The sequence below is a fragment of the Sphaeramia orbicularis genome, chromosome 7 (genome assembly GCF_902148855.1).
Source record: "Sphaeramia orbicularis chromosome 7, fSphaOr1.1, whole genome shotgun sequence".
In the NCBI taxonomy this organism is placed as follows: Eukaryota; Metazoa; Chordata; class Actinopteri; order Kurtiformes; family Apogonidae; genus Sphaeramia; species Sphaeramia orbicularis.
This window is the reverse complement of record NC_043963.1, coordinates 45,214,593-45,323,899: the sequence shown is the minus strand read 5'-3', so window position 1 is coordinate 45,323,899 and position 109,307 is coordinate 45,214,593. Positions and strand designations below refer to the sequence as shown.

Below are 109,307 nucleotides of genomic sequence, written 5' to 3'. Positions count from 1 at the left end.
ACTATCAAACAGCGAATGATACATGACCAAAACCCAAACTATACTCTACATAAATATATATACATACACAACACTAAAATACCAGACCCAAATATGGAAATTAATATTTCCATGAAACCATCAGCTCAAAGCCCTGCTCAAACTCACCTGTGTGTGCGTCACCTGGGTGGAACTAGAACTGGTCCATTAAGCCCCTGGGGGCTGTTTGGGCCCACAGACCATTCCCCCAGGAACACCACACAGGTCAGTTTGTGTCTGCCGTGCATTTATCAGTTTTACATGAATCCTTTTTGTGTCGGTACACGTCCAAACGCCTGCTATATTCAGTATTTCCTTCATATACGGCTTCTCTTTGTAGCTCGGAGACAGCGCAGAAACCCGGCTCCCACGGCTGGGCACAAATCCCTCATCATAGACGTACACCAACCAACAGTTGAATCATTTTAGAAGTACTCGAATAAATAGTTGTCCCTAAATGAAACGTGTTGTTCCATTCCCCCTTATGTCCAGACTAAAGCAGTTGTCTTTAAACATCTTACTTTGTCCTTCAATAATACAATCCAGTTCTCCCCATGCTGAACATGCTAACAGTGGCTCGTCGTTCCAGAACTTCACACTCACTGTTTGAGTTGATCAACAGGTTTAGTTGAGTTCAGTTGATCAGGATCCCCATCAGACACATCATGGCAGCAGGACTGAACTGAGTTTAGTCACAGACATGTCATTTCAGACACTGAAGAACATTTACTAAACAGTCCCTTTAAGACTAAACAAAGGGACACCTGTCAGCCAATCAGAATACAGAAAGGTCAGTAACCATGGAGACGCCTCTGTGTCAGGAGGGAACGTCAGTTTGGTTAGCAGTTCTAACGACTATTTATTTTATATTCACGAAACCTTTAGACAATAGAGGGTATGCACATACGTCACTTCCCCCCTGGGCCACGCCCCTCTAAGTCAGACTGAGTGGCAAAAACCAACCTGCTCAACATGACAGAGTATAGCAGTAAACACAGCGAGACTGGGAAACTGTGAAATATGAAATTAAATTAAGGACAATTGGACTGGACATGGATCCGTACGAGCTACCAAAGAACAAGTGGTCCACGAACACTGACATGTGGACAGAAATGGAGTATCCTGACATCCAGGGTGGAGGGGATCAGCGCTATTTTTACTTGAAACTAGGGCTGCACGATTTTGGCAAAAAAAAAAAAAAATCCTGATTCTTTCCTCTAAAAACTCGACTTTAGATTTCGATTTGTGGGTAAAACTACAAAAGACAACAGAAGTCAGCATGTCGTTTTCGTGAGCAGCCCACAATGCAAGGCACTGCTCTGACCTCAAATCTGTGATGGTATCACGTGATGAACCCACAGAAGTTTATTTTTTCTTAATTAAATCTTTATTGAATGAAGTAGAGTATACAAACAATGTATACAAGAAAATAACATAAGTTTGCCAGGGGGAATACACTACAGTACAATTTCCAAATCAGAGCAAATACTTATGTTTTTTAGAGCCTTTTTGTTTCCAGATTTATCTAACAGCTTTAAATAAAGTTCAACATCTTTCAAAAAATAAATAATATTTGGTTTTGTGTTACAGAACTAACCTTTGTGAATGAAAAATTTAGCAAGTAAGAGGACTAAATTAATTATTAAAAAAAAGTTTTGTTTTTTTTTTTGTTTTTTTTTTTGGGGGGGTATCTGGGCCCGCATAAGTGATACCAATGTAAGTCAGTGACAGGTATCAGTCGTGCGTGGACCACGTAATATGAGTGATCCTCAAGCGGTTCTATTTAAACTGGAGGATCCGTGCGTGGAACAGACCGACCCAGGACACACTGGAGGGATTCTATCCTGGAGCTGGTGGATGTGTGTGAGCAGAGGCTGTCTGAGCTCCTCTGCTGAGGCTGCTGACCCCGAGACCCGGACCTGGCTTGGAAGAAGACAGTACGGTACGGATCCGGGACAACGGAAGATGAATGATCCGCATGCAGTTATATTTCAGTTGCGGGATCCGTGTGTGAAGCCACGGCTTACATTGCTATAAGTACTGCGGGCTCAGTAACACATTTAAAGTCCGGTCATTATACGGACTTCTGTGACAGACCGCTGTCACTGATAGGAGGAGGAGCCTACGGTAGCCCTGCAAGTGTGCGGCCCAGAGGCACGAGAGAGATGAAATCGATTTTACGATCTCCCTTTTTTAAATATCGTCCTGATTTAAAAATCCGATTTCGATTTAAAATCAATTAATCGTGCAGCCCTACTTGAAACAAACAAATATACATGGTCTCATCATTACTGACAACCAGGGTCCAAAACTAGGGCCCAGAACCAGCTGATCCAAAGTCCATTTACAGTAGACCGTGTACTGATCCCAGTGAATATATGCATGATCTACTGGTACTGAGGAGATTTACGTCTAGTTCAGGTCAAGTACTTTATACAACACAGATACTACTGCTGTGGATGAGCAGAGTACGACTTTATTCTGGTAAATTATGATATTTTTCCCACCTGTTTTTAAATTACGACATTACTCTTGTAATATTATGGCTTTATTGTCAGAATATGACGACTTTCGTTTCATAAACGAATGACATTTTTGTTAAATTATGAGGTTTTTTTTATAACTGTGACTTTATTCTCATAACAATGTGATTCTTTTAGTATTTGACTTTATTATCACAAAATTACAGGTTTTATATTGATATTGTATGACTTCATATTCATAGTGACAAGTGTTTTTATTTTCTTATGAGGCCCTAATGCTCTGTCGTAGCTTTATTCTCCAGTTCCCCCGTATTTGAAAAACTAGGTTAGCCTCAGGTTAAGTTAGTTCATAAATCATGTAGGAGCACTTTTTCACCTTGAGGCAGTTATCACTGCAACTACACTGAAGACGTGGACAGTCTCAAACGAGACAAAACATAAAATAACAAGTGTTCAGAGAACGCAAACCTCCGCCAAGTACCCAAACGGTGTGCATGTGTGGATCGACTATTTCTTTTTAAATTAAACAGTTTCAAGGTTGTTCTATACCGCAGAAAAAGTTGAAGCTTGGTACCAGTCATGTGTATGTCAAATTATATTAAATTCCAATCAAATATTGAGTTATAATGAAAAATGTGTGGTAAATGGGATTTCCAATGTTAAATTTAAATGTCCACAGAGTCCACATTCCACAGTGGATGTGGACAATTTTGTGCCAGATACAAAATACTGTTACAAGCTACGGCTGGATCAAATTGGAGGCTAATCGGAGTCATTTTGAATTTTTTATGAATTTTCGAAAAGTGCTCAATGATGAGAGATAGGAAAATTTGACAATTTGTGACCTTGTTGTGACCTTGAACTTTGGCCTACTTGGCCCAAAATTTAATGTGTTCGTCCCAGGGCCTAGGCCTATCTGTGGGTACAATTTGGTAAAGATGTTTGGAATAGTTTTCTTGTAAAGTTAATGACAAACAAACAAACACGCAAACAAACACAAAGCAAAGTGATCACAATACCTCCTGGTAAGTAATAAAGACAATGCCAACAATACACATATACATGGTTACAGCTGTCATTATTGTCACTAAGTCCAGTTCAAATTCTTGAGCTGGAAACGTCATTGACCCGTGTAGGAGAAGTAATGGGCCCATTTTTTTTTTTTTCTCCTTTTTTTATGGGAGCAGCTGTCTGTACCGATAAGGCAGCAGCCGACACCAACTGTACTCCCAGTCATCATTGCCCATTTTTCTGACACCTTTGCTTGTGTATCCTCTTTTATTTGGACATTTTACCAGGGAGTATCTCACACTACTTTTTTTTTTTTTCTACTTGTCTTGTCCAGCGTCCTAACAGCAGAATGGTAGTCTGGTTCCCTTTGGTGCTGAACAAATTTGCGTTGCCAAGGGTAACTTCATAAAGTATATGAAGCACCCTTTGATATTCTACTGTGTTTATTATGAGTTTTGTTGAACCACATTTCGATACCGGACCTGACATGGAGGGTGGGGGGTGGGGGGGTAGAAGAAGGGGAGAGAACAAGAGAGAAGAAGGTGGTGAAGACCCTCACAAGAAAGTATCAACAATACAAACAGTAACAACCATGGAGACAATTATAATGGTGACAATAACTACAACCAGAACTGAGTAAACTGGGAAAAAGAGAGAGAAAAAAAAACAAAACAAAACTACAAAAAAAACAACAACAACAACAACAATGAAAAACATTAGACCTATGAAATGATGAATATCATTATCATTACATAAGAAAAGAAAGCATGAACAAAATATCGTATCCCACATTTGCACAAATAATACCTATAACAAATAATAGCAGTAACAAATCCACACATCAGTTGTTCACATTCATCTGCTGTGACAGAGTGAACCAGGCAAACAGACTGAGGTGAAGAACACAGACATGCAACCACAACCGCACTCCCTCCAAGGATCAGGGACCAACACAGAGGGCCCCAAGGCACAGCCAACCAGCAGACACCTCAGAGAGGGGGGATCCAGCCCGCCCCCCCGAGAGGCAACAGTGTGCCCGCCCCGAAGATGGTCGAGGGAGGCCCCCGCCAGAGGCCCCACAGTAGCCGAGCACAGGCCCCAGGGGGCCAGGGACACCAGCCGCCGCCCCCCCCCCCCCCCCCCCGCCGGGGGCTGACCACCCAGGGACAGCCGAGGTGCCGGTCCCTGAGCCCCACGAGCCCAGGAGCCACCCGTCTCCCCGGGCAGGGGTCCCACCCAGCACACCGGGCGGCCAGGCCGGCCCAGACCGCCACCTGCTGCAGGCCAGTGCGCACCCCGATGCCACGGATGCCCACCAAGCCCAACCTCCAAACCCCACACACCCTCCAGTCCCCCACTCTCCCACACAAGCATATGCGCACACACCCACTGACTCCCAGACATACATACCACCCATCCCACATGTGCGACCATTCACACACAAGTAGTGGGCCCATTTATCGTTGTAATCATCTACTCTATTTAACAGTCTATAAGATAATCTTTCAAATGCTGCCCTCATGGTGAAACTTACATTTTCTGCATGATTCATTTCAAGAAAATCCATGACAAACTGGTTTATCCACTGTGAGTCTGTATGGAGTGACCCATATGCTGTGACTTTTCAAACTCCCAGATGTTTTTTTTTTTTTTTTTCTAACTGCAAGCATCATTACTCCTTAAGACATTTATGTTGTCTTTTTCCTGTCATTTGTAACCTGGCTAAACTGCCTGACAGCTGCTGGTTATGCCTTTTCCACCTGGGACTGTTCTGCATCCTGTTGGGTTTTTGGAAGTAAGACACACCTTCACACTGACAACACACGAGTGTCCACAGCTACGAAGACATTCAGCCTCCACATGATCCTTTGTTTGTGTTTTTATCTCATGGATGTGCTTTTCTTTCTATATGTAGTCATGGCCAAGTGGTGTATGAAGCCACTCAGACCTGGTCTGGCCCTCTGCTTCTGCTGCTGTTAACATCAACAAGTGTGTTTTGGTCTGATAATCAGACAGATTCAGGATCTGTCACAGACCACATTTTATTTTTGTGTACCTTTTGTACACATATAATCCATATAATCCTTTAAATGGGATTTATGTGCAATAATCTTCTATTCTGAAATGAACAATGCAGTGTTGTTATATTATTGTTTTGTCCGAAACCAATTTCCCTGTATGAGACAAACTTTATCCTGGTTTATTCAATATTTCTCAAGAATAAAAGCACTATTTTTATATAGACTTGGTTCAGGTGTACATACTGTTTACATGTACATACTGTTATTCATGGGTGACACATACTTTTAATATTGTTCAAAACAAGTTGTGCATTACAGAAAATATTTTTTGATTATTAATACTTATAAATGTTGCATCATAAATGATGGGAAGTTGTTTAGAGATAAATGACAAGAAAAAACAAAATTAGATATAGGATTTCATTTTTTAATAGTAAAAATAAAGAATAAAGAACTTTAAAGAGTCAAAACATCATTCCCTTCTATACATTTTGTGCTAGCTGAATTTGTTCATCTTAATTTAATTCACTATATAAGTCATACTTTGGGACAGATTTCCAATATATGATCATATCTTTGAATGGATCTGAAGTCCTCTGGCCTCCAGACGACTGTAAAGTCCAGGTCGTCTGTGTCAGTCCTTTCATGTAAATTGTCTGTACTAGGGATGGGAAGATTATCTGATATGTATCGATACGCCAACACGCGCATGCACGATCCGAGTGCACCAGTAGAGAAGCTGCGAGTGAATGAAAAGTTTGGAATGATATCGTGATGCATCGGTTATTGAATGTTTGTATCAATAAAATTCGATCCATTCAATAGAATATATTTTTACTAGCATTTAAAAGTGTTGCTCTTTATTTGGGTAAAGTTGTTCTTTCCTTCAGACCCACGTTAACGTGCGCCGTGGATTCGCAGATGTGTACACTGTACATGACAGTATGAGCTGCGCTCATATGCACTGTGGCTCGAGCGCCGCGGGTGAATACTGTAACGTCTGTATGTGAATGTGACAGACACAGAAGGAGGTGACCACATGTGGTTAATGAAAGTCTACTTTTTGACTAGATCAACTGTATTGAATTCTACCGTACAAACCGGAGATACGTCCTTAAACTGTTACATACATATCTAACAGTGCATCCCAGAATACCTTGTGCAGGTGTCTCTTACAGTGACAGAACCTTTTTCTGTGTTACCTACATTACAAACACATTTTTACACATTTTTTCGGTGAAGGAGCAAGAAGTTGAGTGTTAGAAACATGTAGAGAAATGACTTTGGAAACCAAGTCCTAACTTTTTCACTGACTGTATGTGAGGCATGTGTTCTGACACTGAACTAAAGACACTTTGTGAAAAGTCATGGTCTTATTTGATAAATAAATAATCAAGCTCATTGAATTGCAGTGGCGACACGGTGGTGCAGTGGTTAGAACTCGTCCCTGACAGCAAGAAGGTCCTGGTTTCGATTCCAACACCAGTTGACGGGGTGGGACCTTTCTGTGTGGAGTTTGCATGTTCTCCCTGTGTCTGCGTGGGTTCTCTCCGGGTACTCCGGCTTCCTCCCAAAGACATGCACTGATAGGTTAATTGGTTAATCTAAATTGCCCATAGGTGTGAATGTGAGAGTGATTGTTTGTCAGCCCTGCGATGAACTGGCAACTTGTCCAGTATGTACCCCGCCTTCGCCCCTATGTAGCTGGGATAGGCTCCAAGCGACCCCCATGACCCTAGTGAGGATAAAGCGAGTTCAGAAAATGAATGAATGAATAATCAAGCTCATTGAATTGCACTGCATATCTTTTTTTCCAGAATAAATGCGTTGAATCGGAATGTGCTTAATCTCTCTGTATCGTGATTTAGGTGTGAATCGTATCGTATCACATCCTGAGGTGCCACACACATATCTATAATATATCGGATTGGAGATGCTGTATCAAGATGTGTATCGCATCAGCCTTACAACTAAGATTCCCAACCCTAGTCTGTACTAGGGATGCAAATTATCCATTAATTCATTAATCGATAGTTGGTTGCCTTGATCGATCGATTAAAGATTAATTGATAAGCGGCGATTTTCCTGAAAACCTGAATTTCTAGTTCAGTACGGTAAAAAGCATGTCATATTCCTTACTGATTGATTTATTGAAGTACTGGATACAGTCAGTGTTTCCTGTGGAATTCATCTGTTGGTGTGGTGGTGTTTAATGGTGGGGGGGGGGGTTGTGGGGGGGGGTGCACGCGCATGCGTTTCGTGGGGGGGGGGGGGGGGGGTACTTGCACGTGCACAGTACGGCTGGGGGATGCATGCGTGTTGCTTGGTAACCAGACGCGTGCGTGCGTCACTTTCCGTCCTACTTCTAATACTATGGGGGTACGGTGCAGTCCGTGCCCCCGCAGCAGTGAAAGTGAAACTTTTGGCTCATTCATGTTTTCTCCTGAAGCTTTGCAAATGCATTACATACCTGTGGCCCGAGTCAGGACCTGGAGGATATTTTCAACTTCTGTCTCACTGACTGTGGACTAGACCAACCTCCAGGAAAACGCTCTGATACCGACCCCGCATTTGTGTGTGTATTTAGTCGGAGGTGCACCGCTCCCACAAACAGATGGGCCGGTCTGTGTTTCGCTCCATAATGTCCATAAAGACATTCTAACTCATCAACACCATGATCCGTTTCGATGACAGGATATACCAGCTACGGAGCTGCCGCATGGACAAACTGGCAGCCTTCGGACAGGTGTGGACGGGCGGAAAAGGGCAATTAACAGACAAATAATAATTTAATCAAACAAATTCTTATCGACAATTAATCATTATTCGATTAATTGTTTACATCCCTAGTCCGTGCCTCTCATTCCTCTGGACCTTCAGGAACTGGACTGTCGGGTCTGGGCTCGGCAAAATTGGCCCTGACTCGATCCTGATCGACTGCATCCAGGAGGTTTTTGGAGTCAAGCGCCAAAGTGTGAGCAGCTGTCAACATCTGACGTTGAGACTCCTCCTTCACAGACGTGATGGAGTTCTGCTGGGCCAGGCGCATCTGTTGATCAGCTCTCCTAAGTCCTTATTCAGCAGCTTCTTCGTGCCCTCTATCTGAAACCAGACCACAGATCATATCACACAGTTCAGCATCTCCAAGGCCGAAAAACTAGACAGAGACTTTTCTGTGGTTGGACAGTGTGAATTATAGTTCTTATGTGTCACACAACACATTTCCCCTCCTGCTCAATGATACCCTGCCGACACAGGGATCAGTTTTGAGGTGAAACTTTGTTTTTTCAAAAAATGTGTAAAAAAAAATGCAAAAGAAAATGGAATGACATTAATTATCACTGAAATCTACTGAGCTTGTGCACTTATAGAGCCTCAACCTGGTGCCTCATGACTCATTGCCATGTGAAATAACAGAAAGAAAAGACCAACATATTAATATTTCAGAGACAAGTCCACGAAACAAAGAATCCTTCTCCTGGACAACGTGACTTTTCCAGGATTCCTCCAGACCAATAAAAGGTCTTTAAAACCCTTGTACCGCAAACAACAGACTTGATGAAACCCTTTAGATCTGCAGATTAAATAATGCGTTGTCTGGATCTAAAGGTCCAGAAGTCTCACCTCTGTGGTGACAGAGCTGTGCAGGGATGGCAGGATCTCGTCCACACTTTGAATCAGGCTGCGGAGAGTGACGCCCACCACCTGGAGATGAGGGGAGGGACGGACAGGGAGGAGGAGATACAAGGTCAAAGGGCCAAGAAGATAAAACCACACCACTTTAAACAACACCTTCACTTTGGCTGAAAAAAAAAGGAGAAGTTTGGTGATTTTCTTCCCTTTTGTTATTGAAAACAAAGCCTATTAAGAGGCTAATGTCATGGAAAAATTCATCCTGAAAACATTCCAATATCACTTCTATACCGGTGCCGTAGAGCTACACTGTGTCTCAAACCCATAAACCCATAAAAATCCATCCTGTATCTTCCTTGAATGAGCAGGTTCACAGAAACTTGTATACCTGTCTTATGTGTTTCACCTAGATGGAATGTTCAGCTTACCTGGAAAAGAAAAATTACACTACATCACTGGTAGCTGTTAGTGAAAATATAGTAGTATGTAGCACGAAGAGTACACTGGTTGTTTTTAAAGTTACTTCAGGGACCATATTCATAAAATGAATGAACAGGAAATGATTAGAAGTATGAGAGTTTCCTTTGAATTTGTCGTTAAAGCTGAGATTAGAGTTTAAGATAAGGTTGAAGGCAGTGGTGGGCCGTCAGGGCCTGCAAGGCCTTCTCTGCTGACCTAAAAAAATATCTGAATCACAGACTGATGTTCATGATATTTTGTCCATGAATACTTTTTAAATAATTCCAAATGGTCTGTCCATTTCCTTTCATAGCTTTTCCCCTGGTTGTGCTGCTACCCAACATGTATTTTCATATTAAAGCATTTAACCAATCACATTTCAGACTTCATTTGTGCCAGTCAGGGTCAAAGTCAAAGAAATCTGCGTGGAAGCCTTCACAATCAGTTCTGCGGGCTCTGTAGCAAAACATAAGTGTCGATGAAACTTTTACTTCAACCAATCAGATTTTGAGTTGGCGACACCAAGGCCCTCTAACAGGCGTACGGTAACGTCAACATATTCTCACCCTTTGATTGGATAGTCAGAGAGTGTACTAGCCAAAGCTAGAAAACTGCATAGTAAGAAACATGAAAAGAAATATAGTTGTGTTGGTTAAATAGCTGTTTTGCAAACCCACAATGGGTGAAGGAGGAGAAGAAATGGATTTGTTTGCAGATTTATTGTCAAAGCCAATTTAAAGACGGACTTTTGAAGAAAAGCTGTACATCGTTAAGAAAGGTCGCTGTCACAGGGTGTCCCCCAAGGTTCGGTGCTTGGCCCCCTCCTTTTCATCCTCTACATTCTCCCCCTTGAGTGTCTGTCCTTCTCTCCCATTTTGTACATTCACTACCGCCCCATGTGAGCGGAAGAGGTTCCAAAGGAATTTATAAGACTTGAAGGTCTGATGCCCCACACGCTGACTGCACCAAACACAGAGGTTTGCAACATTACGGCAGCGGCGGGCTGTCAGGGCCCGCAAGGCCTTCTCTGTCGGCCTCAAGAAATATCTGAATCACAGACTGATGCTCATTATATTTTGTCCATGAACACTTATTCAATAATTCCAAATGGTCAGTCCGCTTCCTTTCGTAGCTTCAATCCAAAATTAACTCCATCTACAGTAGCCTCCATACCTGCGCCACCTCCCCCCGTGCCCCCCACCCCCCCACCCCCACTGCTCAGCCATTATCTCAGTTCTCTCCCATCTCTCCTGCTCAAGTTTCCCAGTTGATGACCGACATGAAGACACCCACCTGCACCCTGGACCCCATCCCATCCAAGCTACTTAAGACCTGCCTTCCTGTCCTTTCCTCACTCATCACTTCCATTATCAACTCCTCCCTCTGCTCCGGATCAGTCCCTGACATCCTGACACTAGCCGCCATCACTCCCATTCTTAAGAAACCTGGACTCCACCCTGACATTCCTTCCAACTTTCGCCCCATCTCCAGCCTTCCCCTGCTCTCTAAAATACTCCAGCGTGCCGCAGCTTTTCAGCTCCAAACCCACCTCACCTCCATTAACCTCTTTGAAACATTTCAATCCGCCTTTCGCTCCAAACAAAGTACTGAAACAGCCCTCCTCCAAATATCAAACCACCTCCTCCTCCTCTCCGCCGACTCTGGCCATATAACCATCCTCCACCTATCCTCCTAGACCTCACCGCTGCCTTCGACACCATCCGCCACTCCATCCTCCTCTCACGTCTTGAGAAAACACTCCACATTGCTGACTCCGCACTCACCTGGATCAAATCCTACCTCTCCAACCCATTCATCCACGTAAATTACCACTCCTCCTCCATCGCTCCCCTGTCACAGGGTGTCCCCCAAGGTTCGGTGCTTGGCCCCCTCCTTTTCATCCTCTACATCCTCCCCCTTGGCAACACCATTCGTCGTCACGGCCTCAAGTTCCACTGCTATGCTGATGACGCTCAACTTTGCATATCCTCCCAATCCATCATCTCCTCCACCCTCTCAAACTGCCTCTCTGAAATAAAAACCTGGATGCAAGCCAGCTACCTCAAACTCAACTGCCATAGATCTGACCGCTTAATCATCGGCCCCAGATCCCTTACCCAGTCCATCCCCGACATATGTCTCACTCTTGACAAGTCATCACTGACTCCCTCGTCCGCCACCCGAAACCTTGGAATCATCTTCGACAATAATCATCGGCCCCAGATCCCTTACCCAGTCCATCCCCGACATATGTCTCACTCTTGACAAGTCATCACTGACTCCCTCGTCCGCCACCCGAAACCTTGGAATCATCTTCGACAATAACCTCAGTTTTGAAGAGCGCATCAAACAGGTCACAAAAACTTCCTTCTTTCACCTGAAAAACATAGCCCGTCTCCGTCCATCTCTTTCCCTTCCTGCAGCTGAAACACTCATTCACGCTTTCATCACCTCCGGACTCCACCATTGTAATAGCCTTCTCTATGGTCTACCCTCAAAACTTCTCAAAAAACTCCAGCTCATTCAAAACTCTGACGCCCGTCTCCTCACCCACACCCGGTCACGTCAACACATCACCCCCCTCCTCCAACACCTCCACTGCCTCCCTGTCAAACACAGAATAACATCCTCCTCCTCACCCACAAAGCCCTACAACACCAGCCCCCCCACACCGCATCGACCTACTTCAGCCCCATGCCCCCCCGCACCCTCCGATCCTCCTCTGCTCATCTCCTCGCCCCACCATTAAAAACCAAGCACCGAACCTGGGGGGACAGAGCTTTTTCTATTGCGGCCCCAACCCTTTGGAACTCTCTCCCACCTACCGTCCGACACTGCTCCGACCTCAACACCTTCAAATCCCTTTTAAAAACTCACTTATTTAAGATGGATTTTAATCTTTAACTGTTTCATTTATCTATATACCTGCCTCCTGCACCTGCTTTTAACCGCTTTTAATGTGACTGGTTCCTGTTTTTACCTGCTGTATGTAAAGTGTCTCTGAGTTCCATGAAAAGCGCTAGAAAAATAAAATGTAGTATTGTTATTGTTATTATCGCTGTTTTGTCAACCCACAATGGCTGAAGGAGGAGAAGAAAAGGATTTGGATGCAGATTTATTGTCAAAGCCATTTCCAAGATGGGCTTTTCAAGTAAAGCTGAGAATAAGAAAGGTCGGACAATTCCCAAGCTAGCAAACCGGTCACAACCAGGGAAAGGATTTGCCTGTCACTTTCACTCCACTAACTACGACCGGTACCCACACGGGTAATCTGTACAACAGAGTAGCTGAACTCTTTTTGAGGAAAGAAAGGAGGATGGATTTGGTGTGCCGATCATCAGAATTTTTAGGTGAGTAATATGTTGTTATTTTCCTAAATAGTATTGCGAGTTAATCAGGTTTTTATTGATGCTTTTTTTCTGTGTGCCGCAGCTGTAGCTGCAGTAGAAGGAGACTTGTGCACCCCGGGTTGGTTTATTCAGTACAGGCATTTATTGTGGCTACAGGAGTTAGCTTTCTGCCACGCAACGGCTCCTTATACAGCATTTCTGCAAAAAAGATGGTTTTTGTAACCATAAAATAGTTAGTGAGGGGTGGATTGATACAGACAGAGCAATACCGAAGGCCTAGGAGTGAAATGCACGGTCCGCCACCGCATTACAGAGATAGAGGTCATTGCAGGAGGATAACAAAACCATGGCGTCGCAACACATCTGAGGGTTACTATGTGAAACTTTGCTTTTGCCGTGGCCGTAAGCATCCCACCGCCATATTCCCCCTCCTTCAGACACTGAGTATACGCACAAACTGCTATTTGCAGCTTGGTTCCACGCTTTCGGTGCATTCATTCCAGGCCGGTGTGTTCATTGTAACTCTTTCAGAGATGATTTAGATCACTTTGTATGTCCTTTGCCACTTCAATACTGAGTGCTTTAGATTTCACATGTGGGAAAACATAGGGGAAAACCTGCTCTTCACTGTGATGAAATCTATAAAGAGGGTGAATATGACAGCCCCCCTCGCTTACGGCCATACCACCCTGAACACGCCCACATCTGTGGAGTTCTGAATGGAGTGAGTGGCTGCAGGAGAGGAAGAAAGGCTTCCTCATCGTTTTGTTAGTTTATGTAGTTTTATTTTTCAGTTGTTTGTGATAAGCAAGCCCAGCGGTGTTTTTGCTGCACTGCTGGGAGGGCGAATTTAATTTTCTTTATTTCTCATCAATATGGATGGGAAAGGACAGCGGCGGCGTTTAACGCCAGAAAAAGAGTCATTAAAAATGAAAGAAACGAAGAATATGAAAAAGAACAACCTAATGAAGATGACAGTGAATAGAAGATTTGATGAGAATGTGAGTTTGAATGACGTGGCAGTGGATGATCTGACGGAAATGAATATGACAAAGGCAAGTGGCAACGAATATGACAATGGATCTGCGAAAACAAATGAGAAGGAATCTGGAGAAGTTTTGGAAAATGAAGGAAATGATGACACAACAGGAGCGGAGGATGAATTTACCATGGTGGAAAGAAGAAAAAAGAAACTGAATCGGAGCATGAAAGTGAACGATGTAGTTAATGAGAAAGACGAACCTTTGAATGAGAACGGAAAAGTGCAAAGAGAAAACGGAATGGAAGATGAAGAAAATGTGAAAAATAATGACAATGTTGAAAGAAACAGAATGAGAGAAAGACATAAAGTGGATTACAACAGAGAATGGACTGTTCAGATTGAATGTGAAGGAATCAACGGACTGAACGTAATGACACTGATAAAAGAAATTGAGAAGGTGGTTGGCGTTGGAGCGCTGTTGGCTCTCAGACCCAGACCGAACAGACAGTATGAGGCCACCCTCAACTCAGAACAAGCCTGTGAAAGAATAGAGGATGGACTTACTTATGAAGGACACTATATTGAAGTTAAAAGGGTGTCACATCTGCCATCAGACATTAGTCTGGTTTTGTCTGTCTTGTGTGTTTTGTCTGTCACTTCCTGTTTTATTTTGTTAAGTTCTCCTCATGTGTCATGTGTGGTGTCTTTGCTTCCTTTCCCTAATCATTTCCACCTGTGTGTGATTACCTGTCCCCGTCCTGATTTGTTCCACCTGTGTCTCATTGTCTTCCCTCCCTCTTGTGTATTTAAGCCCTGTGTTTTCCCCTGTCCTGTGCCAGTTCGTATTGCCTAGTGTGTTACTTACTTGCATTTTTTTGGCTCCTGTTTGTCTGTCTGCCTGTTTTTTGACCTGGATTGTTTCTCAAGACCTCTGCCTTTTGCCCGACCCCTGTCTGTGCCTCAGCTGCTGTTGCTTCAACGTGTGTTCGATCTTTTACCTGTTTTACTGGTACGTGAGCTAGTCTGTTCCCAATGTACTGTTGCCTATCCGTTTGCCTCACTGTGTATGACCTGGTCTGTTTACTGACATCCCTATGCTCTCCCCAAGTCGGATACCCGATGTGTTTTTTCGGTTCGGGCTGTGAAGGTCCGTCTCCGGTCCGCCTCACAAACCTGGTGAAGAACCCTGAACTCTGTAACCTCAAGAATCTGTATTCTTTCACTATCCAAGACTTGTCAGTTAAACCTGTGTTTAATAAACACTGTAAACTTTTACGCCTGCTTCTGGGTCTTGCATTTGGGTTCAGTCCTTGTACTCAAATCAGTCTGTTTGCCAACAACCGTGGTCAATATTTTTAAACATTTAGTGGTGGATTTTATCTGGCAAGGCAAGCCATCAAAGGTGAAATATAAGACTGATCGGGACAGTGGAGGAGGGGGGTCTGGGATTGCTTGACCCCATCCTAAGGCTGAAGGCCCTAAGAGTTAAAACGGTGAAGATCTTTTTTTTTTTTGGGTAATGATAAGAAGGAATGGAAAGAAACAATGCTGTATTACTTAAACAAAGTTGGTGGTCTGGGGTCTTCAGCCTTATGGATGGGGTTGAAAAATAATGTTAACAGGCATCCCAGAGTTTTATAGAAAGGTTTTAAGGGCGTGGGTCAGTTTTAAAGAAAGTTTGCACATAAATCCAGTGGGGAGGGAGGCGATTTTAAACCAACCACTGTTTTTAAATCCAAATTTGAAGATTGGCCGGGGTTTTGATTGGATGACTTGGTACAGAGCAGGTTTTAGGAAGGTCAGAGATCTCTTTTATGAGGTAAGGCCAGGGCTCTTACCACTTCAAGCTTTTATAGATGATTTGAAGGAAATAAAGGAAGATTATGAAAATGATAAAATTAAAAAAGACTTACACACATTAATAAGTGCTATACCAAAGAAATGGAGACAACAAATTGATACGACAAATGAAAAGGATAAAACAGAGAATTTTGAAATTGTTTGTAAGGCAGTAAATCAAGTGTGGGACTTTTGTGTGCTGAAAAAAATTGTATTTGTTTTTTAGACACCTTGAGTTTGGAGAACCCACATCAAACAGATATTGGGTAGGAGTACTTGAAAATATAAAAAAGGAAGAAATATGGAAAAATATAAGACAAAGTCTAAAATGTCCAATTTTAGAGAACTTTGATTTTATGCTTGGCCACAACTGTGTTTTAAATGAAATGAGATTATTTAAAATGGGTTTTGTGAACAGTGATATGTGTCAAATATGTGAAAAAGAAAAAGAAGGGATGAAACACATGTTCTATTGTGAGAAATTAAGATGTTTGGAGGGGAGATTGAAGAAATTAATAATTGAGTTTGGTGAAACAGAGGAATATGTTGGAAAAAAACGGGGAAAACTGTTCTTGTTCGGAGCTGTCGAAAAACACAAGAAAAACAATCAAGCAATTCAGCTGATTTTGGCAGTTGCAAGGCATACAGTGTGGGTAAGGGGAGCAATGGCAAGACAAAAGGGGAAAGTAATTGATATTTGTAATTTATTTAACATTAAATTATTGCGACTATTGGAAACATTGTATGCCTACTTTAGTAAAAAAGATTTGGATGTTTTTATAAAAGTTTTTATCTCTACCAACCCTTTTACTGGATTGACACGGGAGGGGGTAGTTTTAAAACTGCCAAATTGTTCTTAATTTGCTTGGTTGTTTTTAAGTTGTGGCTTATGTATTGATCCTGTTTTATTTGCACATGCACTTTAAAATTAATGGTCATTTTTCTATTTGTATTTTGTCAGTTTTCTTCTTTTGACATGGATTGATGTAGATTATTTGATGGAAATGTAATATGTTTTTTGACTGAATGAATCAATAAAAAAAAAAAAAAAAAATCTCGTCTGATCTAAGACGCAAAGGAGGGACAGGCCTGGTCAGTACTTGGGTAGGAGACCACCTGGGAACGGCTCATGACCCCCCCAAGTCCCTATTGCTCAACCTGGAATCGATTGAAACAGTAATCAGATTGGATGCCTCCATCTGGTGGTAAATCAAGATACTGCAAAAAAGTGGGCCAATTTCAATGATCTCTGTCCATACACATATTCATTCACATTCTGTTACTGATATAATTATTTCTATTGTGTTTTATTTACCTAGATGGAACGGATAAGATTTCATTTGTCATTGATAAGATTCAATTTGTATTCTGAATATGGTGTTGGCCTATGTAATAAATCATTTACGCATGTATAATACATTCTAGAAAAAAATACATTATCTGACAAATTGGTGGAGCAAATAAAGATATGGTTAATCCAAAATGCACTTGATTGAGATATAATGTAGATGTTAGAAATGGAAAAAGATGGAATTTGTTGATTAAACAAGCTTTATTTATTAAAATATGCAAACATGTTTACACATTAAAAATATGAAATAAACATTTTTATATATCTTTTTTTTTAATTCAAACGCATAATGATGATGGTACTAAGTAATCGTACACAATTGTACAAAGTTCACTTCTGTAGCAGAGCAAGTGCATTTCCAGCTGTAAAAAGTGCAGTTGAGAAGAAACCTCTTACATATTCAGAGCAGCAGGTACACTAGAATACAGAGGTTGCATTTGAGAAATGCGTGGCATGGAAAAATAACTACAGAGTATTTGAAGATGTGAAAATACAAGTCTACATCAATAAAACAGTGCAATAATATAGACACACAAGGGATTGTTAACAAGTTATAAGTCAGTTTTGATACACGTATCATGAGTATGTGCAGACATAAAAGTAAATTAAACACAGTACAATAAATTAGGGTCCTCCATTGTACTTGTCAGTATGTGCAGACATGAAAGTACAACTTGTACGTTGTTTATATCAGTTAAACACAGTACAATAAATTAGACCACATAAGGGTTTGTGAACAAGTTAGAAGTCAGTTTTGAAATGCGTGACATGAAAAAAAACAAAAAACAAAAAAAAAAGTAAGTGCAGACATGAAAATACAACTTGTATGCAGTGTATATCAGTAAAACATAGTGCAATAAAATAGACCACACAAGGGTTTGTAAACAAGTTATGTCAGTTTTGTTGTGGATTAGGATTAGCGTGAGTGCCTGATTTGTGTTCACATTTTGACAAGTACATGAGTTGCATAGTGTGACATTTAGTATACTGTAACTCAGTGTTTGTGGCTTCATAGATGGCAGTTGTGCACTTGATCCCAAAATGAGTGAGTCCAGTGCAGAACCACAGATACAGACACAGATAGACTTTAGTGCCACACATCAGCGCTGGTGGTATTCTTACAGCAAAGTCCAAAGGAGAAAAGAAGAAATTATTTACAAAAAAAAGGGGGTGGGGTGGGTGGGAGTATATACATATGTACATGCATAGGCCTAAGATGGAGTAGGTGGGAGGGTTGTAGGGAGGACAAGTCTGGGCCTGGAGTGGACTGGACTGTAGAACCAGGAAGAGGTGGATTAGCTGGGATGGAATGTGGTGGGCAGTGACTACAGGGTTTCTCTCTCTCCATATAGTGTTTTGTTTTTTTTGTTTTGTTTTCTCTCTCTTTTTCTCTTAGGGGTAGCGAAGAAGGCCAGCATGTTGGGCAGCGCCCCCCTGACAGACGACGGAGGTGGAGGTGGGTGGAACTCCATCTGCTCCTTCAAGAGCCTCCTCTCCACGGTCCCCCCCTCTCACGCTCTTGTAGTGGGAGGCCCTCGTGAAGAGGCCGTGCATCTCGCTGCCCTTCAGCCACCCGATGTTGGGAGTGGCAATGCCCGGTGCTTGGGCAGAGGCAGGGGGCTGCTCCCAAAACTTCTGCCAGTCCTCCAGCAAAACCGCACCAGGCTCTGAGGCAGCAGAGCTCTCCTCCAGGGATGGGGGTCTGGGCCGGCCCTCAGTGTCCTGACTCCCAGCTGGAGTGAGCTCCCCCCAGGTGGTGAGCTGGGTGCACACCGCAGCCTCAGACTCCTCCAGGATGTTCTCTGACAAAGAGATTGAATAAAAAAAATAAGTTGGAACGGCACTGCTAAATACACGCTACACTAATGAATTTGACGTGGCTCTAGCACACAGCGGTAACAGCTCCAGAGCAGAACACTACAGTCTTTTCTTGTTCATTTCAATGTAAACCATATTACCTGTGGCAGCCAACAGCTCTGCATCGCTGGCATAGTTGGGATCCTGCTCAAACTGGGAGACCGCAGACTCTGCCCGTTGAGCTTTTGACTGCTGTAACTGCAGAAAATAAACAAACCATTGTAGACAAATGACATGTCAAATTAAATTGATCTCCTGCAGAAAGTGCTGTATGTTTGCTTGCTCCGTGCAAAGCCACCTCATTGAACATTAAAGGGCTATGTATACCTTGATGGTGCCTCCCATCTCACAGTCTATGAGATTAACATAGGATTAAAGGTAGGAGGTAGGATTAAATAAATTTATACTTCTTCCTACTCCTTTTCGATAATGCAAAATTCAGACTTGTATGTGCCTGAAGATGGATTCTGTCCATTTAAATGTTATTTTGTTTATGTCTTAATTTCCTTTATTATTTTTATTTTCTTTACATGTTCAAAATAAAAAAAATAAATAAATAAAAAATAACATGACTTAAATCTGCACTTTTTGGTGAAATCTTTTCTTTTTATCTTAATCTGAATACAATGTGTGTTGTGATATACTTGTTTTCATCTGTTGTTTTTTTTTTTGTGACCGAGTGAATGACAAGTTGATTGTGTTTGTAGATTAGGCCTATAGATAGAGTACTAAAAAAGATACAATATGAATAACATTATGGACAACTCAGATATTTGAACTCACGACCAATACGCCTACAAAACTTAAAATAAACCGCTTCAGTGTTATTTTGTTGAAAATTAATATCATATAATTAATATTACCATATAATATACTAAATATAGGAAGCATCATATAATACAATAAATATAAGAAATATCATATAACCAATAATATATAAAATTGAGACTTGTTTTTAAAACTCTGGTGCTTATTACTGTGCAACTGCTCACTGACTGCTGAGTGCATCTCACCTCTAGTCTTCTGTCCAGGTGCAGGTGACAGCAGGGAACTCTCTGGCGTACTCCAGCATGCGCTGCTTCTGCCGCTGCAGGACCTCCTTCTGCTTCTGCCACTGCAGGACCTGGTCCTGCTTCTGCCACTGCAGGACCTGGTTCTGCTTCTGCCACTGCAGGACCTGGTTCTGCTTCTGCCACTGCAGGACCTGGTTCTGCTCCCCTTTCTGGCAGAAATCGAAGAGCAGCTAGACCAGCCAGCCCACGTTGTTCTCCAGGAGCCACTGCAGCATCTGCCCGCCGTACTTCCCGAACGTGAGCACCAGCCGGCCTCGCCACACCTCCCCCCCGGCCCTCTTGGACGCCGCCTCGGCCCGCTTGGGGTCCAGCCAGACAGGGTCCGGGACGGCACAGGGGGCCCCTGCCACAGCCTTGGCTGCATCTGAGCTCTGCAGAGATCAAATAAAACTGCCTTTTATTAATGCAAGAAGACAACTTGCCAATTTCAGTTATCTCTTTCCACACACATATTTATTCACATTCTATTACTGATATAATTATTTCTACTATGTTTCATTTACCTAGATGGAACAGATAAGATTTCATTTGTCACTGATAAGATTCAATTTGTATTCTGAACATGGTGTTGGCCTATGTATTAAATCACTTTCACATGTATAATACATTATAGAAAAAATTACGTTATCTGACAAATTGGTGAAGATATGGTTAATCCAAAAAGCACAGTTTATTGAGATATAATGTAGAAGATGTTAGAAATGGAATCCATCCTTGTGCTTTCCATCTTTTTCAGTAACACAGGAAAACATTTTGGTGAAATCACTTTAATCTAAATCAATATTGTTATGTATGTATATGTGTTTTTGTTTGTTTTGTTTTTGTTCTTTTTAGTTTTTATTGATATCTGGTATTAATATCCGGTAGGAAAAGTTGAAAATGGGTATTATTATATTAGTGTATATAGGAAAAAGGATGTGTGATATTGTTACACTACTCTTATTATTGTTGTTGTTGTTGCTATTATTATTATTAACAATATTCATACAAAATAATAATTGCTACATAATGATCATAAGGAAAAGAAATATGGGGTAGGAGTACATAAGTTTTTACTTCTTCCTACTCCTTTTTAAGCATGTATAATTTCATTTCATTTGTTTTATTTACATTCATATTATTCTTATTATTCTTATTTATTTACTATTACTATTGTTATTTATGTATTTATGTTGTTGTGTGTTTGCTTATCAACCATTTCTGTACCAGTACTTATATTTTGTTGGTTGATTTTTTGTTTTGATTTCACTGTCTACATGCTTGAAATAAAGATTTAATTCATTCATTCATATTCAATAGCCCACAGTATGTATAGATTTAATACACTGCAGTATAAGCTGAAGAAGTCATACATTTTTCTACTATAGGCAAAAAAAAAACCCACAGGTGTAACTACAATAAAATTCATTTGAAAGTTTTCTCTGAAAGTTTATTTGATGCACACACATAGTACAGCTTTTATAAAGGCTACTTGTACAGAAAGCCAGTAGCCTGCTTTGAAAAAAAGTGGTCTTACCATTCTTTCTCTATAGTTTTCATCTGTTTCTCTGTACAACAGAAAATATCAGAATATTAGTCACAATGTAAGCTCAAGGAGATAAACAACATAAAGTACACCGCAAGCCCCCTCTGGGGGGGGAGGGGGGGAGGGAGGGGTACGTAAACACCGAATCAGCGGACACGTTACCTAGCATTAACACGGACGAGTTGTCAGTACGTTGTCATTACACACTAAATACCCAAATCATTCGTTTGACAGCATTAGTGTTGTCAGGTACTACATTTTTCTGAGGGAGATATGAGCTGTCAAGTCAACTTTTGGATCATCGGTCGGACAATTCAGCCGGCTAGCATGCTAACAAGATACGAACAGCAGGTAAGCTGTCATGACACATAAAAAAACCGAATCATATATTTGTCTATGTCGGTGTTGTCGATTACTAATTTTCAATGAATCATTTGTCAAAATTATGATAAATGCTATAAGGAAAAGTGAGAGTAGGAATAACCCTTACCTCAGCGACCGCTGGAAATGAATGAATCCAGTTCTCGCTCAATGATTGGTGGGTTGAGCGCTAAACTGGTCCGTGCTCAACTGCGCTCAGCAGCGCTCAACCATTGGTCGGTTGAGCGTCGGATAGGGACTTGGAAGAGGATTCGCCTGGGAACACCAGGTGCTGTAAGCTTTTACCCTCTTCTGTGGGCCCAGCACAGGGCGCTGCTGCTTCACCCTTTGACGAGTGAAAACGACACATTGATTCACTCCAAAACTCAGGGAGTGCCATGGAGACGGGGACCAAAAGTCTGGATGCATGGAAAGGAAAGACAGGAGAAGGAAAGGATGGTGCTGTTGTGGCTACAGCCATTTTCCCCCTTTCCAGCCAAAAACAGTCAAGAAAAACCCCCACTGGACGGCCGCAAAGGTCTTTACTGTTTCTGTTAAGCCCGTTCAAAATGCCAATAGGTTTCCTTTGTCCACTCTGAATGAATCCAAAGAAAGGAGAGGTTTAGAGAGTGCCAACTAAAACAAAATGTTCTCGTAAAGAAATGTTCTTTTTCAAAGACCAATCAAGGTGAAAAGTTAGAATTTTCTCCTCTTCGCAAAGACTCTGAGGCTTTGGCGTCTGTGGCCATCACAGCTTTGGTTTTTCGGGAATGAACTGATTTGGATTCTTCTCTTGTTGATAAACTGCTGGTTGGTGAAGCGGCAGCAGCAGCACCCTCTGCTGGTCACCCAGAAAAGTGTAAAAGCTTACAGCACCTGGTATTCCCAGGCGGTCTCCCATCCAAGTACTGACCAGGCCCGACCCTGCTTGGCTTCCGAGATCAGACGAGATCGGGCATGTTCAGGGTGGTATGGCCGTAAGCGAGAGGATCTCTCCGTCTTTCCCGTTTTCTACATTCACTACCGCCCCATGTGAGCGGACGAGGTTCCGAAGGAATCTCAAACACTTGAAGGTCTGACGCCCCACACGCTGACTGCACCAAACACAGAGGCTTGCAACATTACGGCAGTGGCGGGCTGTCAGGGCCCGCAAGGCCTTCTCTGTCGGCCTCAAAAAATACCTCAATCACAGACTGATGCTCATTACATTTTGTCCATGAACACTTATTCCATAATTCCAAATGGTCAGTCCGCTTCCTTTCGTAGCTTCAATCCAAAATTGACTCCATCTACAGTAGCCTCCGTACCTGCGCCCCCTGCGCCATCCCCCCCCGTGCTCCCCCCGTGCACCCCATCCACCGCCACTGCTCAGCCATTATCTCAGTTCACTCCCATCTCTCCCGCTCAAGTTTCCCAGTTGATGACCGACATGAAGATACCCACCTGCACCCTGGACCCCATCCCATCCAAGCTACTTAAGACCTGCCTTCCTGTCCTTTCCCCACTCATCGCTTCCATTATCAACTCCTCCCTCTGCTCCGGATCAGTCCCTGACATCCTGACACTAGCCGCCATCACTCCCATTCTTAAGAAACCTGGACTCCACCCTGACATTCCTTCCAACTTTCGCCCCATCTCCAGCCTTCCCCTGCTCTCTAAAATACTCCAGCGTGCCGCGGCTTTTCAGCTCCAAACCCACCTCACCTCCATTAACCTCTCTGAAACATTTCAGTCTGCTTTTCGCTCCAAACACAGTGCTGAAACAGCCCTCCTCAAAATGTCAAACCACCACCTCCTCCTCCTCTCCGCCGACTCTGGCCGTATAGCCATCCTTATCCTCCCAGACCTCACCGCTGCCTTCCACACCATCCGCCACTCAAAGGTCTTTACTGTTTCTGTTAAGCCCTTTCAAAATGCCAATAGGTTTCCTTTGTCCACTCTGAATGAATCCAAAGAAAGGAGAGGTTTAGAGAGTGCCAACTAAAACAAAATGTTCCCGTAAAGACATGTTCTTTTTCAAAGACCAATCAAGGTGAAAAGTTAGAATTTTCTCCTCTTCGCAAAGACTCTGAGGCTTTGGCGTCTGTGGCCATCACAGCTTTGGTTTGTCGGGAATGAACTGATTTGGATTCTTCTCTTGTTGATAAACTGCTGGTTGGTGAAGCGGCAGCAGCAGCACCCTCTGCTGGTCACCCAGAAAAGTGTAAAAGCTTACAGCACCTGGTATTCCCAGGCGGTCTCCCATCCAAGTACTGACCAGGCCCGACCCTGCTTGGCTTCCGAGATCAGACGAGATCGGGCATGTTCAGGGTGGTATGGCCGTAAGCGAGAGAATCTCTCCGTCTCTCCCGTTTTCTACATTCACTACCGCCCCATGTGAGCGGACGAGGTTCCGAAGGAATCTCAAACACTTGAAGGTCTGACGCCCCACACGCTGACTGCACCAAACACAGAGGCTTGCAACATTACGGCAGTGGCGGGCTGTCAGGGCCCGCAAGGCCTTCTCTGTCGGCCTCAAAAAATACCTCAATCACAGACTGATGCTCATTACATTTTGTCCATGAACACTTATTCCATAATTCCAAATGGTCAGTCCGCTTCCTTCGTAGCTTCAATCCAAAATTGACTCCATCTACAGTAGCCTCCGTACCTGCGCCCCCTGCGCCATCCCCCCCCCGTGCTCCCCCCGTGCACCCCCTCCACCCCCACTGCTCAGCCATTATCTCAGTTCACTCCCATCTCTCCCGCTCAAGTTTCCCAGTTGATGACCGACATGAAGATACCCACCTGCACCTTGCGCCAGGCATTGGCTGAGATGACACTTCTCTGCGACATTACCCTCGCAACGGCATGGAGACAACTTTGACTGACAGCGGCACGTTCTGTTTACAAATACTGCGCTAAGTGGATCATCCGCTCATTCATCAAAGCGATTAGAGAACCAGCATATTGTACAGAGTGAAATAAATAGCATCAGGGATAGAATAATGCAAAAAGGACAAACTATAACAGCATCAGCTAAAGTCAAAGTCAAAAGTTAATAGATTATCGTAAAGACGAGGTACATACCAGAGAATTCATCAGAAGTAATTTCTATCCAGGGAAATTCTTTCTTCCATGCAGGATCAAAGCCTGTTTTCTGTTTCTTCTTATCCCTCTGCCTTCCATCTGTCTTGGCCGTTTCTGGGGCACCATCTTCGACAATGACTGTGGCAGACTCACCATTGTCAGGGCCATCGGCGTGAATATCCCGTGACTGTCTTTTCGACGCTGGCTCAAAAAACGATGCGATATTACCCTTGCATTTGGCATTGCTCCCGCACTTCGACACAGACATGATCATAGAAAAATATTCACTTGCACGAAATTAGGGATAATCGGAGCGGCACTCACACTACACGCACACACAGGCTAAATTTTACATATAATTTTCCACAAGTGATCGCTTGAGATAAATTGACTGATGTCTCATTGTATGCCAATGAGTGTAAGGCAAGTGATTTTGCCGGGCGGGTGTCAGACAATACCAAGGCACACAAAGGGGTGTTGATTATATTGTTCTCATTTCCTGTCTGCAGCGCTTTGCACCAAGACAAAGGAATAGATTTTTTCAAATTCAAATCTTGTTATCATTACGCTGGACGATCACACACACACACAAAAAACACCACTACACTGGTTGAAAGACAGCATAGCAGGTCAAATCTCAGCGACGGGGGGGCCCCAACGTTCAATGACGCTAGCGAGAACCTTGTTTTCCTAAATAATATTGCAAGTTAATGAGATCATTATTGATGCTTTTTCCTGAGTGTCGCAGCTGTAGCTGCAGTAGAAGGAGGCTTGTGTACCCCGGGTTTGTTTATTCAGTAAAGGCATTTATTGTGGCTACAGGAGTTATCTATCTGCGACGCAATGGCTCCTTATACTACAATTCTGCATAAAAGATGTTTTTATAACCATAAAATAGTTATTGAGGGGTGGATTGATTCAGACAGAGCACTACTGAAGGCCTAGGAGTGAAATGCATGGTCCACCACTGGTTAAAGGCAGTGTTGGGCAAATTACTTTTACAAAGTAATTAGTTATAGTTACTACTTACTTTCCCAAAAAATTAAGTGAATTAGTAATGGAATTACTCCTTCATAAATGTAATTAGTTACCAGGGAAAGTAATTATTGCATTACTTTTTTGAAAAACCTTCAAATATGTAAAAGGAAACTGATTTTTGAGCTTCTTTCACAGGCCAGTTCATAAAGTAGAACAGCAGACAGGTACTTCATACCATGACTGTGGTGAGGATGGGGTCCACCAGGGCCCGGCTGGGGTCCACCAGGGCCCAGATTTTCCACCACATAAGAGCATATCTGCATTTACAGGAAGAAGACGCTCCTCCAGTTAATTCCTCATCTCCTTTTTTTAGTCGTTATTATCTCCTCCCTGATCCAGCGGTAACCGTCTCCAGTCCAGTCAGTCGGACTCTCACTCATAACTCCTCCCCTAAATTAGCTGCGCACGTAGCTGCGTTCAAGTGAATGGGGTGTGCTGCGGACAACTCAAACTCAGACATGTCATTAGTCGTTCACGTGAAGGCAGTGTGGACAACTCAAGCTCATGGACACACAGGTGAAGCGTGAAGGCAGTGTGGACAATTTGAATATAAGAACAAAACAAACATACGGTGAACATCCGTAACGTACGGCTCGCAACAAATCGGTTCTTATCGTTCACTGAAAAGAGCCGTTCAAAAGACTCGACTCGTCCGCGAACGTCACACATCTCGCCACACCTGAGCGAGCAAGGACGGATAACAGATAGATAAATATCAGCACATGGTAACGCGCCACATTTCACTGCCGGTAACAGTAGAGGCATTGTAACGTTTCAAATAGTAATTCATTAAATTACCCGTTACTGGAAAATAATAACGGCATTAGAAATGCTACTATTTTCAATGCTGTTATTCCCAACGCTGGTTTAAGGTTATTCACAGAGTCTTAACCGTTGAAAGAGCTGCCAAGGTGAAAAGTTTTTCAGAGCAGAGAGAGGATTTTTAAGACAATGATGAAGTTTGCGTAAATATGCTGATGATGTTGCCTTGGCCAGTCTCTTACAGGAAGGAGACAGTGCCTGTAAACATCAGTATTTTACACATGTAGCACCTCTGCAGAGATAAAACACCCACATCACTGATCACAGGGCAGTGTGATGGACGCAGTCACACATAGTAACATCTCTGCAAACACACTATCACCTTACTAGTTTTCATATCTCTTTATGTCTATAAGTTTGGTTAGCAGCACATGGTCTTTAGTTGCAGTCAGTCATTTAAGATACACAGTTTAGTTAATTTTGTATTTGTTTACTTAATCGTACACTTTTGTATAGGTGCACAAATTTTAACAGTGTGGGATGACCATTAAATTATTTATGCTTTTGTAACGGGCACCGGGCTACAGCACCCGCTAACAGCTACAAGTATCCTGAAATACAGGAAAAGAAGGCTGAGACAGGCAGGCGTAGCTTGCTTCTGCTAAGTCTTCCGCATTTAATTCAATAACATTCTTTTACTGAAAAATGGGAGCATTGTCTGTCTCACATTTTAAACCAGTTCACATGTCACTGTATTTTAATTGTCCCTTAGACATATTTTCATGTTCATAAAACAAATATAAAACCCACATATCGGTTTCAGTCGCAAACACATTTCGACTCTGTAGCACACAGGTGTCAAACATGCGTCCCGGGGGCCAAATCCGTCCCGCCAAAGGGTCCAGTCCAGCCCGCAGGAAGAATTTGTGAAAGGCAAAAATTACACTTAAGATATTAACAATCAATGGTATCAAAATCATTTTAATTCACCTTCCACATACAGTCCAATTAGATTTCAACTGGGTCAGACCAGTAAAATATTATCACAATAACCTATAAATTATGACAACCTCAAATTTTCTCTTTGTTAATTTTTTTGGTGTAAAAAAAGTAGAATTACATGAAAATGTTTAAATTACCAAGCTACACTTTTATTAAAAAAAAAAAAAATAAAAAATAAAAAATGTGAATAACCTGAACAAATATGAACAAACGGAAATGTCTTAAGAAAAGTAAATGCAATTTTACCAATATTCTGCCTGTTACTAAATGTTTTGTGTGATTGTAATGCAATTTGTAAATGATAAACTGATAAAACAAGGTAGAATACTGTTAAAATTCCACTTGTTTCTCTTAAGACAATTTAAGTTGTTCATGTTATTCAGATTTTTAAAGAAACTTTGTAGATGTAAACCTGATCATAATATAATTTACTTTTTCACTTATTATGTTACTAGTCTGGCCCACTGGAGATCAAACTGGGCTGAATGTGGCCCCTGAATTTAAATGAGTTTGACACCCCTGCTGTAGCACATTAACATCTCTACACTCATCTTTTACAATAACCCTGTGGTCATAATACTGCACCTTTAATGCACAGACTCAGTGCTATTCGGTATCCCTCAGACTTGCGCTTCCACAGTTGTCAGTAAATAAACACTTTATAACCCTTTTAACTTGTACATAAACTCTTAGTACACCTTTTAACTCCATACATTAGATCCACTATTCCTGTATTTAAACTGATTCTACTAGATTTTTAATACAATTCAGACATCACTTTAACCATCAAACCTGACAAAATTAATCAAAGAGCCGAATGAGAAATACTCTTGACTAAAATACTGGGACACATGTGGCCCAAACTAATATACTACAATTAGCTCGATGCTAGCTAGCAAAATAACCGAGTACGGCGCCGCCATCACTAGCAGTGCCTCTGTAAACAAAGGACTCACATTTCCACCGCTGACTTTCAGACTTGCACTTGAACCAAACAGTCTCTAAACATTTACTGAACTTTTACAGCAGTTTCTGTGAAGTTTAAACACAATACTGACCTGAAATACAGGAAAAGAAGGATGAGACAGGCTAACGTGTCCGCCTTCTGCTCAGTCTTCTGCAGTTATGAGGAAAACCGTCGGCACGCGCGCAGTCGTCTATTGTCTCTGTGGAAAACCATAGGATTACACTGCCTCCTACTGTTAGAACCCTGGTACTGCATAGACAAGTTTTTGGGTTCCAAACCCATTTCTTAGACCAAAATCATTTCTGTTGCCAAAAATGTATAAATAAATACAGACAAAATTTCAAATTTTTAAGCACATATAAACAATTTACATTTAAATTCACAAATGTGGGCACACATTAGTAGGCGTCACATTTTGTTATATTAACCCTTTCATGCACGAATTATGAAAACCTTAATCACATTTTTTTTCCGAGTGTTTTTATTCCTCTTTAGGCATGAAAAAAACAATGTGATTGAAAATTTTCTGCTGAAAAATCAATACAAAAGAATAAATTAAAAAAAAAAAAAAAAACTAAAACTAAAAGAACAACAAAATCCATGAATATACAAGGGAACAGCTGTAGAATAGCTGTCCACTGTGGTGGCCTGTATGCATGAAAGGGTTAATCCTTGGTTCCTTTGTTTGAGTTATCGTGTGGTGGAGCAGCGTTATATTCAGGTTTTGCACATACGTCACATGATCATGTGGTTTTCTGTTTACGACACCATATTGGTAGGCAAGCTTTCAGCAGTGATGGTGAGATGAAGCTTCATGAGACATCGAACCACTTGAGCCAATTGGTTCGAGAAAGGTTTCATTTCTCAAAGCTTCATGTGCACATGAAACCACCTACTGTCCATGTGTATAATCACAGACAGCTGGATCTGAACCACAGAATGTGTGATGCATTGAATTTTTGGGTCTGTTATGGCTCTTAGGAATGACTATGAATAACAAAAAATATATGACCAAATAATTTCTCTACATAAATTATCACATATGTGTATAATAAAATATTATTGAATGTATTCTGTGTGTGTAAGTTTCCCCCAAATGGTAGTATCATATTCGGGAGGTTGTGTAATGTTTTTTTTTTTTTTTCTTTTTCCACTTTAGGAAAATGGCATTAACTTAAACAGACAGAAGACAGTGAAAGTACTTGTGGAACTAAGAGGAGGACACTGAACATGCTTGTGTAATTTGGACAATGATGTACAGGACAGGGGAGATTTTATTTATCTTTTTATGTATTTATGTATTTATTTTTCAGAAATGTCAGTTTCTCAACAGTTTTTGGTTTGAAGTGATTTTTTTTTTTTTTTTGACACAACCTCTTTGGCGTTTGAAAACACCCTTTCACATGGTACAGAAGATGTACAAAAACACAAGAACAAGATTATATAAACTGGGGTACAGTAATTTTTTGTCTCTCCCAGTACTCCAGATAAGCAAACCGTATGTATCTGAAAAAATGTTAGATTTAGCTGACCTTATTAGGAGTTATCAAATCCAAATGTTCCCACACAGGGGAAATCCTCCTCTTCTTCTCCGGCTCCATCCTCTTACTCATCCTTCTCTCCTCACTCTCCTAAATCTTCAAATGATCTCTCTCTCTAAACTCTTCAAACTATCTCCAAACTATATAAACGCTATCCAAACTCTGGTATCCAAACTATCCAAACTCTGTTCAAACTCTGCACTAACCCAACTCTCAGTCAAAAACCCACATTTGGAACAGAGCCTGAGGGGTCTGTATTGCTGTCAAACCTGAATCACATAGAACCACCTCTGAACCATTGCGTGAAGCAGTCACGTGGTACAGCCGGGCAGCGAGGCTTCGGACATCATCATTTTCGGCTCCTCCCCTAAATGAAGCAAGCCTCGATACGCGCTTCGCGGAAACGCCCCCTCCATTACTCGACACACGCTTCGAAGCCTCGGCACATCTCCAAACATCACTAGCTTTCAGGTTTTTCCTTAGAGCAGGTAAGAAATAGATGCAATCAGCAGCAAAGGAGATCAGTGGTAAACTGGTGTGGTCTGTCTGTTCTCTTTACTTATTGGCTGATGAGAGTTCAACTTTAGTGGCTGTCAAAGCCAGGGGGTGGAGATGATTATAATACAAGAAAACATCGCTTTTTACGCCGTCAAAAGTGACACAGAGCGCCGTAAAACACGGCGTTTTAAAGTGCCATAAGACAGCGCTTTTTGCACCGCTCTTAAAACAGTACATGACCCCATAAAAACGGCATTTTTGTGGGAATTTACGCCGCACTTTACGGCGTTTTGGCGGTTTGGACACCGTTTTCTATGGCATTTTGGTGGTTTGCACACCGTTTTTTATAGCGTTTAAATGACCAGACGTGTGGTGGGAGTGGCGAATAGTGATAGAGATGGCCTGCCATAGATAGCAGCAATAAAACGCAAAGGCTGGCAACCATCCAGCACCAGCCAAGTATGCAGCGACCATTTTATTTAGGGTAAGTGAATGCATTAAAACACAAATTAGTTTATGGCTACATAGACGTTACCAGTATTTAGTTCAATAAACATGTACCATAGGCACCCCACCCCTACCGTTCTAAGTTTGGGTTTTTTTTAGATGTTTGTTCAGATGTTTAGACTTCCTTTATTCTTGTTCCAGGAAAAAGTGACAATCCTATGTCCCCTGATTACATGCCTTTGTTGTTTTCACACCTGATATACCAGATAGTTGTAAATATCTGGGTAGCTAACTGCCGAGCACTGACAATAGCACAGAGTTTATCCAAGGTCAAGCTGTAGGGGTCCACGGCAATAGATCTTAGCTTTTCCACATAATGAACCTGGGAGGTGCTATCAAGGGCTCTGGCAATATCGGACAGGACAATGGTGCCTTTATCACAAGCAGACATACTCACAAATAACAAAACATGCAAACACGAGTCTTAAGAAAAACACGATATAAAGCAACAGTTCTGACTTTCTGGATCCAGATAGCGTGCCTACCAATATGGCAGTGTAAACAACAATCACATGACCAGTGACGTCAGCTGCAGGTCCTAAATACTGCAGCCGCCTCATCAGCAGAAACCGTGGGCTGTGATGTCATGGGGGAATTTAATGTTACTAAAGCTTCAGTTGTATTTAGTTAGAGTTGGTGTCCATTTTGTTTTCCCCTTGTTTGTTTAATGGTTTGGCCAAGCCACTATATATGTTTGTCTCATTTTGTTAGGTCAGTTTTTGTCAGTTTGATGCATCAGTTGTTGTTCTCAGCCTTATGCCGTGTTTCCACTACGTGGAACAAGCTCGACTCGGCTCGGTATTCCTGGAGAACATTTCCATTACAGGATACTACTGACTTTACAGTACCTGGACGTCATAGCGATGCAGCGCATTATTTCCGTGTCGTCTGCTCAGAGAGTTACTGAAAACTCGCTCGTTGTCTTGTCTGAATTTGTACGTCGGCCACCAAAGACTGAATCTCCTCGACCGACCATGGTGTAGTTTTGGGCTTTTATCATGTGGACTAATGTACCGCTGTATTTACTGTCCACTTCTACATCTGTTTTTTGTAACATGGCGGGTCACAGAGAAAACTGTCTGACCAGTCAGCGGTCTGCAGTGTTATACGTCAGTTTAGTATCGCTTGGAACCTCGGCGGAGGTGATACCAAAAAACTAGTACCGGGTACCAGATTCCAGGTCCTTTTTTGTTATGGAAACGCAAAAAGGCCGCGCTGAGTCGAGTTGAGTTGAGCCGATACCACGCGGTGGAAACGCGGCATTAGTTACTGTTATTTTTGAGTACAGTTCTGTTAGGTTGCACTCTTTTATATACTTACTTGTTAAAACTATCATTTGTAATCCTTTTTTGAATAGTTGTGGGTGAATAAAAACTAGTGATGGTGAGATGAAGCCTCATGAGGCATCGAACAACATTGGTTCGAGAAAGTGTTCATTTCTCGAAGCTTCATGTGCACATGAAACCACCTACTGGCCATGTGTATAATCACAGACAGCTGGATCTGAACCACTGAATGTGTGACGCATAGAATTTTTGCGTCTGTTATGGCTCTTGGGGATTATTATGAATAACAAAAAGTGTATGACCAAATAATTTCTCTACATTAATGATCACATATATGTATAATAAAACATTTTTGAATGTATTCTGTGTGTGTAAATTTCCCCTAAATGGTAGTATCATATGTGGGAGGTTGTGGAATGTTTTTTTTTTTTTTTTTTTTTTTTTTTTTTGCCACTTTAGGAAAATCTCATGGACTTAAACAGGCAGAAGACAGTGAAAGTGTTTGTGGAATGAGGAAGAGGACACTGAACATGCTTGTGTAACTGGGACAATTATGTGCAGGACAGGGGAGATTGGATTCATTTTTCTTCAGAAATAACAGTTTCTCAACAGTTTTTGGTTTGAAATGATTCCTTTTTTGACACAAGCTCTCTGGTGTTTGAAAACACTCTTTCACATGGTACAGAAGATGCTGGCATGCACAAAAACACAAGAACAAGATTATATAAATTGGGGTACAGTAATTTTTTGTCTCTCCCAGTCCTCCAGATAAGCAAACCTTATGTATCTGAAATAATGTTAGATTTAGTTGACCTTATTAGGACTTATCAAATCCAAATGTTCCCACACAGGGGAAGTCCTCCTCTTCTTCACTGGCTCCATCCTCTTACTCATCCTTCTCTCCTCACTCTCCTAAATCTTCAAATGATCTCTCTCTCTAAACTCTTCAAACTATCTCCAGACTATGATCCAAACCCTAGTATCCACACTATCCAAACTCTGTTCAAACTCTGTTCAAACTCTGCTCTGAACTCTCAACCCAAAACCCACATTTGGGTAGACTGGACATAGTGTTCAGCCACAGAATATTCCATGTTTATAGCACGTGTTCCAGTCTGATGTTCAGAGATGTGAGTCTGGACAGATCTGACGGTTTTTCCACAGTAACTACGGAGCTTCTGAACTTCCAAATATGGTCATATCTGATGACCATGAACAAATGAAGAACTGTATTTGACACCAATCAGTGACATAGATGTTCCGTGTTCCAAAAGCCAGCTTCTGTAACTGAGGGTCAGACCACCAAGGCCCTCACCTGGGTCTGCTGTCCGATCCACAAACCACCAGACCCCTCTGCTTCCCCCTGCAGGTGGTCGGCCCACAGGGTGACTGGCCCATGTACCGGTTCAGGCTGGGCCCAGCCGGACCCCATGGGCAAAGGCCCGGCCACCAGGCACTGGTCCACGGGCCCCCACCCCAGGCCTGGCTCCAGGGCAGAGCCCCGGTAACCCTCCAGGCCAGGAACTCACACTCTTGTTTTTGTTTGTCACGAATGGACTTCTGAACTGTTCTGCTTCTGGCCTTCACCTAGAACCAGTCTACCATGGGAGACCCTACCAGGGGACAACGTGGCTCTTAAGGTCATTAGGGCTCTCAAATGCCTTCACCACAGTAAGGTGACAGTTCACAGAGATGAAGGAGATGCTCTCTATTTACCGGTCAATCTATGTTCGGACGGGTTTATGACCACTCGGTTCGGACCCAGTTTGCAGGTCATCAGATCATGAGGTTCAGACAGGGAGAACGAACCATCAGGCAGTATTTGAGCGCCTTTCGTTCACTAGCAGTGGAATCAGGGTGGAACAACCAGGCCCTGATCACTGCCTTTTTGTCCGGCCTTAATCGCTCTGTCGGCCGGGAGATGGCGCTCCACCAACAGCTCACCTCCCTAGACGATGTTATCACCGAGGCTATCCGGGTCGCTGATCAGGAATCAGTTTGGCAGTTCATGGAACCAGAGGTCAGCTCTTCGTCCAGCAGGGGACCGGGTCGGGAGACGGTACGACTTCCGACAGCTGAGACCGGTGGGGGTAAGGAGGAACCTATGCAGTTGGGACGGACTCACATCTCGGCAGAGGAGCGCCGCCGACGCATGACGGAAGGGCTCTGCCAATACTGTGGACAAAGTGGCCATAGAGTAAGCAACTGCACTCTTAGACCCGATGCTATGTCAGGTGAGGGGTCGCTGTTGAGCAGAACAGTGTGTTTGTCAACTGTTTCTCGCCCGTTTCCTGTGGTTCTGTTGTGTTCTAATTCTCTGTCTCTCCAGCACCCCGTCCTGATCGATTCCGGGTCCGACGCTAACCTTATGGACCAGAACCTAGTAACTAAGCTTGGACTCATCTCGACCCCGGTTCAGCGTCCGCTGGAAGCCCGAGCCTTGGATGATCACGTGATCTGTCGTATCACTCATTGTACCGAGCCAGTGACTGTGCAGTTTATCGATGGACACACTGAAAGCATTAGCTTTCACATATACAACTCTGAAACTCAGCCACTCATTTTGGGGTACCCATGGTTACAGATTCACAAACCATATATTGATTGGGGCACAGGGGAGGTTTTTTCCTGGTGTAAAGACTGTGAAACTCGATGCAAGTATGTTAAATTACCTGTTAGTTCCCCTAAGATGTCACCAATTGCTGTAGCTCCTGTTAGTGTTCCTATGGAGGAGAATAAGGATTTTCCTGATTTTGAAAAAGTTCCCCGGTGTTATCATGATTTAAAGGAGGTTTTCAGTAAATCTAAGGCTACGGCCCTGCCACCTCATCGCCCTTATGATTGTGCCATTGATCTGCGCCCTGGTACTTCTCCCCCTAAAGGGAGATTATATTCCCTGTCTGGCCCTGAAAACTTGGCTATGAAAAAATACATTGATGAGTCCTTGGCTGATGGGTTAATTAGGCCCTCGTCGTCGCCTGCAGGAGCAGGATTCTTTTTTGTAGACAAGAAGGATAAATCGCTCAGGCCTTGTATTGACTATAGGGGGCTTAACGATATTACTGTCCGCAACAGGTACCCCTTGCCACTGATGTCTTCCGCCTTTGAACTGTTGCATGGTGCTAAAGTCTTCACTAAACTAGATCTTCGCAATGCCTACCACTTAGTTCGCATCAGGGATGGAGATGAGTGGAAGACGGCGTTCAATACCCCTAGTGGCCATTACGAATATTTGGTGATGCCTTTTGGTCTGACCAACGCCCCTGCTGTCTTCCAGGCGTTGGTCAATGACGTCCTCAGAGACATGCTTAATGTTTTTGTGTTTGTATACCTGGACGATATTTTAATTTTTTCTCCAGATGAGGAAACCCACATTCAGCATGTGCGACAAGTGCTTCAGAGACTCCTGGCTAATCAACTGTTTGTCAAGGCAGAGAAATGTGAATTTCACCAGCCTTCGGTGTCCTTTTTGGGCTTCATCATCTCTGAGGGTAGCGTCCAGATGGACCCCGAAAAGGTTAGTGCGGTCAGGGAGTGGCCAACTCCAGCCTCCAGGAAGGATGTTCAAAGATTTTTGGGTTTTGCTAACTTCTATAGGAAGTTTATTCGGGGGTTCAGCAGTGTGGCTGCCCCCCTGCATTCTCTCACCTCTTCCAAGTCTGTGTTCAGGTGGAGTCCTGAGGCTGAAAAGGCTTTTGACCACCTGAAGAGGGCGTTTTCCACGGCACCCATCCTGTCCGTTCCTGACCCAGCCCTGCAGTTCATGGTGGAAGTCGACACCTCCGATTTGGGCGTTGGGGCGGTTATTTCACAACGCTCTCCTACTGATAACAGACTCCACCCCTGTGCTTTTCTCTCTAAGAGATTGTCACCGGCCGAGAGGAATTATGACATTGGGAACCGTGAACTACTAGCTATTAAGGTGGCGCTGGAGGAGTGGCGCCATTGGTTGGAGGGGACGGACGTGCCATTTCTTATCTGGACGGACCACAAGAACCTGGAGTATCTACGCTCAGCGAAGCGCCTCAACTCTCGTCAGGCCAGGTGGGCTCTATTCTTCACCCGTTTTAACTTCACCCTTTCTTACCGCCCTGGCTCTAAGAATGGGAAGCCGGATGCTCTCTCCAGGGTTTTCTCTCCTGACATTTCCTTGTCTGAACCTGAGACTATTCTGCCTAGTTCCTGTGTGGTAGGGGCTTTTCAGTGGGGGGTTGAGAAATTGGTCATGGAGGCCCTTAATGACTGTGAAATTCCGGATGGCGTTCCGCCAGACCGTCTGTTTGTCCCTCCGCACCTTCGTTCTCAGGTGATCCAATGGGGCCATGCGTCAAAGATGGCGTGCCATCCGGGGGTGAAGAGGACCTTGTTTGTGGTAAAACAGCGCTTTTGGTGGCCAGCCATGGAGAAGGAGGTTGCAGAATATGTGTCCGCCTGTCCTGTGTGCGCTGCTTGTAAGGCCTCTAATAAGGCTCCCATGGGGGAGCTGTGTCCATTGCCTGTCCCCAAGAGACCTTGGTCGGACATCGCCCTGGACTTTGTGACTGGTTTGCCCCCGTCTAATGGTAACACGGTGGTTCTCACCGTAGTGGATAGATTTTCCAAGATGGTGCATTTTATTCCCTTGCCTAAACTGCCCTCGGCTAAAGAGACAGCGGAGGCGCTATTGACTCATGTTTTTCGCCTGCATGGTTTCCCCAGAGACGTGGTCTCCGATAGGGGGCCTCAGTTCATTGCCAGTTTTTGGAAAGCCTTTTGTTCTCTTGTTGGTGCTTCTGTCAGTCTGTCTTCTGGTTTTCACCCGCAGTCCCATGGCCAAACGGAGAGGCTGAACCAGGTCCTGGAAGTGGGTCTCCGTGTGCTGGCCTCCCAGAATCCCGCCTCCTGGAGCCGTCATCTGTTGTGGGTGGAGTTCGCTCATAATTCACTGCCCAGTGCTTCCTCTGGGCTGTCACCTTTCCATGTGGTTTATGGTTATCAGCCGCCCTTGTTTCCGTCCTTGGAGAAGGAGGTGGGCGTACCCTCGGCCCTGGCTCTCATCCACCGATGCAAGAGGACTTGGACTCGAGCTAGACAAGCCCTATTGAAGGCGTCAGGCCGTTACAAGATCTCGGCGGATGCCCATAGGACCCCCGCTCCTGTTTACCATCCTGATCAGAGGGTTTGGCTGTCCGCTAAACATCTCCCTCTCCGGATAGAGAGTCGCAAGTTGGCACCCAGGTTTGTTGGTCCATTCCCTATCTCGAAAATTATTAATCCTGTTTCTGTTCGCCTGAAGTTACCAAGGTCCATGAGAATCCATCCCACCTTTCACGTCAGCCAAATTAAACCCGTGAAGGAAAGTCGTCTGGTCCCGCCCACCCAACCTCCTCCCCCTCCTCGGATGATTGACGGGGATCCAGCCTACACGGTCCGGCGTTTGATGGCAGCTCAGCGCCGGGGGAGAGGGTTCCAATACCTTGTGGACTGGGAGGGTTATGGACCTGAGGAGCGCTCCTGGGTGCCAGCATCCCGCATCCTGGACCCGGACCTTATCCGACAGTTTCATCGAAGCCATCCTGATGTCCCTGGTCCGTCTGGTGCCGTCCCTAGGAGGGGGGGTACTGTCATACCTGCTGCCAGACGCTAGTCTGGTCTTGTCTGTCTTTTATGTTTTGTTTGTCACTTCCTGTTTTATTTTGTTAAGTTTTCCCTCATGTGTCTTGTCTGTCGTCTTTACTTCCTGTTCCCTGATCATCCTCACCTCTGACCTGATTACCTGTCTCCGCCCTGATTTGCTCCACCTGTGTCTAGTTGTCTTCCCTCCCTTTTGTGTATTTAAACCCTGTCTCTTCCCTATGTCAGTCGCCAGTTTGTAACTCTAGTAGTTCAGACCAGCGTTCTTGACCTCGTTTGTTCGTTTGCCTGCCTGTTTTTGACCTGTTTTGGATTCCTCGGTTTTTTCGTCTTCTGCCTGCTCCCTGTCTGGTTTTGTCTGCCTCTCCTGATTCCTGCTTTTGACCTTCTCGCCCTGACTACCGGTACGTGAGTTTGTCTTGTCCTTATGTCCTGTTGCCCGAGTATTTGCCTGCCTGTGTATGACCTGTTTCCGCCCCTGACCTCCCTTTGCTTCTCCCTAGTCGGGAGAAACACCCCAAACACCGTACGGGGAGACGGGCTGTCGCCCCTGATCCAGAGAACGAATCAGAGGAGGATATCACCCACCATTATCCTCAAGATTCTGTCACTGATCATTATTCTTCACCTGTGTGTGATAAATAAACCTTTTGAATTATATTTTTGGCGTTTGAGTTCTGCATTTGGATTCTGTGTTTGTACTCGCACCATTACATCTACCGTGAATTGGTCAAAGAAGAAAGCGAAAGAAGTGTGCTTGGAGCGTGCAGTAAGGGTGGGAATCGAAATGGTGCTGATGAGAGTAAAACTCTGAATGAATTGATTGTTTTGTGTAAGACAATGTCTTCCAAGAGGAAGCAAGAGATCATCAAGGGTCAGCAGACACTGTTTGGTTTCCTAAAGAAGCAGAGAACAGGTATTTACCTGCAATGCATCTAGATCTATGCTTGCAAACTGTTGCTCTCTCCACAAACATTACTAAAATAAATCTCAGGTCATGAATATAAACATTTCACAGATCTTGTATTTGTTCTATTAACTTTTATGAATGAGTGAAATGACAAAATACAGGGGAAATTCTGGCCAATTTTTTTTTTCATGTGTGGACTTGTTGGTGCCAGTGGAGGAGAGAGAAGAGAAGAAGGCTCAGGAAGACATGTATGAGGAAGTAGCAGCTGTGGCAGAAGCTAAACCAGATCAGGATGCTGAGATGGCAGAGACTCTAGCTGACCTAGATATGGAGCTGGATGAGTGACAGGGACTCTGGTGGAGACTCAGACTTTGAGTTTGATATGGACAGTGGTGATGAGGACACATCTTAGTTGACAAAGGTAAAACACTTATAATTACAAATATTGATATTGGCAATCCAAGTATAAAATTTTTTGATGTTTAAATTCAAAACTACTAAAATCAATTTTATTTACCACACAATTAAATTACTAATATTTTCTGTGCTTGCAGATAAGACAAGCAGGATGCAAGGTGCAATAGCAGTGTGAAGCATTTTGTTATTGTAGACTGATACAGATGATGATAATAAACACATTCTGATTTACTTACCAGATATTATGTCGATATGTTTTATTCCGAGAGCTGCCTGGAGTGCCTATAGGTTCCCATAAGGCTATGGTCCCCTAGTTAAGGTCTCACACATAGTTTGTGCAGGGAATTAAAATCCATCACCAATAATTGGTGATGGAAATTCAATTTAAATTGTATTAATTGAAATATACGTATTTTTTTCCAAAACCAATCACACAGACAAAATGCACATCTATGCTAAACATGCAGTTATGTTACAAGCCAGACAGCATACTGCAGAGGTTTACTAAGAGACCAGACACACATACTACTGGTGAAAGTGCACTTTGCATGAAAATTGTGTACTTAAAACAGCTCCATAACATTGTGTATTTTTCAGTGTCACATTTTGATGGAAACTGTACTTAAATACACAAATCTCATGACAATACAAGTGCTAGAAATAAGTAATATTACTCAATTAAAATGCACCAGAGGCCACCAAATTATTAAAATTTTCTTGGGGGGCATGCCCCCAAACCCTCCTAGGTGAGGCGCACCTGTGGCATGCAGCGGCACACAGCGGCACATTCCGGCCTGCGACAACTCAACGTGCAAAGTTGTGCAGGCTACTTTCTTTTAGTGCAGGCTACTTAATATATTCTGGGAACACTCTGCATAAATGAACCCTCCCAGAGTTTTCTGGGTCCGGTTGTTTTGATCGTCACCCAAATGCAATAACTGTGTTCACACCTCCCCAATTAAAGCTGCTCAAGGGTCAAACAAAGGCTGCTGGAGTGAAAACACACTTGGACACAGCTGAAGTCCAACTGTTGATGCATGATACTGGGACGTGAAAGCCTGTGCACATTATAGGAGCCAAATCAGAGGATCGAACTGTTTGTCCTCTAGGTGTCACTACTGCTCTGTGTTGAGGCTCTGGGTATAAAGGCAGGTTGTGTCACCTATGACATCAGGTGTGTTCACCTGGAAGGGCTAAAGCAGTGGTTTCCAACCTTTTTTGGCTTGTGACCCCATTTTACCATCACAAATTTCTGGCAACTCCAGACACTCAAAACTGAGACTTTTTTTTGTTGCTAAAATGAATGTGTTTTTGATCCTGTAATAGTTTTCTATACTATGTTTCAAATACAGGGCTTAAAGGTGGGGTCTGAGATGTTTTCCTGGAGCATTTTTTATTATATTCTTTAAAATCCCCTTCACACCCCGATTACAACCAATTAATTAAATGCTCTAACACAAAAATTAAAAAAAAAACAGTAACCTGTGGAACAGACAGGACTGAAAAAACACCATCCAATCATTTTGAGCGCCCACTCGAAATGATTGAACGGTGATATGTCTATCAAACTCAACTGCCATTTGCCCCTCCCCCCTTCCCCCCTCTGTGCATACCCCTCTTTGAGCATGAGTCGTGCATTCCCAGAGGCTGGAAGTGAAGCCAGAACCTGGCTATATTAGTTCTATTAGGATGGAAAGTTCACCGGCAAACTGTTTTGTCACTAACATAAATCACTAGGAAATGTAAGATTAGTCCCATAGGTATGAACTGGGGCTGTTCTGGAAGAGCGGGGGTGTTAGAGGAGACTGAATGAGGTATGGATGGATACACGAGCCGGAGCCTCAGCCGTAGTCGGCGTCGGAGCCCCAGGCGGGGCCGTACTGGACTTTAGCCAGCGACAGAGCCTCAGCTCGTGTAGGACACGGAGCTGTGGTTGTGGCCGGGCCGGACAGTAGATGGTGTAGGAGCCCAAGCCGGGGATGGAGCAGAGCCTCAGCCGGCGAATTGTTGCTGTGCAGCACTCATGAACCCTCAGGAACAAGCATTGCACGTGCCACTACTCTGGAGGCGTGGCTTCGGAGGGACGTCTAAAGAAAGGGGTTTGGACTTTTGAATTGAGTATTTTCAAAATGTAGCTTGCTCGAACCGTTTTTCTAAGTTCTCATACCCCACCTTTAATTTTAGATGACATTTAGTCTATATAATGTATATTTTTAAGGACAGAGGAAGAAAAGCCAGGTGCAGATTACTGCACAAAGTGAGAATTTGATTTTCCTTCAGGATATGTACAGTCAGTCCAGCTTGGATTTACAAGGCTGACAATTAATACTGAACAAACAAAAACTCAAACTATGAATTATGAAAGAGCTGCAGCATCTGAAACTGACCACAATGAACATTTGACAGATAAACAGAACCACAGTGCTTCAGTTTCACACTCACAGTTTGTCATGTCTTTTATATATGTGATTGTCTCTGTCAACTCACCATATATTTTCTATTGGTAAGGGGATTTGTTTTGTTTTGTTTTGTTTTTTATCAATTACTAGGAATTTCAGGTGACCCCATTTGAATTCCAGGCGACCCCATGTGACCACAGCTTCTCTCACAAATACACAACATGCTAATGGACAGTGAAGTAACCACAAAGCCATCCACCTGGTCACTGGTGGACGACATCTCAATAGTTGAAGGAGTAGACTGATCTTCTCCATGTGTTTCCATCAAATGGTGTTTTTCCTTCACCTCATCCAGGACATGAACAACAGACAGTGCATCCAGAAGGTCCACAGGACCATCAGGAACCCAGATCAGACCCAAACCCAACTGTTGGTGGTGGTCCATCAGCCCACACTGACAGAGGCTCAGAAGTGCAGACTGACAGGAGGATTATTGGGAGAGTGTCCACAGTGTTTGTTGAGGTAAAGGTTCCATCCTGTGGATTTGAGTCCATATTGATATTAGATTAGATGGACCAGGGCAGGGCTGCACACACCTTTACAGTTGGACAACTACTACTAACATGACCAAGTCCAAATGATCTACAAACATGGATAAATATATATTTATTTACAGTGATGAACACATTCATTAAACCACCACCCAATGTAAGGTTTATGTCACAGCCCCCCTAAATGAACAGCAGTGGTAATGACATCATTATCAGTTTGAATGTTTCTGTAATGGTTCATACACCAGTATGTAGAAGATATCTAACACAAATGAGGTTTTCAATATTGAAATATATTTATTATTATTACTCATGAGTTTTAAAATATGTTTTGCCAAAAAAAACCCAACCTGAAAATAGTAAAGTAAGTACATTATTATTTCTTGATGAAATATGAATTTATTGTTATTTACTTCTATTTGTGAACAGAAAAATGGAATAGTTTCCATCAACAGTTAAAGTTTAATCCACCAAACTGACCTGTTCATATAATCACCTCAGTCCAACATATAGTTGTGACTGTGAATTTAATGTTATGAATCCACATAAATAATGAGTTCCCTGGATGTTGAATGTTTCCTTTCCAAACATTCCGTTGATTCTTTATCCAGTCGGTATTTGATGCCATAGATCGGATTCTACAGTACATTTGTAAGTGTAATAACTGTGAGTTCGGTCCAATGTGTGAAAGTGTTAAATCAGTGGAGTTGATTTGGTTCCATCTCCATGTTGTGTTGATGGATACTCAGTGTCTGTGGAATATGTTGGCGTTGACTCAGTTTGGGTTCAGGAGACAGTTTGACCACCACTTGATGTTGAGTTGGTGTTTAACGATGGCTTCTACTCCACCCAGCTGGTTTCACATGGACTTCAGACTGAGGTAAGTTTAAGCCTGGACTGAGTTTTTAACTATATGGTGAAGATGAGGCTTTAATTAGATTCAGATAATTGAATAATGACATAAATGAGTAGTTTGGTCAGTTTGGATGTACAGTTGTAATTCCCACTCCAGACCAGGTGGTGGCAGTAAGGCTCACATTCACATTTATGGACCAACACCTCCCACACATTAAACTAAAGGCTGTTTATGAAATGTGAGCAGTAGAAAGTCCAGATGTTTGCGTTAACATCTACACAACCACATGTCCATGAACACAACTACACAACAGAACTACACATCACACAAACGCACTGAGGATCCAGAACCCAAACCAAATCCAGCAAACAGTGGTTCAGTGGATGTGGTATTGAAGGTGTGGAGGTGGATCAGTTTGTTAGAGGAGACTCTGTAGAAGGACACAGATCCAGCAGGACAGTCCACATACACTGATACTGAACCAGAGGAGGAGGAGGAGGACTGTGGGAGGGATGTGTGTTTGTCTTTATGAGAGACCCTGTATCCACCTTCATAACACTCCAGATTCCAGGACTGATCATTTCCTCCAAACACACAGTCATTACCGAATCCTTTCCTTCTGATTCCTCTGTAAGTCACTGATATATTAACCTCTCCACTCCACTGGACCTCCCAGTAACAGCGACCAGTCAGACCAGTTGAACACATCAGCTGATGATAGTAGATAAATCTGTCCCGATGTTTAGGATATGACTGAACCTTCTTCACTCGTTCCACCTTCTTGTTGTTTTCAGACAGTTTCAGTTCTCTGTGCGCTGTGTTTGGATCCAGGGTGAGTTCACAGAAATCTGATGGACAGAAGAAAACACAATTCAGCTGCAGTTATTGATCAGTGATCAGCTGATTGACTGACAGTCTGATCACATCACTGGGTTCAATTCAACTGTTAATGATGGATGGATCATGTGTGAGTCTGACTCTGATCAATACTGATCAATAACAGATAAATGCATTGTTTTATAGGATGGATCTGTTGTTTCTGAGCACATTTTCACCAACAGACGTTCAATAAAAACAGAAACAATTTGATTTTCCTGTTTGATTTTCCTGATCAGAAACAGCAGATTCAACATTTCTAAAGGACTGGATTTTCCTTCTTTGTCAAACAGAAAATGGTATTGAACACATTTTCAGTTACTGACAGAAACACAAAGAATGGGACAAATGATGGATTTGAGCCCCAGGTTTAGATCAATTCAATATGTGAACCATTAAAGGAAGTGTTGAAAAGAACAAGTGAGTGGAAGTGTCCAAATGTGTGCATGGATTTGTTCAGAGCATCATCCAAACAGTCCAGAGAGAGGCTGGATGGAGGTGACAGCCAAAACCACTGGGTGGTTTATGACCATGAATCTGTAATTAGAGGATGGAGCCAGTGTTCAACATGAAGGGTGAATGTTTCTGTCATGGTTTGGACTGAGGTCAGATGTCCCAACAGCTTCAGGGCTCCGATCAAATGTATGTGTTTACAATCATGTTGACAGCAGGAAAAAAAACAACAACACAAATGGTCCAGTGAAGGACGGCCCACTGGAACCAACTGGTTTAATGGATCCACCAGCGGACTGAAATGTGGAAATGGACTAAAAACACATATGTGACAAATGTTGGATTGAGCTGATGAATCCATATAGAAGACACTGGACTGAACCACGAACCGAACCATGGACTGAACCATGGACTTTAATTGGTTTGTTTTATGGTTCTGATGATTTTGTGTTTGGTTGAATTGTTGTTATTTTTGTGGGTTTAATGGTTTTGGTGTTGATGCAGTGCTTCAGACAGACGTTCATAATGAAATCCATCCATGTTCAGTTGTAGAATGGCCCCTGGATTATTGTTGGTACTAGTGATATCCCAGTCTGGATTTTTTTGCTTCCAATCCGATTTGTTAATGATTAGTTTTGTCGATACCAACCTGGTACCGATACTGACTATTTTTACAGTGAAATTTTGATTTAAATTTGGAGTAATTTATATTATTATTTATAGGTTATTATACTATTATTTTATTGGAGATCCCAGTTGGGCTGAATGTGGAACCTGAACTAAAACAACTATGACACCTTTGACTCTTAATAACTTTAGTGTAATTTTTACACTTTCCAAATTCATACTGTGGGACAAATTAGAGCTTTGCTGGGCCAGGTTTGACCCGCAGGCTGTATGTTTGCCACCCCTGCTATAGCGTGTCTATGGACAGGTCTGTCCAGGGATTAGACGGCAGTGTGTTCCGTGCCGTATGTACCTGACAATGAGCACACGCATATCACATAACCACACAAACTGAAAGTGAAACTTAACGACGCTTTACTAATTCCCTAAAAGATCCCGCAGAGTTGGGCGCACTGTGTGTGTACTGTGACCGACGTGGACTCTGCGGATGTTTGAGGTTTCCCGATGCCACGGATGCCCACCAAGCCCAACCTCCAAACCCCACACACCCTCCAGTCCCCCACTCTCCCACACAAGCATATGCGCACACACCCACTGACTCCCAGACATACATACCACCCATCCCACATGTGCGACCATTCACACACAAGTAGTGGGCCCATTTATCGTTGTAATCATCTACTCTATTTAACAGTCTATAAGATAATCTTTCAAATGCTGCCCTCATGGTGAAACTTACATTTTCTGCATGATTCATTTCAAGAAAATCCATGACAAACTGGTTTATCCACTGTGAGTCTGTATGGAGTGACCCATATGCTGTGACTTTTCAAACTCCCAGATGTTTTTTTTTTTTTTTTTTCTAACTGCAAGCATCATTACTCCTTAAGACATTTATGTTGTCTTTTTCCTGTCATTTGTAACCTGGCTAAACTGCCTGACAGCTGCTGGTTATGCCTTTTCCACCTGGGACTGTTCTGCATCCTGTTGGGTTTTTGGAAGTAAGACACACCTTCACACTGACAACACACGAGTGTCCACAGCTACGAAGACATTCAGCCTCCACATGATCCTTTGTTTGTGTTTTTATCTCATGGATGTGCTTTTCTTTCTATATGTAGTCATGGCCAAGTGGTGTATGAAGCCACTCAGACCTGGTCTGGCCCTCTGCTTCTGCTGCTGTTAACATCAACAAGTGTGTTTTGGTCTGATAATCAGACAGATTCAGGATCTGTCACAGACCACATTTTATTTTTGTGTACCTTTTGTACACATATAATCCATATAATCCTTTAAATGGGATTTATGTGCAATAATCTTCTATTCTGAAATGAACAATGCAGTGTTGTTATATTATTGTTTTGTCCGAAACCAATTTCCCTGTATGAGACAAACTTTATCCTGGTTTATTCAATATTTCTCAAGAATAAAAGCACTATTTTTATATAGACTTGGTTCAGGTGTACATACTGTTTACATGTACATACTGTTATTCATGGGTGACACATACTTTTAATATTGTTCAAAACAAGTTGTGCATTACAGAAAATATTTTTTAATTATTAATACTTATAAATGTTGCATCATAAATGATGGGAAGTTGTTTAGAGATAAATGACAAGAAAAAACAAAATTAGATATAGGATTTCATTTTTTAATAGTAAAATAAAGAATAAAGAACTTTAAAGAGTCAAAACATCATTCCCTTCTATACATTTTGTGCTAGCTGAATTTGTTCATCTTAATTTAATTCACTATATAAGTCATACTTTGGGACAGATTTCCAATATATGATCATATCTTTGAATGGATCTGAAGTCCTCTGGCCTCCAGACGACTGTAAAGTCCAGGTCGTCTGTGTCAGTCCTTTCATGTAAATTGTCTGTACTAGGGATGGGAAGATTATCTGATATGTATCGATACGCCAACACGCGCATGCACGATCCGAGTGCACCAGTAGAGAAGCTGCGAGTGAATGAAAAGTTTGGAATGATACCGTGATGCATCGGTTATTGAATGTTTGTATCAATAAAATTCGATCCATTCAATAGAATATATTTTTACTAGCATTTAAAAGTGTTGCTCTTTATTTGGGTAAAGTTGTTCTTTCCTTCAGACCCACGTTAACGTGCGCCGTGGATTCGCAGATGTGTACACTGTACATGACAGTATGAGCTGCGCTCATATGCACTGTGGCTCGAGCGCCGCGGGTGAATACTGTAACGTCTGTATGTGAATGTGACAGACACAGAAGGAGGTGACCACATGTGGTTAATGAAAGTCTACTTTTTGACTAGATCAACTGTATTGAATTCTACCGTACAAACCGGAGATACGTCCTTAAACTGTTACATACATATCTAACAGTGCATCCCAGAATACCTTGTGCAGGTGTCTCTTACAGTGACAGAACCTTTTTCTGTGTTACCTACATTACAAACACATTTTTACACATTTTTTCGGTGAAGGAGCAAGAAGTTGAGTGTTAGAAACATGTAGAGAAATGACTTTGGAAACCAAGTCCTAACTTTTTCACTGACTGTATGTGAGGCATGTGTTCTGACACTGAACTAAAGACACTTTGTGAAAAGTCATGGTCTTATTTGATAAATAAATAATCAAGCTCATTGAATTGCAGTGGCGACACGGTGGTGCAGTGGTTAGAACTCGTCCCTGACAGCAAGAAGGTCCTGGTTTCGATTCCAACACCAGTTGACGGGGTGGGACCTTTCTGTGTGGAGTTTGCATGTTCTCCCTGTGTCTGCGTGGGTTCTCTCCGGGTACTCCGGCTTCCTCCCAAAGACATGCACTGATAGGTTAATTGGTTAATCTAAATTGCCCATAGGTGTGAATGTGAGAGTGATTGTTTGTCAGCCCTGCGATGAACTGGCAACTTGTCCAGTATGTACCCCGCCTTCGCCCCTATGTAGCTGGGATAGGCTCCAAGCGACCCCCATGACCCTAGTGAGGATAAAGCGAGTTCAGAAAATGAATGAATGAATAATCAAGCTCATTGAATTGCACTGCATATCTTTTTTTCCAGAATAAATGCGTTGAATCGGAATGTGCTTAATCTCTCTGTATCGTGATTTAGGTGTGAATCGTATCGTATCACATCCTGAGGTGCGACACACATATCTATAATATATCGGATTGGAGATGCTGTATCAAGATGTGTATCGCATCAGCCTTACAACTAAGATTCCCAACCCTAGTCTGTACTAGGGATGCAAATTATCCATTAATTCATTAATCGATAGTTGGTTGCCTTGATCGATCGATTAAAGATTAATTGATAAGCGGCGATTTTCCTGAAAACCTGAATTTCTAGTTCAGTACGGTAAAAAGCATGTCATATTCCTTACTGATTGATTTATTGAAGTACTGGATACAGTCAGTGTTTCCTGTGGAATTCATCTGTTGGTGTGGTGGTGTTTAATGGTGGGGGGGGGTGCACGCGCATGCGTTTCGTGGGGGGGGGGGGGGGGGGGGGTACTTGCACGTGCACAGTACGGCTGGGGGATGCATGCGTTTTGCTTGGTAACCACACGCGTGCGTGCGTCACTTTCCGTCCTACTTCTAATACTATGGGGGTACGGTGCAGTCCGTGCCCCCGCAGCAGTGAAAGTGAAACTTTTGGCTCATTCATGTTTTCTCCTGAAGCTTTGCAAATGCATTACATACCTGTGGCCCGAGTCAGGACCTGGAGGATATTTTCAACTTCTGTCTCACTGACTGTGGACTAGACCAACCTCCAGGAAAACGCTCTGATACCGACCCCGCATTTGTGTGTGTATTTAGTCGGAGGTGCACCGCTCCCACAAACAGATGGGCCGGTCTGTGTTTCGCTCCATGATGTCCATAAAGACATTCTAACTCATCAACACCATGATCCGTTTCGATGACAGGATATACCAGCTACGGAGCTGCCGCATGGACAAACTGGCAGCCTTCGGACAGGTGTGGACGGGCGGAAAAGGGCAATTAACAGACAAATAATAATTTAATCAAACAAATTCTTATCGACAATTAATCATTATTCGATTAATTGTTTACATCCCTAGTCCGTGCCTCTCATTCCTCTGGACCTTCAGGACCTGGACTGTCGGGTCTGGGCTCGGCAAAATTGGCCCTGACTCGATCCTGATCGACTGCATCCAGGAGGTTTTTGGAGTCAAGCGCCAAAGTGTGAGCAGCTGTCAACATCTGACGTTGAGACTCCTCCTTCACAGACGTGATGGAGTTCTGCTGGGCCAGGCGCATCTGTTGATCAGCTCTCCTAAGTCCTTATTCAGCAGCTTCTTCGTGCCCTCTATCTGAAACCAGACCACAGATCATATCACACAGTTCAGCATCTCCAAGGCCGAAAAACTAGACAGAGACTTTTCTGTGGTTGGACAGTGTGAATTATAGTTCTTATGTGTCACACAACACATTTCCCCTCCTGCTCAATGATACCCTGCCGACACAGGGATCAGTTTTGAGGTGAAACTTTGTTTTTTCAAAAAATGTGTAAAAAAAAATGCAAAAGAAAATGGAATGACATTAATTATCACTGAAATCTACTGAGCTTGTGCACTTATACAGCCTCAACCTGGTGCCTCATGACTCATTGCCATGTGAAATAACAGAAAGAAAAGACCAACATACTAATATTTCAGAGACAAGTCCACGAAACAAAGAATCCTTCTCCTGGACAACATGACTTTTCCAGGATTCCTCCAGACCAATAAAAGGTCTTTAAAACCCTTGTACCGCAAACAACAGACTTGATGAAACCCTTTAGATCTGCAGATTAAATAATGCGTTGTCTGGATCTAAAGGTCCAGAAGTCTCACCTCTGTGGTGACAGAGCTGTGCAGGGATGGCAGGATCTCGTCCACACTTTGAATCAGGCTGCGGAGAGTGACGCCCACCACCTGGAGATGAGGGGAGGGACGGACAGGGAGGAGGAGATACAAGGTCAAAGGGCCAAGAAGATAAAACCACACCACTTTAAACAACACCTTCACTTTGGCTGAAAAAAAAAGGAGAAGTTTGGTGATTTTCTTCCCTTTTGTTATTGAAAACAAAGCCTATTAAGAGGCTACTGTCATGGAAAAATTCATCCTGAAAACATTCCAATATCACTTCTATACCGGTGCCGTAGAGCTACACTGTGTCTCAAACCCATAAACCCATAAAAATCCATCCTGTATCTTCCTTGAATGAGCAGGTTCACAGAAACTTGTATACCTGTCTTATGTGTTTCACCTAGATGGAATGTTCAGCTTACCTGGAAAAGAAAAATTACACTACATCACTGGTAGCTGTTAGTGAAAATATAGTAGTATGTAGCACGAAGAGTACACTGGTTGTTTTTAAAGTTACTTCAGGGACCATATTCATAAAATGAATGAACAGGAAATGATTAGAAGTATGAGAGTTTCCTTTGAATTTGTCGTTAAAGCTGAGATTAGAGTTTAAGATAAGGTTGAAGGCAGTGGTGGGCCGTCAGGGCCTGCAAGGCCTTCTCTGCTGACCTAAAAAAATATCTGAATCACAGACTGATGTTCACGATATTTTGTCCATGAATACTTTTTAAATAATTCCAAATGGTCTGTCCATTTCCTTTCATAGCTTTTCCCCTGGTTGTGCTGCTACCCAACATGTATTTTCATATTAAAGCATTTAACCAATCACATTTCAGACTTCATTTGTGCCAGTCAGGGTCAAAGTCAAAGAAATCTGCGTGGAAGCCTTCACAATCAGTTCTGCGGGCTCTGTAGCAAAACATAAGTGTCGATGAAACTTTTACTTCAACCAATCAGATTTTGAGTTGGCGACACCAAGGCCCTCTAACAGGCGTACGGTAACGTCAACATATTCTCACCCTTTGATTGGATAGTCAGAGAGTGTACTAGCCAAAGCTAGAAAACTGCATAGTAAGAAACATGAAAAGAAATATAGTTGTGTTGGTTAAATAGCTGTTTTGCAAACCCACAATGGGTGAAGGAGGAGAAGAAATGGATTTGTTTGCAGATTTATTGTCAAAGCCAATTTAAAGACGGACTTTTGAAGAAAAGCTGTACATCGTTAAGAAAGGTCGCTGTCACAGGGTGTCCCCCAAGGTTCGGTGCTTGGCCCCCTCCTTTTCATCCTCTACATTCTCCCCCTTGAGTGTCTGTCCTTCTCTCCCATTTTGTACATTCACTACCGCCCCATGTGAGCGGAAGAGGTTCCAAAGGAATTTATAAGACTTGAAGGTCTGATGCCCCACACGCTGACTGCACCAAACACAGAGGTTTGCAACATTACGGCAGCGGCGGGCTGTCAGGGCCCGCAAGGCCTTCTCTGTCGGCCTCAAGAAATATCTGAATCACAGACTGATGCTCATTATATTTTGTCCATGAACACTTATTCAATAATTCCAAATGGAAAGTCCGCTTCCTTTCGTAGCTTCAATCCAAAATTAACTCCATCTACAGTAGCCTCCATACCTGCGCCACCTCCCCCCGTGCCCCCCCCCCACCCCCACTGCTCAGCCATTATCTCAGTTCTCTCCCATCTCTCCTGCTCAAGTTTCCCAGTTGATGACCGACATGAAGACACCCACCTGCACCCTGGACCCCATCCCATCCAAGCTACTTAAGACCTGCCTTCCTGTCCTTTCCTCACTCATCACTTCCATTATCAACTCCTCCTCCTGCTCCGGATCAGTCCCTGACATCCTGACACTAGCCGCCATCACTCCCATTCTTAAGAAACCTGGACTCCACCCTGACATTCCTTCCAACTTTCGCCCCATCTCCAGCCTTCCCCTGCTCTCTAAAATACTCCAGCGTGCCGCAGCTTTTCAGCTCCAAACCCACCTCACCTCCATTAACCTCTTTGAAACATTTCACTCCGCCTTTCGCTCCAAACAAAGTACTGAAACAGCCCTCCTCCAAATATCAAACCACCTCCTCCTCCTCTCCGCCGACTCTGGCCATATAACCATCCTCCACCTATCCTCCTAGACCTCACCGCTGCCTTCGACACCATCCGCCACTCCATCCTCCTCTCACGTCTTGAGAAAACACTCCACATCGCTGACTCCGCACTCACCTGGATCAAATCCTACCTCTCCAACCCATTCATCCACGTAAATTACCACTCCTCCTCCATCGCTCCCCTGTCACAGGGTGTCCCCCAAGGTTCGGTGCTTGGCCCCCTCCTTTTCATCCTCTACATCCTCCCCCTTGGCAACACCATTCGTCGTCACGGCCTCAAGTTCCACTGCTATGCTGATGACGCTCAACTTTGCATATCCTCCCAATCCATCATCTCCTCCACCCTCTCAAACTGCCTCTCTGAAATAAAAACCTGGATGCAAGCCAGCTACCTCAAACTCAACTGCCATAGATCTGACCGCTTAATCATCGGCCCCAGATCCCTTACCCAGTCCATCCCTGACATATGTCTCACTCTTGACAAGTCATCACTGACTCCCTCGTCCGCCACCCGAAACCTTGGAATCATCTTCGACAATAATCATCGGCCCCAGATCCCTTACCCAGTCCATCCCCGACATATGTCTCACTCTTGACAAGTCATCACTGACTCCCTCGTCCGCCACCCGAAACCTTGGAATCATCTTCGACAATAACCTCAGTTTTGAAGAGCGCATCAAACAGGTCACAAAAACTTCCTTCTTTCACCTGAAAAACATAGCCCGTCTCCGTCCATCTCTTTCCCTTCCTGCAGCTGAAACACTCATTCACGCTTTCATCACCTCCGGACTCCACCATTGTAATAGCCTTCTCTATGGTCTACCCTCAAAACTTCTCAAAAAACTCCAGCTCATTCAAAACTCTGACGCCCGTCTCCTCACCCACACCCGGTCACGTCAACACATCACCCCCCTCCTCCAACACCTCCACTGCCTCCCTGTCAAACACAGAATAACATCCTCCTCCTCACCCACAAAGCCCTACAACACCAGCCCCCCCACACCGCATCGACCTACTTCAGCCCCATGCCCCCCCGCACCCTCCGATCCTCCTCTGCTCATCTCCTCGCCCCACCATTAAAAACCAAGCACCGAACCTGGGGGGACAGAGCTTTTTCTATTGCGGCCCCAACCCTTTGGAACTCTCTCCCACCTACCGTCCGACACTGCTCCGACCTCAACACCTTCAAATCCCTTTTAAAAACTCACTTATTTAAGATGGATTTTAATCTTTAACTGTTTCATTTATCTATATACCTGCCTCCTGCACCTGCTTTTAACCGCTTTTAATGTGACTGGTTCCTGTTTTTACCTGCTGTATGTAAAGTGTCTCTGAGTTCCATGAAAAGCGCTAGAAAAATAAAATGTAGTATTGTTATTGTTATTATCGCTGTTTTGTCAACCCACAATGGCTGAAGGAGGAGAAGAAAAGGATTTGGATGCAGATTTATTGTCAAAGCCATTTCCAAGATGGGCTTTTCAAGTAAAGCTGAGAATAAGAAAGGTCGGACAATTCCCAAGCTAGCAAACCGGTCACAACCAGGGAAAGGATTTGCCTGTCACTTTCACTCCACTAACTACGACCGGTACCCACACGGGTAATCTGTACAACAGAGTAGCTGAACTCTTTTTGAGGAAAGAAAGGAGGATGGATTTGGTGTGCCGATCATCAGAATTTTTGGTGAGTAATATGTTGTTATTTTCCTAAATAGTATTGCGAGTTAATCAGGTTTTTATTGATGCTTTTTTTCTGTGTGCCGCAGCTGTAGCTGCAGTAGAAGGAGACTTGTGCACCCCGGGTTGGTTTATTCAGTACAGGCATTTATTGTGGCTACAGGAGTTAGCTTTCTGCCACGCAACGGCTCCTTATACAGCATTTCTGCAAAAAAGATGGTTTTTGTAACCATAAAATAGTTAGTGAGGGGTGGATTGATACAGACAGAGCAATACCGAAGGCCTAGGAGTGAAATGCACGGTCCGCCACTGCATTACAGAGATAGAGGTCATTGCAGGAGGATAACAAAACCATGGCGTCGCAACACATCTGAGGGTTACTATGTGAAACTTTGCTTTTGCCGTGGCCGTAAGCATCCCACCGCCATATTCCCCCTCCTTCAGACACTGAGTATACGCACAAACTGCTATTTGCAGCTTGGTTCCACGCTTTCGGTGCATTCATTCCAGGCCGGTGTGTTCATTGTAACTCTTTCAGAGATGATTTAGATCACTTTGTATGTCCTTTGCCACTTAAATACTGAGTGCTTTAGATTTCACATGTGGGAAAACATAGGGGAAAACCTGCTCTTCACTGTGATGAAATCTATAAAGAGGGTGAATATGACAGCCCCCCTCGCTTACGGCCATACCACCCTGAACACGCCCACATCTGTGGAGTTCTGAATGGAGTGAGTGGCTGCAGGAGAGGAAGAAAGGCTTCCTCATCGTTTTGTTAGTTTATGTAGTTTTATTTTTCAGTTGTTTGTGATAAGCAAGCCCAGCGGTGTTTTTGCTGCACCGCTGGGAGGGCGAATTTAATTTTCTTTATTTCTCATCAATATGGATGGGAAAGGACAGCGGCGGCGTTTAACGCCAGAAAAAGAGTCATTAAAAATGAAAGAAACGAAGAATATGAAAAAGAACAACCTAATGAAGATGACAGTGAATAGAAGATTTGATGAGAATGTGAGTTTGAATGACGTGGCAGTGGATGATCTGACGGAAATGAATATGACAAAGGCAAGTGGCAACGAATATGACAATGGATCTGCGAAAACAAATGAGAAGGAATCTGGAGAAGTTTTGGAAAATGAAGGAAATGATGACACAACAGGAGCGGAGGATGAATTTACCATGGTGGAAAGAAGAAAAAAGAAACTGAATCGGAGCATGAAAGTGAACGATGTAGTTAATGAGAAAGACGAACCTTTGAATGAGAACGGAAAAGTGCAAAGAGAAAACGGAATGGAAGATGAAGAAAATGTGAAAAATAATGACAATGTTGAAAGAAACAGAATGAGAGAAAGACATAAAGTGGATTACAACAGAGAATGGACTGTTCAGATTGAATGTGAAGGAATCAACGGACTGAACGTAATGACACTGATAAAAGAAATTGAGAAGGTGGTTGGCGTTGGAGCGCTGTTGGCTCTCAGACCCAGACCGAACAGACAGTATGAGGCCACCCTCAACTCAGAACAAGCCTGTGAAAGAATAGAGGATGGACTTACTTATGAAGGACACTATATTGAAGTTAAAAGGGTGTCACATCTGCCATCAGACATTAGTCTGGTTTTGTCTGTCTTGTGTGTTTTGTCTGTCACTTCCTGTTTTATTTTGTTAAGTTCTCCTCATGTGTCATGTGTGGTGTCTTTGCTTCCTTTCCCTAATCATTTCCACCTGTGTGTGATTACCTGTCCCCGTCCTGATTTGTTCCACCTGTGTCTCATTGTCTTCCCTCCCTCTTGTGTATTTAAGCCCTGTGTTTTCCCCTGTCCTGTGCCAGTTCGTATTGCCTAGTGTGTTACTTACTTGCATTTTTTTGGCTCCTGTTTGTCTGTCTGCCTGTTTTTTGACCTGGATTGTTTCTCAAGACCTCTGCCTTTTGCCCGACCCCTGTCTGTGCCTCAGCTGCTGTTGCTTCAACGTGTGTTCGATCTTTTACCTGTTTTACTGGTACGTGAGCTAGTCTGTTCCCAATGTACTGTTGCCTATCCGTTTGCCTCACTGTGTATGACCTGGTCTGTTTACTGACATCCCTATGCTCTCCCCAAGTCGGATACCCGATGTGTTTTTTTCGGTTCGGGCTGTGAAGGTCCGTCTCCGGTCCGCCTCACAAACCTGGTGAAGAACCCTGAACTCTGTAACCTCAAGAATCTGTATTCTTTCACTATCCAAGACTTGTCAGTTAAACCTGTGTTTAATAAACACTGTAAACTTTTACGCCTGCTTCTGGGTCTTGCATTTGGGTTCAGTCCTTGTACTCAAATCAGTCTGTTTGCCAACAACCGTGGTCAATATTTTTAAACATTTAGTGGTGGATTTTATCTGGCAAGGCAAGCCATCAAAGGTGAAATATAAGACTGATCGGGACAGTGGAGGAGGGGGGTCTGGGATTGCTTGACCCCATCCTAAGGCTGAAGGCCCTAAGAGTTAAAACGGTGAAGATCTTTTTTTTTTTTGGGGTAATGATAAGAAGGAATGGAAAGAAACAATGCTGTATTACTTAAACAAAGTTGGTGGTCTGGGGTCTTCAGCCTTATGGATGGGGTTGAAAAATAATGTTAACAGGCATCCCAGAGTTTTATAGAAAGGTTTTAAGGGCGTGGGTCAGTTTTAAAGAAAGTTTGCACATAAATCCAGTGGGGAGGGAGGCGATTTTAAACCAACCACTGTTTTTAAATCCAAATTTGAAGATTGGCCGGGGTTTTGATTGGATGACTTGGTACAGAGCAGGTTTTAGGAAGGTCAGAGATCTCTTTTATGAGGTAAGGCCAGGGCTCTTACCACTTCAAGCTTTTATAGATGATTTGAAGGAAATAAAGGAAGATTATGAAAATGATAAAATTAAAAAAGACTTACACACATTAATAAGTGCTATACCAAAGAAATGGAGACAACAAATTGATACGACAAATGAAAAGGATAAAACAGAGAATTTTGAAATTGTTTGTAAGGCAGTAAATCAAGTGTGGGACTTTTGTGTGCTGAAAAAAATTTTATTTGTTTTTTAGACACCTTGAGTTTGGAGAACCCACATCAAACAGATATTGGGTAGGAGTACTTGAAAATATAAAAAAGGAAGAAATATGGAAAAATATAAGACAAAGTCTAAAATGTCCAATTTTAGAGAACTTTGATTTTATGCTTGGCCACAACTGTGTTTTAAATGAAATGAGATTATTTAAAATGGGTTTTGTGAACAGTGATATGTGTCAAATATGTGAAAAAGAAGGGATGAAACACATGTTCTATTGTGAGAAATTAAGATGTTTGGAGGGGAGATTGAAGAAATTAATAATTGAGTTTGGTGAAACAGAGGAATATGTTGGAAAAAAACGGGGAAAACTGTTCTTGTTCGGAGCTGTCGAAAAACACAAGAAAAACAATCAAGCAATTCAGCTGATTTTGGCAGTTGCAAGGCATACAGTGTGGGTAAGGGGAGCAATGGCAAGACAAAAGGGGAAAGTAATTGATATTTGTAATTTATTTAACATTAAATTATTGCGACTATTGGAAACATTGTATGCCTACTTTAGTAAAAAAGATTTGGATGTTTTTATAAAAGTTTTTATCTCTACCAACCCTTTTACTGGATTGACACGGGAGGGGGTAGTTTTAAAACTGCCAAATTGTTCTTAATTTGCTTGGTTGTTTTTAAGTTGTGGCTTATGTATTGATCCTGTTTTATTTGCACATGCACTTTAAAATTAATGGTCATTTTTCTATTTGTATTTTGTCAGTTTTCTTCTTTTGACATGGATTGATGTAGATTATTTGATGGAAATGTAATATGTTTTTTGACTGAATGAATCAATAAAAAAAAAAAAAAAAATCTCGTCTGATCTAAGACGCAAAGGAGGGACAGGCCTGGTCAGTACTTGGGTAGGAGACCACCTGGGAACGGCTCATGACCCCCCCAAGTCCCTATTGCTCAACCTGGAATCGATTGAAACAGTAATCAGATTGGATGCCTCCATCTGGTGGTAAATCAAGATACTGCAAAAAAGTGGGCCAATTTCAATGATCTCTGTCCATACACATATTCATTCACATTCTGTTACTGATATAATTATTTCTATTGTGTTTTATTTACCTAGATGGAACGGATAAGATTTCATTTGTCATTGATAAGATTCAATTTGTATTCTGAATATGGTGTTGGCCTATGTAATAAATCATTTACGCATGTATAATACATTCTAGAAAAAAATACATTATCTGACAAATTGGTGGAGCAAATAAAGATATGGTTAATCCAAAATGCACTTGATTGAGATATAATGTAGATGTTAGAAATGGAAAAAGATGGAATTTGTTGATTAAACAAGCTTTATTTATTAAAATATGCAAACATGTTTACACATTAAAAATATGAAATAAACATTTTTATATATCTTTTTTTTAAATTCAAACGCATAATGATGATGGTACTAAGTAATCGTACACAATTGTACAAAGTTCACTTCTGTAGCAGAGCAAGTGCATTTCCAGCTGTAAAAAGTGCAGTTGAGAAGAAACCTCTTACATATTCAGAGCAGCAGGTACACTAGAATACAGAGGTTGCATTTGAGAAATGCGTGGCATGGAAAAATAACTACAGAGTATTTGAAGATGTGAAAATACAACAGTCTACATCAATAAAACAGTGCAATAATATAGACACACAAGGGATTGTTAACAAGTTATAAGTCAGTTTTGATACACGTATCATGAGTATGTGCAGACATAAAAGTAAATTAAACACAGTACAATAAATTAGGGTCCTCCATTGTACTTGTCAGTATGTGCAGACATCAAAGTACAACTTGTACGTTGTTTATATCAGTTAAACACAGTACAATAAATTAGACCACATAAGGGTTTGTGAACAAGTTAGAAGTCAGTTTTGAAATGCGTGACATGAAAAAAAACAAAAAACAAAAAAAAAAGTAAGTGTAGACATGAAAATACAACTTGTATGCAGTGTATATCAGTAAGACATAGTGCAATAAAATAGACAACACAAGGGTTTGTAAACAAGTTATGTCAGTTTTGTTGTGGATTAGGATTAGCGTGAGTGCCTGATTTGTGTTCACATTTTGACAAGTACATGAGTTGCATAGTGTGACATTTAGTATACTGTAACTCAGTGTTTGTGGCTTCATAGATGGCAGTTGTGCACTTGATCCCAAAATGAGTGAGTCCAGTGCAGAACCACAGATACAGACACAGATAGACTTTAGTGCCACACATCAGCGCTGGTGGTATTCTTACAGCAAAGTCCAAAGGAGAAAAGAAGAAATTATTTACAAAAAAAAGGGGGTGGGGTGGGTGGGAGTATATACATATGTACATGCATAGGCCTAAGATGGAGTAGGTGGGAGGGTTGTAGGGAGGACAAGTCTGGGCCTGGAGTGGACTGGACTGTAGAACCAGGAAGAGGTGGATTAGCTGGGATGGAATGTGGTGGGCAGTGACTACAGGGTTTCTCTCTCTCCATATAGTGTTTTGTTTTTTTTGTTTTGTTTTCTCTCTCTTTTTCTCTTAGGGGTAGCGAAGAAGGCCAGCATGTTGGGCAGCGCCCCCCTGACAGACGACGGAGGTGGAGATGGGTGGAACTCCATCTGCTCCTTCAAGAGCCTCCTCTCCACGGTCCCCCCCTCTCACGCTCTTGTAGTGGGAGGCCCTTGTGAAGAGGCCGTGCATCTCGCTGCCCTTCAGCCACCCGATGTTGGGAGTGGCAATGCCCGGTGCTTGGGCAGAGGCAGGGGGCTGCTCCCAAAACTTCTGCCAGTCCTCCAGCAAAACCGCACCAGGCTCTGAGGCAGCAGAGCTCTCCTCCAGGGATGGGGGTCTGGGCCGGCCCTCAGTGTCCTGACTCCCAGCTGGAGTGAGCTCCCCCCAGGTGGTGAGCTGGGTGCACACCGCAGCCTCAGACTCCTCCAGGATGTTCTCTGACAAAGAGATTGAATAAAAAAAATAAGTTGGAACGGCACTGCTAAATACACGCTACACTAATGAATTTGACGTGGCTCTAGCACACAGCGGTAACAGCTCCAGAGCAGAACACTACAGTCTTTTCTTGTTCATTTCAATGTAAACCATATTACCTGTGGCAGCCAACAGCTCTGCATCGCTGGCATAGTTGGGATCCTGCTCAAACTGGGAGACCGCAGACTCTGCCCGTTGAGCTTTTGACTGCTGTAACTGCAGAAAATAAACAAACCATTGTAGACAAATGACATGTCAAATTAAATTGATCTCCTGCAGAAAGTGCTGTATGTTTGCTTGCTCCGTGCAAAGCCACCTCATTGAACATTAAAGGGCTATGTATACCTTGATGGTGCCTCCCATCTCACAGTCTATGAGATTAACATAGGATTAAAGGTAGGAAGTAGGATTAAATAAATTTATACTTCTTCCTACTCCTTTTCGATAATGCAAAATTCAGACTTGTATGTGCCTGAAGATGGATTCTGTCCATTTAAATGTTATTTTGTTTATGTCTTAATTTCCTTTATTATTTTTATTTTCTTTACATGTTCAAAATAAAATAAATAAATAAATAAAAAATAACATGACTTAAATCTGCACTTTTTGGTGAAATCTTTTCTTTTTATCTTAATCTGAATACAATGTGTGTTGTGATATACTTGTTTTCATCTGTTGTTTTTTTTTTTGTGACCGAGTGAATGACAAGTTGATTGTGTTTGTAGATTAGGCCTATAGATAGAGTACTAAAAAAGATACAATATGAATAACATTATGGACAACTCAGATATTTGAACTCACGACCAATACGCCTACAAAACTTAAAATAAACCGCTTCAGTGTTATTTTGTTGAAAATTAATATCATATAATTAATATTACCATATAATATACTAAATATAGAAAGCATCATATAATACAATAAATATAAGAAATATCATATAACCAATAATATATAAAATTGAGACTTGTTTTTAAAACTCTGGTGCTTATTACTGTGCAACTGCTCACTGACTGCTGAGTGCATCTCACCTCTAGTCTTCTGTCCAGGCGCAGGTGACAGCAGGGAACTCTCTGGCGTACTCCAGCATGCGCTGCTTCTGCCGCTGCAGGACCTCCTTCTGCTTCTGCCACTGCAGGACCTGGTCCTGCTTCTGCCACTGCAGGACCTGGTTCTGCTTCTGCCACTGCAGGACCTGGTTCTGCTTCTGCCACTGCAGGACCTGGTTCTGCTCCCCTTTCTGGCAGAAATCGAAGAGCAGCTAGACCAGCCAGCCCACGTTGTTCTCCAGGAGCCACTGCAGCATCTGCCCGCCGTACTTCCCGAACGTGAGCACCGGCCGGCCTCGCCACACCTCCCCCCCGGCCCTCTTGGACGCCGCCTCGGCCCGCTTGGGGTCCAGCCAGACAGGGTCCGGGACGGCACAGGGGGCCCCTGCCACAGCCTTGGCTGCATCTGAGCTCTGCAGAGATCAAATAAAACTGCCTTTTATTAATGCAAGAAGACAACTTGCCAATTTCAGTTATCTCTTTCCACACACATATTTATTCACATTCTATTACTGATATAATTATTTCTACTATGTTTCATTTACCTAGATGGAACAGATAAGATTTCATTTGTCACTGATAAGATTCAATTTGTATTCTGAACATGGTGTTGGCCTATGTATTAAATCACTTTCACATGTATAATACATTATAGAAAAAATTACGTTATCTGACAAATTGGTGAAGATATGGTTAATCCAAAAAGCACAGTTTATTGAGATATAATGTAGAAGATGTTAGAAATGGAATCCATCCTTGTGCTTTCCATCTTTTTCAGTAACACAGGAAAACATTTTGGTGAAATCACTTTAATCTAAATCAATATTGTTATGTATGTATATGTGTTTTTGTTTGTTTTGTTTTTGTTCTTTTTAGTTTTTATTGATATCTGGTATTAATATCCGGTAGGAAAAGTTGAAAATGGGTATTATTATATTAGTGTATATAGGAAAAAGGATGTGTGATATTGTTACACTACTCTTATTATTGTTGTTGTTGTTGCTATTATTATTATTAACAATATTCATACAAAATAATAATTGCTACATAATGATCATAAGGAAAAGAAATATGGGGTAGGAGTACATAAGTTTTTACTTCTTCCTACTCCTTTTTAAGCATGTATAATTTCATTTCATTTGTTTTATTTACATTCATATTATTCTTATTATTCTTATTTATTTACTATTACTATTGTTATTTATGTATTTATGTTGTTGTGTGTTTGCTTATCAACCATTTCTGTACCAGTACTTATATTTTGTTGGTTGATTTTTTGTTTTGATTTCACTGTCTACATGCTTGAAATAAAGATTTAATTCATTCATTCATATTCAATAGCCCACAGTATGTATAGATTTAATACACTGCAGTATAAGCTGAAGAAGTCATACATTTTTCTACTATAGGCAAAAAAAAAAACCCACAGGTGTAACTACAATAAAATTCATTTGAAAGTTTTCTCTGAAAGTTTATTTGATGCACACACATAGTACAGCTTTTATAAAGGCTACTTGTACAGAAAGCCAGTAGCCTGCTTTGAAAAAAAGTGGTCTTACCATTCTTTCTCTATAGTTTTCATCTGTTTCTCTGTACAACAGAAAATATCAGAATATTAGTCACAATGTAAGCTCAAGGAGATAAACAACATAAAGTACACCGCAAGCCCCCTCTGGGGGGGGAGGGGGGGAGGGAGGGGTACGTAAACACCGAATCAGCGGACACGTTACCTAGCATTAACACGGACGAGTTGTCAGTACGTTGTCATTACACACTAAATACCCAAATCATTCGTTTGACAGCATTAGTGTTGTCAGGTACTACATTTTTCTGAGGGAGATATGAGCTGTCAAGTCAACTTTTGGATCATCGGTCGGACAATTCAGCCGGCTAGCATGCTAACAAGATACGAACAGCAGGTAAGCTGTCATGACACATAAAAAAACCGAATCATATATTTGTCTATGTCGGTGTTGTCGATTACTAATTTTCAATGAATCATTTGTCAAAATTATGATAAATGCTATAAGGAAAAGTGAGAGTAGGAATAACCCTTACCTCAGCGACCGCTGGAAATGAATAAATCCAGTTCTCGCTCAATGATTGGTGGGTTGAGCGCTAAACTGGTCCGTGCTCAACTGCGCTCAGCAGCGCTCAACCATTGGTCGGTTGAGCGTCGGATAGGGACTTGGAAGAGGATTCGCCTGGGAACACCAGGTGCTGTAAGCTTTTACCCTCTTCTGTGGGCCCAGCACAGGGCGCTGCTGCTTCACCCTTTGACGGGAGAAAACGACACATTGATTCACTCCAAAACTCAGGGAGTGCCATGAAGACGGGTACCAAAAGTCTGGATGCATGGAAAGGAAAGACAGGAGAAGGAAAGGATGGTGCTGTTGTGGCTTCAGCCGTTTTCCCCCTTTCCAGCCAAAAACAGTCAAGAAAAACCCCCACTGGACGGCCGCAAAGGTCTTTACTGTTTCTGTTAAGCCCTTTCAAAATGCCAATAGGTTTCCTTTGTCCACTCTGAATGAATCCAAAGAAAGGAGAGGTTTAGAGAGTGCCAACTAAAACAAAATGTTCCCGTAAAGACATGTTCTTTTTCAAAGACCAATCAAGGTGAAAAGTTAGAATTTTCTCCTCTTCGCAAAGACTCTGAGGCTTTGGCGTCTGTGGCCATCACAGCTTTGGTTTTTCGGGAATGAACTGATTTGGATTCTTCTCTTGTTGATAAACTGCTGGTTGGTGAAGCGGCAGCAGCAGCACCCTCTGCTGGTCACCCAGAAAAGTGTAAAAGCTTACAGCACCTGGTATTCCCAGGCGGTCTCCCATCCAAGTACTGACCAGGCCCGACCCTGCTTGGCTTCCGAGATCAGACGAGATCGGGCATGTTCAGGGTGGTATGGCCGTAAGCGAGAGAATTTCTCCGTCTCTCCCGTTTTCTACATTCACTACCGCCCCATGTGAGCGGACGAGGTTCCGAAGGAATCTCAAACACTTGAAGGTCTGACGCCCCACACGCTGACTGCACCAAACACAGAGGCTTGCAACATTACGGCAGTGGCGGGCTGTCAGGGCCCGCAAGGCCTTCTCTGTCGGCCTCAAAAAATACCTCAATCACAGACTGATGCTCATTACATTTTGTCCATGAACACTTATTCCATAATTCCAAATGGTCAGTCCGCTTCCTTCCGTAGCTTCAATCCAAAATTGACTCCATCTACAGTAGCCTCCGTACCTGCGCCCCCTGCGCCATCCCCCCCCCGTGCTCCCCCCGTGCACCCCCTCCACCCCCACTGCTCAGCCATTATCTCAGTTCACTCCCATCTCTCCCGCTCAAGTTTCCCAGTTGATGACCGACATGAAGATACCCACCTGCACCCTGGACCCCATCCCATCCAAGCTACTTAAGACCTGCCTTCCTGTCCTTTCCCCACTCATCGCTTCCATTATCAACTCCTCCCTCTGCTCCGGATCAGTCCCTGACATCCTGACACTAGCCGCCATCACTCCCATTCTTAAGAAACCTGGACTCCACCCTGACATTCCTTCCAACTTTCGCCCCATCTCCAGCCTTCCCCTGCTCTCTAAAATACTCCAGCGTGCCGCGGCTTTTCAACTCCAAACCCACCTCACCTCCATTAACCTCTCTGAAACATTTCAGTCCGCTTTTCGCTCCAAACACAGTACTGAAACAGCCCTCCTCAAAATGTCAAACCACCACCTCCTCCTCCTCTCCACCGACTCTGGCCGTATAGCCATCCTTATCCTCCCAGACCTCACCGCTGCCTTCCACACCATCCGCCACTCAAAGGTCTTTACTGTTTCTGTTAAGCCCTTTCAAAATGCCAATAGGTTTCCTTTGTCCACTCTGAATGAATCCAAAGAAAGGAGAGGTTTAGAGAGTGCCAACTAAAACAAAATGTTCCCGTAAAGACATGTTCTTTTTCAAAGACCAATCAAGGTGAAAAGTTAGAATTTTCTCCTCTTCGCAAAGACTCTGAGGCTTTGGCGTCTGTGGCCATCACAGCTTTGGTTTTTCGGGAATGAACTGATTTGGATTCTTCTCTTGTTGATAAACTGCTGGTTGGTGAAGCGGCAGCAGCAGCACCCTCTGCTGGTCACCCAGAAAAGTGTAAAAGCTTACAGCACCTGGTATTCCCACGCGGTCTCCCATCCAAGTACTGACCAGGCCCGACCCTGCTTGGCTTCCGAGATCAGACGAGATCGGGCATGTTCAGGGTGGTATGGCCGTAAGCGAGAGAATTTCTCCGTCTCTCCCGTTTTCTACACTCACTACCGCCCCATGTGAGCGGACGAGGTTCCGAAGGAATCTCAAACACTTGAAAGTCTGACGCCCCACACGCTGACTGCACCAAACACAGAGGCTTGCAACATTACGGCAGTGGCGGGCTGTCAGGGCCCGCAAGGCCTTCTCTGTCGGCCTCAAAAAATACCTCAATCACAGACTGATGCTCATTACATTTTGTCCATGAACACTTATTCCATAATTCCAAATGGTCAGTCCGCTTCCTTTCGTAGCTTCAATCCAAAATTGACTCCATCTACAGTAGCCTCCGTACCTGCGCCCCCTGCGCCATCCCCCCCCCGTGCTCCCCCCGTGCACCCCCTCCACCCCCACTGCTCAGCCATTATCTCAGTTCACTCCCATCTCTCCCGCTCAAGTTTCCCAGTTGATGACCGACATGAAGATACCCACCTGCACCTTGCGCCAGGCATTGGCTGAGATGACACTTCTCTGCGACATTACCCTCGCAACGGCATGGAGACAACTTTGACTGACAGCGGCACGTTCTGTTTACAAATACTGCGCTAAGTGGATCATCCGCTCATTCATCAAAGCGATTAGAGAACCAGCATATTGTACAGAGTGAAATAAATAGCATCAGGGATAGAATAATGCAAAAAGGACAAACTATAACAGCATCAGCTAAAGTCAAAGTCAAAAGTTAATAGATTATCGTAAAGACGAGGTACATACCAGAGAATTCATCAGAAGTAATTTCTATCCAGGGAAATTCTTTCTTCCATGCAGGATCAAAGCCTGTTTTCTGTTTCTTCTTATCCCTCTGCCTTCCATCTGTCTTGGCCGTTTCTGGGGCACCATCTTCGACAATGACTGTGGCAGACTCACCATTGTCAGGGCCATCGGCGTGAATATCCCGTGACTGTCTTTTCGACGCTGGCTCAAAAAACGATGCGATATTACCCTTGCATTTGGCATTGCTCCCGCACTTCGACACAGACATGATCATAGAAAAATATTCACTTGCACGAAATTAGGGATAATCGGAGCGGCACTCACACTACACGCACACACAGGCTAAATTTTACATATAATTTTCCACAAGTGATCGCTTGAGATAAATTGACTGACGTCTCATTGTATGCCAATGAGTGTAAGGCAAGTGATTTTGCCGGGCGGGTGTCAGACAATACCAAGGCACACAAAGGGGTGTTGATTATATTGTTCTCATTTCCTGTCTGCAGCGCTTTGCACCAAGACAAAGGAATAGATTTTTTCAAATTCAAATCTTGTTATCATTACGCTGGACGATCACACACACACACACAAAAAACACCACTACACTGGTTGAAAGACAGCATAGCAGGTCAAATCTCAGCGACGGGGGGGCCCCAACGTTCAATGACGCTAGCGAGAACCTTGTTTTCCTAAATAATATTGCAAGTTAATGAGATCATTATTGATGCTTTTTCTGAGTGTCGCAGCTGTAGCTGCAGTAGAAGGAGGCTTGTGCACCCCGGGTTTGTTTATTCAGTAAAGGCATTTATTGTGGCTACAGGAGTTATCTATCTGCGACGCAATGGCTCCTTATACTACATTTCTGCATAAAAGATGTTTTTATAACCATAAAATAGTTATTGAGGGGTGGATTGATTCAGACAGAGCACTACTGAAGGCCTAGGAGTGAAATGCATGGTCCACCACTGGTTAAAGGCAGTGTTGGGCAAATTACTTTTACAAAGTAATTAGTTATAGTTACTACTTACTTTCCCAAAAAATTAAGTGAATTAGTAATGGAATTACTCCTTCATAAATGTAATTAGTTACCAGGGAAAGTAATTATTGCATTACTTTTTTGAAAAACCTTCAAATATGTAAAAGGAAACTGATTTTTGAGCTTCTTTCACAGGCCAGTTTCATAAAGTAGAACAGCAGACAGGTACTTCATACCATGACTGTGGTGAGGATGGGGTCCACCAGGGCCCGGCTGGGGTCCACCAGGGCCCAGATTTTCCACCACATAAGAGCATATCTGCATTTACAGGAAGAAGACGCTCCTCCAGTTAATTCCTCATCTCCTTTTTTTAGTCGTTATTATCTCCTCCCTGATCCAGCGGTAACCGTCTCCAGTCCAGTCAGTCGGACTCTCACTCATAACTCCTCCCCTAAATTAGCTGCGCACGTAGCTGCGTTCAAGTGAATGGGGTGTGCTGCGGACAACTCAAACTCAGACATGTCATTAGTCGTTCACGTGAAGGCAGTGTGGACAACTCAAGCTCATGGACACACAGGTGAAGCGTGAAGGCAGTGTGGACAATTTGAATATAAGAACAAAACAAACATACGGTGAACATCCGTAAACGTACGGCTCGCAACAAATCGGTTCTTATCGTTCACTGAAAAGAGCCGTTCAAAAGACTCGACTCGTCCGCGAACGTCACACATCTCGCCACACCTGAGCGAGCAAGGACGGATAACAGATAGATAAATATCAGCACATGGTAACGCGCCACATTTCACTGCCGGTAACAGTAGAGGCATTGTAACGTTTCAAATAGTAATTCATTAAATTACCCGTTACTGGAAAATAATAACGGCATTAGAAACGCTACTATTTTCAATGCTGTTATTCCCAACGCTGGTTTAAGGTTATTCACAGAGTCTTAACCGTTGAAAGAGCTGCCAAGGTGAAAAGTTTTTCAGAGCAGAGAGAGGATTTTTAAGACAATGATGAAGTTTGCGTAAATATGCTGATGATGTTGCCTTGGCCAGTCTCTTACAGGAAGGAGACAGTGCCTGTAAACATCAGTATTTTACACATGTAGCACCTCTGCAGAGATAAAACACCCACATCACTGATCACAGGGCAGTGTGATGGACGCAGTCACACATAGTAACATCTCTGCAAACACACTATCACCTTACTAGTTTTCATATCTCTTTATGTCTATAAGTTTGGTTAGCAGCACATGGTCTTTAGTTGCAGTCAGTCATTTAAGATACACAGTTTAGTTAATTTTGTATTTGTTTACTTAATCGTACACTTTTGTATAGGTGCACAAATTTTAACAGTGTGGGATGACCATTAAATTATTTATGCTTTTGTAACGGGCACCGGGCTACAGCACCCGCTAACAGCTACAAGTATCCTGAAATACAGGAAAAGAAGGCTGAGACAGGCAGGCGTAGCTTGCTTCTGCTAAGTCTTCCGCATTTAATTCAATAACATTCTTTTACTGAACAATGGGAGCATTGTCTGTCTCACATTTTAAACCAGTTCACATGTCACTGTATTTTAATTGTCCCTTAGACATATTTTCATGTTCATAAAACAAATATAAAACCCACATATCGGTTTCAGTCGCAAACACATTTCGACTCTGTAGCACACAGGTGTCAAACATGCGTCCCGGGGGCCAAATCCGTCCCGCCAAAGGGTCCAGTCCAGCCCGCAGGAAGAATTTGTGAAAGGCAAAAATTACACTTAAGATATTAACAATCAATGGTATCAAAATCATTTTAATTCACCTTCCACATACAGTCCAATTAGATTTCAACTGGGTCAGACCAGTAAAATATTATCACAATAACCTATAAATTATGACAACCTCAAATTTTCTCTTTGTTAATTTTTTTGGTGTAAAAAAAGTAGAATTACATGAAAATGTTTAAATTACCAAGCTACACTTTTATTAAAAAAAAATAAAATAAAAAATAAAAAATGTGAATAACCTGAACAAATATGAACAAACGGAAATGTCTTAAGAAAAGTAAATGCAATTTTACCAATATTCTGCCTGTTACTAAATGTTTTGTGTGATTGTAATGCAATTTGTAAATGATAAACTGATAAAACAAGGTAGAATACTGTTAAAATTCCACTTGTTTCTCTTAAGACAATTTAAGTTGTTCATGTTATTCAGATTTTTAAAGAAACTTTGTAGATGTAAACCTGATCATAATATAATTTTACTTTTTCACTTATTATGTTACTAGTCTGGCCCACTGGAGATCAAACTGGGCTGAATGTGGCCCCTGAATTTAAATGAGTTTGACACCCCTGCTGTAGCACATTAACATCTCTACACTCATCTTTTACAATAACCCTGTGGTCATAATACTGCACCTTTAATGCACAGACTCAGTGCTATTCGGTATCCCTCAGACTTGCGCTTCCACAGTTGTCAGTAAATAAACACTTTATAACCCTTTTAACTTGTACATAAACTCTTAGTACACCTTTTAACTCCATACATTAGATCCACTATTCCTGTATTTAAACTGATTCTACTAGATTTTTAATACAATTCAGACATCACTTTAACCATCAAACCTGACAAAATTAATCAAAGAGCCGAATGAGAAATACTCTTGACTAAAATACTGGGACACATGTGGCCCAAACTAATATACTACAATTAGCTCGATGCTAGCTAGCAAAATAACCGAGTACGGCGCCGCCATCACTAGCAGTGCCTCTGTAAACAAAGGACTCACATTTCCACCGCTGACTTTCAGACTTGCACTTGAACCAAACAGTCTCTAAACATTTACTGAACTTTTACAGCAGTTTCTGTGAAGTTTAAACACAATACTGACCTGAAATACAGGAAAAGAAGGATGAGACAGGCTAACGTGTCCGCCTTCTGCTCAGTCTTCTGCAGTTATGAGGAAAACCGTCGGCACGCGCGCAGTCGTCTATTGTCTCTGTGGAAAACCATAGGATTACACTGCCTCCTACTGTTAGAACCCTGGTACTGCATAGACAAGTTTTTGGGTTCCAAACCCATTTCTTAGACCAAAATCATTTCTGTTGCCAAAAATGTATAAATAAATACAGACAAAATTTCAAATTTTTAAGCACATATAAACAATTTACATTTAAATTCACAAATGTGGGCACACATTAGTAGGCGTCACATTTTGTTATATTAACCCTTTCATGCACGAATTATGAAAACCTTAATCACATTTTTTTTCCGAGTGTTTTTATTCCTCTTTAGGCATGAAAAAAACAATGTGATTGAAAATTTTCTGCTGAAAAATCAATACAAAAGAATAAATTAAAAAAAAAAAAAAAAACTAAAACTAAAAGAACAACAAAATCCATGAATATACAAGGGAACAGCTGTAGAATAGCTGTCCACTGTGGTGGCCTGTATGCATGAAAGGGTTAATCCTTGGTTCCTTTGTTTGAGTTATCGTGTGGTGGAGCAGCGTTATATTCAGGTTTTGCACATACGTCACATGATCATGTGGTTTTCTGTTTACGACACCATATTGGTAGGCAAGCTTTCAGCAGTGATGGTGAGATGAAGCTTCATGAGACATCGAACCACTTGAGCCAATTGGTTCGAGAAAGGTTTCATTTCTCAAAGCTTCATGTGCACATGAAACCACCTACTGTCCATGTGTATAATCACAGACAGCTGGATCTGAACCACAGAATGTGTGATGCATTGAATTTTTGGGTCTGTTATGGCTCTTAGGAATGACTATGAATAACAAAAAATATATGACCAAATAATTTCTCTACATAAATTATCACATATGTGTATAATAAAATATTATTGAATGTATTCTGTGTGTGTAAGTTTCCCCCAAATGGTAGTATCATATTCGGGAGGTTGTGTAATGTTTTTTTTTTTTTTCTTTTTCCACTTTAGGAAAATGGCATTAACTTAAACAGACAGAAGACAGTGAAAGTACTTGTGGAACTAAGAGGAGGACACTGAACATGCTTGTGTAATTTGGACAATGATGTACAGGACAGGGGAGATTTTATTTATCTTTTTATGTATTTATGTATTTATTTTTCAGAAATGTCAGTTTCTCAACAGTTTTTGGTTTGAAGTGATTTTTTTTTTTTTTTTTGACACAACCTCTTTGGCGTTTGAAAACACCCTTTCACATGGTACAGAAGATGTACAAAAACACAAGAACAAGATTATATAAACTGGGGTACAGTAATTTTTTGTCTCTCCCAGTACTCCAGATAAGCAAACCGTATGTATCTGAAAAAATGTTAGATTTAGCTGACCTTATTAGGAGTTATCAAATCCAAATGTTCCCACACAGGGGAAATCCTCCTCTTCTTCTCCGGCTCCATCCTCTTACTCATCCTTCTCTCCTCACTCTCCTAAATCTTCAAATGATCTCTCTCTCTAAACTCTTCAAACTATCTCCAAACTATATAAACGCTATCCAAACTCTGGTATCCAAACTATCCAAACTCTGTTCAAACTCTGCACTAACCCAACTCTCAGTCAAAAACCCACATTTGGAACAGAGCCTGAGGGGTCTGTATTGCTGTCAAACCTGAATCACATAGAACCACCTCTGAACCATTGCGTGAAGCAGTCACGTGGTACAGCCGGGCAGCGAGGCTTCGGACATCATCATTTTCGGCTCCTCCCCTAAATGAAGCAAGCCTCGATACGCGCTTCGCGGAAACGCCCCCTCCATTACTCGACACACGCTTCGAAGCCTCGGCACATCTCCAAACATCACTAGCTTTCAGGTTTTTCCTTAGAGCAGGTAAGAAATAGATGCAATCAGCAGCAAAGGAGATCAGTGGTAAACTGGTGTGGTCTGTCTGTTCTCTTTACTTATTGGCTGATGAGAGTTCAACTTTAGTGGCTGTCAAAGCCAGGGGGTGGAGATGATTATAATACAAGAAAACATCGCTTTTTACGCCGTCAAAAGTGACACAGAGCGCCGTAAAACACGGCGTTTTAAAGTGCCATAAGACAGCGCTTTTTGCACCGCTCTTAAAACAGTACATGACCCCATAAAAACGGCATTTTTGTGGGAATTTACGCCGCATTTTACGGCGTTTTGGCGGTTTGGACACCGTTTTCTATGGCATTTTGGTGGTTTGCACACCGTTTTTTATAGCGTTTAAATGACCAGACGTGTGGTGGGAGTGGCGAATAGTGATAGAGATGGCCTGCCATAGATAGCAGCAATAAAACGCAAAGGCTGGCAACCATCCAGCACCAGCCAAGTATGCAGCGACCATTTTATTTAGGGTAAGTGAATGCATTAAAACACAAATTAGTTTATGGCTACATAGACGTTACCAGTATTTAGTTCAATAAACATGTACCATAGGCACCCCACCCCTACCGTTCTAAGTTTTGGTTTTTTTTAGATGTTTGTTCAGATGTTTAGACTTCCTTTATTCTTGTTCCAGGAAAAAGTGACAATCCTATGTCCCCTGATTACATGCCTTTGTTGTTTTCACACCTGATATACCAGATAGTTGTAAATATCTGGGTAGCTAACTGCCGAGCACTGACAATAGCACAGAGTTTATCCAAGGTCAAGCTGTAGGGGTCCACGGCAATAGATCTTAGCTTTTCCACATAATGAACCTGGGAGGTGCTATCAAGGGCTCTGGCAATATCGGACAGGACAATGGTGCCTTTATCACAAGCAGACATACTCACAAATAACAAAACATGCAAACACGAGTCTTAAGAAAAACACGATATAAAGCAACAGTTCTGACTTTCTGGATCCAGATAGCGTGCCTACCAATATGGCAGTGTAAACAACAATCACATGACCAGTGACGTCAGCTGCAGGTCCTAAATACTGCAGCCGCCTCATCAGCAGAAACCGTGGGCTGTGATGTCATGGGGGAATTTAATGTTACTAAAGCTTCAGTTGTATTTAGTTAGAGTTGGTGTCCATTTTGTTTTCCCCTTGTTTGTTTAATGGTTTGGCCAAGCCACTATATATGTTTGTCTCATTTTGTTAGGTCAGTTTTTGTCAGTTTGATGCATCAGTTGTTGTTCTCAGCCTTATGCCGTGTTTCCACTACGTGGAACAAGCTCGACTCGGCTCGGTATTCCTGGAGAACATTTCCATTACAGGATACTACTGACTTTACAGTACCTGGACGTCATAGCGATGCAGCGCATTATTTCCGTGTCGTCTGCTCAGAGAGTTACTGAAAACTCGCTCGTTGTCTTGTCTGAATTTGTACGTCGGCCACCAAAGACTGAATCTCCTCGACCGACCATGGTGTAGTTTTGGGCTTTTATCATGTGGACTAATGTACCGCTGTATTTACTGTCCACTTCTACATCTGTTTTTTGTAACATGGCGGGTCACAGAGAAAACTGTCTGACCAGTCAGCGGTCTGCAGTGTTATACGTCAGTTTAGTATCGCTTGGAACCTCGGCGGAGGTGATACCAAAAAACTAGTACCGGGTACCAGATTCCAGGTCCTTTTTTGTTATGGAAACGCAAAAAGGCCGCGCTGAGTCGAGTTGAGTTGAGCCGATACCACGCGGTGGAAACGCGGCATTAGTTACTGTTATTTTTGAGTACAGTTCTGTTAGGTTGCACTCTTTTATATACTTACTTGTTAAAACTATCATTTGTAATCCTTTTTTGAATAGTTGTGGGTGAATAAAAACTAGTGATGGTGAGATGAAGCCTCATGAGGCATCGAACAACATTGGTTCGAGAAAGTGTTCATTTCTCGAAGCTTCATGTGCACATGAAACCACCTACTGGCCATGTGTATAATCACAGACAGCTGGATCTGAACCACTGAATGTGTGACGCATAGAATTTTTGCGTCTGTTATGGCTCTTGGGGATTATTATGAATAACAAAAAGTGTATGACCAAATAATTTCTCTACATTAATGATCACATATATGTATAATAAAACATTTTTGAATGTATTCTGTGTGTGTAAATTTCCCCTAAATGGTAGTATCATATGTGGGAGGTTGTGGAATGTTTTTTTTTTTTTTTTGCCACTTTAGGAAAATCTCATGGACTTAAACAGGCAGAAGACAGTGAAAGTGTTTGTGGAATGAGGAAGAGGACACTGAACATGCTTGTGTAACTGGGACAATTATGTGCAGGACAGGGGAGATTGGATTCATTTTTCTTCAGAAATAACAGTTTCTCAACAGTTTTTGGTTTGAAATGATTCCTTTTTTGACACAAGCTCTCTGGTGTTTGAAAACACTCTTTCACATGGTACAGAAGATGCTGGCATGCACAAAAACACAAGAACAAGATTATATAAATTGGGGTACAGTAATTTTTTGTCTCTCCCAGTCCTCCAGATAAGCAAACCTTATGTATCTGAAATAATGTTAGATTTAGTTGACCTTATTAGGACTTATCAAATCCAAATGTTCCCACACAGGGGAAGTCCTCCTCTTCTTCACTGGCTCCATCCTCTTACTCATCCTTCTCTCCTCACTCTCCTAAATCTTCAAATGATCTCTCTCTCTAAACTCTTCAAACTATCTCCAGACTATATAAACGCGATCCAAACCCTAGTATCCACACTATCCAAACTCTGTTCAAACTCTGTTCAAACTCTGCTCTGAACTCTCAACCCAAAACCCACATTTGGGTAGACTGGACATAGTGTTCAGCCACAGAATATTCCATGTTTATAGCACGTGTTCCAGTCTGATGTTCAGAGATGTGAGTCTGGACAGATCTGACGGTTTTTCCACAGTAACTACGGAGCTTCTGAACTTCCAAATATGGTCATATCTGATGACCATGAACAAATGAAGAACTGTATTTGACACCAATCAGTGACATAGATGTTCCGTGTTCCAAAAGCCAGCTTCTGTAACTGAGGGTCAGACCACCAAGGCCCTCACCTGGGTCTGCTGTCCGATCCACAAACCACCAGACCCCTCTGCTTCCCCCTGCAGGTGGTCGGCCCACAGGGTGACTGGCCCATGTACCGGTTCAGGCTGGGCCCAGCCGGACCCCATGGGCAAAGGCCCGGCCACCAGGCACTGGTCCACGGGCCCCCACCCCAGGCCTGGCTCCAGGGCAGAGCCCCGGTAACCCTCCAGGCCAGGAACTCACACTCTTGTTTTTGTTTGTCACGAATGGACTTCTGAACTGTTCTGCTTCTGGCCTTCACCTAGAACCAGTCTACCATGGGAGACCCTACCAGGGGACAACGTGGCTCTTAAGGTCATTAGGGCTCTCAAATGCCTTCACCACAGTAAGGTGACAGTTCACAGAGATGAAGGAGATGCTCTCTATTTACCGGTCAATCTATGTTCGGACCCTCACCTATGGTCATGAGCTCCTCCACGTCCAGAGGAGCCAGTTGAGGGAGTTCATCTAGTGAGGACTCCTTTCTGGGTGGGTGCTTCAGGCATGTCCATCTGGGAGGAGACCTCAGGTCTGACCCAGGACACGCTGGAGGGATTCAACCTGTGGTCTGGGAACGCCTGGGGATTCACCTGGAAGAGCAGGTGGAAGTGTCTGAGGAGGGGGCTGTGTGGGCTCCTCTGCTGAGGCTGCTGAAGTCATGACCCAGACCCAGATGAAGACAGTACGGTACGGTATGGTATGGTACAGTGCGGCACAGTACGGTATGGCACGGTACGGTACAGCTCTGTACGGTATGGTACGGTACAGTACTGACATGGATTGATAGGATTAGTAGATCAACATGTATTAAACAGTTTAGATCAGTAGATGGTTTGGACACCAGTGGCTGTTTGGGTTTTTAAGGGTTAATACACTGGCAGTAAGTTGAACTAATCAGACTTCTACTGGTTTAAATTAGAACCTTACATGCACATCAGTGCAGTTGAACAAACAACTCATTAACAAACTAGAAGCACTCGGAGAGCGCAGACCTCCGCCAAGGCTGATCAGTGGCCCCTCCCGTGGGCCCCCCCATGCCAAGGAGGTTATGTTTTTGCCAGGGTTTGTTTGTTTGTTTGTCTGTCTGTTTGTCTGTCCGTTAGTGTGCAACATAACTCAAAAAGTTATAGACAGATTGTGATGAAATTTTCAGGGTTTGTTGGAAATGGGCCCCTCCGTGGGCCCCCCCACCCCCGATCACCACCAAAATTTAATCATTTCTTCCTCGTCCCATTTCCAACAAACCCTGAAAATTTCATCCAAATCTGTCCATAACTTTTTGAGTTATGTTGCACACTAACGGACAGACAAACAAACAAACCCTGGCAAAAACATAACCTCCTTGGCGGAGGTAATAAAAAGACAAAACATGAGAATGAAAGGAAAACCTCATCATTACTGTTTCTACAACTACATCACATTAAATTCTTCTAAATGTGACTCATAGTTCCTTTAAAGTCACATGATGCAGGTTAAAGTGTGTGAAATCTACTTAACCAGAAAACAGAAGTATTTGAACTGGAGCTACTGAGTTTCCATGAACAGGGTTTATGTCCAGGTAGTTCCACTTTTTCACCAGCAGATGGTGTTCTGGTGCTGTTGGAGGTCCATTAGGTGGACAGGTTTGTGCAAGTGTAGTAAATCCACTGGTAGTACTAGTATTTGTAGTAGTGATATATCCACTGAGAACCAGTGTCCCATGGTGTTTGTGGGTTTGAGGCTGTTCTCAGATCAGTTTTAGGCTGTCCTCAGAGCAGTTTTGGGCTGTTCTCAGATCAGTTTTAGGCTGTTCTCAGATCAGTTTTAGCCTGTCCTCAGAACAGTTTTAGGCTTTTCTCAGATCAGTTTAAGGCAGTTCTCAGATCAGTTTTAGGCTGTCCTCAGATCAGTTTAACGCAGTTCTCAGATCAGTTTTAGGTTGTCCTCAAATCAGTTTTAGGGTGTATTCACACCAGGAAAGTCCGATAGTTCACTTGCTTCGGTCCGGACCAAATTGTTTTTGTTTTTTTTTTAATTTGGTGCGGTTCGCATTCACACTGTACATTTTTGTAAGTGGACCAAAATCTGTAAACAAAACCACGTGTGCTGACGTCGTTCATCCATTGGACAGAAATGAGCAGTGTCGATTAAAGCGCTCAGTCCAAAGTGAAAGGATCCTGGACATTTTGCATGATGTTTTTGTTATCGTCATAGCGGTTTTTACAGATGCAGGCGTTTGCACAAGTGTTTGAGCAACGTCAGGTTTACAATATTGTAGAATTCATTTCTCAATGATGAAGACACAGGGCCAGATAGCTATGGAGGACAGCGCTCATGTGCACATCATGTTGTGACTGTTGGTCTGATTCACGCAAGACGTAGCAGGTCTGAAGTTGGAATTCTGCTAGTATATGAAAAGACTGTTCTCCAAAAGCATTAGTGCTCCATACTGCTGACCTGTGTGTATCTATCCTATATCACTGTTCAGTTTAGCCAAGGACAGAATTCCTTAACACAGGTAAAGTTTGCTGGGGGTGATGAAGTCGTTTATTATTTTTTCTTTTCAAGCACAACAGACAAATCTAACCGTCATCCTAATCATTCTCTCACTGAACAAGCTGAAGACGTCGGAGTTTTTCTGTGTCCTTTCCAGCAGTTGTGTTACACGTACATCTGCCCAGATGTCCTAAGGGCAGCGTGTCTGTTCTGAGCTCCAGGTTTGACCACGGCTCATTTTCAGCTACGTAGCCTATTCTCACTCTAAGCAGTTCTCTGGTCTCTGGGAAAACTCTGTTTTCCAAAATGCTCGACACACGACGGGAGCTCGTTAGGTACAAAAAACCCAACTGTGTTGGATCGGGTCCGGGCTGCTTTCACACCTCAAACGAACCGCACCAGGGTTCGTATGGAACCACACTGAGACCACCTCTTCAACTGGGTCTCGGTTCGCTTGTTTGGTCCGGAACAGAGTCCGGTGGTTTTTATACACACCAGCCCAAAACGTCCGAACCAAGGAAGCAAACGAACTCTGGTCCGTTTTACACAGACCAAACAAGGCAGGTGTGAATACACCCTTAGGCTGTCCTCCGATCAGTTTTAGGCTGTTCTCAGATCAGTTTTAGGCTGTTCTCAGATCAGTTTAAGGCTGTCCTCAGATCAGTTTTAAGCTGTCCTCAGATCAGTTTTGGGCTGTTCTCAGATCAGTTTAAGGCAGTTCTCAGATCAGTGTGTGAGGGCTGACAGCTGCTCCTGTGTGTGTGTCCATGGATGGGTGAGTGTTAGTGCCTCCAACACTGGTCCAACAAAGACCACAACATTTCCAACCAGGCTCCAGCTCCACTCATTCAACACACATTTAGCTCCAAACCACTGGACTTACACTCAAACCACAGTTACTGAGCCCACAACAGCACTCTGGTACCAACCACAACTCACACTGATGCATTGTGGGATACATGGGGTCACTACTGTACAGCAGAGCCCGGGAAACTGACAAAATGGATGTTAGCGCCGTTAGCTTGGCCGCTAATGCTAATCTATTATTAGCTAACATCTTACATTTAGGAGCCCGAGAAATGAACAAAATGTACAGATGCATTGTGGGATTTGTACCTGTCTGAATCACCGGCGGAGACAAAAAGACGGATTCACAGCAGTGGTGAGAGACAGATTTGTATTTTATTTGTGTCGTATTTTACTGTCCACACTTTCCAAGTATTTTTATGAGGACAAGGTCAGTGATATTTGACTGTTCACTGCTGGTTCCGTTAGCACTGCTAGCTTGTCTGCTAATGCTAATCTGTTTTTAGCTGCCGTCTGGGTAACATTTGGGAGCTTTGGGTCCGTTAAATCAGTTGAAGCCTTTGTGTTTTTTCACAACTTTATCCAATGAAACGGACAGAAAAGTGTGCACAGTGGAGCTGTCATTCATTGTGTCTGTTTTCTTGTCTTCCCCGTTTGTTTGAGGAGGGAGGGGGGAGTCGGCTGACAGACCCAGCTGAGGAGGTAGAGGGGCCGGTGGAGCCGGACTGAACCGGACCGGAGCCGGACCAGTGAAGGTAAGGTGTCCTCTAGACTGTGTCCAGTCCACTCAGTCCCATTTCCAGCTGGATTGTGTGAAGGCCAACCGCTGCAGGCTGTTGACAGGAAAGCCACTTGGAGCTGCAGTCTGAGCTGCTTTAAAGCTGAGTGTATACAGCCTGTTGAACACAAATGTGGAAACAGGCCAATGGACGGAGACTGGACTGTGTGTTAGCCTCGCCTGCACACACACAACCCCAGAGAAAGGACACAGGGAAGACCTGACTGGTATCTGTGGAACTGCTCATCGACAGTACCTCAGTATTTAGACACCACTAATACTACTGACTTTACTCACATTTGACATTTGTTTCCACTGACATGTCATCCACACTGGAAAGTCACTGTACTGTTGGAAATGTGACTGTTGTGAGTGTAGAAATGTGACTTAGTTTAGTTATAGTATGTAGTCATTTGAAATATACATCCATTATAAGCCTGCTCTGAATGTATGAATGTATTCTTTAAACAAATCAAACCTGTAAAGGTCCAGTTGTTCAGTTCTGAGCTTTAAGAATCTGTATAAGATACTAAACCCACCTGGACATTCTTACAGTGGCTTCACCCTGACTCTGGGACCAGGACAAAATCACACATCAAATCCTTTCACCAGTGTTATGTTTTAGTGTTGGTTCCTGTTTTATCCAATACAATATTAGTTTTTAATAGTGCAGTCACTGATGCTATTGCAAAATAATGTGAAAGGGACATATTCAGTTTTCTAATATCAGCTCATAACATCATGTCGACAGCATAAGGCATGTGACAGTGTTTCTACGTGTGTTGTCCAATCCTCAGCAGCTCAGTCAGCTATAAGCTATTTCACTGAGGTTGTCGGTAAACCTTTGTCCACTGCTGGTGAATATTAAACTCAGCTCATTGTTGGTCTTACATATAGGATACAGGAGTTATTGAGCTATAACTTGTGCAGATGACCTGATACTGGAGTCCCATCATTTTGTCATTATAAACAGAGTGTTCCGAGAGCGCCTGCGGAATCGCAGATTGCCACCCTCCTGTCCGCAGGTTACTTTTTAACAATCTAAATTAAATATTCTTACCGATTTGAGACGACATAGTTTAAAAGTTGAAATAATTGCAGTTTTTTGTTCGTCGTCTTCTCAACTTTTACTCCACGCGGCGCCATCTTTGTTTTGGCCAGAAGTGCGATCCGAATGATCCCGAAGCACTCGAAGTCTCCAGAAACAGCTGAGCGCGCTCCATGTAGCTTTCTACTGTCATACCTGCTGCCAGACGCTAGTCTGGTTTTGTCTGTCTTTTATGTTTTGTCTGTCACTTCCTGTTTTATTTTGTTAAGTTTTCCCTCATGTGTCTTGTCTGTCGTCTTTACTTCCTGTTCCCTGATCATCCTCACCTCTGACCTGATTACCTGTCTCCGCCCTGATTTGCTCCACCTGTGTCTAGTTGTCTTCCCTCCCTTTTGTGTATTTAAACCCTGTCTCTTCCCTATGTCAGTCACCAGTTTGTAACTCTAGTAGTTCAGACCAGTGTTCTTGACCTCGTTTGTTCGTTTGCCTGCCTGTTTTTGACCTGTTTTTGGATTCCTCTGTTTTTTCGTCTTCTGCCTGCTCCTGTCTGGTTTTGTCTGCCTCTCCTGATTCCTGCTTTTGACCTTCTCGCCCTGACTACCGGTACGTGAGTTTGTCTTGTCCTTATGTCCTGTTGCCCGAGTATTTGCCTGCCTGTGTATGACCTGTTTCCGCCCCTGACCTCCCTTTGCTTCTCCCTAGTCGGGAGAAACACCCCAAACACCGTACGGGGAGACGGGCTGTCGCCCCTGATCCAGAGAACGAATCAGAGGAGGATATCACCCACCATTATCCTCAAGATTCTGTCACTGATCATTATTCTTCACCTGTGTGTGATAAATAAACCTTTTGAATTATATTTTTGGCGTTTGAGTTCTGCATTTGGATTCTGTGTTTGTACTCGCACCATACAAACTGGCCAAAGCATGAATCCAGCAGAACTCTCACAGGTCAAGGAGGCAATTCAGTCTCAGGGGCACAGGCTAGGGGGACATGATCAGGCTCTCCACACCCTACTCGACAAGATGAACCAGCTAACTACTCAGGTCGCCATGCTCACTAGTACCCAAGCCGCGGCCGCGGCTGTGTCAAGCGAGAATCGGTCCACCTCTCCGCCTGTTCAAGACTCGGCTGAGCCGAACATTCCGGCACCTTCTAAGTACTCTGGTAATCCTGACACTTGTCGAGACTTTTTTACTCAGATTCAGTTAATTTTTGAGTCCCAACCTGTACGTTTTGCTAAAGACTCTGTAAAGATTGCTTATGTGGCTAGTCTGCTGGAGGGGCCCCCTCTCAGCTACTTTAATGCTCTTTTTGAACAGGGCTCTCCTGCTGCCCTATCTTTTTCGGCCCTGGTATCCGAACTTAAGCGGGTTTATGACCACTCGGTTCGGACCCAGTTTGCAGGTCATCAGATCATGAGGTTCAGACAGGGAGAACGAACCATCAGGCAGTATGTGAGCGCCTTTCGTTCACTAGCAGTGGAATCAGGGTGGAACAACCAGGCCCTGATCACTGCCTTTTTGTCCGGCCTTAATCGCTCTGTCGGCCGGGAGATGGCGCTCCGCCAACAGCTCACCTCCCTAGACGATGTTATCACCGAGGCTATCCGGGTCGCTGATCAGGAATCAGTTTGGCAGTTCATGGAACCAGAGGTCAGCTCTTCGTCCAGCAGGGGACCGGGTCGGGAGACGGTACGACTTCTGACAGCTGAGACCGGTGGGGGTAAGGAGGAACCTATGCAGTTGGGACGGACTCACATCTCGGCAGAGGAGCGCCGCCGACGCATGACGGAGGGGCTCTGCCTATACTGTGGACAAAGTGGCCATAGAGTAAGCAACTGCACTCTTAGACCCGATGCTATGTCAGGTGAGGGGTCGCTGTTGAGCAGAACAGTGTGTTTGTCAACTGTTTCTCGCCCGTTTCCTGTGGTTCTGTTGTGTTCTAATTCTCTGTCTCTCCAGCACCCCGTCCTGATCGATTCCGGGTCCGACGCTAACCTTATGGACCAGAACCTAGTAACTAAGCTTGGACTCATCTCGACCCCGGTTCAGCGTCCGCTGGAAGCCCGAGCCTTGGATGATCACGTGATCTGTCGTATCACTCATTGTACCGAGCCAGTGACTGTGCAGTTTATCGATGGACACACTGAAAGCATTAGCTTTCACATATACAACTCTGAAACTCAGCCACTCATTTTGGGGTACCCATGGTTACAGATTCACAAACCATATATTGATTGGGGCACAGGGGAGGTTTTTTCCTGGTGTAAAGACTGTGAAACTCGATGCAAGTATGTTAAATTACCTGTTAGTTCCCCTAAGATGTCACCAATTGCTGTAGCTCCTGTTAGTGTTCCTATGGAGGAGAATAAGGATTTTCCTGATTTTGAAAAAGTTCCCCGGTGTTATCATGATTTAAAGGAGGTTTTCAGTAAATCTAAGGCTACGGCCCTGCCACCTCATCGCCCTTATGATTGTGCCATTGATCTGCGCCCTGGTACTTCTCCCCCTAAAGGGAGATTATATTCCCTGTCTGGCCCTGAAAACTTGGCTATGAAAAAATACATTGATGAGTCCTTGGCTGATGGGTTAATTAGGCCCTCGTCGTCGCCTGCAGGAGCAGGATTCTTTTTTGTAGACAAGAAGGATAAATCGCTCAGGCCTTGTATTGACTATAGGGGGCTTAACGATATTACTGTCCGCAACAGGTACCCCTTGCCACTGATGTCTTCCGCCTTTGAACTGTTGCATGGTGCTAAAGTCTTCACTAAACTAGATCTTCGCAATGCCTACCACTTAGTTCGCATCAGGGATGGAGATGAGTGGAAGACGGCGTTCAATACCCCTAGTGGCCATTACGAATATTTGGTGATGCCTTTTGGTCTGACCAACGCCCCTGCTGTCTTCCAGGCGTTGGTCAATGACGTCCTCAGAGACATGCTTAATGTTTTTGTGTTTGTATACCTGGACGATATTTTAATTTTTTCTCCAGATGAGGAAACCCACATTCAGCATGTGCGACAAGTGCTTCAGAGACTCCTGGCTAATCAACTGTTTGTCAAGGCAGAGAAATGTGAATTTCACCAGCCTTCGGTGTCCTTTTTGGGCTTCATCATCTCTGAGGGTAGCGTCCAGATGGACCCCGAAAAGGTTAGTGCGGTCAGGGAGTGGCCAACTCCAGCCTCCAGGAAGGATGTTCAAAGATTTTTGGGTTTTGCTAACTTCTATAGGAAGTTTATTCGGGGGTTCAGCAGTGTGGCTGCCCCCCTGCATTCTCTCACCTCTTCCAAGTCTGTGTTCAGGTGGAGTCCTGAGGCTGAAAAGGCTTTTGACCACCTGAAGAGGGCGTTTTCCACGGCACCCATCCTGTCCGTTCCTGACCCAGCCCTGCAGTTCGTGGTGGAAGTCGACGCCTCCGATTTGGGCGTTGGGGCGGTTATTTCACAACGCTCTCCTACTGATAACAGACTCCACCCCTGCGCTTTTCTCTCTAAGAGATTGTCACCGGCCGAGAGGAATTATGACATTGGGAACCGTGAACTACTAGCTATTAAGGTGGCGCTGGAGGAGTGGCGCCATTGGTTGGAGGGGACAGACGTGCCATTTCTTATCTGGACGGACCACAAGAACCTGGAGTATCTACGCTCAGCGAAGCGCCTCAACTCTCGTCAGGCCAGGTGGGCTCTATTCTTCACCCGTTTTAACTTCACCCTTTCTTACCGCCCTGGCTCTAAGAATGGGAAGCCGGATGCTCTCTCCAGGGTTTTCTCTCCTGACATTTCCTTGTCTGAACCTGAGACTATTCTGCCTAGTTCCTGTGTGGTAGGGGCTTTTCAGTGGGGGGTTGAGAAATTGGTCATGGAGGCCCTTAATGACTGTGAAATTCCGGATGGTGTTCCGCCAGACCGTCTGTTTGTCCCTCCGCACCTTCGTTTTCAGGTGATCCAATGGGGCCATGCGTCAAAGATGGCGTGCCATCCGGGGGTGAAGAGGACCTTGTTTGTGGTAAAACAGCGCTTTTGGTGGCCAGCCATGGAGAAGGAGGTTGCAGAATATGTGTCCGCCTGTCCTGTGTGCGCTGCTTGTAAGGCCTCTAATAAGGCTCCCATGGGGGAGCTGTGTCCATTGGCTGTCCCCAAGAGACCCTGGTCGGACATCGCCCTGGACTTTGTGACTGGTTTGCCCCCGTCTAATGGTAACACGGTGGTTCTCGCCGTAGTGGATAGATTTTCCAAGATGGTGCATTTTATTCCCTTGCCTAAACTGCCCTCGGCTAAAGAGACAGCGGAGGCGCTATTGACTCATGTTTTTCGCCTGCATGGTTTCCCCAGAGACGTGGTCTCCGATAGGGGGCCTCAGTTCATTGCCAGTTTTTGGAAAGCCTTTTGTTCTCTTGTTGGTGCTTCTGTCAGTCTGTCTTCTGGTTTTCACCCGCAGTCCCATGGCCAAACGGAGAGGCTGAACCAGGTCCTGGAAGTGGGTCTCCGTGTGCTGGCCTCCCAGAATCCCGCCTCCTGGAGCCGTCATCTGTTGTGGGTGGAGTTCGCTCATAATTCACTGCCCAGTGCTTCCTCTGGGCTGTCACCTTTCCATGTGGTTTATGGTTATCAGCCGCCCTTGTTTCCGTCCTTGGAGAAGGAGGTGGGCGTGCCCTCGGCCCTGGCTCTCATCCACCGATGCAAGAGGACTTGGACTCGAGCTAGACAAGCCCTATTGAAGGCGTCAGGCCGTTACAAGATCTCGGCGGATGCCCATAGGACCCCCGCTCCTGTTTACCATCCTGATCAGAGGGTTTGGCTGTCCGCTAAACATCTCCCTCTCCGGATAGAGAGTCGCAAGTTGGCACCCAGGTTTGTTGGTCCATTCCCTATCTCGAAAATTATTAATCCTGTTTCTGTTCGCCTGAAGTTACCAAGGTCCATGAGAATCCATCCCACCTTTCACGTCAGCCAAATTAAACCCGTGAAGGAAAGTCGTCTGGTCCCGCCCACCCAACCTCCTCCCCCTCCTCGGATGATTGACGGGGATCCAGCCTACACGGTCCGGCGTTTGATGGCAGCTCAGCGCCGGGGGAGAGGGTTCCAATACCTTGTGGACTGGGAGGGTTATGGACCTGAGGAGCGCTCCTGGGTGCCAGCATCCCGCATCCTGGACCCGGACCTTATCCGACAGTTTCATCGAAGCCATCCTGATGTCCCTGGTCCGTCTGGTGCCGTCCCTAGGAGGGGGGGTACTGTCATACCTGCTGCCAGACGCTAGTCTGGTCTTGTCTGTCTTTTATGTTTTGTTTGTCACTTCCTGTTTTATTTTGTTAAGTTTTCCCTCATGTGTCTTGTCTGTCGTCTTTACTTCCTGTTCCCTGATCATCCTCACCTCTGACCTGATTACCTGTCTCCGCCCTGATTTGCTCCACCTGTGTCTAGTTGTCTTCCCTCCCTTTTGTGTATTGAAACCCTGTCTCTTCCCTATGTCAGTCGCCAGTTTGTAACTCTAGTAGTTCAGACCAGCGTTCTTGACCTCGTTTGTTCGTTTGCCTGCCTGTTTTTGACCTGTTTTTGGATTCCTCGGTTTTTTCGTCTTCTGCCTGCTCCCTGTCTGGTTTTGTCTGCCTCTCCTGATTCCTGGTTTTGACCTTCTCGCCCTGACTACCGGTACGTGAGTTTGTCTTGTCCTTATGTCCTGTTGCCCGAGTATTTGCCTGCCTGTGTATGACCTGTTTCCGCCCCTGACCTCCCTTTGCTTCTCCCTAGTCGGGAGAAACACCCCAAACACCGTACGGGGAGACGGGCTGTCGCCCCTGATCCAGAGAACGAATCAGAGGAGGATATCACCCACCATTATCCTCAAGATTCTGTCACTGATCATTATTCTTCACCTGTGTGTGATAAATAAACCTTTTGAATTATATTTTTGGCGTTTGAGTTCTGCATTTGGATTCTGTGTTTGTACTCGCACCATTACATCTACCGTGAATTGGTCAAAGAAGAAAGCGAAAGAAGTGTGCTTGGAGCGTGCAGTAAGGGTGGGAATCGAAATGGTGCTGATGAGAGTAAAACTCTGAATGAATTGATTGTTTTGTGTAAGACAATGTCTTCCAAGAGGAAGCAAGAGATCATCAAGGGTCAGCAGACACTGTTTGGTTTCCTAAAGAAGCAGAGAACAGGTATTTACCTGCAATGCATCTAGATCTATGCTTGCAAACTGTTGCTCTCTCCACAAAGATTTACTAAAATAAATCTCAGGTCATGAATATAAACATTTCACAGATCTTGTATTTGTTCTATTAACTTTTATGAATGAGTGAAATGACAAAATACAGGGGAAATTCTGGCCAATTTTTTTTTTTCATGTGTGGACTTGTTGGTGCCAGTGGAGGAGAGAGAAGAGAAGAAGGCTCAGGAAGACATGTATGAGGAAGTAGCAGCTGTGGCAGAAGCTAAACCAGATCAGGATGCTGAGATGGCAGAGACTCTAGCTGACCTAGATATGGAGCTGGATGAGTGACAGGGACTCTGGTGGAGACTCAGACTTTGAGTTTGATATGGACAGTGGTGATGAGGACACACCTTAGTTGACAAAGGTAAAACACTTATAATTACAAATATTGATATTGGCAATCCAAGTATAAAATTTTTTGATGTTTAAATTCAAAACTACTAAAATCAATTTTATTTACCACACAATTAAATTACTAATATTTTCTGTGCTTGCAGATAAGACAAGCAGGATGCAAGGTGCAATAGCAGTGTGAAGCATTTTGTTATTGTAGACTGATACAGATGATGATAATAAACACATTCTGATTTACTTACCAGATATTATGTCGATATGTTTTATTCCCAGAGCTGCCTGGAGTGCCTATAGGTTCCCATAAGGCTATGGTCCCCTAGTTAAGGTCTCACACATAGTTTGTGCAGGGAATTAAAATCCATCACCAATAATTGGTGATGGAAATTCAATTTAAATTGTATTAATTGAAATATACGTATTTTTTTCCAAAACCAATCACACAGAAAAAATGCACATCTATGCTAAACATGCAGTTATGTTACAAGCCAGACAGCATACTGCAGAGGTTTACTAAGAGACCAGACACACATACTACTGGTGAAAGTGCACTTTGCATGAAAATTGTGTACTTAAAACAGCTCCATAACATTGTGTATTTTTCAGTGTCACATTTTGATGGAAACTGTACTTAAATACACAAATCTCATGACAATACAAGTGCTAGAAATAAGTAATATTACTCAATTAAAATGCACCAGAGGCCACCAAATAACACCAAATTATTAAAATTTTCTTGGGGGGCATGCCCCCAAACCCTCCTAGGTGAGGCGCACCTGTGGCATGCAGCGGCACACAGCGGCACATTCCGGCCTGCGACAACTCAACGTGCAAAGTTGTGCAGGCTACTTTCTTTTAGTGCAGGCTACTTAATATATTCTGGGAACACTCTGCATAAATGAACCCTCCCAGAGTTTTCTGGGTCCGGTTGTTTTGATCGTCACCCAAATGCAATAACTGTGTTCACACCTCCCCAATTAAAGCTGCTCAAGGGTCAAACAAAGGCTGCTGGAGTGAAAACACACTTGGACACAGCTGAAGTCCAACTGTTGATGCATGATACTGGGACGTGAAAGCCTGTGCACATTATAGGAGCCAAATCAGAGGATCGAACTGTTTGTCCTCTAGGTGTCACTACTGCTCTGTGTTGAGGCTCTGGGTATAAAGGCAGGTTGTGTCACCTATGACATCAGGTGTGTTCACCTGGAAGGGCTAAAGCAGTGGTTTCCAACCTTTTTTGGCTTGTGACCCCATTTTACCATCACAAATTTCTGGCAACTCCAGACACTCAAAACTGAGACTTTTTTTTGTTGCTAAAATGAATGTGTTTTTGATCCTGTAATAGTTTTCTATACTATGTTTCAAATACAGGGCTTAAAGGTGGGGTCTGAGATGTTTTCCTGGAGCATTTTTTATTATATTCTTTAAAATCCCCTTCACACCCCGATTACAACCAATTAATTAAATGCTCTAACACAAAAATTAAAAAAAAAAAACAGTAACCTGTGGAACAGACAGGACTGAAAAAACACCATCCAATCATTTTGAGCGCCCACTCGAAATGATTGAACGGTGATATGTCTATCAAACTCAACTGCCATTTGCCCCTCCCCCCTTCCCCCCTCTGTGCATACCCCTCTTTGAGCATGAGTCGTGCATTCCCAGAGGCTGGAAGTGAAGCCAGAACCTGGCTATATTAGTTCTATTAGGATGGAAAGTTCACCGGCAAACTGTTTTGTCACTAACATAAATCACTAGGAAATGTAAGATTAGTCCCATAGGTATGAACTGGGGCTGTTCTGGAAGAGCGGGGGTGTTAGAGGAGACTGAATGAGGTATGGATGGATACACGAGCCGGAGCCTCAGCCGTAGTCGGCGTCGGAGCCCCAGGCGGGGCCGTACTGGACTTTAGCCAGCGACAGAGCCTCAGCTCGTGTAGGACACGGAGCTGTGGTTGTGGCCGGGCCGGACAGTAGATGGTGTAGGAGCCCAAGCCGGGGATGGAGCAGAGCCTCAGCCGGCGAATTGTTGCTGTGCAGCACTCATGAACCCTCAGGAACAAGCATTGCACGTGCCACTACTCTGGAGGCGTGGCTTCGGAGGGACGTCTAAAGAAAGGGGTTTGGACTTTTGAATTGAGTATTTTCAAAATGTAGCTTGCTCGAACCGTTTTTCTAAGTTCTCATACCCCACCTTTAATTTTAGATGACATTTAGTCTATATAATGTATATTTTTAAGGACAGAGGAAGAAAAGCCAGGTGCAGATTACTGCACAAAGTGAGAATTTGATTTTCCTTCAGGATATGTACAGTCAGTCCAGCTTGGATTTACAAGGCTGACAATTAATACTGAACAAACAAAAACTCAAACTATGAATTATGAAAGAGCTGCAGCATCTGAAACTGACCACAATGAACATTTGACAGATAAACAGAACCACAGTGCTTCAGTTTCACACTCACAGTTTGTCATGTCTTTTATATATGTGATTGTCTCTGTCAACTCACCATATATTTTCTATTGGTAAGGGGATTTGTTTTGTTTTGTTTTGTTTTTTATCAATTACTAGGAATTTCAGGTGACCCCATTTGAATTCCAGGCGACCCCATGTGACCACAGCTTCTCTCACAAATACACAACATGCTAACGGACAGTGAAGTAACCACAAAGCCATCCACCTGGTCACTGGTGGACGACATCTCAATAGTTGAAGGAGTAGACTGATCTTCTCCATGTGTTTCCATCAAATGGTGTTTTTCCTTCACCTCATCCAGGACATGAACAACAGACAGTGCATCCAGAAGGTCCACAGGACCATCAGGAACCCAGATCAGACCCAAACCCAACTGTTGGTGGTGGTCCATCAGCCCACACTGACAGAGGCTCAGAAGTGCAGACTGACAGGAGGATTATTGGGAGAGTGTCCACAGTGTTTGTTGAGGTAAAGGTTCCATCCTGTGGATTTGAGTCCATATTGATATTAGATTAGATGGACCAGGGCAGGGCTGCACACACCTTTACAGTTGGACAACTACTACTAACATGACCAAGTCCAAATGATCTACAAACATGGATAAATATATATTTATTTACAGTGATGAACACATTCATTAAACCACCACCCAATGTAAGGTTTATGTCACAGCCCCCCTAAATGAACAGCAGTGGTAATGACATCATTATCAGTTTGAATGTTTCTGTAATGGTTCATACACCAGTATGTAGAAGATATCTAACACAAATGAGGTTTTCAATATTGAAATATATTTATTATTATTACTCATGAGTTTTAAAATATGTTTTGCCAAAAAAAACCCAACCTGAAAATAGTAAAGTAAGTACATTATTATTTCTTGATGAAATATGAATTTATTGTTATTTACTTCTATTTGTGAACAGAAAAATGGAATAGTTTCCATCAACAGTTAAAGTTTAATCCACCAAACTGACCTGTTCATATAATCACCTCAGTCCAACATATAGTTGTGACTGTGAATTTAATGTTATGAATCCACATAAATAATGAGTTCCCTGGATGTTGAATGTTTCCTTTCCAAACATTCCGTTGATTCTTTATCCAGTCGGTATTTGATGCCATAGATCGGATTCTACAGTACATTTGTAAGTGTAATAACTGTGAGTTCGGTCCAATGTGTGAAAGTGTTAAATCAGTGGAGTTGATTTGGTTCCATCTCCATGTTGTGTTGATGGATACTCAGTGTCTGTGGAATATGTTGGCGTTGACTCAGTTTGGGTTCAGGAGACAGTTTGACCACCGCTTGATGTTGAGTTGGTGTTTAACGATGGCTTCTACTCCACCCAGCTGGTTTCACATGGACTTCAGACTGAGGTAAGTTTAAGCCTGGACTGAGTTTTTAACTATATGGTGAAGATGAGGCTTTAATTAGATTCAGATAATTGAATAATGACATAAATGAGTAGTTTGGTCAGTTTGGATGTACAGTTGTAATTCCCACTCCAGACCAGGTGGTGGCAGTAAGGCTCACATTCACATTTATGGACCAACACCTCCCACACATTAAACTAAAGGCTGTTTATGAAATGTGAGCAGTAGAAAGTCCAGATGTTTGCGTTAACATCTACACAACCACATGTCCATGAACACAACTACACAACAGAACTACACATCACACAAACGCACTGAGGATCCAGAACCCAAACCAAATCCAGCAAACAGTGGTTCAGTGGATGTGGTGTTGAAGGTGTGGAGGTGGATCAGTTTGTTAGAGGAGACTCTGTAGAAGGACACAGATCCAGCAGGACAGTCCACATACACTGATACTGAACCAGAGGAGGAGGAGGAGGACTGTGGGAGGGATGTGTGTTTGTCTTTATGAGAGACCCTGTATCCACCTTCATAACACTCCAGATTCCAGGACTGATCATTTCCTCCAAACACACAGTCATTACCGAATCCTTTCCTTCTGATTCCTCTGTAAGTCACTGATATATTAACCTCTCCACTCCACTGGACCTCCCAGTAACAGCGACCAGTCAGACCAGTTGAACACATCAGCTGATGATAGTAGATAATCTGTCCCGATGTTTAGGATATGACTGAACCTTCTTCACTCGTTCCACCTTCTTGTTGTTTTCAGACAGTTTCAGTTCTCTGTGCGCTGTGTTTGGATCCAGGGTGAGTTCACAGAAATCTGATGGACAGAAGAAAACACAATTCAGCTGCAGTTATTGATCAGTGATCAGCTGATTGACTGACAGTCTGATCACATCACTGGGTTCAATTCAACTGTTAATGATGGATGGATCATGTGTGAGTCTGACTCTGATCAATACTGATCAATAACAGATAAATGCATTGTTTTATAGGATGGATCTGTTGTTTCTGAGCACATTTTCACCAACAGACGTTCAATAAAAACAGAAACAATTTGATTTTCCTGTTTGATTTTCCTGATCAGAAACAGCAGATTCAACATTTCTAAAGGACTGGATTTTCCTTCTTTGTCAAACAGAAAATGGTATTGAACACATTTTCAGTTACTGACAGAAACACAAAGAATGGGACAAATGATGGATTTGAGCCCCAGGTTTAGATCAATTCAATATGTGAACCATTAAAGGAAGTGTTGAAAAGAACAAGTGAGTGGAAGTGTCCAAATGTGTGCATGGATTTGTTCAGAGCATCATCCAAACAGTCCAGAGAGAGGCTGGATGGAGGTGACAGCCAAAACCACTGGGTGGTTTATGACCATGAATCTGTAATTAGAGGATGGAGCCAGTGTTCAACATGAAGGGTGAATGTTTCTGTCATGGTTTGGACTGAGGGTTAGGGTTAGAGGGCTCCGATCAAATGTATGTGTTTACAATCATGTTGACAGCAGGAAAAAAACCAACAACACAAATGGTCCAGTGAAGGACGGCCCACTGGAACCAACTGGTTTAATGGATCCACCAGCGGACTGAAATGTGGAAATGGACTAAAAACACATATGTGACAAATGTTGGATTGAGCTGATGAATCCATATAGAAGACACTGGACTGAACCTACGAACCGAACCATGGACTGAACCATGGACTTTAATTGGTTTGTTTTATGGTTCTGATGATTTTGTGTTTGGTTGAATTGTTGTTATTTTTGTGGGTTTAATGGTTTTGGTGTTGATGCAGTGCTTCAGACAGACGTTCATAATGAAATCCATCCATGTTCAGATGTAGAATGGCCCCTGGATTATTGTTGGTACTAGTGATATCCCAGTCTGGATTTTTTTGCTTCCAATCCGATTTGTTAATGATTAGTTTTGTCGATACCAACCTGGTACCGATACTGACTATTTTTACAGTGAAATTTTGATTTAAATTTGGAGTAATTTATATTATTATTTATAGGTTATTATACTATTATTTTATTGGAGATCCCAGTTGGGCTGAATGTGGAACCTGAACTAAAACAACTATGACACCTTTGACTCTTAATAACTTTAGTGTCATTTTTACACTTTCCAAATTCATACTGTGGGACAAATTAGAGCTTTGCTGGGCCGGGTTTGACCCGCAGGCTGTATGTTTGCCACCCCTGCTATAGCGTGTCTATGGACAGGTCTGTCCAGGGATTAGACGGCAGTGTGTTCCGTGCCGTATGTACCTGACAATGAGCACACGCATATCACATAACCACACAAACTGAAAGTGAAACTTAACGACGCTTTACTAATTCCCTAAAAGATCCCGCAGAGTTGGGCGCACTGTGTGTGTACTGTGACCGACGTGGACTCTGCGGATGTTTGAGGTTTCATATTCGAGCATACCAATTTCCTACATTTACATCATCCGACAATGTGTGACACAGAGTATGCGTACGCGGAGTCGTAAAAATTTAGCTTTGCATGGACGTGTCCAGCAGACATCTGCTTTGTGTCCGAGTATGAGCGGAGCCCCGGATCGGCCCAATCTCATGACTAAATCTGATCTGATCTTCTAAAAAATGCCAGATCGGCTGCCAACACCAGTCTTTAGATCGGATCGGGACATCCCTAGCGTGTACATTTAATTCTTTGTCAGTCAGTGACAGTACAGACTATAAATGTGCATTAAGACACTAGAGCTCTGATATGCACTAAATAGTCTGGGACTGGACCTGGGGACTCACTGCTCAGGGTATATGGGTCCATGTAGTACCAGTCCTGACCAATCAGCTATCAGCTCATCCTTCCACTAAACTGACTGTCTTCATGAACACTGTAGATGTTTAGAATGTGGAACCAGGTCCCAGTTTGGGTTCAGGTTGGTTTTAATGAATCTAATGAAATCACACTTACACTTCCTTGGACCTGGTTTCAACATTTGGACTCCAGCAGGCTCCAACCTGAAAGGAGGAGGAGGCTCAGAGCAGCTGGAAACATGGACATTCCATCACTCTGATCCACTGAAGCTTTTCTGTTCACATCCACGAAATGGTTCCTTCTGAATCACTGACTGAGTCTGTTTGTCTGTGGACATGTGCTGGACCTTCATACAGGATGGATCCCAGCTCTGACAGATGGTTCCTGTCAGCTCTACCTGTTCTATCTGCCATTATCTGTGGAGGCATCAGCTCAGTCCATACCTGACAGTGTCCAGTCTCCAGTATGGATCCTCCACTAGATCAGACAGCTCCTGTCCAGAGGCTCCTGGATGGTTGTAGCTCAGGTCTAGCTGTCTGAGATGGGACGGATTGGATAGTAGGGCTGAGACCAGAGAAGAACATCCTTCCTCTGTGATCAGACATCCTGACAATCTGCAACACAAAACATCACATCCATCAACTGAGGATGGAGATCAGTAGAGTTGGAGTCATTGAACAGAGTCTGTGAATGCATGGGACTTCACCAACATGACTTCAATGTGTAAAGTCTATGAGTTCCAGACTCTGAACACAGTTGAAGATCAGTAGAACTGGTCTGGAGTTCAACACAAACAACCACTGACAAGTTCAATCCATTCAACAACTGGAGACAAACATTGAAATGATGTGTTGTGTTCTTTGTTGAACCCTGACCTGAGGGTGTCCAGTCTGCATCCTGGACTCTTCAGTCCATCTGACAGGATCTTCACTCCTGAATCCTTCAGGTCATTGTTGCTTAGATCCAGATGTGTCAGACTACAGGACTGGGATCTGAGAACTGAGGACAGAGCTTCACAGCTTCTCTCTGACAGGTTACAGTCACTGAGTCTGGACAAAACAAAAGGGAGGAATATAAAGTTATTGATCTGTTTGAAATGATAGATCCATATTTGAGATGTTTGATCCAACTGTTTGTTCTCACAGAGCTTTGTTGGAGGCTTTGACCACTGGCAGCAGCCTCAGAAGAACCTCCTCTGAACCAGAGTATTCCTTCAGGTCAAACTAATCCAGGTCTTTTTCTGATGACAGTGAGATGAAGGCCAGAGCTGACCACTGAGCAGGAGACAGTTGTTCTGTGGACAGACGTCCTGATCTCAGTTACTGTTGGATCTGATCCACCAGAGACCCATCCTCCAGTTCATTCAGACAGTGGAACAAGTTGATGCTTCTCTCTGCAGACACATTCTCACTGATCTTCTTCTTGATGTACTCAACAGTTTTCTGGTTGGTCTTTGAGCTGCTTCCTGTTGGTTTCACCAGACTTTGTAGGAGACTCTGATTGGTCTGCAGTGATAGACCCAGGAGGAAGCGGAGGAACAGGTCCAGGTGTCCATTTGGACTCTGTAAGGCCTGGTCCACAGCAGTCTGGTACAACTGGACAGATTTGTCCTTTGATAGTTCAGACAAAACAGATGTTTGTTCTTCTGACAGCAGATTGACTCCAGTGTTGGTGAAGGTCTGATGGACATGAAGAGCAGCCACAAACTCCTGGACACTCAGATGGATGAAGCAGAACCTCTTGTCCTGGTACAGTCCTCTCTCCTCTTTGAAGACCTCTGTGAACACTCCTGAGTACACTGAGGCTGAGCTGATATCGATGCCACACTCTGTCAGGTCTGATTCATAGAAGATCAGGTTTCCTTTCTTCAGCTGCTCAAAGGCCAGTTTTCCCAGCGACTCAATCATCTTCCTGGTCTCTGGACTCCAGTGTGGATCTGTCTCAGATCTTCCATCATACTTGACATTCTTCAGTTTGGCCTGAACCACCAGGAAGTGGATGTACATCTCAGTCAGGGTCTTGGGCAGTTGTCTTCTGTCTGTGGTCTTCAACACGTCCTCCAGAACTGTAGCAGTGATCCAGCAGAAGACTGGGATGTGACACATGATGTGGACGCTTCGTGACGTCTTGATGTGGGAGATGATTGTGTTGGTCTGTTCTTCATCTGTGAACCTCTTCCTGAAATACTCCTCCTTTTGTGGGTCAGTGAACCCTCTGACCTCTGTCACCATGTCAACACACTGAGCAGGGATCTGATTGGCTGCTGCAGGTCGTGTGGTTATCCAGAGGCGAGCAGAGGGAAGCAGGTTCCCCCTGATGAGGTTCATCAGCAGCACATCCACTGAGGTGGACTCTGTCACATCAGTCAGGATCTGAGTGTTGTTGAAGTCCAGAGGAGGTCGACACTCATCCAGACCATCTAAGATGAACACCACCTGGAGGTCTGCAAAGATCCAGATTCCTGCTTCTTTGGTTTCAGTGAAGAAGTGATGAACCAGTTCCACCAAGCTGAACTTCTTCTGTTTCAGCACATTCAGCTCTCTGAAGGTGAATGGAAATATGAAGTGGATGTCCTGGTTGGCTTTGTCTTCGGCCCAGTCCAGACTGACCTTCTGTGTGGAAACTGTTTTCCCGATGCCAGCCACACCCTTTGTCAGCACTGTTCTGATTGGCTGATCTCTGTCAGGTGGTGTTTTAAAGATGTCTTCACATGTGATGGTTGTTGGTGGTCTGTGTGGGTTCCTGGATGCTGTTTCAATCTGTCTGACCTCATGGTCCTGGTTGACCTCTGTAGCCCCTCCCTCTGAGATGTAGAGCTCTGTGTAGATCTGGTTCAGGAGGGTTTTGGGGTTTCCTGCTTTAGCGATGCCTTCAAACACACACTCAAACTTCTGCTGCAGGTTACGTTTCAGTTCACGCTGAACTCCAGACCGACTTCCTGAATGCAGACCCAGATCAAACCATCAGTCTCACAGTAAATCCAAGTATTTTCTTCTGTTCAATCTGTACAGAATGGTCTTACTGCTGTGCAGACGCTCAGCCAGCTCCTCCTGCTTCAGCCTCCTCAGGAAGTTCAGTGTGATCTTCAGAAAAGCCTCTGAGCTCCTCCTCTGCTCTTCATCCTCATCCTTCAGACTCTCTAAGGATTCTGGGTAATCTGTACTCAGAACCTGGTGGAACTTCTTCAGTTCGTTCTTGACAAAAGTGCAGATGTTCTCCTCCAGCAGCTGGAACACAAAACATGATGAAAGACACAAAGTCCACCCATGGACCAAAGCTCAGGTCCATGTTGGACACAGTGACGTCCACTGGTCTGAAACCAGCAGCAGGAGATGATTGGACAGAAGAGATGGACCAGTAGATGTTGGACATGTACACACCTTAAATATGGAGTCCAGCTGAGTCTGATCCTGAAGACCAAAGGGAACCTCTGAGCTCTGCTGCTCCACTCTGTGGACCAATCATCAACAATGAGCTCACATTATGTCTGTCCACACAGACACCGACAGGTGGACACACCTGGAGGTCTACATGAGTCACATGACCCCCTGTCGTGGGAAAGGTGTCCTGGCCCTGCTGATCCCACTGAGAATCAACATCTGAGTGAGTTTGGAGCTGGTCAAACTGGTCAAGGCGTCAAAAACAGTGGAAAACTGAATTCAGTCCAAAGCACTTGGAAGGTTTTTACCCTTCAGCTTTAATTTCAATAAATCATCAGTAAACATGAATCAAAACAGACCATCCATCATCAACTCAAACCCACTCCACACCATACTCAACCAACCCAAGAAAAACTGAAGACAACTGAGGCTTTTGTACACAGTGCTGCCTCCAGTGGAAGGAGATAGAACAACTATACAACCATTTACACACACAAGCTATCAAACAGTGAATGATACATGACCAAAACCCAAACTATACTCTACATAAATATATATACATACACAACACTAAAATACCAGACCCAAATATGGAAATTAATATTTCCATGAAACCATCAGCTCAAAGCCCTGCTCAAACTCACCTGTGTGTGCGTCACCTGGGTGGAACTAGAACTGGTCCATTAAGCCCCTGGGGGCTGTTTGGGCCCACAGACCATTCCCCCAGGAACACCACACAGGTCAGTTTGTGTCTGCCGTGCATTTATCAGTTTTACATGAATCCTTTTTGTGTCGGTACACGTCCAAACGCCTGCTATATTCAGTATTTCCTTCATATACGGCTTCTCTTTGTAGCTCGGAGACAGCGCAGAAACCCGGCTCCCACGGCTGGGCACAAATCCCTCATCATAGACGTACACCAACCAACAGTTGAATCATTTTAGAAGTACTCGAATAAATAGTTGTCCCTAAATGAAACGTGTTGTTCCATTCCCCCTTATGTCCAGACTAAAGCAGTTGTCTTTAAACATCTTACTTTGTCCTTCAATAATACAATCCAGTTCTCCCCATGCTGAACATGCTAACAGTGGCTCGTCGTTCCAGAACTTCACACTCACTGTTTGAGTTGATCAACAGGTTTAGTTGAGTTCAGTTGATCAGGATCCCCATCAGACACATCATGGCAGCAGGACTGAACTGAGTTTAGTCACAGACATGTCATTTCAGACACTGAAGAACATTTACTAAACAGTCCCTTTAAGACTAAACAAAGGGACACCTGTCAGCCAATCAGAATACAGAAAGGTCAGTAACCATGGAGACGCCTCTGTGTCAGGAGGGAACGTCAGTTTGGTTAGCAGTTCTAACGACTATTTATTTTATATTCATGAAACCTTTAGACAATAGAGGGTATGCACATACGTCACTTCCCCCCTGGGCCACGCCCCTCTAAGTCAGACTGAGTGGCAAAAACCAACCTGCTCAACATGACAGAGTATAGCAGTAAACACAGCGAGACTGGGAAACTGTGAAATATGAAATTAAATTAAGGACAATTGGACTGGACATGGATCCGTACGAGCTACCAAAGAACAAGTGGTCCACGAACACTGACATGTGGACAGAAATGGAGTATCCTGACATCCAGGGTGGAGGGGATCAGCGCTATTTTTACTTGAAACTAGGGCTGCACGATTTTGGCAAAAAAAAAAAAAAATCCTGATTCTTTCCTCTAAAAAACTCGACTTTAGATTTCGATTTGTGGGTAAAACTACAAAAGACAACAGAAGTCAGCATGTCGTTTTCGTGAGCAGCCCACAATGCAAGGCACTGCTCTGACCTCAAATCTGTGATGGTATCACGTGATGAACCCACAGAAGTTTATTTTTTCTTAATTAAATCTTTATTGAATGAAGTAGAGTATACAAACAATGTATACAAGAAAATAACATAAGTTTGCCAGGGGGAATACACTACAGTACAATTTCCAAATCAGAGCAAATACTTATGTTTTTTAGAGCCTTTTTGTTTCCAGATTTATCTAACAGCTTTAAATAAAGTTCAACATCTTTCAAAAAATAAATAATATTTGGTTTTGTGTTACAGAACTAACCTTTGTGAATGAAAAATTTAGCAAGTAAGAGGACTAAATTAATTATTAAAAAAATTTTTGTTTTTTTTTTTGTTTTTTTTTTTGGGGGGGTATCTGGGCCCGCATAAGTGATACCAATGTAAGTCAGTGACAGGTATCAGTCGTGCGTGGACCACGTAATATGAGTGATCCTCATGCGGTTCTATTTAAACTGGAGGATCCGTGCGTGGAACAGACCGACCCAGGACACACTGGAGGGATTCTATCCTGGAGCTGGTGGATGTGTGTGAGCAGAGGCTGTCTGAGCTCCTCTGCTGAGGCTGCTGACCCCGAGACCCGGACCTGGCTTGGAAGAAGACAGTACGGTACGGATCCGGGACAACGGAAGATGAATGATCCGCATGCAGTTATATTTCAGTTGCGGGATCCGTGTGTGAAGCCACGGCTTACATTGCTATAAGTACTGCGGGCTCAGTAACACATTTAAAGTCCGGTCATTATACGGACTTCTGTGACAGACCGCTGTCACTGATAGGAGGAGGAGCCTACGGTAGCCCTGCAAGTGTGCGGCCCAGAGGCACGAGAGAGATGAAATCGATTTTACGATCTCCCTTTTTTAAATATCGTCCTGATTTAAAAATCCGATTTCGATTTAAAATCAATTAATCGTGCAGCCCTACTTGAAACAAACAAATATACATGGTCTCATCATTACTGACAACCAGGGTCCAAAACTAGGGCCCAGAACCAGCTGATCCAAAGTCCATTTACAGTAGACCGTGTACTGATCCCAGTGAATATATGCATGATCTACTGGTACTGAGGAGATTTACGTCTAGTTCAGGTCAAGTACTTTATACAACACAGATACTACTGCTGTGGATGAGCAGAGTACGACTTTATTCTGGTAAATTATGATATTTTTCCCACCTGTTTTTAAATTACGACATTACTCTTGTAATATTATGGCTTTATTGTCAGAATATGACGACTTTCGTTTCATAAACGAATGACATTTTTGTTAAATTATGAGGTTTTTTTATAACTGTGACTTTATTCTCATAACAATGTGATTCTTTTAGTATTTGACTTTATTATCACAAAATTACAGGTTTTATATTGATATTGTATGACTTCATATTCATAGTGACAAGTGTTTTTATTTTCTTATGAGGCCCTAATGCTCTGTCGTAGCTTTATTCTCCAGTTCCCCCGTATTTGAAAAACTAGGTTAGCCTCAGGTTAAGTTAGTTCATAAATCATGTAGGAGCACTTTTCACCTTGAGGCAGTTATCACTGCAACTACACTGAAGACGTGGACAGTCTCAAACGAGACAAAACATAAAATAACAAGTGTTCAGAGAACGCAAACCTCCGCCAAGTACCCAAACGGTGTGCATGTGTGGATCGACTATTTCTTTTTAAATTAAACAGTTTCAAGGTTGTTCTATACCGCAGAAAAAGTTGAAGCTTGGTACCAGTCATGTGTATGTCAAATTATATTAAATTCCAATCAAATATTGAGTTATAATGAAAAATGTGTGGTAAATGGGATTTCCAATGTTAAATTTAAATGTCCACAGAGTCCACATTCCACAGTGGATGTGGACAATTTTGTGCCAGATACAAAATACTGTTACAAGCTACGGCTGGATCAAATTGGAGGCTAATCGGAGTCATTTTGAATTTTTTATGAATTTTCGAAAAGTGCTCAATGATGAGAGATAGGAAAATTTGACAATTTGTGACCTTGTTGTGACCTTGAACTTTGGCCTACTTGGCCCAAAATTTAATGTGTTCGTCCCAGGGCCTAGGCCTATCTGTGGGTACAATTTGGTAAAGATGTTTGGAATAGTTTTCTTGTAAAGTTAATGACAAACAAACAAACACGCAAACAAACACAAAGCAAAGTGATCACAATACCTCCTGGTAAGTAATAAAGACAATGCCAACAATACACATATACATGGTTACAGCTGTCATTATTGTCACTAAGTCCAGTTCAAATTCTTGAGCTGGAAACGTCATTGACCCGTGTAGGAGAAGTAATGGGCCCATTTTTTTTTTTTTTCTCCTTTTTTTATGGGAGCAGCTGTCTGTACCGATAAGGCAGCAGCCGACACCAACTGTACTCCCAGTCATCATTGCCCATTTTTCTGACACCTTTGCTTGTGTATCCTCTTTTATTTGGACATTTTACCAGGGAGTATCTCACACTACTTTTTTTTTTTTCTACTTGTCTTGTCCAGCGTCCTAACAGCAGAATGGTAGTCTGGTTCCCTTTGGTGCTGAACAAATTTGCGTTGCCAAGGGTAACTTCATAAAGTATATGAAGCACCCTTTGATATTCTACTGTGTTTATTATGAGTTTTGTTGAACCACATTTCGATACCGGACCTGACATGGAGGGTGGGGGGTGGGGGGGTAGAAGAAGGGGAGAGAACAAGAGAGAAGAAGGTGGTGAAGACCCTCACAAGAAAGTATCAACAATACAAACAGTAACAACCATGGAGACAATTATAATGGTGACAATAACTACAACCAGAACTGAGTAAATTGGGAAAAAAAGAGAGAAAAAAAAACAAAACAAAACTACAAAAAAAACAACAACAACAACAATGAAAAACATTAGACCTATGAAATGATGAATATCATTATCATTACATAAGAAAAGAAAGCATGAACAAAATATCGTATCCCACATTCGCACAAATAATACCTATAACAAATAATAGCAGTAACAAATCCACACATCAGTTGTTCACATTCATCTGCTGTGACAGAGTGAACCAGGCAAACAGACTGAGGTGAAGAACACAGACATGCAACCACAACCGCACTCCCTCCAAGGATCAGGGACCAACACAGAGGGCCCCAAGGCACAGCCAACCAGCAGACACCTCAGAGAGGGGGGATCCAGCCCGCCCCCCCGAGAGGCAACAGTGTGCCCGCCCCGAAGATGGTCGAGGGAGGCCCCCGCCAGAGGCCCCACAGTAGCCGAGCACAGGCCCCAGGGGGCTAGGGACGCCAGCCGCCACTCCCCCCGCCGGGGGCTGACCACCCAGGGACAGCCGAGGTGCCGGTCCCTGAGCCCCACGAGCCCAGGAGCCACCCGTCTCCCCGGGCAGGGGTCCCACCCAGCACACCGGGCGGCCAGGCCGGCCCAGATCGCCACCTGCTGCAGGCCAGTGCGCACCCCGATGCCACGGATGCCCACCAAGCCCAACCTCCAAACCCCACACACCCTCCAGTCCCCCACTCTCCCACACAAGCATATGCGCACACACCCACTGACTCCCAGACATACATACCACCCATCCACATGTGCGACCATTCACACACAAGTAGTGGGCCCATTTATCGTTGTAATCATCTACTCTATTTAACAGTCTATAAGATAATCTTTCAAATGCTGCCCTCATGGTGAAACTTACATTTTCTGCATGATTCATTTCAAGAAAATCCATGACAAACTGGTTTATCCACTGTGAGTCTGTATGGAGTGACCCATATGCTGTGACTTTTCAAACTCCCAGATGTTTTTTTTTTTTTTTTCTAACTGCAAGCATCATTACTCCTTAAGACATTTATGTTGTCTTTTTCCTGTCATTTGTAACCTGGCTAAACTGCCTGACAGCTGCTGGTTATGCCTTTTCCACCTGGGACTGTTCTGCATCCTGTTGGGTTTTTGGAAGTAAGACACACCTTCACACTGACAACACACGAGTGTCCACAGCTACGAAGACATTCAGCCTCCACATGATCCTTTGTTTGTGTTTTTATCTCATGGATGTGCTTTTCTTTCTATATGTAGTCATGGCCAAGTGGTGTATGAAGCCACTCAGACCTGGTCTGGCCCTCTGCTTCTGCTGCTGTTAACATCAACAAGTGTGTTTTGGTCTGATAATCAGACAGATTCAGGATCTGTCACAGACCACATTTTATTTTGTGTACCTTTTGTACACATATAATCCATATAATCCTTTAAATGGGATTTATGTGCAATAATCTTCTATTCTGAAATGAACAATGCAGTGTTGTTATATTATTGTTTTGTCCGAAACCAATTTCCCTGTATGAGACAAACTTTATCCTGGTTTATTCAATATTTCTCAAGAATAAAAGCACTATTTTTATATAGACTTGGTTCAGGTGTACATACTGTTTACATGTACATACTGTTATTCATGGGTGACACATACTTTTAATATTGTTCAAAACAAGTTGTGCATTACAGAAAATATTTTTTGATTATAATACTTATAAATGTTGCATCATAAATGATGGGAAGTTGTTTAGAGATAAATGACAAGAAAAAACAAAATTAGATATAGGATTTCATTTTTTAATAGTAAAAATAAAGAATAAAGAACTTAAAGAGTCAAAACATCATTCCCTTCTATACATTTTGTGCTAGCTGAATTTGTTCATCTTAATTTAATTCACTATATAAGTCATACTTTGGGACAGATTTCCAATATATGATCATATCTTTGAATGGATCTGAAGTCCTCTGGCCTCCAGACGACTGTAAAGTCCAGGTCGTCTGTGTCAGTCCTTTCATGTAAATTGTCTGTACTAGGGATGGGAAGATTATCTGATATGTATCGATACGCCAACACGCGCATGCACGATCCGAGTGCACCAGTAAAGAAGCTGCGAGTGAATGAAAAGTTTGGAATGATATCGTGATGCATCGGTTATTGAATGTTTGTATCAATAAAATTCGATCCATTCAATAGAATATATTTTTACTAGCATTTAAAAGTGTTGCTCTTTATTTGGGTAAAGTTGTTCTTTCCTTCAGACCCACGTTAACGTGCGCCGTGGATTCGCAGATGTGTACACTGTACATGACAGTATGAGCTGCGCTCATATGCACTGTGGCTCGAGCGCCGCGGGTGAATACTGTAACGTCTGTATGTGAATGTGACAGACACAGAAGGAGGTGACCACATGTGGTTAATGAAAGTCTACTTTTTGACTAGATCAACTGTATTGAATTCTACCGTACAAACCGGAGATACGTCCTTAAACTGTTACATACATATCTAACAGTGCATCCCAGAATACCTTGTGCAGGTGTCTCTTACAGTGACAGAACCTTTTTCTGTGTTACCTACATTACAAACACATTTTTACACATTTTTTCGGTGAAGGAGCAAGAAGTTGAGTGTTAGAAACATGTAGAGAAATGACTTTGGAAACCAAGTCCTAACTTTTTCACTGACTGTATGTGAGGCATGTGTTCTGACACTGAACTAAAGACACTTTGTGAAAAGTCATGGTCTTATTTGATAAATAAAATAATCAAGCTCATTGAATTGCAGTGGCGACACGGTGGGTGCAGTGGTTAGAACTCGTCCCTGACAGCAAGAAGGTCCTGGTTTCGATTCCAACACCAGTTGACGGGGTGGGACCTTTCTGTGTGGAGTTTGCATGTTCTCCCTGTGTCTGCGTGGGTTCTCTCCGGGTACTCCGGCTTCCTCCCAAAGACATGCACTGATAGGTTAATTGGTTAATCTAAATTGCCCATAGGTGTGAATGTGAGAGTGATTGTTTGTCAGCCCTGCGATGAACTGGCAACTTGTCCAGTATGTACCCCGCCTTCGCCCCTATGTAGCTGGGATAGGCTCCAAGCGACCCCCCATGACCCTAGTGAGGATAAAGCGAGTTCAGAAAATGAATGAATGAATAATCAAGCTCATTGAATTGCACTGCATATCTTTTTTTCCAGAATAAATGCGTTGAATCGGAATGTGCTTAATCTCTCTGTATCGTGATTTAGGTGTGAATCGTATCGTATCACATCCTGAGGTGCCACACACATATCTATAATATATCGGATTGGAGATGCTGTATCAAGACGTGTATCGCATCAGCATTACAACTAAGATTCCCAACCCTAGTCTGTACTAGGGATGCAAATTATCCATTAATTCATTAATCGATAGTTGGTTGCCTTGATCGATCGATTAAAGATTAATTGATAAGCGGCGAATTTTCCTGAAAACCTGAATTCTAGTTCAGTACGGTAAAAAGCATGTCATATTCCTTACTGATTGATTTATTGAAGTACTGGATACAGTCAGTGTTTCCTGTGGAATTCATCTGTTGGTGTGGTGGTGTTTAATGGTGGGGGGTGTGTGTGGGGGGGGGGTGCACGCGCATGCGTTTCGTGGGGGGGGGGGGGGTACTTGCACGTGCACAGTACGGCTGGGGGATGCATGCGTGTTGCTTGGTAACCAGACGCGTGCGTGCGTCACTTTCCGTCCTACTTCTAATACTATGGGGGTACGGTGCAGTCCGTGCCCCCGCAGCAGTGAAAGTGAAATTTTGGCTCATTCAAGTTTTCTCCTGAAGCTTGGAAAATGCAATTACATACCTGTGGCCCGAGTCAGGACCTGGAGGATATTTTCAACTTCTGTCTCACTGACTGTGGACTAGACCAACCTCCAGGAAAACGCTCTGATACCGACCCCGCATTTGTGTGTGTAGTTAGTCGGAGGTGCAACCGCTCCCACAAACAGATGGGCCGGTCTGTGTTTCGCTCCATAATGTCCATAAAGACATTCTAACTCATCAACACCAATGATCCGTTTCGATGACAGGATATACCAGCTGCGGAGCTGCCGCATGGACAACCTGGCAGCCTTCGGACAGGTGTGGACGGGCGGAAAAGGGCAATTAACAGACAAATAATAATTTAATCAAACAAATTCTTATCGACAATTAATCATTATTCGATTAATTGTTACATCCCAGTCCGTGCCTCTCATTCCTCTGGACCTCAGGACCTGGACTTCGGGTCTGGGCTCGGCAAAATTGGCCCTGACTCGATCCTGATCGACTGCATCCAGGAGGTTTTTGGAGTCAAGCGCCAAGTGTGAGCAGCTGGTCAAACATCTGACGTTGAGACTCCTCCTTCACAGACGTGATGGAGTTCTGGCTGGGCCAGGCGCATCTGTTGATCAGCTCTCCTAAGTCCTTATTCAGCAGCTTCTTCGTGCCCTCTATCTGAAACCAGACCACAGATCATATCACACAGTTCAGCATCTCCAAGGCCGAAAAACTAGACAGAGACTTTCTGTGGTTGGACAGTGTGAATTATAGTTCTTATGTGTCACACAACACATTTCCCTCCTGCCTCAATGATACCCTGCCGACACAGGGATCAGTTTTGAGGTGAAACTTTGTTTTTTCAAAAATGTGTAAAAAAAAATGCAAAAGAAAATGGAATGACATTAATTATCACTGAAATCTACTGAGGGCTTGTGCACTTATAGAGCCTCAACCTGGTTGCCTCATGACTCATTGCCATGTGAAATAACAGAAAGAAAAGACCAACATATTAAATATTTCAGAGGACAAGTCCACGAAACAAAGAATCCTTCTCCTGGACAAGCGTGACTTTCCAGGATTCCTCAAACCAGTAAAAGGTCTTTAAAACCCTTGTACCGCAAACAACAGACTTGATGAAACCCTTTAGATCTGCAGATTAAATAATGTGTTGTCTGGATCTAAAGGTCCAGAAGTCTCACCTCTGTGGTGACAGAGCTGTGAAGGGATGGCAGGATCTCGTCCACACTTTGAATCAGGCTGCGGAGAGTGACGCCCACCACCTGGAGATGAGGGGAGGGACGGACAGGGAGGAGGAGATACAAGGTCAAAGGGCCAAGAAGATAAAACCACACCACTTTAAACAACACCTTCACTTTGGCTGAAAAAAAAAGGAGAAGTTTGGTGATTTTCTTCCCTTTTGTTATTGAAAACAAAGCCTATTAAGAGGCTAATGTCATGGAAAAATTCATCCTGAAAACATTCCAATATCACTTCTATACCGGTGCCGTAGAGCTACACTGTGTCTCAAACCCATAAACCCATAAAAATCCATCCTGTATCTTCCTTGAATGAGCAGGTTCACAGAAACTTGTATACCTGTCTTATGTGTTTCACCTAGATGGAATGTTCAGCTTACCTGGAAAAGAAAAATTACACTACATCACTGGTAGCTGTTAGTGAAAATATAGTAGTATGTAGCACGAAGAGTACACTGGTTGTTTTTAAAGTTACTTCAGGGACCATATTCATAAAATGAATGAACAGGAAATGATTAGAAGTATGAGAGTTTCCTTTGAATTTGTCGTTAAAGCTGAGATTAGAGTTTAAGATAAGGTTGAAGGCAGTGGTGGGCCGTCAGGGCCTGCAAGGCCTTCTCTGCTGACCTAAAAAAATATCTGAATCACAGACTGATGTTCACGATATTTTGTCCATGAATACTTTTTAAATAATTCCAAATGGTCTGTCCATTTCCTTTCATAGCTTTTCCCCTGGTTGTGCTGCTACCCAACATGTATTTTCATATTAAAGCATTTAACCAATCACATTTCAGACTTCATTTGTGCCAGTCAGGGTCAAAGTCAAAGAAATCTGCGTGGAAGCCTTCACAATCAGTTCTGCGGGCTCTGCAGCAAAACATAAGTGTCGATGAAATTTTACTTCAACCAATCAGATTTTGAGTTGGCGACACCAAGGCCCTCTAACAGGCGTACGGTAACGTCAACATATTCTCACCCTTTGATTGGATAGTCAGAGAGTGTACTAGCCAAAGCTAGAAAACTGCATAGTAAGAAACATGAAAAGAAATATAGTTGTGTTGGTTAAATAGCTGTTTTGCAAACCCACAATGGGTGAAGGAGGAGAAGAAATGGATTTGTTTGCAGATTTATTGTCAAAGCCAATTTAAAGACGGACTTTTGAAGAAAAGCTGTACATCGTTAAGAAAGGTCGCTGTCACAGGGTGTCCCCCAAGGTTCGGTGCTTGGCCCCCTCCTTTTCATCCTCTACATTCTCCCCCTTGAGTGTCTGTCCTTCTCTCCCATTTTGTACATTCACTACCGCCCCATGTGAGCGGAAGAGGTTCCAAAGGAATTTATAAGACTTGAAGGTCTGATGCCCCACACGCTGACTGCACCAAACACAGAGGTTTGCAACATTACGGCAGCTGGCGGGCTGTCAGGGCCCGCAAGGCCTTCTCTGTCGGCCTCAAAAATATCTGAATCACAGACTGATGCTCATTATATTTTGTCCATGAAACACTTATTCAATAATTCCAAATGGTCAGTCCGCTTCCTTTCGTAGCTCAATCCAAATTAACTCCATCTACAGTAGCCTCCATACCTGCGCCACCTCCCCCGTGCCCCCCACCCCCCACCCCCACTGCTCAGCCATTATCTCAGTTCTCTCCCATCTCTCCTGCTCAAGTTTCCAGTTGATGACCGACATGAAGACACCCACCTGCACCCTGGACCCCATCCCATCCAAGCTACTTAAGACCTGCCTTCCTGTCCTTTCCTCACTCATCACTTCCATTATCAACTCCTCCTCTGCTCCGGATCAGTCCCTGACATCCTGACACTAGCCGCCATCACTCCCATTCTTAAGAAACCTGGACTCCACCCTGACATTCCTTCCAACTTTCGCCCCATCCTCCAGCCTTCCCCTGCTCTCTAAAATACTCCAGCGGCCGCAGCTTTTCAGCTCCAAACCCACCTCACCTCCATTAACCCTCTTTGAAACATTTCAATCCGCCTTTCGCCTCCAAACAAAGTATGAAACAGCCCTCCTCCAAATATCAAACCACCTCCTCCTCCTCTCCGCCGACCTTGGCCATATAACCATTCCTCCACCTATCCTCCTAGACCTCACCGCTGCCTTCGACACCATCCGCCACTCCATCTCCTCTCACGTCTGAGAAACACTCCACATCGCTGACTCAGCACTCACCTGGATCAATCTACCTCTCCAACCCATTCATCCACGTAAATTACCACTCCTCCTCCATCGCTCCCCTGTCACAGGGTGTCCCCCAAGGTTCGGTGCTTGGCCCCCTCCTTTTCATCCTCTACATCCTCCCCTTGGCAACACCATTCGTCGTCACGGCCTCAAGTTCCACTGCTATGCTGATGACGCTCAAACTTTGCATATCCTCCCAATCCATCATCTCCTCCACCCTCTCAAACTGACTGCCTCTGAAATAAAACCTGGATGCAAGCCAGCTACCATCAAACTCAACTGCCATAGGATCTAACCGCTTAATCATCGGCCCCAGATCCCTTACCCCGTCCATCCCCGACATATGTCTCACTCTTGACAAGTTCATCACTGACTCCCTCGTCCGCCCACCCGACACCTGGGAATCATCTTCGACCATAATCAGCGGCCCCAGATCCCTTACCCAGTCCATCCCCGACATATGTCTCACTCGTCGACAAGTCATCACTGACTCCCTCGTCCGCCACCCGAAACCTTGGAATCATCTTCGACAATAACCTCAGTTTTGAAGAGCGCATCAAACAGGTCACAAAAACTTCCTTCTTTCACCTGAAAAACATAGCCCGTCTCCGTCCATCTCTTTCCCTTCCTGCAGCTGAAACACTCATTCACGCTTTCATCACCTCCGGACTCCACCATTGTAATAGCCTTCTCTATGGTCTACCCTCAAACTTCTCAAAAAACTCCAGCTCATTCAAAACTCTGACGCCCGTCTC

At 43.3% G+C, this 109,307-nt stretch overlaps 1 long non-coding RNA gene, 4 other non-coding genes and 1 pseudogene across 5 annotated transcripts; all 6 read right to left on the bottom strand.

The window, feature by feature from the left end:
* Positions 1 to 22,826: 22,826 nt before the first annotated feature.
* LOC115423262 (5S ribosomal RNA) lies at positions 22,827 to 22,945 on the bottom strand. The gene has a single exon (XR_003935935.1). It is a non-coding gene; the product is annotated as a 5S ribosomal RNA (ribosomal RNA).
* A 1,225-nt stretch (positions 22,946 to 24,170) lies between these two features.
* Positions 24,171 to 24,289, bottom strand: LOC115423261 (5S ribosomal RNA). The gene has a single exon (XR_003935934.1). It is a non-coding gene; the product is annotated as a 5S ribosomal RNA (ribosomal RNA).
* A 19,404-nt stretch (positions 24,290 to 43,693) lies between these two features.
* Positions 43,694 to 97,058, bottom strand: LOC115422481 (NACHT, LRR and PYD domains-containing protein 12-like; annotated as a pseudogene).
* Positions 61,330 to 63,316, bottom strand: LOC115423153 (uncharacterized). Its single transcript, XR_003935918.1, has 3 exons — positions 63,101 to 63,316; positions 62,602 to 62,632; positions 61,330 to 61,455 (listed from the first exon to the last, which is right to left on the bottom strand). It is a non-coding gene; the product is annotated as an uncharacterized LOC115423153 (long non-coding RNA).
* On the bottom strand, positions 63,835 to 63,953 carry LOC115423260 (5S ribosomal RNA). The gene has a single exon (XR_003935933.1). It is a non-coding gene; the product is annotated as a 5S ribosomal RNA (ribosomal RNA).
* On the bottom strand, positions 65,180 to 65,298 carry LOC115423266 (5S ribosomal RNA). Its single transcript, XR_003935939.1, has one exon. It is a non-coding gene; the product is annotated as a 5S ribosomal RNA (ribosomal RNA).
* Positions 97,059 to 109,307: the final 12,249 nt, after the last annotated feature.